The sequence below is a fragment of the Dendropsophus ebraccatus genome, chromosome 4 (assembly GCF_027789765.1).
Source record: "Dendropsophus ebraccatus isolate aDenEbr1 chromosome 4, aDenEbr1.pat, whole genome shotgun sequence".
Classification (NCBI taxonomy): domain Eukaryota; kingdom Metazoa; phylum Chordata; class Amphibia; order Anura; family Hylidae; genus Dendropsophus; species Dendropsophus ebraccatus.
The window spans coordinates 66,189,456-66,331,575 of record NC_091457.1 but is presented as its reverse complement, the minus strand read 5'-3'; the positions used below and the strand labels follow the sequence as shown (position 1 = coordinate 66,331,575).

The 142,120-nt window shown below is 43.5% G+C and overlaps 6 protein-coding genes across 9 annotated transcripts; 3 read left to right on the top strand and 3 right to left on the bottom strand.

Moving 5' to 3' along the window:
• Window positions 1–16,633: 16,633 nt before the first annotated feature.
• HERPUD1 (homocysteine inducible ER protein with ubiquitin like domain 1) lies at window positions 16,634–25,066 on the top strand. Its single transcript, XM_069965980.1, has 8 exons — window positions 16,634–16,875; window positions 19,872–19,949; window positions 20,056–20,112; window positions 20,353–20,480; window positions 20,595–20,696; window positions 20,916–21,257; window positions 23,762–23,867; window positions 24,447–25,066. The coding sequence occupies exons 1-8, from the start codon at window positions 16,741–16,743 to the stop codon at window positions 24,591–24,593; spliced, it is 1,095 nt and encodes a 364-aa protein (XP_069822081.1). The 5' UTR covers window positions 16,634–16,740; the 3' UTR covers window positions 24,594–25,066.
• Window positions 25,067–26,687: 1,621 nt separating this feature from the next.
• Window positions 26,688–63,592, top strand: CETP (cholesteryl ester transfer protein). Its single transcript, XM_069965981.1, has 16 exons — window positions 26,688–26,832; window positions 29,925–30,039; window positions 32,625–32,756; window positions 34,411–34,481; window positions 40,100–40,187; window positions 40,273–40,342; window positions 41,324–41,384; window positions 42,665–42,756; window positions 43,361–43,540; window positions 44,635–44,682; window positions 46,596–46,736; window positions 51,555–51,622; window positions 58,299–58,341; window positions 58,805–58,874; window positions 60,461–60,546; window positions 63,240–63,592. Exons 1-16 carry the CDS (start codon window positions 26,715–26,717, stop codon window positions 63,312–63,314), a joined length of 1,458 nt encoding a protein of 485 aa, XP_069822082.1. The 5' UTR covers window positions 26,688–26,714; the 3' UTR covers window positions 63,315–63,592.
• A 3,867-nt stretch (window positions 63,593–67,459) lies between these two features.
• PSME3IP1 (proteasome activator subunit 3 interacting protein 1) lies at window positions 67,460–73,388 on the bottom strand. The gene is made up of 7 exons (XM_069965979.1): window positions 73,282–73,388; window positions 71,956–72,088; window positions 70,879–70,977; window positions 69,530–69,651; window positions 68,686–68,822; window positions 68,122–68,183; window positions 67,460–67,933 (listed from the first exon to the last, which is right to left on the bottom strand). Exons 2-7 carry the CDS (start codon window positions 72,077–72,079, stop codon window positions 67,719–67,721), a joined length of 759 nt encoding a protein of 252 aa, XP_069822080.1. The 5' UTR covers window positions 72,080–72,088; window positions 73,282–73,388; the 3' UTR covers window positions 67,460–67,718.
• Window positions 73,389–73,515: 127 nt separating this feature from the next.
• RSPRY1 (ring finger and SPRY domain containing 1) lies at window positions 73,516–100,412 on the top strand. Of its 2 annotated transcripts, XM_069965977.1 has the most exons (17): window positions 73,516–73,651; window positions 73,785–73,841; window positions 75,774–75,853; window positions 75,962–76,439; window positions 80,685–80,737; window positions 82,751–82,863; window positions 84,084–84,210; window positions 85,053–85,111; window positions 87,065–87,131; window positions 87,243–87,374; window positions 87,486–87,601; window positions 87,888–88,031; window positions 95,154–95,265; window positions 96,707–96,809; window positions 97,463–97,615; window positions 99,190–99,294; window positions 100,279–100,412. In XM_069965977.1, the coding sequence occupies exons 4-17, from the start codon at window positions 76,093–76,095 to the stop codon at window positions 100,373–100,375; spliced, it is 1,728 nt and encodes a 575-aa protein (XP_069822078.1). In that variant the 5' UTR covers window positions 73,516–73,651; window positions 73,785–73,841; window positions 75,774–75,853; window positions 75,962–76,092; the 3' UTR covers window positions 100,376–100,412. The 2 variants fall into 2 exon arrangements, with proteins under 2 accessions (XP_069822078.1, XP_069822077.1); XM_069965976.1 differs by lacking the exon at window positions 75,774–75,853.
• Window positions 100,413–104,595: 4,183 nt separating this feature from the next.
• On the bottom strand, window positions 104,596–112,119 carry ARL2BP (ARF like GTPase 2 binding protein). Of its 3 annotated transcripts, none has more exons than XM_069968475.1 (7): window positions 111,923–112,119; window positions 110,462–110,515; window positions 108,761–108,822; window positions 107,884–107,990; window positions 107,394–107,479; window positions 105,744–105,840; window positions 104,596–105,012 (listed from the first exon to the last, which is right to left on the bottom strand). In XM_069968475.1, exons 2-7 carry the CDS (start codon window positions 110,497–110,499, stop codon window positions 104,932–104,934), a joined length of 471 nt encoding a protein of 156 aa, XP_069824576.1. In that variant the 5' UTR covers window positions 110,500–110,515; window positions 111,923–112,119; the 3' UTR covers window positions 104,596–104,931. The 3 variants fall into 3 exon arrangements, with proteins under 3 accessions (XP_069824576.1, XP_069824578.1, XP_069824577.1); XM_069968477.1 differs by lacking the exon at window positions 111,923–112,119 and adding an exon at window positions 111,836–111,857; XM_069968476.1 differs by lacking the exon at window positions 111,923–112,119 and adding an exon at window positions 111,472–111,547.
• Window positions 112,120–115,235: 3,116 nt separating this feature from the next.
• LOC138788274 (5-hydroxytryptamine receptor 3A-like) lies at window positions 115,236–140,518 on the bottom strand. The gene is made up of 9 exons (XM_069966001.1): window positions 140,462–140,518; window positions 136,560–136,720; window positions 134,756–134,800; window positions 132,436–132,545; window positions 130,855–131,021; window positions 122,409–122,566; window positions 119,481–119,688; window positions 116,393–116,599; window positions 115,236–115,556 (listed from the first exon to the last, which is right to left on the bottom strand). The coding sequence occupies exons 1-9, from the start codon at window positions 140,496–140,498 to the stop codon at window positions 115,282–115,284; spliced, it is 1,368 nt and encodes a 455-aa protein (XP_069822102.1). The 5' UTR covers window positions 140,499–140,518; the 3' UTR covers window positions 115,236–115,281.
• Window positions 140,519–142,120: the final 1,602 nt, after the last annotated feature.

The window sequence follows — 142,120 nt, the reverse complement described above, 5'->3', positions numbered from 1 at the left end:
ATGTCAGTTATTTCTGGTCGTTGTGCATTGAAATTAATACAATTGTCAGTCTAACAATGGCCCTTGTTTGTACATTGTCTGAACATAGCCTGAAGGGGTATTCGGATTCAGCAAATATTCCATAATTGCCAACTCCAAGGTCATAAATTTTAAACCACATAAAGTGGCAATTATTCTCTTTATAATGTATATAGAATGTATGGAGAACTTTTTGATTTTGTTGTATTTATATTTTGTATTATTTCACATAAATATTTACCTAAATATAATTATGTGACTTCATAACAGACAGGTTCATACATAAAAGTATTTTAACAGGGCCCCTCTTCACATGATAAAAGTTATCATTTTGTACAGGCTTTTGTGCTTGTACAAGCCTTATCAACCTTATAAGAACTCAGCAGAAATTGGGTGAATCTGCTGGTTTTGCTCTCTTATAAAGGCGACTAAGGGCCCTATTATACGGAACAATAATTTGTCAAGTAAGGCAGATTGTCACATGTTATAGACAATGATCAGCCGATGACAATGATCATCTTTGATGATCATGTCTTTAGGTCCGGACCTTAAGTCATCGGCCGCCGGGCACGCATCGCTTCATGAAATAGCATTGTACAGCCGACGGCTGATGAATCTGTAGAGAAAAGGATAAAGTATATACATACCTCTCCACGCTCCCCAGTGCCTTCCTGTCTTCTTGATGCAACTATAGAGCCGCTCTCAGAAACAGACTTTGAAGTTGCACCGGCGGCTGCGGGGAGCAGAGGAGAAGGCAGGAAGACACCAAGGAGCGTGAAGAGGTAATTATTATTATTATTCTTATTACATTTTTAAAGCAAGGGCTGTATGAACATCGCTAATAATCTCTGTGCAGCCCTTTGCTTCACAATATTTGAGCCGTGTAATAGGCTCTATAAATGAGATCGGAGCTTGTTTTCTATAGTAATCAGGCCGTTTAATACGCGCCATATTTTTATCCAATAAAACGATTAAGTAGACTGTAGACCCTGGGTCATTATCCAGACCTGGGCTGAGAGAGACTAGCTTCTAGATTGATGGTTGAAAATAGTGTTGAGCAAACCTGTATAAGCCAAACCTTGAACAATCAACATTTGATTCCCTGTGGCTGCAGAAGGTGGATGCTGCCATGTATCCATGTTTTCCTTGCAACCCTGGGACAGCATCCACAGCTGGCAGGTTCACTCAACACTAGTTGTAAGCAAAAAGAAAAAATGGCACACTACAGTGGTTAGTGATAAAGTGAAGAGATGTGTTAGGGTTGTGAGAAATAAAGTGTCATTGGGTTGGGTCAATGATAAAGGTGATGAGGTGCGATGACGGTGGTTTGGAGAGCTTTTTATCAGGAATGTGGAGCAGCAAGTTATAAAAGGAGAGCATTAAGCAGTTGTGAAGATAGGTTGCTGGGATTAAAGTTAAAGCTTTCTTTAAAGACAAGAAATGTCTGTCTTATGTTTGAAATATGTGGAAAACTCCTCAGCTGAGCTAGACGTGGGATGTGGCACTGAACTTAGTCGAGGCTTTGCCAAGCAGCACTAGGCCGATCTCTCTCCTGGCCCAGCTGTGTCAGGAAGAGATGCAGTCTGCTTAAAGGGGACCATTATGGCGTCAGCTGTGACTGCACACTGATCTGGGGAGAGAATCGTAGGTACCCTTTGTGTTGGCACCGACAAGACATACCTATCAACAGCCATTTCTCCTGACTCACCAAAAACCTGCACACACAGCTGGGTGTGTGCACATGTTGCATTTCTTTAAGTTGTATACATTAAGCTAGATGCCTCCAGAGCCCCCTATCCTTGTATTGTATTTGGTTAGTTCAATATGACTAGTTTAATCTGTTAAATCTGTATAAAAAAACACTAAAGAAGGTCAGTGTCAGTTGGTATCTATAAGCCACATAGCATAGCTACTAGAGTACCCTGTCTATTTCTTTTGACATGCTCATATGCATCAATGAGATTTGTTTATCTATGTCAGCACAGCATTTATTCAGATTCTTGTATTTCTACAATGAAATGTAAAGTTTGGAATAGATTCATATACTAATAAAATATTTCTGACAATATTATTTGGTGTTTTCTTCTATACAATATCCTGCATGCAAAAATATTACAACAAAAAAGTACAAAAGAGAACTGGCTAAAATAAAACCAAAGAAAAATAGTTTGTATCCTAATAGGTAGATTCCTGGAAGGCCATTCCTCTTTATGACACAATGGCCTGCTCTTCTTTCCCTGTTCAAGGGTAATGCTGCACTGCCCCCCCCCCCTTCCCGGCTCGGTATACAGGTGGTCTTCATTCCTGACTTTTGCCAGCATCCTGGCTCCACTATGTGTGGAAAGTTTTGATGATTTGGATTTTAAGAGTGCTGGTTTCACTTTCTTCAACTTATGTTGCTGCTTCACCAATTATGTGCATGTCTGGCTTTCATGTGCCGCTTGCACCCTTTAAGGCAGTCTGAACTGTGCCCTTACAGTCTCATAGGGTGACTGATAACTGGACGGTGTCTAACTATAGGAACACAGCCCTTTATCAAGGAGAGATGGATCAACCAGTTGTCAATTTATATACCTGTATCTGGATGGCAGACAAGGAAATTGTGGGAGCTGCTTATGCTTGTCAGCAGATCAAACCATCCTCTATACTGGTGGTCTGTTTGTGCCGTCCAGAGCCTGTATGTTATGTGTGAGCTCTAATGTAACCTCTGCTCCTAATAGCTTAGTTAGGATGGCAACCATCATGTCAGTCTCTCAGTGATAATCTGCCAAATCGACCTGATAGGGCCTAATAGTGTAATAGGGCCTTAACTGTCAATGATCTGTCACCAAGAAGTACACTATCCAAAATTAGTCTCGAAGAGCCTTTATATAGGGTAGCAGGGGAAGCACTTTTATGCTCTCTTTAGGCAAGACTTAGCATCTAATAAGACTGTAGCTGTAATCATTTACACATTTGCCTGAGATATAACTGCATGCCAAGTTTTGTAGAAATCTGAAATTTACAGTGTGTCTGTCTAACTAGTCTTATAAGTTTGTAAACCCAGAAGGTAAAATCTTGAAGGCCTGCTACCGCCATGGATGCCAAGAGCAATAGTCCTGTGTTCCCTATTTGCGATGGACACACATGCATGTTCACCCTTTATTTTAGTGAAAGGCAGTTAACTGAGCACAATCACTCTGGTTCAGCTGGTTCCATATCTCCCATAGACTACAATGTAGGCAACTGCGTATGTGTAGCCACTTCTCCACTGTAAACCGAGGGCACCAGACAGGTGGTTATTGTCTCTCTCCGGCTTACTTTTAGGCATGGGAATTTCATCAGACTATTTAAAGATTACACAATAATAATTCCTTGTACTGCACTGTGTATTAACTAGAGGATTCCCACAGCATAAACATAAATCTCCCAGCAACTAGAAGTATGACAACAGATATAATGTGATATACATGGGTTAATGAATCCCTTCATGTAAAGTTCATAGTTCATCAGTAAGTTACAGGGCCATGACAGGCTGTCTTGGCCATACTCTGACTGATGTAAACAGGGGGAGCTCTGTATTCTGGAAGTCATTCTGCAGTACTAACAGTTCCCTGTAGACCTGCCTGATTTTATTTGCAAACTCCTATTGCTAAAAGCAACATCTCTGATAATGACGGCTATTTAGGCTAGCTACATGATGTATATATAGAATATGAAAGTTTGTGCAAATGAGTTGAGCACACTGTACACACATTTATACTTAGGGGGAGAAAATAAATAAATACATTTTTAATGAATGATTTTTAATGAATAAATGATTCCTGCTGTCTGCCCTCTCCGTGGAGAGGGTGGATACAGCGGGAGGACCGCCTGGAAAACTGAAATACAGCCATAACCATAGGCTGTATCCCAGTTTTCCAGGCGGTCCTCCCTCTGTATCCACCTGCTTCACGGAGCGGGCAGACAGCGGGAATCTGATGCAGAGCGTTCGGGTTCATACGAACCCGAACCTCGGCAGGTTCGGACCATCCCTAATAAATATATATATATATATATATATATATATATATATATATATATAAAAAATTTTTAAATAAAAACATCTATCCATCTATCTCGAGGTGAATTCTATCATAGCAGATATATGATGCATGGATATAGGAGTGCTTATAATAGTAGTATAAGTATGAGTGCTTATAATAATAGTAGTTGTTTTGAAGATTTATGTAAGCAAAAAAAACTATGCCCCCAATCCTGTCTGTACATGAATAGCTTTCCTGCACATATTCTGATACTTGGGGGATGTTTCACACAGGGTTCACAGCTGGCTGTGACTAAAAACCACATCTAAATATGACCACTTCTGAAAGTAGGACCGACGCAGCTAGTACTCACAGAGGGGGCATAGACCTTCCATCTGTTGTTTGTGTTAACTTTAACGTGCGAAGGGTTTATGTCTAGTAGGACTAGGAGCTTATAATAGCAAGTTTTGCTGGACTAAATAAGCTAATAGCTTACTAAACTGATTACCTAGTTCAAATGCCATTTGTTTATTGAGAAAGGTAAGTTTAGGACATGGGGTTAAAATGTCTCTAAACATCCAGCAAGCCCAGTTCAGATAAAGGTTTTTTGTAAGGAACAGGTGGTGGGAGTGTTAGCAGAAGTTGTCTAGAAGTCTAAGGTTAGATTTAGAGATGAGTGAACCGGGTTCGAGTCGATCCGAACCCGAACGTTCGGTATTTGATTAGTGGTGGCTGCTGAACTTGGATAAAGCTCTAAGGTTGTCTGGAAAACATGGATACAGCCAATGACTATATCCTTGTTTTCCACATAGCCTTAGGGCTTTATCCAACTTCAGCAGCCACCGCTAATCTAATACTGAAAGTTCGGGTTCGGATGGACTCGAGCATGCTCCAGGTTTGCTTATCTCTAGTTAGAGTAAAGGGGTTATCCAGCGCTACAAAAAAATGGCCACTTTTCCCCCTCTCGTCTCCACTTAGGGTGTGGTTTGCAATTAAGCTCCATTTACTTCAATAAAACTGAGTTTGAAACCCCACCCAATACGGAGACATGAGAGGGGGGAAAGTGGCCATGTTTTTGTAGCGCTGGATAACCCCTTTAAAGACCACGCAGTTGCTATGGGACCTGTGCGGCTTTGCCCAGGTGAAGTTTGTTCTGCCTCCACGGTACAGCTCACACCAGCATCCCTACCCACTCCCTGGACAGTCGAGAGCCCAGACAACATTGCATAGAGTGATGGCATGTTGGTGGGCTGTCTGAGGAAAGGGGGGTGTATGTTGATGCAAGGTGATGCGCAGCCAGAGGTTTATGGGGAAGGCAGGGCCTACAGGATTCATGGGCCCCATGAATCCTAGCTACACCCCTGATTAGAGACCATTTTAAAGGGGTATTCCCGTCTCAGCTAATATAGTTAAAGTGTAGGGCTTCTCAAGTTGACGATTTTCTAAATATTTTCCGGCGTATAAGACTACTTTTTAACCCCAAAAAATCTTCTTAGAAGTCATGGGTCGTCTTATACGCCGGGTATGGTCGCCCCATATGGTGGGGGAACTCAAAAATGGCCACATCCCCACCATATGGGGCGACCATTATATAAAAAAAAACAAAAAAAACAAACATTTAACTCACCTGTGACCCATTCTCAGCAGCTGCGCGTCTCCTGTCTCATTCGTGGCGCAGGCAGTGTGACGTATTTTCGGGCGCGTCTGTCATTCTCCTGAAGCTCTCCCGGCAGAGCTTCGGGGAGCTCTGCCGGGAAAGATTAAGGAGAATGACAGACGCGCCGGAAAATCCCAAAGCCTCTGTCATTTTCCTAAAGCTCTCCAAGCAGCTGAGAGTCTCTGAGCTAAAAAGGGAAAACGGAGTTAAGGTTCAACAACTCCTTACTGCCATTAACAAGGGAGAGATTATGCATAAGCAGACCCATGACCCAGTGGCTTTAGCGACCCTCTTAGAACAAAGATCTCAATTAAAAGCTCTTCTTGACCAAAAATATTCCCGTTTCCGTGAACGGATGCGTCGTTTTTACTATGAGTTCTCAAATAAGTGCAAAGCGCCCCTGGCCCGTTTCTTGCACCATAAAACTAGTAGCTCGTTTGTTCCTTCGATCGCTTTGCGACAGGGGGTACAACATAACCCAACTGATATTGTTAATGTATTCCGCGAATACTACCAATCTCTTTATAACCTGAAGGGCCCATTACATGACATGCCCCCTGACGCCTTCCGTGAGAAGGTGGAGGCATATGTTCAATCCACTGCGCTACCAACTATCCCTGGCGACGAGGTAGAGGCTCTAGAGTCCCCGTTTTCAGATAAGGAATTAGCGACGATCATCAAGAACTCGCCAAATGGGAGAAGCCTGGGCCCGGATGGGTTTACAGCTCAATTTTATAAAATGTTTTTGTCACAGCTTGTGCCCTTCCTGACCCAGGTTTTTAATTCAATTTCCCCGACATGCCCCTTCCCGTCTCAATCATTAATGGCAACTATAGTAGTGATTCCGAAGCCCGGGAAGGATGCATCGTTCTGCGCCAATTATCGTCCTATCTCACTAATCAACAACGACGTAAAATTTTTCTCTAAAATGATAGCAGATCGCCTAGCTCCACTGCTCCCGAATATTATTCACACTGATCAAGTGGGGTTTATACCACGTCGGGAAGCGAGAGACAATCTCAACAAGACCCTGCTGTTGATGTCCCATGCACAGTGGACGCGGTCTCCGGCTTGCTTAATTTCGGTTGACCGTGTCCACTGGGCATTCCTGCAAGCCGCCCTGCGCCAAATTGGCTTGGGAGAGGGAATATGTGGTAGGATAGCGGCCCTTTACAACAGTCCGACGGCGAGGGTTAAGGTAAATGGCATCCTCTCACCTCCCCTGACGATTGCAAATGGAACACGCCAGGGGTGCCCGCTTTCGCCTCTACTGTATGTATTGGCAATGGAACACCTAGCTGTGGCCCTGCGGACATCTCAAGACATAACGGGCATCCGCCTAGAGGCTGTCCATTATAAAACAGCTCTTTACGCGGATGACCTTCTGTTATACGTATCTAACCCCATCATTTCGTTTCCGGCAATCCTCAGGGAATTCAAGTTGTTTGGCCACGTTAGTAATTTTAAAGTCAACTACTCCAAGACAGAGGCACTGAACGTCTCCCTTTCTGCCCCATTGGTCCGACAACTCCGCGATACTTTCTCTTTTAAATGGCAAACGACTGCCTTTAAATACCTTGGGATCTGGGTCCCTACAGACCTGGCCTCCTTGTTTGCCCTGAATTTCCCCCCCCTATTGGCCCGCACCAAAGCTGACCTCGCTAACTATAATCGAGCCCAACTATCTTGGTTTGGCAGGATAAACGTGATTAAAATGGACGTTCTTCCCAGATACCTGTACCTGTTCCAGACCCTCCCCATCCGCATCCCCAACGCATATCTGAAACAGCTACAAGCTATCATCCGGAAATTTGTCTGGGGCTCGGTGCGGCCGCGTATCAAGTACAAAACTCTTACGCGCACCAAACAAATGGGAGGTGCGGGTTTGCCCGACTTTGCTTTATATAGCAAAGCAACTGTGCTACTCCGTCTGGTCGCCTGGTTCCACAGAGCCCCAGACAAACAGTGGGTGAGGATTGAGGAAGACCTTTCCCCAATTCCTTTAAAATCATTACCCTGGGTGCTTCCCATTAATCGCCCGGCTATAGACAGTTTCCCCCTCCTACAGGTGTGGGATGGGCTTCTGCCTTTGTCTCTCTCACAGACCAGGCCTTATGAGCCCTTTGTTTGGTGATCCAGCCTTTCCCCCGGTTTGTAACCGAGACTCGTTTCTCGTCTGGTCCGCTTCGAGCAGCATCCGGGTGAGAGAGGTGTTGGGAAACAGTGCTACTACCGTCCCTGGCCGACTTGCAGGAGCTCTGCCCGGGGAGGAGACTGCCATGGTTTGAATATGCTCAGTTAAAAAACTACTTGACTCAACGATTCCCTAGTGGGATCAGTATTTTGGAACCAACTGACCTGGAATCCATGCTTCTGTTGACGTCACCGCCTGACAAGGCTATAACCCAATTGTACAGTATTTTACTTGCTAAAGACACAGATCAGTCCCTGGCATACGTTTCAGCATGGGAAGGTGAGCTGGGTGTCACTCTCTCAGACTCTGATTTATCAAAAATTTTCACGCTTACACATAAATGGCCTATGGCATGTCACGCACAAGAAAAAATTTTTAAGATCCTCACCAGATGGTACTGCTGCCCCCTGACACTCCACCGGATCTATCCAGAAGTCCCAGACTCCTGTTGGCGATGTGAGGTGGCAGTAGGATCCATGCTACATATCTGGTGGGACTGTCCAGTCCTACGACCCTTCTGGGCTGCTGTCTTTGAAATTTACTCTGCAGTCACGGATAAGGATGTAGCTCCATCCCCTGGCTTGGCCCTGTTATCCCTTGTTCCTGGCCCTTCCTCCGCTGCCAAGAAAGGACTGCTTCGTCATTTTCTCACAGCAGCCCGAACTGTCATTCCAAGACATTGGAGGTCCACGGCTGCCCCCTCCATCTCTGAGTGGGTTGCCGAGATGGATTTCATCTTCCGTATGGAAACCCTGACGGCGGAGGAACATGGTCGCAGTAAGAAGGTTGATCGTGCCTGGCTACCTTGGACCACATTCAAGTCGAGTGCCGCTCTTGCGCGCTGGCTGGCTTAGCCTGACTCAGGAGATGACCGTAAGCCACCCCCTGACCCTGTGTTGAGATCGCTCGCTTCCTAGTGCTTCTTTTTCCCCTCCACGTAATGAAATTTTTTTTTTTTTTTTTATTTATTTATTTTTCCCCTTATTTATTTATTTTTCCCTTTTTTTCTTCTTCTCCTTCCCTTTTCTCTTCCCCCCTTGCTCCTTTTCTTCTCTCACTTTCATCTTCTCTCTCTTTTCTCTCTCTAACGACTTCTTTCTGATTGTAGTTCATGTTTGCCTCTGTTGAATAATGAGGTTTCTTTTGGATAATATGTGGGTTTTTCTTTATGGGTAGGTGCCTTACTTCTGTTACTCATTGGCAGACAATACCCTTCGGCACTCCGTTGTACCCATTTGCATAGTGTTACTGCTTATGATTGTACCCTTTTTCTTCCTCTGTTCTTTATAAAAATTGTAATCTCCAATAAAACTCAGATTTACAAAAAAAAAAAAAACTTATAGTCACCCAACGTGGGAGAATAAAACTAGGGAACACACATAAGGGAATGGGAAAGAAGAAAAAAAAAGGAGGGGGGGAAAGGGAGAGGAGATGCTGGATATGGCGTATCACAAAGGTGTTAGATGTCATTATGAGGGAGGCTGTACCCCACTTGTTGGAGGTCTCAGTGGAATAATTGTTGTAATTTTTAATGTAAGTTAGTTTTGAATCCAGGTTTTTTATTAAGTGGGAGTTTTTTTTTTATGGTTATTGGGAGATTTCTGCATGGACTATCAGCTTTTGCTAAACTACCAGTAAACAAATGGCAAACCACAGAAAATTATGCAAAAATATACAAATTTTATTGATTAAAAAACAATTAAATAGAGTAAATACCACAAACAATGGCCCACGACTGATGATAGTATGATACATAAAAAAACAGAAGGAGGCCAGAACCACTACTATGGTGCAGGTACCATATCACATAAGGTGCAAATTAATGGCATCATAGTACACAGGTAAATACATAGAAGCATGTTTACAGGAAGAAAACATACATTTCAAAGTGCATGAAGTATACCTGTAAAGAAGTAAGAAGTGTTAAAGGAGAACTCCGGGCTAGGGTAATTTTTGGCAGAGTGCTGGGAAGAGGGAGGATGAAAGAAGTAGCATTCTCTCCCTCCCAAAGCTGCGGGATATCAGAATCAGCACTGGAGCAAGGGAGGTGAGAGCATGTTACTTCTTTCATCCTCCCCCTCCCAAGCACTCTGCCAAAAAATTACCCCAGCCTGGAGTTCTCCTTTAAGATCCAGTGGTGGCCCCCACCCTGAAGCTTGTTTCAGCAAACAGCCTCTATCAAGGGGACATACTTTGTATTTACTATGGGCCTTTGCTAGATTACCAAAGAGAGGGTTTATAGTTGATAACTTTTTTGTACACAACTGGGATGTCAACAGAATGTATGTGCTATAGATTTATTGCTCTGTTATCAGCAATGTATCACTTTCCTGTCTGCCTTTTCCCAACAAGTGCTATTACTGTACTTGTGCTTGGATCTGTTGCTTGTAACCGAAGTGTAATCTCTGTGCTGTGTGTTGCACTATGCGAGCTCTAAGAGGACTCTCAGGAGACGGCCCTGCAATACTTCACATAACTGTCATCAGCACCTGCTAATGAAACCACATACTATTTCCATGCAATGACTTCTTATTTTTATCTATTTGCACAATGGTCTACATTTATCTCCTGTATACTTTATTACATGATTTTTACATACTAGTTATAATATACATTCACCTTTAATAAAAAATAATAAAAATAAAAAGTGCCTTTATTATCTATTGGAAGAAAGTACAGAACTGCAGAGCTATTACTATATTCCAGCCTTGTGTGATCTGGCAGACCTACTGTCTCTATGTTGTTGCAAAAACCTTTATGGCAACAGCACTTGATCAGCCCCTACCAGTGTTAGGCTGGTGACACAATATTCACATTAAGGGGGAGATTTATCAAACATGGTGTAAAGTGAAACTGGCTCAGTTGTCCCTAGCAACCAATCAGATTCCACCTTTCATTTTCCAGAGAGTCTGTGGGGAATGAAAAGTGGAATCTGATTGGTTGCTAGGGGCAACTGAGCCAGTTTAACTTTACACCATGTTTGATAAATCTCCCCCTAAGGGTCTGTTCACACGTACATATCGCTGCGCATTTATTGCTGCAAATTTCTCGCACATAAATCCACAGTTATACTGATTGCTATCAAGCCAATGTATGTGTATTCTCGCTGCGTGTTTGGTGCGATTTTTACATGCGAGTTTTGATTTTCACATGATTTTCACAGGAGGGTTCAACACCACAAAAAAACACAGCTACTTTCATGCGAGTTTGATGCGAGTTTTACGCAGCGAGTCTGTACGTGTGAACAGACCCTCAGTGTTCATATTGCGTTTTCTGCCATGAGTTTCAGAAACATCACAGTTATACAGAAATTGGTGGAAAGATGTGACAGTATGTAAATATTCTGTAATGGCTGTAGCATAGTGTTCAACCCAGAGTAATGGCCCTTAGGTTGCTTCCCTGACCCATCTTGGGTAATTCTGCAGGGACCAGGTAATTCCTCAGTGGCTGTGGCTCATGGTGCTTTATCTACTTATTTATTGATGCAGGGGTAAACATTAAAGAGGACCTGTCACCCCCCGTGCCGGGGTGACAGGCTCCTGACCCCCTGCTAGATCCCACTATACTTAGCTTAGGTCGGGTCACGGAGATTTCAGCGAGTCCGATGCTCCGTCATTCTCTATGGGCATCGGACTCTCCTGTGAGCGCGCGCGCCGGGCTTTGGGAGCTGATATCTCCGTGACCCGACCGGATCAGGAAGCGGGACCCGACGCGATTAGGTAAGTATAGGGCAGGGGTCCTCAACTGGCGGACCGCGGTCCGAACCCGGACCTCGGAGGCCAGCTGTCCGGACCCCTGGACAGACCTCCTAACCGCCCCGGGTCCGTTCCGGGGCGGACCGGATCCGGGGCGGTTAGGAGGTCCCGCTCCCCACCGCAATGCCTCCCGCGGCAGTGTCGGTCCGGCCCCCGGCTGATACGCGCTCTGTAGGGATGTCCCGGGGATTCCCCAGCAGAGCGCCTGCTCTACCGGAAGAACAGGACAGCGGCGTACACTGAGGTCACTGGTGCGCGCTCTGCTGGGGAATCCCCGGGACATCCCCAGAGAGCGCGTATCAGCCGGGGGCTAGACCGACAGGAGAAGAGAAGAAGACAGGCGCAGCAGGGGAGCGAGGTGCTAGGTGAGTTGTGGTTTGTTTTTGTTTTTTTTTCTGTCTGGGGGCCATCTATAAGGGGAGAGCGCACAGGGGGGCTATATACTACAGGGGGAGAGCACAGGGGGCTATATACTACTGGGGGGAGATCACAGGGGGCTATATACTACTGGGGGGACCTCACAGGAGGCTATATACTACAGGGGGAGAGCACAGGGGGCTATATACTAATGGGGGGGAGATCACAGGGGGGCTATATACTACTGTGGGAGAGCACAGGGGGGCTATATACTACAGGGGGGAGAGCACAGGGGGCCTATATACTACTGGGGGGAGAGCACAGGGGGGCCTATATACTACTGGGGGGACCTCACAGGGGACTATATACTACAGGGGGAGAGCACAGGGGGCTATATACTACTGGGGGGGAGATCACAGTAGGGCTATATACTACAGGGGCAGAGCACAGGGGGCTATATACTACTGGGGGATCTCACAGGGGGCTATATACTACAGGGGGAGAGCACAGGGTGGCTATATACTATTGGGGGGAGCTCACAGGGGGGGCTATATACTACAGGGGAAGAGCACAGGGGTGCTATATACTACTGGGGGGAGCTCCCAGGGGGGCTATATACTACTGGGGGGAGCTCACAGGGGGCTATATACTACTGGGGGGAGCTCACAGGGGGACTATATACTACTGGGGGGAGCTCACAGGGGGGCTATATACTACTGGGGGGAGATCACAGGGGGCTATATACTACATTGGGGGAGCAACAGGGGGCTATACACTACTGGGGGAGAGCGCACAGGGGGGCTATACACTACTGGGGGAGCAACAGGTGGGCTATATACTACCAGGGCAGTCACCCCCTTTGTACCTTATACCTTATATGCCAGTTTTCCCGCTAATAAGCAGCAATTCTGTATGTAAATAGTTGAACGTTTGTGAAAAGTAACAAAGCACATTTCCTACTGATGTTCAGCTCGGACCTTCACCTGACTATAGATATGCTGCAGAGATCCATGAGACGGGGACGGCGCCATCTTGGAGCGGTCCCCGGCCGGCTTCAGTTACGGAGATCGCTCCTCCGGGACAACGTCCCGGAGAAGCGATCTCTGCCACTAGACACCAGGGATAAGCTGCGTCCGGTAATCGGATGCAGCTGTCATGTTTGACAGCTGCATCTGATTACTGTATTAGCGGGCACGGCGATCGGACCGTGCCCGCTAATACCGGCGGTCCCGGGCTACAAGCGGCACCCGGGACCGCCGCGGTTCAGAGCGTGGTCGCCCGCACCCGCGCGAGGACGTACAGTTACGTCCTCGTGCGGGAAAGGGTTAAAGCCTGTGCCTATAGGTTATTAAAAGAGGTATTCCAGATTAAAAAATGTTTTAAAATCATTTAATGTCAGAAAGTAATACAGATTTGTAAATTACTTTAAAAAAAAAAAAAACTCAAGTCTTCAAGTGCTTAAAGCAACTCTGTACCCACAATCTGACCCCCCAAACCACTTGTACCTTCAGATAGCTGCTGCTTTTAATCCAAGATCTGTCCTGTGGTCTTCTCGGCAGGTGATGCAGTTATTATCCTAAAAAACAACTTTTAAACTTGCAGCTCGTGCCCTACGGGAGTATCTGTGCCCTAACTTTGCACCACCCCTCCGTCCCTCCTCCCCACCCTCTTCATCATTAGGAATGCAGCCCATGTTCAGTATTTACACAGCTGACGAATAGGAGACAATCTGCCTGGAGCATTCCTAATGATGAAGAGGGTGGGCAGGAGGGACGGAGGGGTGGTGCAAAGTTAGGGCACAGATACTCCCTTTGGGCACAGGGCTGCCAGTTTAAAAGTTGTTTTATAGTACAATAACTGTATCACCTGCCGAATAGACCCCAGGACAGTCTGAGGGTATGTGCACACAATGGAATCCCGGCGGATTAGCCGCTGCGGATTTCACAGCTCGCATCTCCGCTGGTCCTATAGGCTTTATTCTGTGGTTTGGCAGATTCCGTCGTCCACCCGAAGATTGAGCGCGTTTATTCTTGGAGCGGACGGAGAAATCTGAAGAATGAAGCCTATGGGACCAGCGGGGGTGTAAGTGGTGGGTGATCCGCCGGGATACCATAGCGTGGACATACCTTTAGACAGTACTCTCTGCGGTCACCTCTATCTGCTTATCATCCTATTTACTTTTTTATCATTTTTGGATGACATTTTGGGGGCTTCAGGAACAATTACCAGTTTTCTATAGAGTTTTGGTCTCTATAATATTTTCAACATACAATAGTCGTACTGGAACCAATTAATATTGTATCCTGAGGGATCAGTGTATACTGACTAGAGATGAGCGTATTAAATCCGGTAAATCAAAATTGGCTGAGAATCAGGCCATTAATTTGGTATGTTCTGCAAAGCGAATTCCCGCCAATCCGTTTAGGAAATTTGCAAAAAAACAAAACAAATGGTGGCAGCACATGCTGTCTGGAGCGTCACTGGGCGGGAGAAAGGGATTAACCATAATCCCTAGCACCCGTCCAATCAGCTACAGGCCCCCCTGTGATGTCAGCACTCTCTTCTCCCCCTCTATATAAGGCGGTTTGTTTACGGAGGTGGCCAGTCAGCTGTGTGTGGAGGAGAGAGCAGAATTGCAGCAGGCAGTTAGAGCAGGGTGAGACCTGGGGAATGTGCATACTACGGAATCCTGATGGAACACCCGTTGCGGATTCTGCAGCTTGCACCCACTCGTCGACTCTGGCGGCTGTGTGTATCTCCACTGCTCCCATAGACTCCATTCTGTGCTTGGCCAGATTCCACCGTCCGCCCAAAGAATGAACCTGCTGATTCTTCAGGCAGACAGCAGAATGTTTCAAACCATAGAATCAAGCCTATAGGAGCAGCAGAAATGCGCGTGGCCACAAGAGTCCGCGAGTGGGTGCAAGCTGCAGAATCTGCAACAGGTGTTCCATCAGGATGCCGTAGCGTGCTCATTCCCAACAACAGAGCCATTTAGGGACAGAGAGGATAGGAGGGCTAATTGTGGGTGATTGATTGTTGTAGCTGCCAACCAAGAGTTTAGTGTACCAAGTAACTGGGTGCCTATAGGAATTCACTGGGACCAGTGAAGACACAGTCCATATTATTCACTCACTGGGCACTGTAAACTCCTATTGAGTTATACCAATATCCTGAACAGTGTGCGCCTTACTGTACATCACGGGTCTCCAAACTGCGGCCCTCCAGCTGTTGTGAAACTACAACTCCCATCATGCCTGGACAGCTAAAGCTTTGGATTTGGCTCTCCAGGCATGATGGGAAATGTAGTTTTGCAACAGCTGGAGGGCCGCAGTTTGGAGACCCATGCTATACATAATCAGAGCTCGCACTCCACTCCTACTGTGTTATACAAGTTGGGTTTCATTACTGAACTGAGTGTGCATCTTACATAATCAGTGGTTGCACTCCACTCCTGTCCTGGGAAAAAAAATTGATATTATGCTGCTGATCCACCAAAGTCCACTGCTGTCCATGGCGCAAATTGGATGATTGGCTGACATTTTTTTTATTGTGATTTTTTTTTTCCATTTTTGACACTTTTATGACAACATACTTTAACAAATTTACCCTTCTGTAACAGTCCCAGTACTGTAGTAACGGTACTATAGTTTTCACGAATTTTTGGTTAAACTTGTTAAGATTTGCAAATCGAATCTTAACGAGTTTGACCCAAAATTTGCTAAGATCACAAAACGAATTTGCGTCTGCTTCACTCATCTCTAATGCCGACTTCTACCCTGGCTCATCGGCCTCTGTGCCCTTTAGACTTGTAGTAGGTGAGAACTGGCATTATACTTTTTTTCCCTGTCATGCTACAATACCTTTTACAGATGGAGTAGTTGTATATACATGTGATGTGAAAGGTGGGCCTCTGAGTCAGGCTGGGTTCACACCAGCATACAAGGACCTACATCTGAATCTGTATTATGACTAAAAGTCCTGATGGGACTGTGGGTCTGATGACACATGACAGCTGTCAGTGAGGGCCATAGAACCCATCAACTGCAGCCAAAATAGAAACACAAAACTGCATCTGTGTTCCGCTGTGTGAATGCAGCCTGATAAGAGTGGCTCCTGCTCTGCTTGAGACCCACATAATCACTAGAACAAGGGGGCCCTGGGGCATGCTACCCCAGATACAGAACCATTGCAAGGAGAAGTTTATGGTTTAGTGACAGCCGCTGGTGGTGGTGGAGGAGGTCTCTGCAGCCATATGGAGACAGTAAATGCTATAGGCACTTTATATACATTGAACTTAGCCATGTAACTTTTCTTTTCCCTTTGTTCCTTCTCTGTTGGGCTGCCTCATGATTTATGTAACTGCAGGCATTCCGCTCTGCATTCCTATCTGTTCTCCAGAGGTCACAGCACTGTAAATAACCAAATTAAACATGGCCGCAGAGCCGCTCACGCGCATGCGCCAGAGCGAGAACTCCGGAATTTTCTTAGCAGTGTCGTTTTTCTTTTCGGATTGCATCAGATACGCCCCGCCCACCGTCAAAGCTCGCCACGTCGATTGGTACACGTGTGGCCACGAGACCCACCAGTGACCAATCCCCGCCAGCCACACACTGTTTTGGTTACAGAACGTGACTATAAAAGCCGAAGAGCGCACAGCTCCGGGTTCACTGTCCGTCAAAGCGGCGCGTCGTGTATAACGGAAGTAGCGGGTTTGGGACTGTTAGGCCGGAAGTGGCGTGTCCTCGATCCAGGATGGCGGACGGAGAAGTGACATTATTAATCCGTAGTCCCAGCTTAAAGCAGGAGGAGCGGGAGGTGACGGCTCCACGTAGCTTTACTGTTCGGGACCTGAAGTCGCAGCTGAGGCGGGAGCTGCCGGGACATCCGGTAAGACCAGGACAAGCCCGGCAGTGACAGGGGGCGGGCCTTGGGATTGCATCATAGCACTATGGCCGGGAGCCTGAAGTTAGTGTAGGACTGTAAGTCCCAGCAAGCCTTGTCTGTACGACCTCTGCTGGGGACTCGGTCCTGAGACCAGTGCTGCGCTGCTGCCTATAGGCTACTGTCCTCTGGTATCAGCCATTCCTGGCGGGGGTGGTGCTGCATCGGTATGAGGAAGCTCTCCACATGACCAATCCCCGGGCCTGGCATACCTTCAGCATAGCTGCCGCGAGGGAATGGGGTGGGGGGTGCTTGCTGTGAGGGAATTGGGGGGGGGGGGAAGCTTGCTGTGAGGGAATTGGGGGGGGGGGGGGGGGGGGGGGGGGGGGGGGGGGGGGGGGGGAAGCGGGGGGGGGGGGGGGGGGGGGGGGGGGGAAGCTTGCTGTGAGGGAATTGGGGGGGGGGGGGGGGGAAGCTTGCTGTGAGGGAATTGGGGGGGGGGGGGGGGGGGAAGCTTGCTGTGAGGGAATGGGGGTACTCTGGGATTAGGAAGCTTTTGATGTAATGCTGCTGGTATATGGACAATAAGGATGCTGTTCTCACCTCTCCGCGCTCCCCCGGTGTCCTGTGGTGTTTCTGGGTCCCTGCTGACTGCAGGTGCCCCCCAGTTGGCTGTGACAGTCCCATCACTGACTGAGACGGGAGAGGACTGTGACAATGATGGGTTGTCACTCCTGAGATGACAAAGGCCTGTCAGAATACCATCTCCATTTTCTATATACATACAGCAATTATACTAAGTTTCCTAATTCTGAAGTTCCCCTTTATTTTGCGACCTGGTCTCCAACCTGTGCCACTCCAGCTGTTGGGAAACTACAACTCCCAGCATTGCAGGAGTGGGAATCTGTGGCAGGGTTCTTATAAAGTGTGTCAATGGGATTTCTGCGGATCCCTCCCAGATTGGTGCTATTTACTGGCCATAAACCCACTGCAGAAATTCCCTTGTCTTTCCTATTCACCTTCAATAAGGAAGTCAATCTGCAATAAATCTGCAGTTTCCATCCAGCCTAACAGAGTACTGCCAAGGCACCTGTCCAAATCTCTTGTATCCTAAGGTTCACTTGCTCTGAATACCTAGTAAGACAAAGTAGACGAGGAGTGTTGGGCAAACACAAATGGAAGTCCTGGGTCTTGTGAAGTTCCAGCATGATGCCATAGAGTGAGAAATGGCAGCTCTGGCATAAACTGTTCCAGTTTTTCTCTTATGGAATCCCTCAGGCCAGGAATCTGCCAGAGCCCATAGACATCAGATTATTGGTAAATTCTAGTGTCTGAGGATAGCTTACAGAGCCGAAGTGGAGCCTAAAACTATGCCCCCCTGTCCTCAGGTTTTGTGTGGTATTGCATCTCCTCTCCATTCCCTTCAATGTAACGGATCTGCAATACCATACACACACCAAGGAAGAGTGGTGTCTCTTCTGGGAGAATGCAGACTTGTCTGGACAACCCCTTTAAGCCCTTGTTGGAGGAGGAGGTTTGTGTAACTGCAGATTTTAGGGTGATGCAAGACTTTCCACTAACATCATCCTTGGCTTATCGGAGCCCATGATGATCTTTAAACATTGGAGCAGAAGTGTTATGTGATGTAATGAAGACAATCTATTGGGTTTAACAGGATTATCTGGCTTCTACATATTCCTTAAAGAATATTTAGTAGGAAAAACATTCCTATGTCTAGTTCTGGGCTCTGTACATGGCCCCTCCTGACACAAACATGTGCCTGCTGTAATTGGAGACTGACTAGCAAGGTATGGTAAAGGCAGGAACTCTTATAAGTTACACCATTCTGAGGGTACCCGTCACAAATTCTTGTGCATATTGGCTTCACAGCTCAGGACTCTCCTGGCATGGGACATATTCAGGGCAAAACTATATTCCGGTGTCTGCACACTATAACCCCAGGGATTTCTTTGTGTACCCTTCAAATGTAACTGACCCAACAAACCTTGTTACTAAACTGCCCCTGACGTGTGCCATTAGAAGTGAAGGCATCCCCCCTATGTATGTATGTATGTATGTATCCCCCCATTCTGTGCCCATCAGAAGTCCTTCCTGCTTTTCCTGACCTGAGGGGTGATGAGCGGTTGTATGATGGCCTGATGTATGCTAATCCTTCTGGTCAGTATTGGCTTAAGTTGTGTGGGACTTGGTCTTAAAGTTTTGAGAGGCATGAAATGAATGAAATTTCTAGATGCTTAACCAGTAGTTCATCCTTGTTAGACAAATAAGCAGGTGTACGGAGGTTGGTTGGATAAGCAAATAACCCTACAGGAGTTCCAGGTAATGTACTGACTGCTCCTGTCATGTTTACTTAGCTGGATCAGCCAGACCAAGGCGTTGGATATGTAATTTTAGCTCATCTGTAGTTGCTGATCATTTGGATATTTGTACTTGATGAACCAGTTATGAAAGAATGAGCATGTGGCCATACAAGTTGCACATCAAGCTCAGTGGCAGCAGATGTACTGACTTGAACCCACCTTTCCCAATGCTGACATGTGTTTAGTGGCCGCATACCTGATATTTTTTTGTGGTCAGTTGTCCGCTTGCAGTGGTGCATAGCAGGTGAGATGGAAAGCAGTCACAATATTCTCTAGAAATGGTGAAAAGGAACAATTAGCCACTTAACAATCTTCCCAAAGCATACTCCTCACTTAGCATAAAAGCATGGTCAGAGGTACAGACAGGGCAACAGCCACTTTCGGGTTGTGCACAAAACACAGGCTGTTTCCCTGTCTGTACTTCCGGCCATGCCTTTATGCCAAGAGTGAGGCATATACTTTGAGCTGTTTGATTGCTGCGTTGTGATGAGAATATCCCAAAGGTGCCCCCCCCCCCTTCCAAACAATGGAAGCATTTATAGTATGTTGTACAGTTTTGTCATTATTACTCATAGTGGGAAAGCTCTTGCAATACTAACAATCTGTTTCTTGTATCTCCAGATGGAACAAGAACAGAGGCTGATCTATTCTGGAAAGCTGCTGCCCGACCATCTGAAACTTAATGAGGTCCTGTCCAAGGTAAATATCTGCTGACCAGGCATTGGTCCTGACAGTGGACTGATGTACACCAAATAGAGAAATGTTTGCTATGTTAATATTAATATACCTTGATTATGCTTTGCAGGAATCCCGACACGTACTGCATCTAGTTTGCTCCCTGAGAAGTTCTCTACAGGATCAGGTACAGTTTGCCATAGGAATTCTTAATGTGCTTTTATTTAGGCACCTATTAACATAATTTCACATACTAGTGCATGTGGACCCGTTTACTCATATACTCATTTGTGTATAAGTGAATAGTGATCTTGCATCTTTGCTTCTCTCAAAGATCTAATTTCCAAATTTGCTAAAGCAACACATTGTCCTCATCAAATGAGAAAGGGTTTTCAGTATTTGTATTGACCAAGCATTTGTTTTTCAGGCTCAAGAGGGCAACCTGCAGCCTACAGCTGGCACAACCAGCACACCCAGTAACAGTGCTCCTCAGGCAGATGGCCTCAGACAGCGGACCGTCCCACAGAGTCCTCCAGCGCATGTAGACACACCCAGGTACTTGGGTCCCACAGCTAATGATGCAGGATACCTTTTAGACCAGCTAATGGTTTGACATAGGACTACTGCATTCCATTACTCTAATAAAACTTATTTTTATTTTTCTTCAAGCTCTGAAGGAGTGAATCCTGCTTTCCCCCCGTACTCTGTATACAGCCCACAGCAGCTCCTATGGCTACAGCAGATGTATGCAAGACAGTACTATATGCAATAGTAAGTTTGCTTTTTGTTTCTATAGAGTGTATAGCTAGTGATGCCATTCAAGCATAGATTTATGAACTGTGTACTGTCTACTGAAGACCATATTGCATAGTACTTTGCCTGTCCTCCCTGGACTAGACTTTGCCCAAGGGCTTTGTAAATGCTTTAAGCTTACATTTCAGAAGTAAATGTATCTTTTATAACTGATGCACTTGCCATTTTGTCCACTAGCTATGCTGCTGCTGCCGCCACAGTCTCCAGTACTCCATCCCAGAGAAGGCAGGAAATACCAGTTGTACCCCCTGCTGCTCCAGACCCCCTGCCTCATGCTTTCCCAGCTGCAAACCAGGCCCCCAATCCAGAAGTTCCAGCTCCAGTCAATCCAGTAGCCAACCAAAACCTGCGTATGAACGCTCAAGGAGGCCTGGTTGAGGAAGAAGATGACTTAAACAGAGACTGGCTGGACTGGGTGTACACAGCTGCACGATTTTCAATCTTCCTCAGTATCCTCTACTTCTACTCCAGCCTGAGTCGATTCATGATGGTCCTGGGTGCCATGATTCTCATGTACCTGTGAGTATCCAATATGGCTCTTAATGGTAACACATCGGCAGCATCTGGAAGACTAAAAATAACCCTTTAAAATGTAGACCAAACCTGTAACTATGTTCTCACATCTTTGGAAGTCTTTCTCACTGTATCGGGGAAGTTATTGTGTGCTGAACGGCTACTTCCATCACACAGATGTCATGTATAGGCACTCCAATACACAAGACATCAGTGAGGACTTCTGAGCATATGAACTACAGGGCTCCAGACTAAAAAATTTACCTGGGAGCCATTGGCTCCTAACCTGAAAAATTTAGGCGCCAAATAGAATATTTGGTCGCCAACATTTTAAACCATGTAAAATTAATGTTATGTTAAATGGGACTTACTGTGTGCAGGGGCCACGGCAGCATCCTCCTCCTCCTCCTCCTCCTCCTCCTTTAGATCCTTTCTTTTCTTAGTTTGAAAACGTTCAACATGGAAACTTGCAACTTGACAACCATATCCAGTCTGACTCAGTACTTCAGCTTCACTTGGCTAGCCTTTTAATGAGGCTTACTCTTCTGAACTTGAACTTAAAGGGAACCTGTCGACCCCCGTACTGGGGTGACAGGCTCCCAACCCCCCGTTAGAGCCCCCTATACTCACCTCATCGCGCCGGGTCCCGCTTCTGAAGATGGTCGGGTCACGGAGATCTCAGCCGCTGCAGCCCGACGTGCGCTGAGAGATGAGTCCAACGCTCAGAGAATGACGGGAGAGTCCAGCGCTCCGTCATTCTCTATGAGGGTTGGACTCATCTCTCAGTGTGCGCGTCAGGCTGCAGCGGCTGAGATATCCGTGACCTGACCACCTCCAGAAGCGGGACCCGGCGCGATGAGGAGAGTATAGGGGGTTCTAACGGGGGGTTGGGAGCCTGTCACCCCGGCACCGGGGGTGACAGGTTCCCTTTAAAAGCTTGCAACAGTCTATACATACTGAGCTAGACTTATGACTGCAGCCATAGTGACCCCCCACAAGATGTGTATATAGATAGATATATCTCTCACCTAGTGACTAATGCAAGTGACCCCCTACAATACAGACACCTGAGGGGCCCTGATAATAATAAGTGTGCATATATCTATCTCCCAGTGTCTGCAGCCAGTTTGCTCTACACTTATAGATGGCCCCCTCCCCTTATAGATGACCCCCTCCTTTTATAGATGACCCCCTCCTTTTATAGATGACCCCCTCTACCCCCATTATAGATGCCCCCTCTCCCCCCCCCCCATTATAGATGCCCCCTCTCCCCCCCATTATAGATGCCCCCTCTCCCCCCCCCATTATAGATGCCCCCTCTTCTCCCCCCCCTTATAGATACCCCCTCCCCTTATGGATGACCCCCTCTACCCCCATTATAGATGCCCCCTCCTCCCCCCCATTATAGATGCCCCCTCTCCCCCCCATTATAGATGCCCCCTCTTCTCCCCCCCTTATAGATGCCCCCTCTTCTCCCCCCCTCCCCTTATAGATGCCCCCTCTCCCCCCCATTATAGATGCCCCCTCTTCTCCCCCCCTTATAGATACCCCCTCCCCTTATAGATGGCCCCCTCTCCTCCCCTTATAGATGGCTCCCTCTCCCCCTATGTTGCCCCCTCCCCTTATAGATGGCCCCCTCTCCTCCACCTATAGATGGCCCCCTCTCCCCCCCTTGAAGATGGCCCCTCTTCTCCCCCCATTATAGATGCCCCCCCTTCTCTCCCCCCCATTATAAAGCCCCCCCCTTTCCTCTATGCTAAGCAGTATTTAAAAAAAACAAACACACAAACTCACCTGACAACCCGCTCCCCCGGCGATCCTCTTCTTCCTCTGTCCCCGGCTGATGCGCGGCTGCCGGGGGTGTCCCGTCCTATCCCCGGCAGCGCGGCGCATCAGTGAGCTCTCTGTACGCCGGGGCTGTGACTTCTGACACAGGAAGCGTCTCTGACGTGCGCTTCCTGTGCCGGAAGTCAGGGCCCCAGGCAGCTCACTGATGCGCCGCGCTGCCGGGGATAGGACGGGACACCCCCGGCAGCCGCGCATCTTAAAGAGACAGCGCGCCGCCGCCGGGGCCAGTCGCAAATGGCGCCCAGATTAATAAATCTGGGCGCCATTTGCAAAATATCAGTCGCATTGGCGACCATTTTGGTCGCCATCTGGAGCCCTCAACTACTATGTGGGAGACCATTCTGATCTATGCTACACATCTGCATCTGGATTATCCCCCAATGTACCTTAATTGGGGTTAAGTGAACATGCTACAGGTTTTACATTTTACATGGTGTATTTGTGCTGACTTGCTACTGCTTAGGAATCGGGTATAAATATACTTTTATATAGGGTAATAAATCAGTTGCTAGGGACAGGAGCTTTGATGTGCTAGAGAAGTGGATATGACACTGCAGGGTATTGCTTGGTTTAATAGAACAATGACCAGTCTTTGAAAAAGATTGTATAAAGTATGTGAGTATATAACATTTTATACATTCTTATTCTTTCTTTTATTTCAGGCACACTGCAGGGTGGTTTCCTTTCAGACAAAGACTTCCACAAGAAGCTGTAGCTCCTGTCCAACAACCTGCACCAAATGAACAAGATCCAAACAACAATTTGCAGGTGAGTTTTTTGCATGTGTGTCTGTCATATTGAGTCATGTGTTTTTATATGCACTAATCAGTTTTTACCTAATAAAGCAGCATTCACACGGACATGGAATGCCTGTAACGGACTTCTCCCCACCTGCCGGCCAGCATCTGTAATTAGAGCAGGGGAACTATACAGATATGCGCTGCGCTGTAATGACAGCACCGCACGGCTGAATTATTACAGTGCAGCTCATATCTGTACAGTTCCCCCACTCTCTGCATCTTATTAGAGATGCTGCCGGTGGTGGTGGGGGGGGGGGGGGGTGAGTCCATTACAGGCCGTCCACGTATGTGTAAATGCAGCCTAAGGGGCTCTAAAATGGCACAAGGGATGGATACCTGCACTGATCGTTTTGTAAAAATGGGAGCTGGAATCCTGGCCTGCACAGTTGACTGCATCACTTTTCTTTTGCACTGTTAAGTTTCCCACTTTTACTAGTTGTTCCATGACACCCTACCATGAATAACTACGCTTTCTGTTCTGACTAACCAGTTTTACGATTGTATGTTTTATATAAGTGTGATTTATAATGCTCTTTTCTCTTTGTAGGAGAATGATCCAGCTGGAGAAAATGTGGTCAGTGAGACAGCAGCTGCCACTCTTCCAACATACTCATTTGTATCAACAGCCTGGGTTTTCTTTAAAACCTTTTTTGCATCTCTGATTCCTGAAGGACCCCCAGCTATGGTTCAGTGATGGCAGAAGAATAAGGGACACTTGTGATACTGATCTGGACTTTGAGCTGCATGCTTCTGGTCTTCCTTTACTTACATGGCCATGTTTCGGCCTGGCTGAAGATCTGACGCTTTGTAGTGTTCTGGGAAAGACTATCTATGTGATGGATTTCTTTCTTAAAGCATACTTTGTTATTCCAGTCCAAGGATGTGTATGCAATTTCGAGCAGAGAGCCCCCCTGCTCATGTCATTTGATTCCTTGTGGAATGTCTGGATAATTTACACTAATTGTAGTGTTAACATTTATACACAGTAACATATCTAGCATACTGGCCAGTCCTGCTTTGATTTCCTGAGTTTGATCTGCTGCGGAGCAGATCTATGGTTATCGGTATGCTACTCTGCATTTCAAAATCTCCTTTTTTTGTGCTCATATATTTCATGCACAAGCCTGCACTTTAGTGAAAACTTTCAATAAATTGAAATGCTTTGTATGTCGTCTGGTCTGTTTTGTTGATGTACTGCTCATTTTTCTGTGCCTGCAGCACTTGGTGTCCTTTGAATCATGTACACTTATGTTTTGGGGGCATTGCCTCTAGGGGGAGCTTCTCTGTACAGTCCTACAGTGCTTGTACTAAATAGCCATGCCATCAATAGTACAGTCCACAAGAAAAGGAATGGAAATCTTTCCATCCTTCCTTGTAACCATTTCATATTTCCTTGTAAAATAGAAACACGTGCAGAATAAATTACATGTATAGCAGGCTGTGTTCTGTTTAACAGGACATACTTGCTTAGAACAACAAACAGCCATGACTGGTTCTGCAAGTAAATGTTCCTTACAGTATTTCACATTGTAAGAGTCTAGTCACATTACAGAAGAAATGTAAGGTTGACTGGATAGGTGATAAAGAAAATAGTGTCTAAACGTTCCCTCAGAATAAGTAGAAATATGGTAAAGATATTGGCCCACATTTATCAAAGGATGTAAACTGCTAATAGTAACCAATCACAGCTCAGCTTTGGTAAAGTGATAGCTAGGCTGTGATTGGTTGCTCTAGGCATCTAACATGACTTTTCTATTACACACTTACATTTAAAAGACGGCAAACGAAATTTAACAATTACTGTTCTAGATTGAATATTGAAAGATCTATCTATAGAAGTATTAAATAAAAGATAAAAGAATTAAGATGATAGATCTATGGTCCTGTATGTTACAACAGGACCCTTGCAGTAGGTAATATTAGTCACCATGTATATATAAATTTTAAAACCTCAATAGAACATCCAAAAGTGCATAACATTTCAAACATAGGGGGAGATATATCAAAGGGTGTAAAATATACACTGGTGTAAACTGCACACAGCAACCAATCGCAGCTTAACTTTCAGCTCTGGTAAATTAAAAGCTGAGCTGTGATTGGTTGTTCTGGGCAGTTTACACCAGTGTCTATTGTACACACTTTGATAAATCTGGGCCAAAGAGTTATCAAACAGTCCCAATGTGGTGTCTCCACCTATCAATTTTTCAGAGTATCTATAAAAACTGTTACTGCAAATAAACAGCTTTGCAGGACTGTATATACCATTAAAATTTTCCTTTATAGTCTGTACTGTCTAGATGGTTCAGTTTACCCCACCAGGGCTCTCTGCATCTGGTCTCGGTGACTGTACCGACTCAAAACAAATCTGCTTCTTGTGGTCTCATCCTGAAGGGTTTGTCTTCTAACAAAAGACAGATTCCTTTTTTTTTTATTTCTTTTAAGCAGTGCTAACATTTGAGTGGGAGTATACTTCCCTGACTTCCGGAAATACCTTTTAGTGAACATTCTTAGAAAAATGAACTGACCCTTAGTGTCCTGTTGCCATATTCCCATTTCTGTTCTGTAGTTTGGTTGTTAACCTTATGGTAAAATGTGCAGATGCGTTGCATTTTTCTGTCACTCTTTGTGTGGCCCCTTTCCAGCTATTGTAACCATTGGATAACCCTGTGCCCCTTTCTCCACACAAAGGAAACTGAGGATGCTAAGAGAAGGTGCAGCTTCCTGTGTGGGTTTTTTTTCCCCCCTTCTCCTTTTTCTCTATATATCTATTTGAACACCAGAACGAGATCTCATTGTGTGCAGAACCATCACCAGCATGTGGCCAGTGATCCTCTTCTACTTTCTGAGAATTTCATCAGCCTGTGAGTTTACGCCGTCATCCCCCCTGGAGACTGGCATAGTCTGCAGGGTGACAAAGCCAGCGGCACTAGTGTGTAAGTTATTGCTTCATCTATTGGAACTTTTCCTGTTCACCTTTCATGTCAGTATAAATAGCTGACTGTCCTTAGTGAATAAGCGCCTTTTAGTAGCTTTGGACAGTAAGCTAATTTTATTAGATTGTGTATATAAAATTGATGGTTTCAGATGTTTTGGGGAGGGGGTTGGTGGTAAATATGAACATTACAAAAATTTGGGTAAAGCTAATACTAGCGATTTGTTTTGGGTGTGTGTTCTCTCAGGGTTGTATTGTGCCTAGACAGATGTCTGTGTTCAAGCATTGGCCTCAGCATGAGGCTATGTTCACACACCATTGAAATGTTCATTTTAAACGGACAGTTGTCATTCAATGGCTGTTATATAAATAATCGCTGTTTTTTGTCGTTAAATGATGACTGTCCAATGAAAACTGTTGTAATTTCAACAGTGTATAAACAGAGCCTAATGGTATGTTTACACTGAGTAAAATGGGCGGAATTCCGCCAGTCTATAGGAGAGTGCGCGCTCCTCTGCAGCTGCCGCTCTCCGCTCAAGTGACAAGTCACTACTTTGAGCGGAGGAGCGTGCGCCCTCTCATTCACTCACAGCGCGACACTGAGCATGACGGGAATTCCGCCGTATTTGCTCAGTGTGAACATACCCTTAGGCTGACCAGAATGCTACATTTAAACCGAACCCTAGACTGCAGAGGCAGGTGGATTCTGTGAGAATAACCCTTTGGGTAGCTTCACACATACCGTATCGCAGCGGGTTTAATCTAAATAACTGAACACAGCATCAAATCTGCTGCAGATCCTGTACATGTGAATGCACCCTTTAAATGACAGCTGAGAAATCCGTGTGAGGCTCTATTGTGCATATCTATTGAAGGGTCTTGGTATACCAGTTGACTCCATTCACATAGGGTCCCTGTGTTATATGGCCTTTCTATAAAACTTCTTGTGGTGGTGGTGGGGGGGTAGTAAATTAACTGATTGCATTAAGGGCCTTTTACAGGAGACAATTATCGTGCATGGTGTGTCCTTTATCGCATCTTTTGAGCTGACCTCAAAATCCTTGTTAATTGTTCTCAAGACTTTCAGTGTAAACACTCCTCATTCACAGTATATAGATACAAACACAATTATGACTATTCACAGAATATATACCTGATTGTGTTAACGACTTTTATAGCGATTTATCTTCTCGTCCAAATGCTTAGTGTTTAAAACAAAGAATCTTTTTACGGAGAAGAGAAAATGCAAGGGCACTCACCAATATGTGCAGTAGTCTTTATTGTAATCTTCTTAAAACATGTTAAGCAGATGGCAAGGATGCCGAACACCTTCAGCAGACAGCTATTTCCCGATATTCGATGACTGACGAAGCGAATATCACGAAACAGCTGTCTGCTGAAGGTGTTCAGCGTCTGCTAAACATGTTTTAAGAAGATTACAATAAAGACTGCTGCACATATTGGTGAGTGCCCTTGCATTTTCTCTTCTCCATAAACTGTATGGGGAAGTGCTATACTGCCGTTCAGCAAGTGAGCACCATTGTGCATAGAAAAAAAAGGGGTGAACCACTCCGCTCACTCTGTTACATATCCAAGCCGCATGGGGAGGGTTGTAGTGCCGGTGTCTGTGACTTTGTAAATAAAACAAAGAATCATTACTTGTCATTCACTAAAGTAGAGATTAAGCTATTTTTCTGTGCGCACAGATACACAAAGGACCCTTAGGGTCCATTTACACACAAAGATTATCTACCAAAGATTTGAAGCCAAAGCCAGGAAAGGATTTAAAAAGAGAAATCTCAGGCTATGACCTGATGTCTGTTTATAGTCTGTTTATGGCTTTGGCTTCAAATCTTTGGCAGATAATCTTTGTGTAAATGGACCCTTAGGCTCCTATTAGATGAAGTGATTTTTAATTATAAAGGAGAGCTGCCTGAAGTCGTTCACCATATTACACATAACAATAGTCAAAAGAATGAATGATGTGGAATTATGGTGCGTTTACACAGAGAGATTTATCTGAGAGATCTTTGAAGCCAAAGCCAGGAACAGACTATAAACAGAGAACAGGTCATAAAGGAAAGACTGAATTCTATCCTTTATTCAAATCCATTCCTGACTTTGGCTTCAAAAATCTGTCAGATTAATCTGTCTGTGTAAACGCACCCTTACACTGAACAGTTAGCAAGCGAATGTGGAATTACAGTGATTGATCAGTGAAAAAAATTTTTAGGTTCAGTTCAAAAGATGCCATCAACAACACACAAAAGATTTTTTAATCGTTGCCTGCATTCAAAATGATTATCGTTTAAATACGAATGATATGATGATTTTTCGCACAATAATCGTCCCGTGTAATAGGGCCCTTACAGTCTGCCTGGTGAGATCCACCATTGTCATAATTCTGACAATGGGATATTACATCATACATTTTACCTTTACTGTATGCCAAACAATTCCTGCACAAGTTTACCCAGTCCCAAAGAACTATAACAGTGGAGCATAATCTGTATATAATTATATCCCCAAACATTCTGTAACCTGATCCGATGGTCTATTTATATATGTTATCTGCAGGCAGGGGTGGTGGAGGTTTAATCACAGCTTTAGATTAGCTTGTGTTGTATTTAATGGTTATCCTAAAATGTCTCATGGGCCAGGCCTTCTGGCTGTGACACCTCCTGCTCCATGATCCTATGTGACAGAAGGGTGCTCCAGGTAGACAAGTGTCTATATGGCCTGAATGCGGGGGTTATATGGTGGGGTTCCCACTCTGGCAATCTTGGCACGTACATGCATTATTTTCTGGCCATTCATTTTAATGGCCAACTTGTAATATTACCCTCCACTGCATAGAATGTACTTAGATGCAGTTTCTTTCTGCAAATAGTAGTTGCAACCAAAATAAAAGTCAACGTTTTTTAGGGTATGGCTATTATTAATTGCATGGCTAACACCCCCTAGTTTACACCACCCATTGATAAAATGTATCTATCTAGTGATTTATCTATGTATCATATGTCTACAGCTTAATATTACTGTGTGTACTCTTCATTATAAGTGGTTTGATATCTCTATCGTGTGCACTTTCAGTGAATGAGAAGACTTCAGAAGTTGTCCAGGCCGCCTTCAGGCATGCATCTTTTCCTAACATCACTGGAGAAAAAGCTGTCAGATTTCTAGGGAAAGTGACCTATGGTTTAACAAAGTGAGAACTGCAGTATTGCTGAATTTCATTTTTCTGAAGGAAGTATAAAAAGAATATAGAACATCCAATGCTCAGAGGCTATATTGTGACAATAGTACTCCTGGTTTCCCTATACTGACACCTAGTGGCAGATGCACAAAACTGACAGTATCGTTTCCAAACATCCCAAAGTTTCAGGTCTGTGATGCTTTCACAAGCAAATCCTACAGGTGTGGAAAACAGCCAGTCATCAGTGGCTAGCTAACATAGAGGCAGGGAAGGCGGTTGCTATAGGGCCCAAGGAGGGAGGGGGCCCAGGGAAGATAAGAGCCTCCTGTGTCCTTTTGCTTAACCCTTTATTTACTGCAGTGTGTAAGTGACCCAGTGTTCTCTTACATGCTGCAACACAAAAAAAGGTTAACAATTAGCTCTCTGCCTCACTACCCTGATATCCTCTGAGCTCCTGCAGAGGTCAGGGGTTATCAGTGCAGGAGTAGTGAAGGAGAGAGCTAATTGTCTTCTGTATTAACCCTTTGTTTGTGTTGCAGCATGTAAGAGAACAGTGGGTCACTTACACACTGCAGTAAATAAAGGGTTAAGCAAAAGGTACTCTGCTCCTGCACCTACTGTATGTATATAACCATGAGGCTCCTGATACGCTGTTATAGGTAGATACAGTGGATGGACAGAACAAGCAGACATTGGCTTTCTCCTCTGCCAGTCACTGTTGTGGCTGCATGCGGGATTCTGCCTCCGGCCACAAGAGATTTTTTTTTTTGCCACATCACCAAATACATATATATATATATATATATATATATATATATATATATATATATATATACATATACACTCACCGGCCACTTTATTAGGTACACCATGCTAGTAACGGGTTGGACCCCCTTTTGCCTTCAGAACTCCCTCAATTCTTGGTGGCATAGATACAACAAGGTGCTGGAAGCATTCCTCAAAGATTTTGGTCCATAGTGACATGATGGCATCACACAGTTGCCGCAGATTTGTCGGCTGCACATCCATGATGCGAATCTCCCGTTCCACCACATCCCAAAGATGCTCTATTGGATTGAGATCTGGTGACTGTGGAGGCCATTTGAGTACAGTGAACTCATTGTTATGTTCAAGAAACCAGTCTGAGATGATTCTAGCTTTATGACATGGCGCATTATCCTGCTGAAAGTAGCCATCAGATGTTGGGTACATTGTGGTCATAAAGGGATGGACATGGTCAGCAACAATACTCAGGTAGGCTGTGGCGTTGCAACGATGCTCAATTGGTACCAAGGGGCCCAAAGAGTGCCAAGAAAATATTCCCCACACCATGACACCACCACCACCAGCCTGAACCGTTGATACAAGGCAGGATGGATCCATGCTTTCATGTTGTTGACACCAAATTCTGACCCTACCATCCAGATGTCGCAGCAGAAATCGAGACTCATCAGACCAGGCAACGTTTTTCCAATCTTCTACTGTCCAATTTCGATGAGCTTATGCAAATTGTAGCCTCAGTTTCCTGTTCTTAGCTGAAAGGAGTGGCACCCGGTGTGGTCTTCTGCTGCTGTAGCCCATCTGCCTCAAAGTTCGACGTACTGTGCGTTCAGAGATGCTCTTCTGCCTACCTTGGTTGTAACGGTTGGCTATTTGAGTCACTGTTGCCTTTCTATCAGCTCGAACCAGTCTGCCCATTCTCCTCTGACCTCTGGCATCAACAAGGCATTTCCGCCCACAGAACTGCCGCTCACTGGATGTTTTTTCTTTTTCAGACCATTCTCTGTAAACCCTAGAGATGGTTGTGCGTGAAAATCCCAGTAGATCAGCAGTTTCTGAAATACTCAGACCAGCCCTTCTGGCACCAACAACCATGCCACGTTCAAAGGCATTCAAATCACCTTTCTTCCCCATACTGATGCTCGGTTTGAACTGCAGGAGATTGTCTTGACCATGTCTGCATGGTTGCCGCCATGTGATTGGCTGATTAGAAATTAAGTGGTAATGTGCAGTTGGACAGGTGTACCTAATAAAGTGGCCGGTGAGTGTATATATATATATATATATATATATATATATATATATATATATATATATATATATATATTAGTGTGTAGGGGGGCCCCATAATTCCTAGCTACGCCCCTGCCTGTCATAATGTCACAATTAAGGTGTAATACTCTGCCCTGAGAGTAAGGCATGTGGTATTCTATATTGGGAAGATTTGCACCTTTTTTGTCCAGAGGTAGAATATTTGTCTATTTCTTAACATCTATATACTATAGCTGAGCTATAGTAGTTTCTGTTTTATACTATGATGCCTTAGTCCTATGGCAAACTACAGACAATACAATAGGAAAAATAGGATGGATTGCTACAAATGACAAATTAAGCGCTGCTATGCTACACCTTTATATGTGGATCCTCCTCAGAACAAGATCTTTAGATTTATAGGCAGCATATCAGTATATAAAACACTGTACAATGTGGTAGCACACAAAACTTTAGTCCATCACTGGCAATTCACAGATCCTTTTACTTGCCCTTACTGTTTATTTGGTGTCCTGAGAATACTAACTAACATGTATCTGCTTCAGTATCCAGATAAGTAATTTATCAATAGAAAACAGTGAAGTGGATCTGAAGGAGGATGATGCTGTTGAAATCATGATTAAAAACGTGAGCATGTCTTTCAAAGGAACCCTGAACTATGGATATGGGGCCTGGTTGTAAGTGGACACACAGCTTTGTACTAATGTAATAGACAATATTCTAATTGTAACATACAATATGATAGACAGTGTATTATATATTTATACAGTATATGAACAAGAGTATTGGGGCACACCTCTTAATCTTACAATTCAGGCGTTTTATTTGGATTCAATAACTGCAGAGTTCTGAGCCTCATCTAGCATTTAAAAGTGAGGACACAAACTGCGCCAGGTGCTTCACGTCAAGAACAATGCCAAGTGTCAGATGTAGTGGGGTAAACCAGGATGCAGAGATAGCAAGCCAGGCCTCTCATTCAACATCAGAGTCTGACCGTACAAATGCCCTTCTGGATAAAAGTGCGCCAAACATTTCTACAGTCAAACTCCATATTATTGCCTACGGACAATGGGCTGTCCTACAAGCACCTGTAGGTATAATGTATACTGTAGGTCTCACAATACTCTTGTCCATGTAATGTACCTTTTTATATTTTTTGGGACTTACAGTATGTCCACACTGGAGAATCCCGTCAGACAACCCGCCACGGATTCCGCAGCTGGCCCCCACTCAGATACGCGTGCATTTCGCTGGTCCCATAGGCTTCATTCTATGGTTTGCCATAGAATTAACCCACTCATTCTTCAGGCGGATGGCAGAATATGGCAAACCATAGAATGAAGCCTATGGGAGCAGCAGAGATGGGTGTCCGCGAGTGGGGGTGATCTGCGGAATCCGTATCGGGATCCATCTGGATTCCATAGTGTGGATATACCCTTAGTGAGTAATGACCTATCCTTAGGATAAGCCATTAATATCGGATGGGTGGGGTGCTACATGCTGGGTAACTGCAGTCTTGACAATATATATTATGGGAAAATAAGAAGAATCATTACAGAATATAATTGTTCGCAAACAAAAAAAATCAATCATATGGCTCAGCAAATGGAAAGATTTTTAAAAATCATGGCTTTTAGAAGCCAAGGAAGAAAAAACGAAAACCCCAAAATAAAAAAAGGGGTCAATGCTCTTCATTTTGTTTCTAGAGGGAATTCCTAAGGAATGGACCCACATCTGTGATGTTCACATACCTTAATATGGCAGAAAACTTCCCTAAAAAATGTCTCCTTTGAAATATTTATTGATGGGCTATTACTGTAACTAGAGATGAGCGCAACTTGAGCGTGCTCGGGTCCAACCGAGAATGAGCATTCGTCATTTGATTACTGATGACTGCAGAAGTAGCATGCAGCCCTGGAAAACATGGATACAGTGTATGGTTTTCCAGGACTCCCTAAGGCAACTTCTTTAACCACCGGTAAGCAGAAGCTGAACGCTTGGTATCAAACGAACCTGAGCATGAGGTAGTTGTGCTCTACTCTAACTGTAACCCATAAATGTTTCAAATAGAGGGACAAAAATGCAACATGGCTAAAAACCTGAAAATATTCAGACTTTTCTTTAGCCTGAAAAACAGCCATTTTTGAGGCTCAATATAATAGAACATACAGTCTTTAGGCCTGAACTGCATTAACAATTCTGCGTGCTGCACAGCTGGCCTATCTCTGCATGTTTAGTACAGTGTCTGCTCAGAGCTTGTTTAGGTGACGTTTTAATGTAAGTTTCTGTGATGTTGCTGAATTTAAGTCTGTTACTATCTTCTGTTTGTAGTGTGAAGGTTGAGCAGTCTTTTGACTTTGAAATCTTTTCCTCCACTGATTTACAACTGAACACTAAACTCAGTAAGTAAAGATTAGGTAAAGGCTATGATTTCTCTATAGATAACTGACATGAAATTGTAAAATTGAAATGTAGTTGATCCTAAAAAATGTGGGCCATCAATATTAGAATTGTTGGGGCCTGACTCTCAGCACTCATAATGACCAGCTGTTTGAAGGAGACATGGCACTAGACATGCTATAGCTCATTCACTCTGTACAAGGCACAGCTCTGCAATTTTAGGCTATGTTCACACATATTTTTTTTTGGCCATTTCATATTTGGCGGCCGTCATTTGGACAGCTGACTTTTGGACGGCACCAAAATGCAGACAGTTTATGCAAATTACAGCCATCATTTGCAAAAAGCGGCTGTGTTTTGGCATGAAAATGCCATCTGTCCAAATAAATGGCTGCGAACTGGCCAAAAAAAAGACAATGGGTAGCCTTAGCAGTGCCTCTTGCAGGAGTATTGCAGATTTCAACTTCGGCTTTGTCCCATTTAAAAGAATGGGGATAAGTTCCAATACCAGGCACGGCTTTTACTAAAAGCCCAGAGCTATACTTGATAAGTAAAGAGGATGATGCACTCTTACCTCAAAGCACAACCTAGTTGTAGCATCAAGGGTTTAATAAAATGTAAATGTTCCATATTTGGCAAAGACACCCCCTGTCAGCAGCCGGGATTAGAGATAAATCCAGTCAATGGCAACCATTGCATCTAGGTGGTTAGCATCATTTGCAGAAGTCAATTGCTGTTTTTCTTTTTTGCGCTTTTTCTGTTTTTCTCTGTCTGGCCACCTCTGGGGGCCGGGTAGGAGGGGGACAGGAGGCACTTTCAAAATACCTTAGTGTATGGTGTTTTAGCAGCGTGGCTACTAAGACGGCAGCACATTTAAGAAACGTATATAACGTATTCCTTTGCTACACAACATTTCTAGGCCAAGATATGTGTATATGTACATTGCATTCATCTCTACTGTAATCAGCTATGATGAGATGTATACGTAATTCTAATGGTAGTCTATGGGACTTCTGGCAATTCCGTATATACAATACAGGCAGTCCCATAGACTTCCATTATAACACCTACTGCTCACTATACTGCTCCTGCGCCTTCACTCAGCACTTGGACCCCCACTGATATAAACTTCAGGTATGTCACTATGATGTGAAAAGTTTGTCCAAATGATAGGTACTCTTTCACAGTAGAGGGGATAAGTGTATGATTGCTGCGACCCCCTGCAATCTCAAGAATGAGGTCCCCAGCCTCCTGTCTGAACAGAGCAGCAGTCACATGTGCAAACCTCCATTGCATTCATTGTCTATGGCAGTGATTTTCAACTTTTTTTGAGCAGCGGCACACTTTTTATACCTAAAAAATCCCGGGGCACACCACCCACCAAAATGGCACAAAATGACACTAAAACAGTACATATTATACATATAGTTAATAATATAGATTATAAATGTATTTATACTCACTCAGTGTGAAACCTGGGCCTGTTTTCTTCTCCCCCCTGTGCTTCTCTCCTGTGCTTCTCTCCACCATACTTCTCCCCCCTACTTCTCTCCTGTGCTTCTCTCCACCATACTTCTCCCCCCTGCTTCTCTCCCCCAAACTTCTCCCCCCTGCTTCTCTCCCCCAAACTTCTCCCCCTGCTTCTCTCCCCCATGCTTCTCTCCCCCATGCTTCTCTCCACTATACTTCTCCCCCATGCTTCTTTCCTGTGCTTCTCTCCACCATACTTCTCCCCCCTGCTTCTCTCCTGTGCTTCTCTCCACCATACTTCTCCCCCCTGCTTCTCTCCTGTGCTTCTCTCCCCCATGCTTCTCTCCTGTGCTTCTCTCCCCCATGCTTCTCTCCTGTGCTTCTCTCCACCATACTTCTCCCCCTGCTTCTCTCCTGTGCTTCTCTCCCCCATGCTTCTCTCCTGTGCTTCTCTCCCCCATGCTTCTCTCCTGTGCTTCTCTCCCCCATGCTTCTCTCCTGTGCTTCTCTCCCCTCTGCTTCTCTCCACCAAACTTCTCTCCCCCCTGCTTCTCTCCATCAAACTTCTCTCCCTTCTGCTTCTCTCCGTTGTTTCTCTCCACCATCCCCGCAGCGCACCACGCAACCGCCCACATTATAATCCGTCACTGATCGCTGCGCATTGGCGGGGAACAAAACAAAGGGGCACCATAGTTTGGGGAACTTTCCCCGCAGCACACCTGACCATGTGTCGCGGCACACTAGTGTGCCGCGGCACACTGGTTGAAAATCACTGGTCTATGGGAGCCACTGGAGATAGCCAAGCACTGTCCCCCCTACACAAAATAAACCCTGTGTAGCCTAATCCTGCACTGATGTTACTCCACTGCCCACAATTCCCGCTAATCTACAGACAATAGAAGAGGGAGCGGGTGGAAAGTGTTAGGGTCAGGAAAGAACACCCAGCCAAGAGTAATGTCTATCTATGCCCAGGGGCGTAGCTAAAGGCTGATGGGCCCTGGTGCAAAATTTTAGCTTGGGGCCCCCCATCTCACCCGATCAGGCAAAGTCCTATCTAACGTTATATCCAATTACTCTAATGTGCCACCATGTTCTAATGCATTGTCACTGCCTCCACCTCATGTACTGCACTACTGCCCCCTATAATTAATGGATTGTACTGTGTCATTGTCTAATCATTGTATTCCAATCTTTGACTCTCCAGCTGAAAAACTACAACTCTCATCATAAACTGCCAGTTGGATATGATGGGGGTTGTAGTGCTGCAACCTGAAGAGCCAAATGCTGCAAAACTCCCATAATAAACTGTCAGCAGGGCACGATGAAGTTTGAACTTCTGCAACCTGGAGAAGTCACCTGATATCACCTGCAGTCCTATGTAACACCACAGATAACAGTGATATCCCTCTGAGTACAGATAATGTAGTAGTCACCTGCAGTCCTATGTAACACCACAGATAACACAGTGATATCTCTGAGTACAAATAATGCAGTAGATGTCACCTGCAGTCCTATGTAACACCACAGATAACACAGTGATATCCCTCTGAGTACAGATAATGTAGTAGTCACCTGCAGTCCTATGTAACACCACAGATAACACAGTGATATCTCTGAGTACAGGTAATGTAGTAGTCACCTGCAGTCCTATGTAACGCCACAGACAACACAGTGATATCTCTGAGTACAGATAATGTAGATATAGACCCCCTGTCTAGCCCCCCACATAGTATAGACTCCCTGTGTAGCCCCCCCACAGTATAGACCCCCTGTGTAGCCCCCCCACAGTATAGACCCCCTGTGTAGATCCCCCTCAGTACAGACCCCCTGTGTAACCCTCTCATAGTATAGCCCCCTTGTGCAGCCCCCCACAGTATAGACCCCCTGTGTAGCCCCCCTCCCATATTATAGACCCCTTGTGCAGCCCCCCTCATAGTATAGACCCCTTGTGCAGCCCCCCTCATAGTATAGACCCCTTGTGCAGCCCCCCCAGTATAGACCCCTTGTGCAGCCCCCCACAGTATAGACCCCCTGTGTAGCCCCCCTCCCATAGTATAGACCCCTTGTGCAGCCCCCCTCATAGTATAGACCCCTTGTGCGCCCCCCCCCAGTATAGACCCCTTGTGCAGCCCCCCCAGTATAGACCCCTTGTGCAGCCCCCCCAGTATAGACCCCTTGTGCAGCCCCCCCCAGTATAGACCCCTTGTGCAGCCCCCCCCTCCCAGTATAGACCCCTTGTGCAGCCCCCCACATCGCAACATTTATGTAAAAAATGAAAAAAACTAAATAAACTCACCTCACCTGGATCCTTGATCTCCCTCAGGCCTGGCAGCTTCTCTTCAGTTCAGTGAGCTTACGGGATGCTGGCCCTGGCCGGAAGCTCACTGATGCAGGACCGATGCGCCCGGATTTCTCCTCTCAACTGCACGGCAGCTGACATGTGACGTGATGATGTCACATGTCAGCTGCCCAGGGCCGGTTTTAGACTAAATGTGGCCCTGGGCAAAGTTAAAGGTGGGGCCCCATATGCTGAAATATTGTAGCAATAATTTAAGGTCCCCATACATTTTACACTTTTGTTGGTGGTACCTGCTGCTCATGGTGGGTTCGGCCATCAGTGTAAGGTGTATGGGGCTCTGTGGACAGTCTGACAGATGACATCAGTGGACATAAGGGGTCGGGCGTGATGGAAAATCAACATCCAACCTCTTTGTTCTCAGAGAGATAAGCCGCCATCAGATCTGTCTGGCTAGAGCTTATCCCTCTTATAGAGAACACAGGAACACTCATCTGTGCAGAACATTCCTGTGTATGGGGAGGATGGGGCCAGATGGGAGAGATAATTGTCTTCTGAAGGACTGTTCAGCCAGCAGTTATTGGAAGTGTACGGCCACTTTAAGGGCCGTGTTACACGGCCTGATATTCCGGAGAAGTGAGCGCCAATCTAGTAGAATGGAGCTTGCTTACAGAGCCTACTACATGGCTCAATTATCGTGCAGCAAAGGCTGTATATATATATATATATATATATATATATATATCATTAGTGATGTCTGTGCAGCCCTTGCTGTATATAGTGAACAATAAAGATATATACTACCTGATCACGTTTCCCGGTGTCCTCCGGCCGTGTCTCTGGGATCTCCCAGTCACCGCAGCTGCAGCTCTCACTTCTGGTCCCCTCTCTGAAGTGATCGGCCGCTCAGACAATCACTGGCCGTAACAAACAGACAAAGCCTGAGGACACCGGGGAACGTGATCAGGTAAGTAACAGCTTTATTATGTTATACGCACAATCAGCAGCCAATGATTTTTACACTTGCCAAAAGACAATGATCAGTTGATGACTGTAGTCTTTATTACACAGAGCGATATCGTCCGGATTTGGACAATTTTCGCTCCGTGTATTAGGCCCTTACTCACATTGAGTCAGTTCAGAAGGTTACATGCCAGGACTGCCGCTACAGGGCAGGACTGCCGCTACAGGGCGGCACTGCCGCTACATGCCGGGACTGCCGCTACAGGGCAGGACTGCCGCTACAGGGCGGGACTGCCGCTACATGCCGGGACTGCCGCTACATGCCGGGACTGCTGCTACATGCCGGGACTGCAGCACACCGCACACCGGAGCAGAGCGTCCTGTAGCCTCTGTGTGACCCCTGATAGCTGTAGCCAGGGATCATTCACAGACGCTGCAGGACGCTCCCAGTGTGCTCCTGCCTCTGACACATTATGTAATTGCGGTAGGGGGCCCCCGGGGGATGGGGGCCCTAGGCAAGTGCCCTGTTTGCCCCCCCCTAACGCCGGCCATGCAGCTGCCGAGGAGGAGGAGGAGGAGGAGGAGGAGAAGTCCCTGCGCCGCGGTCCTGCATCAGTGAGCTTCCGGCCAGGGCCGGCATCCCGGAAGCTCACTGAACTTAAAGAGGTCCGGCGGGTTGGGGGAGCACAGGAGGAAGTGGCAAGGGGGGCCGTGCGGGCCCCCCTAGCGTAGGGGCCCGGTCGCCATGGCGACCCCTGCGACCCCTATAGCTACGCCACTGTCTATGCCAGTTAGCTGTTTGGGGGGCTGATATTACTACATTATCTACTACAATCTCTGACTGTTGCATTATAAAACCTTGTATTACATTTTAACACTTGTATTTTACAGCTTGTGGGAATAAGCGTGTTGCTGCTGATACATCTGACTGTTACCTGACTTTTCATCAACTGCTCTTACACCTTCATGGGAATAAGGAGTAAGACATCTACGTGTTATTAGACCTCAATGGCGAATTCAAATATATATTTTTATGGGGAAATGTTTTTTGTTTTATTTTGCAGGCCTGGATGGTTTAAGCAGATATTCACAGATTTCATTTCATTCACCTTAAAGCTTGTGCTTAAAGGTCAGGTGAGGACTGCAATGTTTGCTTGTGTCTCCTTCATTCATATGTGTGTTGTTTGTTTTACCTGGATGATATGTTTCACCTACACTGAGCCATTATAGCAATCTATCAGAGCAGGACAGACAGCCATTACTGTAATATGGTTAGCTCCCAGAATATTTTCTACTCTGGATAGACATATATCCACATCTCAACTGGGCCCTAATAGGGAGCAAGGATTGTCTAGTTGTACTCATTAAGGCTTTACTTACATAAAACCTAAAATCCTTCTTGTCTTTTGCCAAAAGCCTCTCTGTCATGATGGAATTTTTGGAAATCACTGAAAAGAACATGTAGTCATGACCTTAAAATGGGCTTAAAGTTTACATACAGGTCTGGTTTATTAGGAATCAGAAAATGTGCAGGTTAGGGACCAACCTTAATTGATCTTTTTTAAGTAGATCCAAATCTATGATCACAAATGTAGCTACGAATACAGTCAATGGGGGAGATTTATCAAACATGGTGTAGGGTAGCTTCACACGTACCGTATCGCTGCGTATTTATCACTGCGTTTTTATCGCTGCGTGTTTGGTGCAATTTTTACATGCGAGTTTTGATTTTCACATGATTTTCATGTGAAAATCAAAACTCGCATGTAAAAATTGCACCAAACACGCAGCGATAAAAACGCATTGATAAATACGCAGCGATACGGTACGTGTGAAGGCACCCGTAAAGTAGAATTGTCTTAGTTGCCCCTAGCAACCAATCAGATTCCACCTTTAATTCCTCACAGGCTCTTTTGAAAATGAAAGGTGGAATCTGATTGGTTGCTAGGGGCAACTGAGCCAGTTTCACTTTACACCATGTTTGATAAATCTCCCCCAATGTATTTAGCCAAAGTTGTGGGGTTTGGCATACAAACCTGGATGTATAAAGAGAATGGGTATATTTTGTAGGGATGAATGGTATGACTAATACATTCTTCCTTTTTTCCCCTGAAGATTTGTAAAGAAATCAATTACGTGGCAAACCTACTTGCTAATTTCATCCAAGACAGAGCAGGTATATCTAACTATGTTCTGTTTATTTGGAGGTAATTATTGAGGATATATTCACAGTTTGCAATGACTGCAAAAATCATGAATGTGATATGGCACAAAGCCATGAATACATTTTTGCATTATGTTCATTGAGGGTGGAGATGATAGCTGTCCATGGTTGGTCTGGGTTACCTGTTGCAGAGGAATTACGCCTGGGCCCTGGTGCCTGAGAGAGCCAAAGACATCTTTGTCAAATAAAAGTCCTTTTCCACAGTTGAATGAATGCCATAGTTGGCCCATCTAAAAGGGACGGCGATCAGACAACGAATGAGGAGGTGCTTGTTTGTCAGCAGATCGTATTTTGTGTGTGGCTAATAAAATTATAAAATGGGCCTTCAGACACTAGTATTTAAAAACCAATTGGTAGGTGGGAATTTTGCTACTGATCAGACCAATGGTGTTTCTAAGAACTTTGATGAATGGTCATTGTCTATGTGGCAATGAGGGTAGTTGTGTAACTATAAGGGGATCCTTAATGCACCTCTGCTCTATAACAAGAGACCAGTATTATATGTGGCACATTCAGGGCCGGCCTAAGGGTAAATGGCGCCCTGTGCGAAACCTTTTTTTTTTCGCGCCCCCCCCCCCCACCCCTTAAGGTAACATAAAGCTTCTTCAGCCTCCCACCCATCCAGACAACACCCATCACCCGAGCCCCCCCCCCCCCGCCATACACACAACTACCCCCCCAGCAATTCACACAACTAACACCCCCAGCCCCCCCAAACAACTACAGCCCCCACACAACTACAGCTCCCCACACAACTAACACCCCCAGCCCCCAAAACAACTACCACCCCTAATTCCCCACGGTCCGGATGAGGTCATGCTACGGTGTCACGCAGTGGAGAGGAGCTAAGCACTGCGAGAGGAGGGCGGCCAGGGATGCTCCAGCAGAGAGCTGCACTGCACATCTAACTAGAAATAGAAGTTAGATGTGCTGGGTATCTATTTCTAAGTCAGGCGTGCAGTGCAGCTCTCTTCCTGCCTGCCAGAGCGCCCCCCCCAGCTGGCCGGGAGTGAGGCGCCCTGTACAAGCGCACAGGTCACACACCCCAAAAGCACACTCCACATGTTTAACATGGGGAGCTATTACACATTTTGCATTGGGTTCCATATGTTCTAACTTATGGTTCTGAAGGAAGGGTCTGAGAAACTCAATTGCAAAGTCAATACGTATCTAGGTCTTGCAGGTCAAAATAAGGTTGAAACAGAATCATGTCTTCTCAAATCTTCTTGTAGAAAACTTTCTCAGTTATGAAGATATTGGAGTAGATATTGATATCACATCTTTTCCGGTCATAAAAGAGAACTACATGGAGTCGTACCACAAGGTAAGTGATAATACTAGTTCTAGGAGGTTATAGCATCATATTTTGGTAAGGGCATCATTACGGTAAAGTTAGAAAATGTCCAAATAGAAGAATGAAATATGTAGAAAAGACAGCACTGCTTGGTGTGGAAACTCCTAATATCAGGATGTGACAGAAGGTGAATAGGTTATCCTCACCTGAGTATGTGGTGATAAGGAAGAGGCACAGCACAAACCACATCAGGTGGAGGACATAGGACGGCAGCTCCCAAGACACAGTTTTGTCTCTGATAGATAAGACTCAATCACAGCTGAGAAATAAAAGCTGAGCTGTAATTGGTTGGTTTTTGTCTGATTTCTCTTGTCTCAGACAGATTGATGGGATAGGTCGGGGCCATAGTCTTGTTATGGTGAAGAAAGATGACAGCAGACCCACACAATAAACATCTGCAGTGCATACATTAATATCTTTATTATTCAGTTAAATAAAAAATACCTTTTAAGAAATTTCTCAAATAATTATAAACTGATAAAAATTACATTTTGTGACATTATGAATCCTGGTATCCTGATATCCCTAGAAATCTGTTGAGATCTTTATGTGTGTGTCTTCCTCTCTTCTGCAGGGTCTTCTGGCCTATAAGAACCACACTGTTTTCTACAATGCCTCCACATTCTCCCCGTCACTTCTAACATACAACAGGATGCTCTATTTCTGGTTTTCGGAGCAGATCCTGGACTCTCTAGTACTGGGATATTTCCTTGATCAGCGTTTGTCACTGACTCTTAAAGGAGCTGAGCTACAGGTAAATCTAAAGCACATTCACACATATAGTTGTCTGTTATAGGCCCCATTCATAAAAACAGTATAACAGAAAAAGTGTGCACAGGCATAGAATTGTGCCACCATTTACACAATTTCTGGCATAAGCTATGTCAGTATGTGGGAGGCTGCATCCCCTTTGCTAAAGCTCATCCACTTTTCTTGTCACTTTGAAAAAGTCAGGTAAAAAGCACAAAATGGCAAGAAGTGTTATATTTTAGCGCAAATATGGCATGTGCAACTTTTCTTCACCAGATAACAATGTTTTTAAAACATTTTCCTCCACAACACTGCCAAATCTATCTAGAAATGCAGCGATTTCAGTGTCACACATATTTTATTACTGCAAAATTATAAAGTTTTGCCACTCTGAGTAAGTTGACTGTTGACCCCTATAGAAGCTGAATTGACTACCATATGGTTTGACACCTCCTCTCCTATTTACAGAAATGGCAAAAGATTACTTTTTCTGTTCAGTTCTGGCAGTGGCCTTTTTGTAAAAGTGCTAATATGAAATGCAACCATATTGGTTCTCAGCGATTGCAAATTGATGACCATAGAAATTAGTGATTAACATTACTTTGTAGAGGTGAGCAACTTTAGGCCTACCCTATCACAAATTGGGTCACAGTTTGGTGGCTATTAGAATGTATTCGGAAAATGGATTTTGTTAAGCTTTAGAATTTTTGGCAAATTGGCTCTGTCATTGTGTCATATGGACTGACAAATCTAGTTAAACAATTAACGCATTGATTCTATTGGTATCAAAATAAAGGGCCATACCAACCACAAGCACTTATCACACGTCTGTAGGATAAGCTTAACAAAGACCTATAGGGTCGAAACTTTGCGCCTTTGTACCAGATATATGTGAATATAGATTGGACTTGATTTCACCTACGGATGCTGTTGGATTCTCCTATTCTTCAAGTTTGTTCCTAGCCTGCATACGGATTGCATGCCCACAGACTTAAACTTATTTTGCTGTTCCTATGTGAGAAATAAAACAAAAGACACTATTATTATTATTATTATTATTGTTATTATTATTATTATTATTATATTTTTTGCATTCAGGATATTCTCAAGGAAGATAAAGCATCCCATCAGGAAATCCTACAAGAGGTAACATGAAGCATGCACATTAAGGCTGGGTTCACACTATGTAAAACACACGGCCGTATTTCATAAAACCGGTAATAATTGCGCAAACAACGGCCATTATTTGTAAAATAACTACCGTTGTTTGCGCAATTACGGACGGTTTTATGAAATACGGCCTTGTTTTTTATGTAGTGTGAACCTGGCCTAATTATTCACAATGGCCCATATTTATCAAAGTGTGTAAAATAGAAACTAGTGTAAATGACCCATAACAACCAATCATAGCTCAGTTTTCAGTTCTGAAAAAAATAAAAGCTGAGCTGTGATTGGTTGCTCTGGGTAGTTTATACCAGTTCCTATTTTACACACTTTAATACATCTGAAACATTTTGCTTAGCGTCATTTTTTATTTTGTTCAGCTATTTCTTAGTCATGAACCTTTAAAAAAAAATTACTGGGTAGAAAAAAAAATGTTGTTGCACTTGACTGCTGTGAGCAATGCAGCAGCCGTGCACAGTGTATGGTGACAACCCTGGTCATTCTGGAGAGGTGGTAGCGGAGTTATGAGAACAAGTAGAGGAGTGAGTATGAGGGGTTTTTTTGTCCTGCCCTTCCCTGCTTCCAGGTAATTTTTTTGAAAAAAGGTTGGAAAACACCTTTAAGAGCATGCTTACGCAGCTTAATAGGGTATTCTGCTATCAGAAAAGTGTATTAAAATAAAACCCCAACAAATATAACTTACTAATATAGTGTTATAACTAATAGTACTGGCTTTTGTGTGATTCACCCCTGACAGGAAGTTTAAAACAAAAGAACTATGAAATGTATACTGTCTTCAGCTCCCCAGCTCCCCCCTCTCTCTGTAGACAACGCATCATCCTCTGAGGTCACAGGTGGCTTGATCTTGTCTCTGAACTCTAGCCCCGACCCCTCAGAGATATCACTCTGACCTGCATCACTGTCTGTCATATACACAGATACATTTTTTTATTGGGACATTTAGGGAGAATGAGGGGTATTTACAGCATACTGCCTTGTCATGAATGATTCTACACAAAGAGCAGACAGGGAGTTAATACAGCGGGTGCTGCAAACTTACTGTAATACTCTACAGTGAAATATAATGTTCTGCAACAACTTTGGGCCAGGAACTGACCAGAGTACAGTGGGAGGGGAGTAGACAGGGTGGGAGGGCTATGATGTAGAGCTAAGGGAAAGCAATGCATTCTGAGAATTGTAGTACTGAGCAACTGCTCAACCAGGAAGTACAGAACTAAAACCTCCAAAATAAATGGATTTTTTTGTGGTTTCAGGAATAGGAATGACTCAGTTGTTATCTCAACTCATGTATGTACAGTGAGTGACCTCAACTTTCAGGCAGGCTGAAGGAGGGGCAGTCTATTGAAAGACACTAATGCCCCTATTCCACGAGTCGTTTGGAGGAGCAAACGAGCGCTATTAGCGTTCGTTTGCTCCTCGTTCCCCGCTCGCTGCCGCCGCTATTCAACGCGGCTGCAGCGAGCGGGTGAGTGCGGGAGGGGGCGGCGGGGAACTGCGGGGGGGCTGCCCGGGGGATCGCTGATCGTCCGGGCAGCCCATAGGATATAGCAGCGTCTGCTGCCGACGCTCCTATTCAACGGAGCGACGGCAGCAGATCGCTGCTATATCAGTCGCTGCAACGATCAGCGACTGCAACCATCAGCCGACATGAACGATGTCGGCTGATCGTTGCACTCTATTCCACGGGACGAATATCGTTCGTAGCGGCCGATATCGGCCGAATACGAACGATATTGCTCCTCTAAACGACCCGTGGAATAGGGCCTTAACAGATTACTCTAGACAATAGATTTTGCTTACACATGTGAATGTGTGATTCACATTTTCCTCATTCTATGATGTCATCTAATGAATGTGCTTTTTTTATTGTATAGATCCTCCAAGAACATACTGCTGCAAAAGTGTGGAGTCTGACAGCTCCGAATATCAAAATTACACCAAAGGGGACTATTGTTACCGCTTCTGTCGCTGTCCAGATTAACACCTCTTCTTCAGCACAGTTATATTTTGAAGCGGTGGGTACAAGGATGGCTAAACAGCTAAATATGATACACAGGGCCGGACTGGGGCTGAAAAGCAGCCCTGGCACACAAACCCCACCAGCCCACATATATATTCCCCACACATGTTGAGCAGAAATTTTTACATATGTGAAGTATTACTCCCTGCAGACTATAGAAGAGTATACAGCAGTGATATCCCATAGCAGATGTACATAGATGCTGAGAGTATACAGCCATTACAGAGGATCTTTCCCCACTCCTGTCATTGTGCTGTTCCCCTATCCGACGCCTAAATAAATTATCTCAGACTGCTGACTAAATGGAATTCACAGACGCTGAAATAAATTCATAACCTGGACCCCAAAAAAATGTATGACACAGGCCTAAAATGCATACCCCAACATGTAACTTCAGACCCCAGGCCACATTAACTTATACTGCAAACTCCAAAGGAAACACAGATCCAAGACTGCCTCTCCCCACACAGCTCAATCCCCTCAACCTCCAATCTCTCGAGTGCACCCCCTCCATACTCCACCATTCTCTATAGTGTGCACCACCTCCGTACTCCTCCATTCTCTATAGTGTGCACCACCTCCGTACTCCTCCATTCTCTATAGTGTGCACCTCCTCCGTACTCCTCCATTCTCTATAGTGTGTACCACCTCCGTACTCCTCCATTCTCTATAGTGTGTACCACCTCCGTACTCCTCCATTCTCTATAGTGTGCACCACCTCCGTACTCCTCCATTCTCTATAGTGTGCACCACCTCCGTACTCCTCCATTCTCTATAGTGTGCACCTCCTCCGTACTCCTCCATTCTCCATAGTGTGCACCACCTCCGTACTCCTCCATTCTCTATAGTGTGCACCACCTCTGTACTTCTCCATTCTCTATAGTGTGCACCTCCTCCAGGTAACACAGAGGGGACACAACCAGAGTGACACTGCCAGGAGCCACACTGTGTGACAATGTGAGTGCGATGTGCTGCATCACCGGCTCTCACACACACCTGTCCTAGCTGATCTGCCTCTTTCTTGCACAGTAAACGCTTAGGGGAAGATTTATGAAAGGGTGTAAATATACACCTGGTGTAAACTGCCCACAGCAACCAATCACAGCTCAGCTTCCAGCTCTGGTAAAATATAAGAGGAGCTGTGATTGGTTGCTGTGGGCAGTTTACACCACGTGTATATTTACATCCTTCTTCTATGCCCCATATTTTTCACTTCAAGTCCGATCTGTGCCCCATATATTTGATTAAAGCCCCTCTATGCTCCAATTACTAGTGTCCCCCCCACAGTGCCCCCACCAGAGAAAAAAACAAACAAACAACAACTCTCCTGTGACCCGTTCCTGCAGCTCCTCTCCCGGCAGCGCGTGTCTTTTCTCTATCAGGCATCAGTGTGACTTCTGGTGCTGCATGGTTTTGCTAATGGCTTTGTAGTCCTAGTCCTACACACTACTTACCCCACCTGACCCCCCCCCCCCCCCCCACACACACACACACTACCCCACCTTAACCCCCCCCCCCCCCTAGGTAATTTTGACTACAGGGCGAATCTTGATAAAAGCAGTGTGTGTATTATGACATGGAGCAGTGTTATTCAACCTTTTTCAAATTGAGGCAAAAAAGTCATTCAGTGACTCACAGGTGACGTCTTCTTTGTTCTGAGGTGTCACTTTCCCTTTTCCTCTCCATCCAGCCCAGACCTCCATGATGATTTCTTGCAGCTACAATTCATCTCTTCTGAACCTGCCAGACAAACATCTTAGGTTCCGCACTTACAACAACTTCCACTTTTTTGTGTCATGTGCAGTAAAGTAGAGATGAGCGAACCGGCTGAGGTTTGGCTTTGTATGAACCTGAATTATCGGTTTCTGATTCCCGCTGTCTGGCCGCTCCGTGGAGAGGATGGATACAGCCTGAGGACCGCCTGGAAAACTGGGATACAGCCATAGCCATAGGCTGTATCCCAGTTTTCCAGACAGTCCTCTGGCTGTATCCACCCTCTCCACGGAGCGGCCAGACAGCGGGAATCAGAAACCGATAATTCAGGTTCTTACAAACCCGAACCTCAGCCGGTTCGCTCATCTCTACAGTAAAGTTAGTAGGTATGTGGGTTGCCCCCTGTATATAGAATCCCCTGCTGTGCTCCCATATAATAATAAGGCCACCTGTGCAGTGCCCCAATAGTAATAATCCCCCCTGTGCTGTCCCCATAGTAATAATCCCCCCCGTGCTCTGTCCCATAGTAGTTATCCCCCTGTGCTGTCCCCATAGTACTCCCCCTGTTCTGCACCCCCATAGTAATCCCCCCGTGCTGCACCCCCACAGTAATTCCCCCTGTGCTCTGCTTCATAATACAGCCCCCATTCCCCCCCCCCCCCCCCCCCCCGCATTGCCAAATACAAACAAAAACATTATACTCACCTTATTCTGAAATACAGCGGGTCCTTCTCTCTTCTGATCTCCTCGCAGGCCGTATCCTCCCAATAAACTTGCGGTCCCGTGGGCTGTGGGTGGGCGGCACTATCGTCAGTCTGAGCATGATGTTTCGGAGGGGCGGCCGCTGACAGGGGCACACTAATTAAGACTCACACACTCACACACTACCCTACCTGACCCCCACACACACACACTCACACATTAGCCCACCTGACAAATCCACCCCACACTCACTACCCCACCTGACACTCCACACACACTCACACACTACCCCACCTGACAAATCCCCCACACACGCTCACACTACCCCACCTGACAAATCCCCCACTCACGCTCACACTACCCCACCTGACAAATCCCACACACGCTCACACTACCCCACCTGACAAATCCCCCACTCACACTACCCCACCTGACAAATCCCCCACATACGCTCGCTCTACCCCACCTGACAAATCCCCCACTCACACTACCCCACCTGACAAATCCCCCACATACGCTCACACTACCCCACTTGACAAATCTCCCACTCACACTATCCCACCTGACAAATCCCCACACACACACTCACACTATCCCACCTGACGAATCCCCCCACACATACTCACACTATCCCACCTGACAAATCCCCCCCACACACTCACATTCACACTATGCCACCTGACAAATCCCCCCCACACACACTCACACTATCCCACCTGACAAATCCCCCCCACACACACTCACACTACCCCACCTGACAAATCCCCCACATACGCTCACACTACCCCACTTGACAAATCTCCCACTCACACTATGCCACCTGACAAATCCCCCCCACACACACTCACACTATCCCATCTGACAAATCCCCCCCACACACACTCACACTATCCCACCTGACAACCCCCCCCCACACACTCACACTATCCCACCTGACAACCCCCCCCACACACACTCACACTATGCCACCTGACAACCCCCCCACACACACTCACACTATGCCACCTGACAAATCCCCCCCCCCACACACTCACTCTCCCACCTGACAAATCCCCCCCCCACACACTCACACTCTCCCACCTGACAAATCCCCCCCTCCCCTCTCCACTCCTCCACCTGACAATCCCGCCCCTGCCACCGCCTCCCCCCGCCTGTCCGAATCGGCGCTTCTGCCACCTCACCCCTCCGTGGCCTGCTCCTTCCACCTCAGCACGCTTTTTTCCGTGCGGCCCGCTCCTTTCACCGCAGCCCGCCCCTGCTCCTGGCGTGCTCAACCAATCAATGTGGAACAGGAGCGTGGGGCCGCTGCGACTGGCTGTTGTGCATGTACAACGCATGCGCCACAGCCAGCTGCAGCGGCCCCACGCTCCTGCTCCGAGTTGATTGGATGAGCACGCCAGGAGCAGGGGCGGGCTGCAGTGGAACGAGCGGGCCAGGACGGGACGGGCTGCGGTGGAAGGAGCGGGCCGGAAGGAGAGGAGCGGGCTGCGCGGTGGGAGGAGCGGGCCGCATCGGTGATTTTTTTTTTTTTATTGTGCAACCCGGGCGGCCCACGGACTGGTAATCCGGCCAGCCCAGCGGGCATTTGCCCGGTTTGCCAGATTACCAGTCCGGGCCTGATGATACACAAGTAACATGCTGAACACAATTCCTTTCTCCTAGTCAAATTGGGGGAGCACTTGAAAGTAAACGGTTCCATGTAAAGCAGATTCTATAATACTAGCCTGCCCCTTAAGGGTTTTTTGCCTTCTAAAATACAAAAAGTGCAACAGCACTTTTGTCTATACTTTAGCCACATGCAGTGTGCAACCCGCAGTGTAAACAGAGGCAGAGGCATAGGGTTGCTGCAAATTTTTCCCTTTTTTTTCTGTTTTTTGCCTTCTACTAAATCAATGCAGTAGGGTTATAGGTTGCACCTGATGGATTGATTTTTTTTCAACCATATCAAATATGTAACACAAAATGCATGTAGATTGTTTGTATCACCTGAGCGAGTATTGAGAATCTTCCTGGATTATTAAAACCTAAGGGTAGCTTCACACGAACCGTATCGCAAGGGATTTTCTGCTGCGGATCAGATTTGACTAATGGTGCGTTTACACAGGCAGATTTATCTGACAGATTTTTGAAGCCAAAGCCAGGAACAGACCATAAACAGGGAATGGGTCATGAAGGAAAGACTAAGCTTTCTCCTTTTTTTCAGATCCATTCCTGGCTATCTGTCAGATAAATCTGCCTGTGTAAACGCACCATAAGTGAATGAACACAGCATCAAATCTTCACCATCAAATCCCCTACCCCTTAATGTTATATAGTTGCATAGCACATTAGTGTTATAAGGATATGTGGTAGTTACATGACAATAAATCAGTGGATTCATGTCTTTCTCTTACTTTAGGAAACAGTTACTGCCGTCCAGGCCTCATATGCAGACAAAAATCTCATGCTGCATCCATCTGATCCTGTGTGAGTTTAAATCAACCCATGTAACCACATTTCAAACCTGTTAATCCAAAAATTCTTATTACTTGATGCCAAGAGAATTGTAAGACATATGCCTACAGGGGTGGACTGAAAATTGTCAGGGCACCCGAACAAAAGGGGTCATAGGCCCTTTACCACCCTCAATAGTTTCTTATTTTAATTCTTTTACTTTGTTTAACCTCTTCACAACCATTCCATTAAAATGAATAGACTTCAGAGCCTTCAGCCTGTTAATTCACATGCTGTGTTTGATGGCATGTACTCAGTGGCGCCGCAATGATGAGGCGACCTGAGTCGTCTGCCTCAGGCGGCGCCACCAGCTGTTATCATGGGGGCGGCATTCAGTGGCGTAGCTACCACGGTCGCAGCGCCGCCGCGACCGGGCCGCTACTGTACTGCCACTGTACTTCTCCCCTCCCACTCCTTCTTGTGACCGCAAGCAATGTTTTGCCTGCGATCACAAGAGGAGGCTGGGACGGCCCCCGGCTGACTTGCGGGGCAGGGAGCATCTTGACGGCAAAAAAACAGGTCCCGCGAAGCTCCGCCCCCTCCGCTGGAAGCCCCGCCCCCAGCCGCGGTAAGCCCGCCAGCGCGCCTGACAAGAAGACTAGAGGAACCATTCAGGTGAGTAAAGATTTTTTTGTTTTAAAGGGCATGATGGGGGGTGTAGTGGTATGATGATGGAACAAGAGGATGATGGGGGTGTAGTGGTATGATGATGGAACAAGAGGATGAGGGGTGTAGTGGTATGATGATGGAACAAGAGGATGATGGGGGGTGTAGTGGTATGATGATGGAACAAGAGGATGATGGGGGTGTAGTGGTATGATGATGATGATGGAACAAGAGGATGATGGGGGGTGTAGTGGTATGATGATGATGATGGAACAAGAGGATGATGGGGGTGTAGTGGTATGATGATGATGATGGAACAAGAGGATGATGGGGGGTGTAGTGGTATGATGGAACAAGAGGATGATGATGGAACAAGAGGATGATGGGGGGTGTAGTGGTATGATGGAACAAGAGGATGATGGGGGGTGTAGTGGTATGATGATGGAACAAGAGGATGATGGGGGTGTAGTGGTATGATGATGGAACAAGAGGATGATGGGGGGTGTAGTGGTATGGTGGTGGAACAAGAGGATGATGGGGGGTGTAGTGGTATGGTGGTGGAACAAGAGGATGATGGGTGGTGTAGTGGTATGGTGGTGGAACAAGAGGATGATGGGTGATGTAGTGGTATGGTGGTGGAACAAGAGGATGATGGGGGGTGTAGTGGTATGGTGGTGGAACAAGAGGATGATGGGGGTGTAGTGGTATGATGGAACAAGAGGATGATGATGGAACAAGAGGATGATGGGGGGTGTAGTGGTATGATGGAACAAGAGGATGATGGGGGGTGTAGTGGTATGATGATGATGATGGAACAAGAGGATGATGGGGGTGTAGTGGTATGATGATGGAACAAGAGGATGATGGGGGTGTAGTGGTATGATGGAACAAGAGATTGATGGGGGTGTAGTGGTATGATGAAGGAACAAGAGGATGATGGGGGGTATAGTGGTATGGTGGTGGAACAAGAGGATGATGGGGGGTGTAGTGGTATGATGATGGAACAAGAGGATGATGGGGGTGTAGTGGTATGATGGAACAAGAGATTGATGGGGGTGTAGTGGTATGATGAAGAAACAAGAGGATGATGGGGGTATAGTGGTATGGTGGTGGAACAAGAGGATGATGGGGGTGTAGTGGTATGATGATGATGGAACAAGAGGATGATGGGGGGTGTAGTGGTATGATGATGATGATGGAACAAGAGGATGATGGGGGTGTAGTGGTATGATGATGGAACAAGAGGATGATGGGGGTGTAGTGGTATGATGGAACAAGAGGATGATGGGGGTGTAGTGGTATGGTGATGAAGGAACAAGAGGATGATGGGGGGTGTAGTGGTATGATGATGGAACAAGAGGATGATGGGGGGTGTAGTGGTATGATGATGGAACAAGAGGATGATGGGGGGTGTAGTGGTATGATGATGGAACAAGAGGATGATGGGGGGTGTAGTGGTATGATGATGGAACAAGAGGATGATGGGGGTGTAGTGGTATGATGATGATGATGATGGAACAAGAGGATGATGGGGTGTAGTGGTATGATGATGAGGGTGTAGTGGTATGATGATTAAGGAACAAGAGGATGATGAAGGGTGTAGTGGTATGATGATGAAAGGGCAGGAGGATGAAGGGGGTGGTAGTATTATGATGGAGGTGTTTGTAGTATGATGATGGAGGGGCAGGAGGATGAAAGGGTCAGTAGTATGGTGATAAAGGGGCAGGAGGAGGGGACAACATGGGGGGCATCTGTAAGGGGGATAAAATGGGGGGCCATCTATATGGGGGATAACATGGGGGGCATCTATAAGAGGGACAACACGGGGCCATCTATAAGGGGGAAACATTGGGGGCCATCTATAAGGTGGACTACATGGGGGGGTGTATACAATAGGGCATGCACAGAGGGGGGCATGTACTTTAAGGGGGGTCACATAGTGTCAGGGCTACCTACTAAATGAGGGTGTAAAGGGGACAGTACAGATGTGCAGTTTTTAGAGAGATGATGGTGTCAGTGTGAGGAGCCTAATATGTCTGTCTGGCAGATTCTGTGGATTCGTGGCCCAGAGAAGTTCTCAAAATCGCCCACAACAGATGGAGAAGATGAAAAGGGAAGAACTCCGATCAGAGAAGACGTCCCCTGTGAGTCACTTGATATAACTGCACTGTAATGTATATGGTGTATAGATCCTGTGTACAGTGCGTCCACCTCTATATGACTGTATGAAGTGATATTGGTCTATGTACAGAGGATTATATTCAGTAGCAGCGGTGGTGTTAGTCACTATGAGGTGGTATTATTTGTTACTTGTTATCTGGTACTGTGTTTTATTGGATTTAGTATACTGGATTTGGTCAGTAACAATATGGTGGTGATGGTTGTGGTGTGGCGGTAATATTTCTCCTTGTGTACTGGTAATATTGGCAATATTGGTCTCAGTAAACAGGATTTGTTTAGTAACAGTATGGCGGTGATAATATTTCCTGTATACTGGTATTATTGGTAATATCAGTCTTGAGATATATATATATATACCAATAGCATCGAGAAAGGGGGGGCCCAAGTTGACCTCTTGCACCAGGGCCCAAGAGACATTAGCTACGCCCCTAGGGGCGGCATTCAGTGGCAGATTATAATATGGGCTGTTCGGGCGGCCGCCCACATTATAATCCGCCACTGATTGTACCATGTACCGGAGACCCCCGCGCCCGGACAGCATCTGTAATTAGATGCTGGGAGCGGGGGAGACTGTATTCATAAGCGCCGCGGTGTAATGAATCAGCCACGCGGTGCTGTTACTACAGCGCGGCGCTTATGAATACAGTCTCCCCCGCTCCCAGCATCTAATTACAGATGCTGTCCGGGCTCGGGGGTCTCCGGTACCGGCATTCCACGGAACGTGGGAATGCAGCCTTTAGTCCCCCGGCTGATGTGCGGCTGCCCGGGGTGTCCCATCCTGTCTCCGGCAGCGCGCGCATCAGAGAGCTCCCTGTGCACTGGAAGTCACAGCCACAGGCGCACGGGGAGCTCTCTGATGCGCACGCTGCCGGGGACAGGACGGGACACCCCAGGCAGCCGCACATCAGCCGGGACCAGACCAGAGAGGCTCGACGGGGGAACGGATGGCAGGTGAGTTGTGTGCTGTTTTTTGTTTTTGTTTTATCTGCTGTGCAGGGGGGGGACCATATATAAGGGAGAGGGAAGAGGGGGACCATCTATAAGGGGGGGGGGGAGAGGGGGACCATCTATAAGGGAGGGGGGGAAGAGGGGGACCATCTATAAGGGAGGGGGAGAGGGGGACCATCTATAAGGGGGGGGGAGAGGCGAGAGGGGGACCATCTATAAGGGAGGGGAAAGAGGGGGACCATCTATAAGGGAGGGGGAGAGGGGGACCATCTTTAAGGGAGGGGGAGAGGGGGACCATCTATAAGGGAGGGGGAGAGGGGGACCATCTATAAGGGAGGGGGGAGAGGGGGACCATCTATAAGGGAGGGGGGAGAGGGGGACCATCTATAAGGGAGGGGGAGAGGGGGTCCATCTATAAGGGAGGGGGAGGGGGAGACCATCTATAAGGGGGGGGGAGAGGGGGACCATCTATAAGGGAGAGGGGACCATCTATAAGGGAGGGGAGAGGGGGACCATCTATAAGGGGGGGGGGAGAGGGGGACCATCTATAAGGGAGAGGGGACCATCTATAAGGGGGGGAAGAGGGGGACCATCTCCTAAAAGATCAGCACCCTCCTCTCCTGACATCCTCTGTGCTGCTGGGACTTCTCCTCTAGGATTAGCACCCTCCTCTCCTGACATCCTCTGTGCTGCTGGGACCTCTCCTATAGGATTAGCACCCTCCTCTCCTAACATCCTCTGTGCTGCTGGGACCTCTCCTATAGGATTAGCACCCTCCTCTCCTGACCTCCTCTGTGCTGCTGTGACCTCCCCTATAAGATCAGCCCCCTCCTCTCCTGACATCCTCTGTGCAGCAAGGGACCAAACATTATGTTTATTGGGGACAGCAGTTGGGGGGGGGGCAGTAGTGGATTATAATGTGGGCGGATTGACCGGGGGGGGGGGGGGCGTCATCCTATAGTTCGCCTCGGGCAGCAGAGAGGCTAGAATCACCCCTGCATGTACTATTGTGTACTGTAACAGGGAGCTGAAATAATCTGTACCCTGTCACTTAAAACTCATGGGCACTGTGCTCATACTGAGCACTGTGTTTCTGAGGGCTCTCCACAGTCTCGTCGCTGATCCAAACCACTACACCACCAATGTAATGTTGTAGGCCATTTGAATTACTACTGTCAGTTTTGTCATCTTAATGGGTAAATAGCCAGCAGAGTGGGGAGTCACCGTGTATGGAGCTGGATCAAGTCCAGAGCCCTCTCTATAGCCCTTTTATCAGTACAATGACGTAAAAGAGATAATTTTGCATTAAAGGGTTATATTATTGCAGGCCTCTTGGTAGCCTGCCAGACCAATTTTCTTCTTATGTTTTCATCAGTATTTGAGGGCTGTCCAGTTCTTGGTAATGTCACTGCTAAATTTTAGCCACTTCTTAATGATCATTTTGACTGTGTTCCATGGTATATTCCAATAATAAGAGGGTGTTCATACTGCAACCACATTATTTTTTTCTCTCTCTAAATGATGTCAGTTTATTTTTCTTAAAGTGACACTGTCACCCACTATTTGCACTATGACTGCTCTCCACAGGTGTAAATGGTAAATGTTTCAGCTTTCATTACTTATTTTATATCACACCTCATGGTGCTTGCTCTGGTAAAAAGTCGTTTTTATCACTTGTGGATTGGTATATGTGGGCGGGACCTCGCGTCCTATGTGCCACATCGCTCCGCCCATAGCATAACTTAGCCCTGCCCCATCCATGACGTAATCACAGCATAGGCCCCGCCCCCTCAGCAGCCATTGGTGTGGGACAATCTAGGGGGTGGGGCCTAGAGCTTTAGGCTTGCCCTTCCAATGGCTGCTGAGGGGGCGGGGCTAAGTGGCGCTATGGGCGGAGCGATGTGGCACATAGGATGCGAGGCCAGGCCAACATATACCAATCCACAGGTGATAAAAACTACTTTTTACCAGAACAAGCACCATGAGGTGTGATATAAAATAAGTAATGAAAGCTGTAACATTTACCCTTTACACCTGTGGAGAGTAGTCAAAATGCAAATAGGGGGTGACAGTGTCACTTTAAATTGTCTGTTTTTTTTAAAATTGTACAGATTATGGCTATATTCCCACTATGGGATCATATCGGGGGAATATGGCCATCTTAAATAGACAGCCGATAATAAAGAACATGATAAGCCGCTAATAGGGTCCTTTAAGGGTCCATTTACACGAAAGATTATCTGACAGATTATCTGCCAAAGATTTGAAGCCAAAGCAAGAAACAGACCATAAACAGGTAACAGGTCATAAAGGAAAGACTGAGATTTCTCCTCTTTTGAAATCCATTTCTGGCTTTGGCTTCAGAAATCTGTCAGTTAATCTGTAAAATATGCATGGAGATCACCATAGTGAGGGCAGGAAAATAAGAGATTGGAAGGATGTATAAGAAACAGAGATCTCTGATTCATATGGTGCATTTCCTAATGCCCTGGGTCCTTAGGCCTTAATGTGTAAATGGTCAGTTCAGTATTTTATTCAGGCCATGTTCACAACGTATAGTTTGTATAAATCATGTCCGTTGTTGCAATTTGCAATGTGCAATTTGCACATAGTATACGCTCCAGCCTGAATTCCATCCAGCCGCACAAAAAACTGACACAACGGCCGCAGAGAACCTGTCAGTTCACACAATGGAGCAGGCGGCTCCGGCCACATGCTCCATTGTGTGCAGCGGTGAATTCGGATGCGGGTGCACGCTGATGCATCCGGATCCGAATTCAGCAGAAATGAAGATCCGGCCAGGTCACAGAACAGCCAGTGTTATACATAGTGTGCACACGGCCCTACTTAGAATAATATATTAAAATAACTGAAGGTTTAATGCAAGTTCTAATAACTTTTCTCTTGGTATCAGGGTTCATATTAGGAATGTCAAGAGCTCCCTGTCAGCTTCTCTGGTGAGTATATCCAGTAAAACTGTTAAATTTAATGTCAAAAAGTACCAAGTTATTTACTGATGTTTTCTGAGAACAGAATTCTCCAATCAAAGCCATCTATCTTCAGACAGCAATGTAGACTACATTGTCATAATAAATTAGAGGGAAACTCCACAGAAAGACTAAGAATTTCCCAAGTGATTAATTATAGAGTCAACATAATTGTTTTACCATAGCAGTTTGCAAAGCTGATACCTACACAGTAAGAGAGGTCACAGCTGACCATGACCCCAGTGGACCTCCACAGTGCTGACATCTGTCACTATCTGAATGTTAAAGATACTGCAGTTCTAGTTCCAGCTGCCATGAGGTTTTCTTTTTTTAGCTTTTGCTTAGAATACGGTTACATTTAGTAATATAGGGTTACATTTAGTAATATATAGTCATATGCAAAACTTATACACTTTGTATATTTCATCTACAGAATGAAGAACAGATGAGTCATTTTCTCCAAACCGTGGTGTCCGAATCTGGGATTCCAGCCATATCGAAACGTGAGTCTGGAGTAAGAATTACTGCAGGGGTAGCTGCAGGCGGCGCTCCAGCTGTTGCAAAACTACAACTCCCATCATGTCTGGACAGCCAGAGCTTTAGCTGATTTACTGTATAGCAGAACTAGACATAAATGTCTTATTGGCGAAGAGTAAATGGTAGAAAGGTGTATGGCTCTCTCCAGGTTATCTTTATTAGTACTTTTTTTTTTATCAAGTATGTATGGTACACTAGATCATTTCTCAAGTTTAGTAATTTTAATTTATCACTAAACATTTTGCAGTAAAATGCTGTCTGAGTTGAAGTATGTACTAGGTTTAGCAGTGGAACATTTGAGAAGAGCAGTGGAAGATTTGCAAACATTTCTTTAAAGGGGTTATCCAGTGAGCACTGTGTCTGAAAAGGAACGAGTACACTGTTTCCTGCAGGACATACAGTAGCTGATAAGTACTGGAAGACTTGAGGTTTTAAATAGAAGTAAATTACAAATCTACATAACTTTCTAAAACCAGTTTATCTGAAAGAAAAAAAAAAACACCGGAGTACCCCTTTAAGACAGGTATTTATTAACCTAGAAATATGGCAGTGCTGTCTCAACCTTGGACGGAAAAAAAAGGGTAGTTGTCACTTGATTGCTGTAAAAATAAATGTGGAATTTGTTAATACTGAATGATTAGCCCCTTTTCAAACCCCGGTAATTTAGATTTTTTTGCTTTCGTTTTCTACTTCTTCATCTTCTAAGACCCATGTTTTTATTTTTTTACTGACAAAGGTGTATGTGGAAAAAATGTTTCTACAGCAAAATTGAAAACAAAAATGCAATTAAGCTCTAGACGGTAAGGGTGGGTTCACACATACAGGATCTGATTTGAAGTCACAGATTCAAAGCAAATCTGCTGAAGATCCTGTACATATGAACCCACCCTAAAATTGACATGACAAATATATTCTTCATAGATGGAGTCCAACAGCATCCAAGGATAATCTTCCAAAACTGTATTGGTTACCAAGTCTACATTTATACTGCGATACCATACCATTGTTTTACTAATCTGTGCATCACCATGTTCTGACCCCCCCCCATAACTTTATTAATTTTAAGCTAATTTTTGTGCTGTTTTTATTAGTACCACATTTGCAAAAATATGATCTTTTGATTACATTTTATTTCCCTTATTTCTGCGACGTGATGTGACCAAAAATCAGAAAAATGTTGGACCCTGGTATCTTTCGGCGTTTACGCCATTGATCGTAAGGGATCAGGAATATGATAATTTAATAGTTCAGACAATTCTGAATGCCTCAATACCAAATGTTTTTATTTTTTTATGTTTACATTTTTTATTTGGAAAGGAGGGGTGATTTGGATTCTTAATAGGGGAAGGATTTAGGTAGGTATAATAGGCTCCTCTGATCAGAGTGCACAAGCCATGATACTGCACCCACACTGTCATCAGTCATAAGGTCTGCTTATCTTGATCCTATGAGGGGATAATACTCCCCTCATGTATTGGTGTGGGCCACTTGCTGTCATAGAAGGTTCTTATAAGCTGTTTTTACTTAAAAGCCATTATATTACATTTTACAGGTTTGGGGCCAGCTCTCACATCTCTGATGAACAGTAAAGGCCTAAATCTATTTGAAATTATAAATCCTGAAATAATCCCACATGAGGTAAGTGCAATATAATAACGTCTATTTTACATGATGAGAACATAAATGGATTGTCCAGCATTAGGGTTCATTTACACAGAAAGATTATCTGCCAAAGATTTGAAGCCAAAGCTAGAAATAGACTATAAGCAGAGATCAGGTCATAAAGGAAAGCCTGAGATTTCTACTCTTTTCAAATCCATTCCTGGCTTTGGCTTCAAATCTTTGGCAGATAATCTTATTGTATAAGTGGACCCTTAGAAGAAAGCCTTTATTCCCAGCATTGTAGTTTCACTTGAATGAGGACACAATGGCCCAAATTTATGAATCAATTTATGAGGACAAAATCTTAGTGATTCTCCCATAGCAGCCAATTAGAGCTTAGGTCGCATTTCTCAAATTGCTTTCGTAAATGAAAGCAGCGATTGCTTTTTCTCATCAAACAGATTTATGTGTCTGGGCAAACTGTTTAATTTCTAAAATTTCTAAACAGTGTAAACATGTAGACAGTGTACGATTGTTCCAGACTTATCACAGTGGCTCATGCTGCTTGATATCTTTAGACCAAATATAAGTTGGCTTAAAACTGGGCCAGAATCTTGCGGCAGAATTCTGGTTCCCTGTGACACATCCTAAAGTGACTGTACCACCAGGCCCAGGCTGAAGCACTGGAGGCGGGCCGACCCACCCCCAGTGGGAATAAACCCCAGCCCCTCCATGATGTGACTCTATTAGAATCACTGGAACCCTATCATGGAGAGGCTAGGGTTTCCTCCCACTAAGGGTGGGTCGGCCCGCCTCCAGTGCTTCTGCCTGGGCCTGGTGGTACAGTCACTTTAGGGCCCTATTACACAGGCCGATCAGGAGGAGCAAGCGATCGCTGACCTGTGAGATCAGTGCTCGCTTGCTCCTCATTCCCCGCTGGCTACCGACACTATTACATGCACCGACAGCGAGTGGGTAGGTGTGCCCACCTAATAACAAACCCAAGTTGGCCATGGTGAAAAGTGTCTAAAATAATAGACCAGGTTATAAAAATGAAACGGATTGTCGAGGATTAGGAGTATCCGGTTTCTTTTACCTTTCACGGGTATTGCAGCTCTGCCCAATTCACTTCAATAGAGCTGAGCTGCAGTATCAGACACACCCTATGGACAGGTGTAGTGATGTGTATGGAAGAAAAAAGGTATTGATTTCTCATCCTGGAAATCAAGGATGGGCTATACCTATCTGGGACACTTATGACATAACATATGCCATAGTGACCCCTAGTTGCAGGTCCGCCTGTGAGATTCAGATCGAGGGTTCCCCAGCCCCCTTCAGCCTGTTTACAGCAACTAGAGGTAGTATTGAAGCAAAATAAAAGCCAAATTATTATTATTTATAAGCGCCCTTAATTCCAGAGCGCTATACAATAGATAGGAGTAACAAGCAGGAACAGAACAAGATCAGTACACATTACATAAAGGCAAAAGACAGGCTGGTACATGGGGTAAGAGGACCCTGCCCGCGAGGGCTTACAATCTATAAGATCCAGCAAGTTAAGCAATTTGCATAACTATAGTTGACTTTAGTGGGAATTGCGCAAACAGCCCTGCGAACAATACTGTTTCCTTAACTGACAGAGATATGTCAATGTAAATAGGGTAGCTTATGCGCTATGCCGTTTGTGTAACTCCCATTAAAACCCATGATAGTTATCTAAATTACATAACTCTCCATGTTTAGCTGTTTTTTGCTTTTCGATAACACCAGCAACAACAAATAGGCCAGAGGGGGCTGGTGAGCTCTCGATCTGAAGATAAGCGTTCTAGGGGTGGGACCTACATCTTAAAGTGACACTGTCACCTCCTTTTTGCATTCTGACATCTCTACACAGATGTAAAGGGTAAATTAAGCGGTTTTCATACCTTATTTTATATCATACATCATGGTGCTTGTTCAAGTAAAAAGTGTCCTTTTATCAACTGCAGATTGTATTAGCGTCACTTAGCCCCGCTCACAACGCCACAGTTGGCCCCGCCCCTCGCCGGCCATTGGAACAGGCTGGCCGAAAGGTCTAGACCCCACCCCCTTTACGTCGGCCAACCAATGGGCATCAAGGGGGCTGGGCCAATAGTGCTGTTGTGGGCTGTGCTAAGTGGCGCTAATCTCGAGAGGCCACGCCCACTTAATACAATCTGCAGTTGATAAAAGGACACTTGTAACTTCAACAAGCACCATGACGTATGATATGAAATAAGGTATGAAAAACTAAATTTACCCTTTACACCTGTGTAGAGATGTCAGAAGGCACAAAGGGGGTGACAGTGTCACCTTAAAGCATGTCCTGTGGATATGCCGTAAGTGTCCCGGCTGGGTATACCCCTTGAAACCAGGATTTTGGCACATTTGCAATAGTGAATATGCTCCAGTGTGTGACAAGAGTGGTAGTGTTCTAAGGAAGAAAAAAAAACAGACACTTTTAATAAGGTGCATTTCACTCCATAGAGGGTGGATTTCAAACAAAGAATCTGCCTTTATAATATCCAGGTGTCTTAACAAGGCATATAGAAAGGACTTCCTTTAGAAAAAAGAGTGAGTGCTGACCTATATACTGCTGTGAATGGATTATGTTGGTCAAAAAGTTAAGTGCTATGAATTCCAGGCTATAGCAATCTATCTACTGTATTTTATACAATTGGTTTCACATAAGTTTTTTCTTTTTTTTTAAGGGTTATTTAGTGATCCAGTTGGATTTTGGGTTTCCTCATCATTTGCTGGTGGACTTTCTGAAAAAGACTCTGTAGAAGACCAATCTACGACCAATATTACCCCACCATTCAATGTTACCATATGATTTAAAAGACTGTCTAGTATTAAACAATTTTTGTTCGTATAGCTGATGGTGAAAAGCTGAGAAAAAGTATTTACAATTTTTTGAGATATGAAAAACTAATTGTCTTCTATTTTTTAAACCATTTATGACCATAGAAACCTTTTTGGAATGAGGCATTCTAAGTATAAATATGTCGTTATATTTCGTAGGCTACAAGTTTGTCTAATCAATAAAATTCATTTTGTTTGATTTTCCTGATATAAAACATGTACTTTGATATACTGGGTATAAGAACCTCAAACAAAGACACTGATTGTAGTATGTTTGCCTTTCAACTTTTTGGTTCCAGTTTCCAGTTGCAACACATATTATAGTCCAGAGATGTATTCAGAATCTTGCAGACTTTAGAGCTTAAGTCTACTAGCGTTATTTGCTGGCACAGCGCATGCACAGAGCTATAGTCTTTACACTATGCACAGTATATCTTTATCTTCTATATAGTACTCTGTGAAGCATGGAGCACTACTGATGCACAGTTGTAGTGCAGTCCGCGGTCGTGGGCAGACGAGTGACTGCGGCCTAATGGCTCTTTTACACAGGTTATCGGAAATAGTTTTTGTTTGGCCTATAAAATTATCATCAGCTGCACATCACCCCTTCTAAACAGATGATGTATGGCTGATAATGCTAAATTTGAATGGCCCCTTACACAATCCAGTGGTGACATGATTGATTGAGTCTTGTAAAGGCTCTGCAAACAAAGACGATTGCGCCGATCAGTATCATTCTTGCGCGAGTGATCAAGGCTTCTAGTTGAGAAATGTAAATGTATGTCCGGGAATATTTTGGAATAAAGAAAAAAAGTTTCCTTACTCCTTGGTGGTGAATTAGGCTGGGTTCAGACTATGTTTTTCATGTTTCATATTTTTTTTTGCAAAACACTGATGAAAAAAAACAAAACTGATGCATTTGTGTGCATCCATTTTGATCAGTTTTTCCATTGAATTCCATTATAAAAAAAAGGATCAGAACGGATCCGTTTTTTTTAACGGACAACAAAATTAGGTTGACTGCGTTTTTGTGTACAGTATGTTAAAAAAAAAAAAAAAAACATCCATTTTGATTCCTTTTTTGTATAATGGAAGTCAATGGAAAAATCGATGCACACAAATGCATCCGTTTTTTTGCAAATGGATGAAAAAAATATATTGCAAAAACTTAGTGTGAACCCAGCCTTACTCTTTTCTTCAGTGTGGACTTGGACTTAAAGTGATACTGTCACCCCCTTTCTGTATAAGGACTTCTCTACACAACTGTAAAGCCTAATTCTGCAGTTTTCATACCTTGGTGCTTGGTCCATTGAAAAATGCTTTTTATTGTTGGTTGATTGTGCCACCTGGGGGGCTTTACAACCGTTGTGCCACTTCGCCTGCCCACATCACCGCCGTAGGCCCCTTCCCTCTGTGATGTCATCGCTGTGTAGAGCTGCAAGCATTTTGAAGTCTCTACCAGCTGTGCATATCTAGAGGGTGAAATATTTTCCAATTCTTCTTTCCGATTGAGATTAGAGAGAGTCTGTGAACAACAATTTTCAAGTTTTGCCACACATTCTCAATTGGATTTGCTATGAATACTGTATCATGGCACTGTATATGAGGCAGTGTTTGCAAGACATAATGGGGCACTATGCCAAATACTACACAGGTGCATACAAGACTTATTGTAATTATTAGTACTTATGAATAGCCATATAGCTGTACAAGTCTGTGTTTAGTTTTACCTCATGTTCACAAGCTACAAGTAGATCTATTCCAGATCCTTTTTCAGTATCCTCTATATTGACTGTCAGCTGCTTTGTAAATGATCATTTCTATAAGTTTCTATTCACATTTTTGTAGCCATGGGAAGAGCAAAGATGAAGGTGCCTCAAACTGAATTCCTATTAATCCTGTCTGCATGACATAAAATATTTCTCACATACATTGGAATCGGAGTGATATATGAGAACATATACACCCATACCACTGCTAACATTATACTACATAATTTGCCAGTATTGACTTTAGGTCCTATCTTGGGGTATATGTACACTTTAGAAAATAGACAGAAAATCTGTTGCGGACTGTGGAGGGCGTCTCCGCCCGTGTTATAGACTCCATTCTATGCATGGGCAGATTCTGTCGTCCGTCCAAAGAATGGACCATACAATATTATCACCATATCACTGTTACACTGTTACTGATAAAATCCAGTAAACCAAGACCATTACCAATAATACCAGTCTATAAGAAACAAAAATAATATCATAACACCATGACCATTACCACCATATGACAGCAGCGCATGGCTAGCCATTCAGATGCAGCTGTCAAAGATGACAGCTTCATTTAAATGGCAATAGACAACCATCACTGATGCCTAGTGGCAGGAGCAATCCAGCACTGATCTCATAATCACTGAAGTACATAGTAAAAAGGCTCATATTTGTGCCCTCAAATAGCAGATAAGCCCCCTCTGTGCCTCCAAATAGAAGATAGGACCCCCTATGTTCTCATAAATAGTGGGTAGGCCCCTCTGTGCCTCTATTTGTTGGGGCAAGCAGTCCGAGCCTATCGATTGCTGTCATCTGACTGGGTAAGTGAGAAGTTTGAGCCATGACCAGTCAGAGGACAACTTGGACATTTGATGTGAGTGCAGTGTCCCAGAACACGCAAGGACTACTACTCCTATTATGGCCATTTCTATTGCTGTCTCCATGCCTGTTCTGGTAAGTGTTTGCACTGCAACTGCTGCTGGTTTTCCCCTAGTATTCTCTGGTAATGTGCATTCTAATGTGTATTCTCATGTATTCCTGTGTATTATTACATTGTACAGTGGTATGCAAGGCTGTTGATCACGTGACCGTGCCAGTGCACTGTAACCATGGTTCCTCCAATGGCCGACTAGCTCTGGCCAGGAGCAACCATGTGACCTCCCACTTCCTCCTAACAAGTTAGTCTTCCCCCTGCTTCCAAGCAAGGAGGGTGTGTGTCGTCTCTCTCCTACCTCAGAGGAGTTGGACTTCTTCTTTGCAGCTCCCACTTCACCACTAGAAGTGTGGATCGAGTGCTCTGCTGTGTTCAAGTCTTCGGCTGTATCTGCCTGCTCAAGTGTCCGGAGTCTTCTCTCTCATCTGGGTGTCATTCCGTTATCTCTCATCACCGCTACAAGGATTCACAGCAAGTATTATTCTCAAGCTAATCCACCCAGCAACGCTATTTCTCTCATACTCCTACTCCCATCATCCGGCACGTATTCTCACAGCCTATGCAGCACCACTCCTGCTTTATTTGTCAAAGCCTGCTATATACCCGGTTGCATCCGGACAGAACTGTTGCTACTAGTTACCTCATCTATAATAAAACCGCTGTTACTGAACCCTGGCATTGGTGTCCACTAACTGGTGCCCTGACTAAGTGCAGCGAAGAATCGCATGCCCATCATCACCCGCAGACCACAGACCGGCCCTACAGCTGTGCCGCCCTCAGGCCTATACCGTGACAAGTATAACCCCTGCAGCTGCCCCGGTCATTGCCCGCTCATAACACCAGCACTGCGGAAGTGGACCCCAGGGGCCAGGGCATCAGCTGAAGAGCTGACCATCCGCTGATCAATGTTTAAAGTTTCTTAAAAATCATCAGCTGCCGGATGCGCATGACTACATGTAGTGGTGTGCGGCCGACTGCTGATGACACTGTAAAAATAATAAGTTTATACTTACCTATTCTCCCCACTGTCCAGCAGCCTTTCGCCCATGTCTTCTGCTCACCGCTGATGCAGCTTGCCTGGTTTCTTAAGTGAGAGGCCTTTTACTGGCCGCAGCGCTGTCCCGTCTCAGCCAGAAACTTTTGACTGTATTCATTTATTCCAGGACTCCCTAGGGCGGCATCCAACTTCTCGAGACACCAGGACTTAAACGTTGAGTGTTTTGGTTCTGCCACACAGCCGAACCCAGACAATTTTCTGACGTTCGCTCATCAATATATATAACAGATCCTGTACAAAACATTACTTAAAATAGATACTACCATGAAGAAGTACTGCAATATTATCAGGTGTATATAATAGGAGGAGAGGTTGTATAACCAAAGCCTTTTACTTGCAACAAAGTTGACATATACATCACAACTTGGTTTACCAAGTTTAATTGCTCTAATAAGCTCTAAAGCTTAAAAACGCACTGCACAAAAGAAATATGTTATCATAGGTTGTAAGAGGATGTGATTTGAGGGCACTCTGCATGTTATGTGCCAAGGCTTTGTCCATGTTCTACATTTGATTGGATGGTTCCACTGCTAAGTTTTCTGAGATCAATTTCCTGGTTTATGTATACACTTTAAGGTGCATCAAGAAAAGTGCCTGAGCGGAATACGGAAGAGACAATCTTTCCCATGTTGTTTATTGTGGCTTCACTGTCTGAGCTGGACTCTGAGTCACTGCTTCCTGAATATGCTCCTAAGCCCGGTAAGATTCCAATACAGATGGACGCTGGAGGACAATGAACTCGGGAACCAGTGGTAGAAGAGTTTTCGACAGTGCTAGAATGGCTTTCTGAAAACACAAAGCACCATATTATGGTATGCAAGATCTGAGAATGCACCAGGGATAATATTGACATTAATGGAACAATTATAAGTAGGCTACCAAATACTGTACAAAATAGGCACATAGCTGGCAATGAGGGGCAGCAATAGTTAAAGTCCAGTTGCAATCTGAGGATTGGGCCTAATAATAAATACCTTTCAATTTTTCGTGTTCCTGCTCAAGTTTTAGTTTCTTTGCACTAGAGCTTTCAGAATTGCTGAAAAACAAACAAACAGGCATTAGGATCTTTGCTAGCGGCCATTAAATAGAAACTATAGGGGAGATTCATCAAAGGGTGTAAAATTTAGACTGGTGCAAACTGCCCACAGCAACCAATCACAGCTCCTCTTTCCTTTCACCAGAGCTGAAAGCTGAGCTGTGATTGGTTGCTGTGGGCAGTTTGCACCAGTCTAAATTTTACACCCTTTGATAAATCTCCCCCTATGTTCCTGAAGCTTTTTACCTGTCTGGGCTATTATCTGTCATCTGCATCAATGAATCAATAAATTGAACAGGGCCCGGTTACATATAGAGTAGCAAAATTTCTGACCTTCTGTAACACCTATAAGTTTTATTTACATCAGGCTTAATAACAGCTTCAGTTATTACTTCTCTGTTGGAAGCATATGCTAGACATTTTTAGTACATAGATCTGTAAATTAGCTCATAAATATGTCTTCAACTAGGTTAAGATATTCTATTTAAGGTGCAGTACAAACCTCCTGTGCCGAACTGCCCCCGCCAACAACTTTGATTGAGAAAATCTACTCTTGTTTTCCGGGGGCTTTGTCAGCGGCTTCTTGTCAGCATCCTTTTTCTTGTGTTCTGTGGACGTAGCAGCTACAGTCCGTGCATTGTGGGCCAAAACAATTAAGGATATAACAGTTTGCAATAGTGAAATTCTGAGTGTTTTGATTTATCAACAGATTCAGATTCCTATTTAGCAAGAATAGTGAATGGGGCAAAATATATATTGTGCAACTTGCTATTCATATTCATTCATTTCTTATGCTCCTGTAGTGTAACATTCACACGTACAGATACTCTGCAGTGTCATTGCCTATTGCTTTATATTCTCCACATTCTGTGGATAGGGGACAAGTCAGTTTTATCAGAGAACCCCTTTAAGGCTCGGTTCACAACGGTGTCTTGAATCCCATTTGTAATACAAACCGCAACACAGTGCTGGATACACCATATGATGGACATCGCCATCATATGGTCACACTGTGTGGCCACTGCTGCATTAGGGCTGCTGACTGCTTCTGAGTTTAGTGCTTGAAACACTTGGCGGACCCAAAAAAACTGAATGGAGTGCAGAATGCATGCTGCACACAGAATTAATTGTTTTCAGGATTGTAGGGGCCTCAGCAGTCAGACCCCCATAGATCAGCTTCTTATCTTTTATCCTAATTTTTGGCAATACGTCACCAATGTTTATACTGGGCCAACCCCTTTAAATCTTTGTAATATTAAGGCTTTTCTCAACTTTTTTAGGATGTCAGTACTGAATGTGTTCTATCCCCACTGTATTGTAAACTTTCCCTTGGTTTATGAGGATATTCTAAATTCATTTAACTCTTTCCGTTCTTCATCCCTCCTTTGTTTTTCCAGCAACTCCTGTTTTCTTGAAACTTCATCAAGGAAGTGTGTCTCATCTTCATCCAAACCTCGGACCATATTTTCTGCAAAACCACAAAAAAGAATAAGATACAGTTTTAATATGCACAATGACCTATATTTATCCATCTGTATAAAACAAAAAACGAGTGCAATTTTCCCGTAACAACCAATCACAGCTCACAGGTTTAAATTTTAACAAGTGCCTGAAAAATTAAACCTGACCTGCAATTGGTTGCTATGGGTAAATTGCACTATTATTTGTTTTATACAGATTGATATATGTAATGCTGCTTTTACACGGAACGATTATCGTGAGAATTCGCAGATCGTTCCATGTGAACAGTCGTTCGCCGATTTAACCAATGTGTGAGATAGGCTTTAAGCGATCGCAAAACGAATTTCCGTGCGATATATCGTACCGTCTAAACACTGATCGTTATGAAAAAAAAACGTTACTCAGACATCGTTAATCGTACGATCGGGCGAATTATCGTTCCGTGTAAACGTAGCATAAGACAATGTGATTATGCCTGTGTTTTTTGTTTTCCCATATAATGAACACTCATCACTGCAATATTTCTGTAGTGTCATCTGTTTTATTCCAGCTCCGCTGTATCCATACATTTTATTATTGTAGCAGGGTCATGTGCCTTCTGTCCAGCCACTATCTTGACTTTCAGTTTTTAAACTGCCTTCTCTCCCTTTCAAATCTGCTATCAATTCTATCAGCAGAGAATCAAATGGGCATCTAGAGCCAGTACCATCTATGCATCAACAATCATTAGCTCAGAATATTTCTAAATAGGCTAATAGACTAAGTATACAGTTAGGGGGGCTAAACCCACTGCAGCTTCATCATATGCACAATGAATTGGAGTGCTACTCTAAGTTGTCCTTTCAACCTCCATACACATGCATACTAGGCTCAGCCTAGCATCTATGTATTTTCAATGGAGAAAGGGGAGTAAGTTGTTGCCACCTCTGGAAGAATCTTGTCTCCAGGGATAACGAGGATTGGGCTTTGAAGTTCAACATAAGAGTTTAGAGACCCCATGCACATAAGATACCCAATACACCACACTTAAAAGTTACCCAACTTTTCTCTATTGTGTATGGGATGCCTTTAGACAGCCTGATCGTTCAGCAGTCTGGGGTCATATCTTAACTGTTGACTGACAGGACATAAAGTTTGTAACAGCTGTGTGATATGCAGTATGACCCTACAACCCATATAGATTATTAACATAGTTATATGCTATAATTAAACAGTTCATTACAGAGACTCTTACTGAATTTAAACTGTTCTTCATATTCTTGCTGTTTCTTTTCTTTCTGTTCCTGAAGCTTCTCATACAAAGACCGTGGGTCATATACTTCCTCTGGACACTCTGGCAAAAACATTGAAAACACAATCAATGTAATGTAGAAGATCATATACTGGATGCAATGTTTAAATTGTATTTAACATGAAAGCAAAAATCAAACAGACATTTCTGTAATTTGACGAAATTAAGAGACAATTATGAGACTTTGTCAGTGTTTATATATGGGGATAACTGATTAAAATGGTCATTAGTGATCTGGGGTATCTTTACATGTCACTTTCAAATCATGTGTATATTTCCATGGCAGAAATCAGATGTTCTGCTTGGGGCTAATCCTTGCGGATCTGAGACAAAGCATTGTCATTCATTGTGAATTCCCAGGTTTTACCTACAGAAATATTAGCGGTGCCTATTAATAGTGGAGAAGTTTTCTACAGCATGTGAGTGAAAGTTGCAGAAACCCTATTCATATATATGGGACACAGTCTGTCTCCGCAGCAGATGCCTAAAGCTGCAGCATTACAGCTATCTTCCTTTTTCTGCTGGGACCAGAACTGCTTGTTTCTTATATCTGTTTGTACCACCACTCCTTCTACTGTATGGCGAACAGTGAGAAGTCGCAACATCAGCATGGAGATCTTATTAGTGTCACCCACTAGCTGCAGTTTCTGCCGTAGTATGAGCATATTCAGGACACTCATTATACAGCATAGCTGAGAAGGGGTTGTCTATATGGATGTCATGGAGAAAGGGTCCACCACTTCAGAAATTATGAGCAAAGAGGTGCCATAATAGCAAAGAGTAGCTCTGGAAGCTGTATAATGTATGGCCACCTATTGATTTCAACTGCTCTCCGAGACTCTACACTTCACTGAAATCTGTAAGCAATGGAAGATTTCCCAATGACAACAGCTGAATGGAGGGGGGTCCAACAGCTATTCAGGAAGTTATCTAATATGGGATGTGCCTTGAAATATGTGCATTTATTACTATAATTTTGTGTGTGTCACTTGCATTAGTTATTCTTCCCTTAGTAGGTACCTTCTGGATCTTCTGGCTTCCGCACCTTTTCCCATTCTTCCTGTCTTTTCTTTCGCTTTTCATCTAATTCTGATTCTGTTACAAACCTTTTGTTGATAACAAGATCCCCTTCATGTCCGTCCATACTGAACACCTGCAGCACAAGAAAACCAAGCTTAGGTAAACATGATATGGTGGAAACAAGAAAAGGTTTTTACTGGTAACGTGATGGAGAAACAGCTTAATCCATGGCAGAATTGTACACTGCATTTAAACATCTGCTATCAGGATTATTTATCAAGTAGAGCAGGTCAGGCATGGATGATTCTAACTCCATGTGCTCTTAGTCTAGTACAAGCACCGTCTACATCAGGGATAGGGAACCTTCGGCCCTTCAGCTGTTGCAAAACTACAATTCCCATCATGCCTGGAAAGCCAAAGCAAAACATCCAGGGAAGCTTTGGCTGTCCAGGCATGATGGGAACTGTAGTTTTGCAACAGCTGAAGGGCCAAAGGTTCCCCACCCCTAGTGTATATCATCAGTATTCTGAGAACACAGAGTAGAGGGGCTGTAACACTGGGTTTGTGTAATTCTCCAATTCACCTTAGAAAGTTTCTATGAACTTTCTTTTTGGTAGCGTGTGGAGTCACCTAATAAAGACACAGCACTTAACTTGAGTGCCAAGCTCTTCTCTGCCTACTATTTTTCATAGGTTTAGAGATGGGCAAGGACTGAAGATTTTCTCAAGGTGCAAATATACAGGCGATTCCCAAGATGACTGATGTGTGCATGTTTATGAAGTGGCATAGTTATGGGTCTCCTATTCCGGACGCCGGTGGGGGTCCCTGTTCCGGACGCCGGTGGGGGTCCCTGTTCCGGATGCCGGTGGGGGTCCCTATTCCGGATGCCGGTGGGGGTCCCTGTTCCGGATGCCGGTGGGGGTCCCTGTTCCGGACGCCGGTGGGGATCCCTGTTCCGGACGTCGGTGGGGATCCCTGTTCCGGACGCCGGTGGGGCCCCTGCCATCACACACTTTTGACCTTTCTTGTGGATTATTTAGTGATCACTTTTATGGATTAACCAGTTTAGGTAGCAGGTGTAGCTGGTATGTACAGAAATACACAGGACAGACACAAATGAAATAGACTTTTCAACAAACTTCTTTAAAACTGATATACTGGTACTAGTAGTTCTACAATGGCAGCCACTGTCTGATATAGCAACAAGACATAGTAAGTCTCCCAATACAGGACGCACATACTTATTAAAGCCCCCCCCCTCCCCCAGTCAATGGGCTGTCCCCAGCAGCCCCTCACATGCTCCCCTCCTTAGACACCCCATCTTACCAATGCCTTTCTTTGCTCAGCTCACTCTCCAACACAAGCGAGTGTATGTCCGACAGCGGTCCGAGCCAATCAGCACCGGACTTACTACATTGCCTCATCCAATCAGACGCTACCTGACATCAGCCGAGAACCAATAGAAGATCACATGGCCATAGACGCCGACCAATCCCAGCGCGTCTAAATAAAGATGGCTGCCCCAGCTTCATAACGTCACGGGCTTTATCCAGAACGTAAGGGAAAGAGAATTTGAGCATGCGCAGAAAATACAACTCACTTCCCGGCTGGTCGTGTTACGATTGGTCTTGTATCAGCAACAGAGAGAGGCGAAGGAAACAGGAAGTGCGCGTTATAGTGAGAGAGCGTTATAACGGTGAGAGGCTGCTCCGCACCTGTGGACGTTATATGGCTGATGGTGAATGGGTGTGTGCTGTATGTGGTGTGTGCAGCAGGACATGACATGTGCCCAACCCATCGTTTTGTCTATCTGCTTCTTTGTCCTGCAGATGCAGCGTGAGCTCTGAGGAAGACAACGCAGGAGACCCCTGGGCAGCAGAAGCGAGGTGTGTTCACATTATGCGGTATCTCCTATGTCTGTGCCCTATGATATAACTGCTTACACTGCACCTTACACGGTGAGGACCTGTGGCTTCCAGCTGGGCTGCACTGCAGCATTGCCCAGGGCCTTGCAGTGTGCTGAATGGAGCCATTTGTTATGGGTTAGGTGGGAAGTGCACCCATCTCCCTGATTCCTTAGTCACTATATGGTCTCATGTACCTGTATCATGTTGTGGAGCAGGAATTGCCCAGCAGATAATATATATATATATATATGTGTGTGTGTGTGTAGACGACAGTGTGCGGCAAATTGCTCAGGTGGGTGCACAGCCCTATGGGAGTCAGACCCCGGCTCCACTGAAATCCACAGAAAGTAGCGATGACTAGGCACTCCAGGAATAGTGAATAAAGAAGTGAATTTATTCACCCATTATGTGCAATACAATGTTTCAGTTTCTCACTGAAAGCTTTTTCAAGCAACACATACATGTGGTGGTTGAAAAAAGTTTCATTTGGAAACTGAAACATTGTATTGCACATGATGGGTGAATAAATTCACTTCTTTGTTCACTATTCCTGAAATTCTGCCTCATTGCTAATTATACATAATATTACACACACACACACACACACACACAGCATGTGGTTAAAGTTTGTTAAAAAAAGGAGTTTTCCAGGCAAAATGTACTGATGAGCTAGCCAGAGGATAACTCGGCAGCGGAGGGCGCTACACTGTGCATGGAGTTTGTCTCTGGTGGAGATGAGTAACTGCAGATAAGCCTCTATTTACTTGATTGGGCCTGAGCTGAAAAACTGTACCAATTAGCTTTCTTAAAGGGGTTGGCCACTTTATAGTAAAATTGTTCAGTATACAGTTTTAGTAAGTGTATTCACTGTATATACTGACAACAGCTCCCTGTGTACCTCATAATGCTAAAACCCAACTCCCCTCCTCCAGGCTGTGCTCCCCTGCTCTGTGGCGATTCTGTCCATAAGACGGCTGACATGGAGGGGCATGTGACCATGCTCTGCCCCCCAGTGTCCACCACTGAGCCTGAATATGCCTAGGGGTGGGGCATGGTCACATGCTTCTCCATGTCCAACATTTTATTGAAAGACTCATCACAGAGCTGGACAGCCTGGAGGGGAGTCTGATATTAGCTCTATGAGGTACACAGGGAGTTGCAGTCAGTAAGTGGTATGAGTACGCTTACTAATTTTGTACACTGAACATTTTTACTATAAAGTGGCCAACAGCTTTAAGGGTTCTTTTATCTGACAGATTTTTGAAAAGATTGATTTAAAAAGAGAATACATCTCAGTCTTTCCTTTATGACCTGTTCCCTGTTTAGTCTGTTTCTGGCTTTGGCTTCAAAAATCTGTCTGATGTGTGTGTGTGTGTGTGTGTGTGTGGTGTGTGTGTGTGTGTGTAAAGAGGCACTTTATTCCTAAGCTCCTTGCAGGAGATGAGCCCCATGGAAGTTGTGTTTTTTTTTTTTTTTTTTGTAAAGAGGACCTGTCACCCCCCCCCCCCCCATGCCAGGGTGACAGGCTCCCGACCCCCGTTAGACCCCCCTATACATACCTCATCGTGCCGGGTCCCACTTCCTGAGTCGGTCGGGTGACTGAGATTTCAGCGCCCGGCGCGCACGCACTCGCTGGAGAGTCCCATGCTCATAGAGAATGAATGGGGAGTCCGATGCTCCGTCATTCTCACCGTGCCGGGGTGACAGGCTTCCTTTAAGTAACAGTAACGCTGATGTTTTTAGAGGGGAAAAAAGAGTATTTGTCTATGAATGTTGGATCTTTTCTGAAATTGGCTACCACTACTATTTATAGGTCAAAGGCCCTATAAAATTGGTTGGTTTGTTTGAGAATTTTTTTTTTTCCCAATACAATTTGCTGTGGTGATAGCTTATTTTGCTTCCTTTGGACAGGCCTTCAGGAGGCCGCTACAGTCATTCTTTGATGGCATGACACAGAGATGGCAGAGCCATGATACACTGCATTCATTTCAGTGGGTGGATTTTGTCATAAATCATAATAACATCAGTTCATCAGGAATAATTCTGACTACTTTATAATGTACAGTTTTTCTTGGACTAACAGCCTCTAATTCCTCCAGGTCTGTGAAGACATGGATCCTTGTCCCAGATAATGTTGGGCAGTGGAAGGCTGAGCACCTGACAATTCCAGAGGAGGATGGAGAAAAGCTGGATTCCTGACTATGCAGCTGCAACATGTACAACGTTCTAGATGATTGTGCTTGCTTGGATAGCATTTTACACTAGCAGAAGCCTTGTACAAGGTTTTCTGTTGCACTTTGGGCACCATTCAGTCTGTTTAAATGAACAATCGAGGACCAGTAACATGGGGAACAATTGTGTTTGCAGAGAAGATAGTGGGGTGGAGGACAATGTAGACTCACCCAGTCAACAAACTGAGAACCGTATTGCACCTGCCAGTGAATCTAGAAACCGTCCAAGAGACCCAGTCAGACCTCCTCGGAGAGGAAGGGGACCGCACGAGCCACGGAGAAAAAAGCCGAATGTGGACGGCTTGGTGCTGGATACACTGGCCGTCATCAGAACTCTTGTGGACAAGTAAGTTGAGTTTTTGTAACCACCTGCTTACAAGTATTATCAAACAGTTAGGATCTTTAAGGCTCAAACTTTCTCAGTAGATATTGTTAAAGCTGAAGAGAGGGTACTGGTGGGTGATGCTAGTTGTTTTTTGTTAAATGGGTTATCCACTGTCTGCAGCTAACTTTAAAACTAGGGATGGAGAAAAAAAAATTGTCTCAGCCCTAAATTTGCTTCTGCTTCAGTGTTTCCCATATGGCCTGCTATAATGTTACATACATTGATTGCAGGGTCATATGAATAATTAATGGCATCATCATGGTAATGTGCCATGCCAGAGGAGGATGTATTCAAGTAAAAACAACCTCTTCTCAAAAGTAAAGCACCTAGCAGATGTAACTTGTGACATAGCCTTTTAAGTCAAATGACATAGAAGCACCAAGTCTGGCTCCATAGACTTCACATATTAAAGAGGTCTTCCAGGCAAATAAAATACTTTTGCATATGTCTCGATGTGCTCTAAAAAATGCTACGGCATACTCCATACTTCTCCTCCTGCTGATGTGTTGCTTACAAATGTATTGCCTGCTCTGCTCAGTGAGTAGCTAAGGGGGACTGAAACATAATAGCAGGCAGATCTTCTGGTCACTGCTGCGTCTAACATCAGCTGCAGTGTGGGTGGTAAGTATGCGGTCTTTGACTACTTTTTTTTATGCAAAAGTGTTTTCTTTTTTTGGAAAATTTCTTTAATGGGTTATCTGGCATTTTCTCTCTAGTGGTTAGGCTGGATTACTTGCTCCATACCCCCGCTTCTGATGTTCTGACACTCAATGGGTCCCTACAGATCATCACTTTCTGGCCCCATCTTTAGACACTGAAAATACCAGCTTAGGCTGGATTTATGATGAAGACATCAGCTGCAGCACAGTATAAATCTTATGACTGCTTGTAGCCTAGAGGGAGCGTGGTTAAAATTCCTTTTAAGTTAATTTGCTTTTGTAACATTGAGAAACACATGTCCTTTGCTTTTACGTTTTTTGCGATAAGTATTCGCATGATGGTTGTATTGGTATTGTCCAGTATTAGAGAGGACTGGTCACTAGAGATGAGCGAATAGTGAAATATTCGAAAATTCGATTTGAATAGCCCCCGATATTTGTATATTCGATAGAATATTGAATCCCATTATAGTCTATGGGAGGAAAATACTCGGACTTTGAAATCAATATTCGACCACTTGTAGGTCACCAAGTCCACAATGACACCTCAGGAAATGATGCCAACACCTCTGGAATGCATATGGGACAGCAGGGGAAGCATGCCTGGGTACATCTAACTTTTTGGGGTCCCTTCCCACCCAAGGGCCCTATTACATGGACGATTATCGTTTGCTAACTATTTGTTTGCTGTAATTCCACATTCGTTTGCTCAAGTTCTGCTCATTTGTTCACTACTACTAGTGTAATTGCACATCGTTCATTGTTTTGCTGGGATCAGATGGACTAAACAATTGTAGTAACGTTCGCAATAACCATCAGAACTAACGACTATAGTTCTGTGTAATATGGTGAACGATAAACAAGCTTGTTTGCAATAGTTTATCGTTTGTCGGTAAACGTTAAAAATCGCTTCGTCTAATAGGACCCTGAACACACTGTCTCAACACACCTTCTAAATCTCTGCTTTCTATACTTTTAGCCCTAACCAAGGGCTTTGGGGGGCCCTTTCTACCTAACTTCACCTTAAAGCTTTCTCTCCCTGGTATACACTCTGTCCCTCTCTAGCTCCTACCAGCAAGTGACACGACTCTGAAATCACCTATACATATATTCAGGAGGTGACATAGTTCAGCCAGCCAATGACAGAGGGTTTTTTTTTTTTTTTTTAAGTCCTGCCTGTTCCTAGTGTCTAGAATCAAATTTTTACTGTGTATTCATTCGAACAGTGTAGTATTAGATCACCACTACTGACACATCCATAGTAGGAAATACTGTAATTACAATTCTTCTGCATTGAGCCGTCACTTGTCTTATTCCTAGAGATTAAAGAGGTTGTTGTAAAAATTAATTCTTGGCCAGACTGCCGGGGCTGCATGGGACATGTGGGTAATGTCCTGTTCCCCCTATGATGCCGGATCCCAGGTTTGCCCACTCTGCACTAATCCTGTGTTTTTATAACATATGATTTCATTGGGCTCCCACCCTGAAATGGTCGCTCCCGTTTCCTATGGGAGCACAACGTCATCAGATGTTCTGAAAACACAGGAAGCAGAGCAGGCGGCCCGGGGTCCAGCACCGGCTGGAAAATGTAACAAGTAAATATGCATTACCTACATAGCCCTGGTAGCCTGACCAAGTATTCATTTTTGCCTGACAACCTTTTTAACTACATTTAACTGCGACTAACTGACGCTCTCCGCATTGACTGGCAGTGATGCATTGTGACCCAGCCCTTTGTCAAGGGGAAGGGGACACTCACTTTTGGATTTCTTGATGAATTTCTAGGAGGTATAACAGGAAGTGCACAACACTGTTTTAAGAAAATATATTCAGAATTGGTACTTGCATTTTCCAAGTGATATTATAAGAATAGTTATCCAGGATTTGTTAACATCTTTAAATTTCAAAAGCAATATTTTTTTTTTCTCTTCTTTGTTTTGTTTTTATTAGTTCTCCTAGGGCAGTGATTTTCAACCTTTTTTGAGCCGCGGCACACTTTTTATACTTAAAAAATCCAGGGGCACACCACCAACCAAAATGGTGCTAAAACAGTACATAATATACATATAGTTAATAATATAGATTCTAAATGTATTTATACTCACTCAGTGTGAAACCTGGGCCTGTTTTCTTCTTTCCTGTGCTTCTCTCCCCCATACTTCTCTCCTGTGCTTCTCCCCCCTGCTTCTCTCCTGTGCTTCTCTCCACCATACTTCTCCCCCCCTGCTTCTCTCCTGTGCTTCTCTCCTGTGCTTTTCTCCACCATACTTCTCCACCATACTTCTCCCCCATGCTTCTCTCCTGTGCTTCTCTCCACCATACTTCTCCCCCATGCTTCTCTCCTGTGCTTCTCTCCACCATACTTCTCCCCCATACTTCTCTCCTGTGCTTCTCTCCACCATACTTCCCCCCCCCCCATGCTTCTCTCCTGTGCTTCTCTCCACCATACTTCCCCCCCCCCCCCCCCCATGCTTCTCTCCTGTGCTTCTCTCCACCATACTTCCCCCCCCCCCCCCCCCCCATGCTTCTCTCCTGTGCTTCTCTCCACCATACTTCCCCCTCATGCTTCTCTCCTGTGCTTCTCTCCACCATACTTCCCCCCCCCCCATGCTTCTCTCTTGTGCTTCTCTCCACCATACTTCCCCCTCATGCTTCTCTCCTGTGCTTCTCTCCACCATACTTCTCCCCCCTGCTTCTCTCCTGTGCTTCTCTCCACCATAATTCTCTCCCCCATGTTTCGCTGCGCATTGCCGGGGAACAAAACACAGGGGCACCATAGTTTGGGGGACTTTCCCCGCGGCACACGCGACCATGTGTCGCGGCACACTAGTTGAAAATCACTGCCCTAGGGCACATGTATGTGCAATCATCTAGATTTTTTTTTCCATACAGATCAATTCAGTAGATGTATACTGCATTGATCTTTTAAGATTTGCTTGCTGTAGGCAGGCTGTATCAATAGATTTGTCATGGCTGCCATGACAATTGTCCAGCTCCCCGTGATCAAGTTCTGGGAAGCCAGTCTGAACCACAACATGTTAATGACTTGCTGTATGGCCACTCCAATACTGCTTTCAGTTTTGACAGAAGCATCTAATTGGTTAAATAGCAGGCATGGAGATTGGGATATTAGTGCCCCCCAGTATACAGTGGATTACTGACAGACCTACAGGGTACGTTTAGTAACATTTAACTACTCTGAATTAGTGTGGCCTCAAGGGTGGCACTTGTGCAGCGTTCATGTGGCGTAACAAATACCAATATGGATGTAATGCTGTATGAATGAAAAATTATTCTACGTTGACTTATATGCATGGCTAAACCATCTAAAACTTGTTCTACCATCCAGCTAACTCTTCATTTTTGAAAAAGTAGTAAAACATTTATGCAAAATCTGCCCATGTGTAATCTTCATAATATTCCTGATTCATCAAGGTTGCCTTTGTATAGAGACCAGTAGCCTCATTGACTGTCTGCTATTGATGAATCTCTAAGATACTGCATTTCCTTTCTGCAAAATCATCTTTTGTAACCATTTGCTTTTCAGTGACCAGGAGCCCCCATATTCTATGATCACATTGCATGAAATGGCAGAAACAGGTACTTTTTGTTTGTTTGTTTGTTTGTTTTTCTTCCCTTTTCTTGCATTCCTTTCCTGCTGGCTCCTAGATATGGCCTCTTGGCTTCTTAAAGGGCACCACCGCTATTTTATAATTTGACCTTCTGATTGAAGGATCTGCAGAAATAAAAATCTGTCAAACACTGGCTGGGGACATGGCACGATATTCAGTGTATCATAAAGATACTTATGCGATGAAAGTTTTCCTAATTTATTAATTATAATATTTTCAAATTAAAATGTCAATAAATAAGGCTATTTACAGTAATAGTGTAAAGGAATTTATGCACGTTATATTGCCTGCAAGATAAAATCTGTGACCTGTATATATATTGTTCAGTGGATTCACTTGCATGATAGGCTTTTATGTTATTTTGGTACCATAAATGCACCAGTTATCATGAAGAGGGTTCAATATTATGTAAAAGTCCCTGTAGGACTATGGGCAAAAGAGAAAAACCATTAGGGTAAATTCACATGGGTGGATCCGCCGGGAGTCTCGCGCACAAAATCTGCAGCTTATCCGCAATACACGTATTAATAATAATAATAAGAATAATACTTGTATTGCAGATTAGCTGCGGATTTCGTGCGTGAGGCTCCCGGCGGATCCGCCCGTGTGAATTTACCCTTAAAGGAAATGTGTCATCAGAAAGCTACCTAGGCCTGGATTTCTTAAAGGATGTAAAATAGAAACTAGTGTGAAGTACCCACAGAACCAATCAGTTTAGCTTTTATTTTTACCAGAGCTTAAATCTGATCTATGATTGGTTGCTATGGGCAGTTTACACCAGTTTGTTTAAAAAAAAAAAAAAAGCCGGGAGAAGCATATGGCTGTGCACTTCACCTCCTGGCTTCCTGTGATCCCTATCTCACTGCACAAGACAAGCATCACAGACTTGTCATATTATGTTCTAGAAATTGATGAGTGTCTGTACACTTCAACCAGTCGAAACTTTTTGTGTGTCTGTGACATGTTAAGGTGAAATGTAGTTTTCAGCCTGGCCTGAAGCACTAATATTATGCCAACGCTTCCTGTTCTATAAAAGAAAACCTTTCAGCAGAGATGAATAGGTAATGGTTACAGCTCCTCTCATCCCCCTCTGCACAGGTCATAGAGCATGCCTGGAATACTTATCTGTAGAAGTTTGTGAATCTCCTACAAACTTTTGTTTCCTATGTCCATGGGCTGCTGTAGAGCAGATCCCTAACTACTGATATCGTGACAGGGCAGAAGCTCGGGTAAGATAGCTGCCTCCATAGTGTACAAAAAAAAACGAAATAAAAAAAACAACAACCTTACAATTAGAAAATAGAACTAGATAAAATAAGTACATATTAATGTTTCTGGCTCTAATCAGTAAAAAAAGGTTGTGTTCCCAATAAGCCTAATGCAGGGCCTGAGGGGGTGGGACATGTCAGGATTCCACTTCCCCTTCCTTCAAGCCCTGCATTATGTATAATGCTTCTCTCTGTCAAGATTTGGTGCTACGTTAGGCGTAGACCCAAAAAAAGCAAGAATTAAATGTCCCCTTATTGAGTCCACCCATGGATTTGACAAAATAAAAATAAATGAGGAAATGGTACCACATCAGGAATTTTTAAACAAAAAAAAATACATAGTTTCCTTCCCTTTAAGCTTAATTGTGCTGCTTGGAAACAATAGGCTGCCATGTGTTATATAACGCAGGGGGTGATGATGCTGGTGCCAGTTCCTGCGCGGTGTATCTGGGGACAGGGGTGGGTCTTCACAGGATGGTCCGCCATAGTCATCCACTGGCTGCAATGCTTGTTGCCTGGTGCTGAGAAACTGTTAGGCAAACATAGAGAAATTTTCCCTGTAAGCCTCTGTTGTCTTGTCCAGCCTATACAGTGGGGGGATGTAGTACAGTAATGCTTGGCTGCAGTCAGTCTCTTAGGATTACAGCACGTGATGTTGTGTTTTTATTCTCATTTGTGGTATTACTCTGAGCTCTCTGCTTTTCCCCTGACAGATAGCGGCTGGCTGGATGTGGTGCTGTCCCTTATTAGAGTCATTCCATTAGAAGATCCTTTGGGTCCAGCTGTCATTACATTGCTACTGGATGAATGTCCGCTGCCAACAAAAGTATGTGTCATCTGGTTATTGTCTGCTCGGAATAAATCATTGCTGCTACTTGTAATGATGATAAAACCTGCACGGGGCTGTGAGTGTGCACTGAGCGCTCTATAAAATGTGCGGTGGTGATTTAGCAGCCAAATAATTATTGGTTGGTATAAGCACAGGCCTGCTGGGAGATGGAGGGTTAATGGGCAGGTGTCTTGTACTTTTTATATGGCTTTCAGTTCCAGCGCATTGTCTGTAACAGTTTTGTTTTTATGTTATAACTGTTTTTCTTAGAATACAATTTTCCTTAGTTGGAAAATACCCAAATGCACAAAAACGAATTGTAAATGGTCACCAGCCAAGAGCTGGGGACTTCTCCTCCTGAGCCCTCCAGGCTTCTATTAGGCTGCAGTCACTGCATGTGGTAGAGACCATTTCTCAGTGTGGTTAACACAGTTTACTATCTGAAAGTGAGAGTAATCTAACCTGCTGATATGTCCCTATTGCAGCGGAGACTCCATGGATGAAGGGATGTCTCTTATATTCATCCTCAATGCTGTTGTGGTGCAATTTGGCATTTGCTCCACTGTACAGTTAGACCCTTAGGAGCACTGGAGCTACTCTGTTTATCATCAGTGTGAGATCATTGGCCCAAACTCATTTAACCCTTTGAAAACAGCCCACTTTGATGCCAGTTTTTATACCCAGAACCACTTTGGGCCAGGCTGGACTCTCTTGGATGTGATGCGGGGCATCCCTCTCTGTTTGTACCCAGTGTGAGATCAGTGGCCCAAAGTCAGTTTTATTTTTAAATCATAATTTTGTGTTTGTACTTTGATGCCCATTTTTATGCCAACCGTGGGGTCCCTTTGGCCATTTTTATCACCAATCCCCTTAGGGCACCTCACTTACAGCAGGTTATGAATATTATCAATTTTCTGTGCGAATAATAGCTAAAACAGGAAAAACAAAAATCCTTCCTCTGAATAAGAAACTGCTGAATAAGAAACCAACTTCAGCCCCGAATAAGAAACTGGCCAAATAAGAAACCAACTTCAGCCTTGTGGAATTGCTGGCATTTTTTTGGTAGTCTTTACATGCAGTGTTTCATGAGAGTCCTAATAGTGAGCATACAGTGTGGACAGTTAGCTGTGGTCTGCACTGACATGATGCCGGCAGAAGCATGTGTGTTATTTAATAGCCTAGACCCATTAGTGATCGATGGAAAATATATTTCACAGGATGCCCTGCAGAAGCTGACAGAGAAATTAAGCCTAAGTGGGGCCACCGCAATCCAAGACTCCAGTAATCCTGCCAAACACCGTAACACCACTGCTGTGCTAGGTTGCTTGGCTGAGAAATTGGCAGGTGAGTGTTTATGTCCTTACTTAATCCTTTGAGTACAGCTAAAGCTCCCAATTATTCATGCCATTCCTCTGCAATTGCTGGTGTGTGCCAAAGGCAAGCAAGTGGTGGTTGTAAAGGTTGGACAAATCACTGCTTTCCCTGTAACTGAAGATGTGCTCTTTATAAGAAATGTCATCACTACACAAAGCATTGCTACTAATGATTTGTACATGTATACCTTTGCAGTTGGAAATAAGTTTATTAGCAAAGATTATTCAGACTAACAGCGCTGGGTTGGCGCCGAGGAGCAAGGTAACACACATACCTTCCTCCTCAGCGTCCCAGGCGCTATAAGGGGCTATCAGCGGGTTAGATTTGTCTAATGTGCTGATAGTTCCCCTTTAAAGAATCACAAGCAGCAGTGTATACTTACATCCATGCTGCTTCTGTCCACCACGTTTCCTGCAGTCCAGACGCTAGCTGAATCTACAGATGAAGATACAGCTGGACTGGAGGAGATGTACCTGATCACAAGCTGCGTGGATGTAAATATACACTGCTGCTTTTGATCCTTAAACTGACAGCACAGATGTGTTATACATCTGTGCTGTCAGTTTTCTTTTGCCGGATGCACATAACCCTGTTCACATAGATGTGTGGCCGGCAACAATAAATTTTAAAGGCCTGTTCTAAAGACCCGATCAGCCGAGGATTGGATGTTTCCCCTGTCCTTGGCTGATTGGTGTCACATTTACATGGGCCGATTATCGGTTGCAGGAGTGTTTTCAGCAATGCTCATTGACTTTAATCGGCCCTCTAAAATGTGATATTCTGAATCCTACTGCGTTTTTTTTTCTTTATAGGTCCTGCTAGTATCTCTCTGCTTAGCCCTGGGATTTTGGAATATTTGTTAGAAAGTTTGGTGAGTCTGCCTGGATGTTATTGATCTCTAGTAACAATTGATAATAAAGTAACTATCATAATAGCTATATAACAGTTTTATAAGGGCACAGGATATATCTAAATAAAGATTTTTACACTGACCTACAAGACGATGGTCCTTATTCTGTAATATTTCACCTACAAATGACAAGGTATTGCCAAATCATTATTAGATGGTTGTTGTATATTACAGGGCTGCATTTTATGTTGTGTAGTTACAAAAGAACCATTTCTATTTTTGATCTTGTCTTGGGATCCCTTTTAGACATTGCAATCTTGTTCTGTCAGCAACTGTAAATGAGAGGCGATCAATGAGATCTCTGCTCGCTTGCAGAAAGCACAATTAATCACAATGCCAGACTGCACTGTTCACTGCATTGTTTGTGTGTCCATTTAAATACATTGCTATTGTTTATATAGGAAGATTAGACCTGCACATAAGATGCGGTCAGCAGATGTTTTTCCGCCCACCAAGTGATCACTGTCACTTTTACACAAGCCGAATGAGTGTCTCTAGGAACGCTCAAGGCCCATAATTGGCCTTTGTACACAAGCCTATACCTTTTAAAGAAGACCTACCACTAGGGCATCTAGGTTCTCACTAATGAATAATCCAGAGTTGTTATATTAACTAATAGGGTGTAACATTGATTATAATTAAAAATAAATATTGAGCAGTGGATAGAAGTCCCTAAGTTGTACCTTACTGTAAAGGCTTATCACCCAGCAGAGTAACTCTGCCTGTTTATGTAGTAACCCTCCCCCCATTGGCCAGATCAACTAAGCTTGCTATATACAGATATACCTAAAGGATTTTTTTTGTTTGGATGGGGATGTAAAGTGATACTGTCACAGAAATATGAGGTCCTCTCTACACAGCTGTAAAGCCTAATTTCTGCAGTTTTTATACCTTACTTTACAATAGAGTTCTTGGTGCTTGGTCCAGTAAAAAATGCTTTATATGGGTGGTGGATTGTACCACCTGGGCAGGGCCTCACGGCCGCTGCACCCCTTTGTGACGTCATCGTTGCCTAGGTCCTGCCCCCTTGGCAGGCCTAGAGGTCTTGGCCTCACCCCCTCTAGGTCATCCCATTCCCAATAACTGCTGAGGGGGCGGGGCCTAGACAGTAATGTCTTCACGGAGCAGTGGGCCCTGGGGCAGCAATGTGGGTGTGGTGAAGTGGCACAGGGACCATGAAGTCCCACCCAGGTAGCACAGTCCACCAAGGATAAAAACATTTTTTTACTGCACCAAGAAATCTATTATAAAGTAAGGTATAAAAACTGCAGAATTTAGGCTTTACAGCTGTGTAGCGAGGTATATACAAAGAAAAGGGAAAGAGTTCATAGGGAAAATATGAATGTTCCTTATTTATTGTTTAAAAAGATATAAAAAAACACACACTCACACAGTCACCAAAACTGGGGTCTGTGTGATGTCATGTGAAAAAAATATGCAAAAATGGGATACCAAGACACCCCTAAATGAATATATCTAGTATAGTGATGTTGCCATCATACAATGTTCACCCCTACACATGGAATAAAAGTCAATAAGTATACATACAGCTAAAGTGCAAGTGCTCAAACTATGTAACAGGGCTCAAATGGTTAATACAACCAATAGGCAGTAACTTGAGGGGGGGGGAAATATACAGGTATGCAACATCATAAGGACAGGGTGGGGTTGACAGTAAGGCACCAGCACGCCTATCACACATCCCCTGCCACAAACCTGCCTCCGCAATGGAGGGTCTCGGGTCCACAACCCGACGCACGTTTCGCTACACTAGCTTCTTCCGGGGATTGTAGAGAAGTCCTCATACAGAAAGGGGGGGACAGTATCACTTTAAGTCAATACATTTGGTTACTGCTGTGAGGTATGAACTGCCTGCATTATGGTTTGTCAAGAACCATGTCTTTTCTGCTCCAGAATTTCAGGTTTCATCCGATGGTCATTCTGTTTGCACTCATTGCACTGGAGAAGTTTTCACAAACAAGTAAGAACTTTACCTCTGGAGGGAGGCGGATGCCATGACTTCTATGAGGACTGTACTAATAGCTGTGTATTTTATTTTTATTTATTCCTCTCTGCTGACTTATTCTTGCAGGTGAAAATAAAATGACTGTTTCTGAATCTAAGATAAGTGATCGCCTTCTTCTGCTTGAGACATGGACAAGTAATGGAGATTTCTTGAAGCGTCAGGTGGGCTTCTGTGCCCAGTGGAGTTTAGACAATTTGTGTAAGTGTTCTATGTTGTTGACACCCTCTTACTCTCCCTTTTGTTCATTGTATTTCAAGGGAGCGCTCTGAATGTTATCCGATTCATGAATTCATTCCGTATCTGTTGCAGTTCTAAAAGAAGGAAGACAACTGACGTATGAGAAAGCGGATTTAACGCCTATTAATGCCATGCTGAACAGTAATGATGTCAGCGAGTACCTCAAGATTTCCCCATATGGGTTAGAGGTAAGGATACTACAAATAATTGTTTACAGGGAATGTCCTGTTATGATGTAGCTCTTTGAGCTTTCGTTGCATGTATAACATATGTAAAGGTGCCCCAGCAATTGCATTTATTTATGTGGTCTTCTCTAGAGAGGTGGAAGTATGTCATACAGTGTTGGAGGCTGTACAGATGTAATACAGTTTTGTGGTTGTATAATTATCATACAATGCCTGCATCCATCCACAGAGATTCCTAGGTATTGTCTGTAGTTATCCATAATATCACATTTCTTTAACCTTCCTGTAGGCCCGGTGTGATGCTTCCTCCTTTGAGAGTGTTCGCTGCACATTCTGTGTAGACTCTGGTGTGTGGTATTATGAAGTAACAGTCATTACCTCTGGAGTTATGCAGATAGGATGGGCGACTAAAGACAGCAAATTCCTTAATCATGTAAGTACCTTCCTGATGCAGAAATGAAGTGAGACTATGCTTCCTTATGGAAGGGTAGCATAGTATGGGGACAGTTCATTCTTCTGTTATAGAATACATAGTACCATTGCTAGAATCTGGAGGAGTGCCCTTTTAGAGAGAAAATTAGAGAGAAAATTGATGGCAAAGAAGGCACACACTGTCCATTCGTCTTTCATATTTCAAAAATATGTGTATACACTTACAGCGCTACAGTTCGTGCTTAAATGATGGAAAAGAGGCTTCCTGAGAGATACTGTCCTCTAAAAATGTTAACATAATATATCTTATGTAAAGTATGTGAGTAAATAGTAACAATGGTCCGTTCAAGCAGTTTAGGTATCCTTCGTGATATATAGCTATAATGCTGAATACCTGGTAGTTTTGTGATATGGTATCCTCGATTCGTCTGTATCCTTTCAGTAGTTGTAGCTGTTGAGGTGTCTGGTTAGGAGCTGGCCCCGGCCGGTGGCTCCACTACTACCAACTCTCTGCATCCAGTGAGTATTCCAAAGATGTTTGACCTGCATGAACTACGGCAACTACTACAGTGACGTCACTGCTACTCCGTGGAAAACCTTTGGATTACTCACCGCATGCCGAGAGTTGGTAGTAGTGGAGCCACCGGCCGGGGCTCGCTCCCAACCCTACACCTCACCTTTTTTATTTTAATTTTATTTATTAAAGGTTGACCCCCTGTGCAGAAGTAGGTTAACCCCTTAACGACATCGGGCGTACGTATACGCCCCCGCAGGGTGGGCTTTAACGCAAACGGGCGTATACGTACGCCCGATGTTTCCCCGATCGCTGTGTGTTCACACACAGCGGTCGGGGAAGATGGCCTGCTATAATGTATAGCAGGCCATCTCTATACAGATCAGCATATAGCAGCTGAAAACAGCTTTCCGGGTCATCGATGACCCGGAAAGCAATGGCGATTGGTGCTGTCCGAGACAGCACCAATCGCCATTAGTGTCCCCACCAAAGATGGCGCCGATGCCACCCCCACGATCGCCGTGATAGGCCGGCCAGTACCGGCCGGCCCATCATGGCGATCTAACTGTAAAAAAACAGTTTTGTCGTGTTCTGCACCCCTCAGCTAGGTAGCTGAGGGGTGCAGAACAGGTGTGTGTGGTGCAGGTGTACCATACTCACCTGATCTGGGCGTCCGGAGCGACGATCTGCGGTCCGCGCTGTCCTCGCGTCTTCTTTGCTTCACTTCCGGGTTCGGTCGTCCAGCGTCGGAAATCTTCGGAAACGCTCGGGTTCGGCGAGTCTCGGCAATCTCCGGCAGCGTCGCTCTACTGCCCCCTAGCGGCTGATCAGTGAATATCATTCACTGATCAGTTGCTTTGGGTTAAAAAGATTTTTTTTTTTTTCTTTTTTTGCGCCCTAACGCCGCTGAGTGCTGATCAGCATCGCACGCAAGTGCGCCGCTGATCAGCAACTCCCCCTTATGGCGTAGGGGCGTTTTTCCCCCCTATATCCTACCGCCACTGGCTGCTGATAAGTGCCGCAAATAAGTGCGGCATTTATCAGCAGCTCCTTTCTTGGCAAAGGGATATTTTTTCTTACTGTCAAAAAAACACGTAAAAAACACTACACTACACCACACTACATGAAATAAAGTTTTACACTACACCACTACATACCCCATATACCAATCCCCGTATAAAGATGGCCCCCAAGGTGTTTTCGGTGTCGGACGTATACGTTATTATTGCCTCCGACACCGAAAGAGCCAGTGAGGATGAATGGGGGGATCCTTCTTTCCTCCATTCATCCTCATCATCCAGTGACGTGTCTGGGGGTAGCGTAGCGTACGCTGCCCCCCAGACACGTCTTTTCCGCCAGTACCGTCCCAACAAGAGATCACGGTATGGCGTGAAATTCTACAAACTGAGTGTACCTCAGGGTACACTTACAGATCCAGAGTACGTGCACACTGCGGAATGGCGAAGGATAACCCTTTTTGCATTCCGCAACTGGCACCCGCTGGCGGACTGATGCGGGCACGCGTCTCCACCCGTGTCATAGACTCCATTCTATGCACGGGCGGATTCCTTCGTCCGTCCAAAGAATGAACACATTGGACAGAGGGCAGAATCCGCCCGTGCATAGAATGGAGTGTGACAAGAGCGGAGATGCGCGCCTCCATCAGTCCGCCGGTGGGTGCCAGCTGCGGAATGCAGAAAGGGTTATCCTTCGCCATTCCGCAGTGTGCACGTAACCTTAGAGTGTATGAAGGAAAGGACACCCAAATCCACCCCCAGATGCCCCCCCCCCCCCCCCCCCCCCCCCCCCCCCCCCCCCCCCAAATCCTCCGAGTTAGTGGGAAGATCGTTCGGGAACTGATCTTCCAACTGCTAAAGGTTACCACCTGTAACTTTTATACCAGCGCCCCCTCTTTCGGTCCCTCGCTGCCTGAGCTACTGTAGCTTGCAGCACGATCCGTAAATATCAGAAGTAGTAATAAAGCCCTAATATTTAGCAGCCATGGAGCGGACCCAGCACTTCTGGATATGAAGGACCCCGTATCGCACCAGAACAACATTTTCCAGGTGACGTCCCCCACACTGGAGAAAGGGAGACCCCAGAAGAAGTGCAGAGTGTGGCGTAACAGGGGGATCAGGAAGGACACCATTTTCCAGTGTGACACCTGTCCTGATCACCCCGGCCTCTGCATACTGGATAGCTTCAAGGCGCACCACACGTCATTGGGGTTCTACATTATCTAAATTCTTTCCCTTATTCCTATTTCAGGGGTCACGTTAATCCAGGGATTATTCTGATCGCCATTATGGAGTCAGGAAGGAATTTTCCCCCTGTGATGAGGCTACTGTCGTCTGCCTCACGAGGGTTTTTTGCCTTCCTCTGGATCAACACAGGTTGAGTTTGATGGACACCTGTCATTTTCAACCTTATAAACTAATAATTGGCCTAATACCCCCAAATTAGAATGGTCCCTTTTTCCCCAGCTAAATAGGTATGGTCGCCATTCCCATTAGAGGCTTGCCATGATGCAATTACAAAGCCTCTGTGCGGCCAGGACAGTAGAAACCCCCCACAAGTGACCCCATTCTGGAAACTACACCCCATAAGGAATCTAACGAGGGGGGCAGTGGGGATATGGCCCCCTGGTGACGGCCACATTTGGGCCGTGAAAATGAAAAAATTGTATTTTTTATTTTCATGGCACATGTTCCACTTATGTGCCCGTCACCAGTGGGGTCCATATGCTCACTGTACCACTTGTTGGATTCCTTATGGGGTGTAGTTTCCAGAATGGGGTCACTTGTGGGGGGTTTCTACTGTCCTGGCAGCACAGGAGCTTTGTAATTGCGACATGGCCTCCATCCTCCATTCCAGCCTCTAAATGGCGCGCTGTCCTTTTGGTCGCTTGCCCTGTGCCCATATGGCACATTATATCCACATGTGGGGTATTTTCGTACTCAGGGGAAATTACCCTACACGATTTGTGTTCACTTTCTTTTTTAACCCCTTGTGGAAAAGGAAAATATCAAGGCTAGACCAACATTTAGTGTAAAAAATGTTAAATTTTTACACTAAATCATTCATCTTGTCTTGATTTTTTTTCATTTTCACAAGGGGTTAAAAGATAAAAAAAACACTAAATGTGTAGAGCAATTTCCCCTGAGTATGGAAATACCCCACATGTGGACATAAAGCGCCATGCGGGTGCAGGGTATGTCTCCAAAGGGAAGGAGCGCCATTTGGCTTTTTGAGGCTGGATTTGGCTGGTATGGATTTCGAGGGGCCATGTTGCATTTAAAAGGCCCCTGTGTTGCCAAGACAGTTGAACCCCCCCCCCCCCCCCACTAGTGACCCCATTATGGAAACTACACCCCTCAGGGAATGTAACAAGGGGTGTAGTGAGCATATGGACCCCACTGGTGACGGGCACAAATGTGGAACAATATGGCGTGAAAATGAAATATTAAATTTTTTACACTATAATGTTGGTTTAGCCTTAAATTTTTCATTTTCACAAGGGGTTAAAAGAGAAAAAAAACACACAATGTGTAGAGCAATTCCCCCTGAGTCCGTAAATACCCCACATGTGGACATAAAGCGCCATGTGGGTGCAGGGCAAGCCTCCGAAGGGGAGGAGCGCCATTTGGATTTTGAAGGCTGGATTTGGCCAGAATGGATGATGAACACCATGTCGCATTTACAGAGCCCTCGTGCTGCCAAAACACTGGAAACCCCCCACAAGTGACCCCATTCTGGAAACTACACCCCTCAAGGGATTTAACAAGGGGTGCAGTGAGGATATGGACCCCTTGATGACGGCCACATTTGTGCCGTGAAAGTGAAAAAATGAAATTTTTCCCTTTCACGTCACATTGTTCCACATTTGTGCCTGTCACCAGTGGGGTCCATATGCTCACTGAACCCTTTGTTAGATTCCTTGAGGGGTGGTGTTTCCAGAATGGGGTCACTTGTGGGGGGTTTCCAGTGTTTTGGCAGCACGAGTGCTCTGTGAATGCGACGTGGCCCTTGAAATCCATTCGAGTAAAATCCAGCTTGCAAAGGCCAATTGGCGCTCCTTCCCTTTGGAGGCTCATCCTGCGCCCGCTTGGCACTTTATGTCCACATGTGGGGTATTTCCGTACTCGTGAGAAACTGCGCTACATGTTTAGTGTTTTTTTTTTTCTTTTATCCCCTTGTAAAAATGAAAAATGAAGGCTAGAACAACATTTTAGTGTAAAAAATAGAATTTTTCCTTTTTTACACCACATTGTTCTGAAAATCTGTGAAGCACCTGTGGGGTCCAAATGCTCACCGCACCCCTTGTTACATTCCTTGAGGGGTGCAGTTTTCTAAATGGTGTCCCTTTAGGGGTGTTTTTTAAGTTTTTGGCACCCCAGAGCCTCTGCCAACCTGAAGTGGTACAGTCAGAAATTATCAAATATAACGGAGCCATTGAAATTCACTAGGCGCTCCTTTGTATCTGAGGCTTGTGGTTGTGTCAAATAGCGCAATAGGGCCATATATGGGGTATTTCTATAAACTGCAGAAACGGGGCAATCAATATTGGGGTGCATTTCTCTGGTAATAGGTTTATCATTATGAAAGATATTGGATTACAATAAAATCTCTGCACATTTTCAAATTTCTTACACACTTCGCTTTTATTTCTGTGACTCCCCTAAAGGGTTAAAAAACTTTCTGGATGTGCTCTTGCAGAGTTTGGGGGGTGCAGTTTCTGAAATGGGGTGCTTTGTGGGGCTTTCTAACATACAGTCCCCTCAAATACACTTTGAACCTGAACAGGTCCCTAAAAATATCTGATTTTGAAATTTTACAGAAAATTTGGAAAATTGCTGCTAATGTTTTAAGCTTCCTATTGTCTAAAAAAAATGAAATATAGTTTAATAAATGCCGCCAACATAAAGTAGACATGTTGCTAATGCTGCTCAATATATATATTATGTGGCATAACCATTTTCTGTATAAGCAGAAAGGTTTCAAAGTTTGAAAAATGCATTTTTCAAGTTATTTTGGTGTTTTTCATAAAGATTCGTTATGCGTATCGACTCCATTTTACCAGAAATGTAAAGTACAATATGTCACGAGAAAACAGTCTCAGAATCGTCCGGATAGGTAAAAGCATCCCGAAGTTATTAATGAATAAAGTGACACTGGTCATATTCATAAAATTTGTCTCTGTCCTTAAGGCCATTTCAGGCTCTGTCCTTAAGGGGTTAAACCAGCAAATTTCCTGTCTGGTTAAGAACCAGAGATGTCTATAAAGCACATTGGCCTAAGCTTATCAATCTTTGTGAAACAAAAACTGTAATTTGCCCATAGAAGCTTTTATAACCTTAACTGTGATTGGTTGCTTTGGGCAAATGCCAAATTTTGTTTCACATCAATAAATTTGCCCCATTGTTTTGTAAAATGAGTTATATTTATACGTATAAAGCTAGGTATGGTCCCTTTTTTAAAAGGGTATGACAGCCAGAAATATTTATCCCCTAGCCACTGGATAGGCAGTAACTGCTAGGTCTCTCTGGGTCTAACCACTGCATGACAGAATAGCAGTGCCATAGACTTTGGAGTGATAGTGCTTACTGCCGCTCTTGTAAAATGCCACCTACGTTTCAAAGTGTTTTATTGAAAGGTTTTTGCTGAAATTTTTTTTTTCAAGGACAACAAACAATGTCAAATGGAGAAGCAGTACCAATGCACGAATACGACCAATACAAAGGTTGTTGAAGTGTAGGATTTAACAGATAGCTACTAACAGCGTCTCTTCATATGGTGTGCAATGTGAGGCTACCACATCAGGGTGCTGGTGTGGCATGCACATTGGAGGTAACAAGGGACGGTGGAAGTCCATGATATATAGAGTCCATGCAATGGCATAGTGATATAAAGGTAAAACAAAACAAAAATAATGTCAAAAACAGGAGGCAAGGCATTAACACGAATCTGATTAAAATGCCACCTAGCTGTGATCGAACCCCGACCACAACAACCAGTGATGGCATACTGACGTATATGTGTGGCTAAAAATGTCAGTTCATTCCAATGCATCTTGCGATGTTGAGGTGTAGGGTTTATAGTAAAGGGCTTTTCTCATCAACCCCTTATGAACAGGAAGCCACTTTGTGTCATCATCCTGAGACTAACTATACAACTAATAGATTTCTACGTATTAGGGATATGCTGACTACCTCTAACTCTTAGTACTTTCTACCTTCCTCTGATGAGGTCTGATAAGTTACATGGTGTTGTGCCAACTGCCATTATAGCTATATCATGGTAGCTGATACACTTCAGCACGCTCGTGGAAATTCTTTGTATTCTGCTCCCCATCTTGATTATGCTTTTGTTATCCCATGTATTTCCATATGATTCTGTCTGTACCCAATATGCCTGATAATTCTTAATAAAAGGAGTTAAAAAAAAGCCACTTTAGCGATCACTATGAGGCTATCAGAACAGGGCTCTAATATTTATGTAGCGCCATCATATTCCGCTGCATGTGGATTGCCTGAAGCTTGCAGCATAATAGGCTTTATCATTTCTTGTGTAATATTACACTCTTTTTTTCTAACACTGTTCTGTGTGTAGGAAGGATATGGAATCGGGGATGATGAGTATTCGTGTGCATATGATGGCTGCAGGCAGCTGATCTGGTATAACGCTAAAAGTAAAGCTCACCAACATCCCTGCTGGAAGGAAGGTAGGAGCTTGGAGACATCATATAAGATGGTTAGCTTAACGTGTAACTCTCATTTAAATGTCATTTTCAGAAATCAATAAATAATAATAGTATAACTCTCTGTAATATGTTTTATTAAGCAAAAGCGTTTCTTTCTGTACTCCAAAAAGCTGTTTTGGATCCTACCCTTCCCCACTCACTCCAGAATATGAAGAATTTCTGTGCCCATTATGGTCTAGGGAGGGGGGAAGGAGCTTAAGGGGATGATTGAGCACGGAGAGGAGAAAAGGCAGCCCTGCAGAGCACATAATCCTGCGATCTTCTTTCTCCAAGTTTTCAGATAAGCACTGACCTTTCTGACTTGTGAATCCAGCATTTTATGTGCCAAGACAGTCTCCAAACAGCAGGACTGGTGTACTCCTCTTCCCGTTCACTCCCCCCCCCCCCTCTATAGAATATAACCGACACAGCAGGGTACAGAAAAAGAGGCTTTTTTGCTTAACCAAACCTATTACAGAATTTCTAAACTCACTTTTACTATTGATTCCTGCAGAAAATGTAAATGATAGTTACACTTTTTAACATCGCTCGTTTTTTTTTTTTTTTTTCCCCTCCCAGTATTACTGCATACCTGAAGTGCTATAATACTTGGGAGTGCAGTTTACTAAACTTCTGCATAAGGGTATGTGCACACTGAGTAATTCTGACGGAAACTCCTTCACGGAATTCTCAGCACGTGCTCGCTCGCGGACTACAGCCAGCGCGCGCCTCCGTCCGTGTCATAGACTCCATTCTATGCGCGAGCGGATTCTTTCGTTGTCCAAAGAATGATCAAGTTCATTCTTTGGGCGGAGGGCTGAATCCGGCTGCGCATAGAATGGAGTCAATGACACGGGCGGAGGCTCGCCCGTCTGCTGTAGTCTGCGAGCTGAGAATTCCGCAATGAAGTTTCCGTCAGAATTACTCAATGTGCACATACCCTTATACCTTTTATTGTCATAGTCTTAGAAATTGAAATTGGAAACAGATGTCGTGTGTAGAGGAGGCTTCAAACTGGAAATCTACATATCAATATTGATATAGGCATGCTGTTAAAGACTACCTTTCTAATGTATTTTTATTAAAGGTGTAGTGCGGCGCTAAACAATTATTCACTAAATAACACACATTACAAAGTTATACAACTTTGTAATGTATGTTATGTTAGTGAATGGCCCCCTTCCCTGTGTGCCCCCCCACCCACGCTAGACGCGGAAGTGTAGTGCTCTATACTCTCCTGATTTGTGTTGACTCCCGTCTGCCATCTTGTGACAATGTCATCTTCGGGAGGCTGGCCGGACCACACCAGCCCTCCTTCATGCCAGCCCTCCTTCATGCCGCGATTGGCTGAGCATCACTTTTTGCTTTCTGGAAGGAACCATGTTTACTTATAAATTTTATATTATGCATGTTTGTCTTGTAGGAGACACTGTTGGCTTTTTATTGGACTTGCATAAAAAGTTGATGATCTTTTCTCTTAATGGGAACCAACTTCCACCTGAGAAACAAGTGTTCTCTTCTGCCACGTAAGTGTTTTGTTTGTGTGCTTCACATGACTCTAGTGTGATCATGTAATGCATCTATAGGCTCATACAAAGTGTGCCCAGAAGCTAAGCTATATCAAAAGGTGTATAATTATACTACATTTATTTCCATCAACGCAAATACATAATGTACAAATGAAAATCAATGCCGAAAAAAAAGGACATGTCCTAGTGCGGACCCTGATTTTTTTTTTTTTTTTTTTTTAACGGATCCTCTCATTGAAATCAATTGTTTGGCATCTGTATTGCCGTATTCACGGAAAAAAAAAATACTATGGATGACTCATAGGTCACAAGGTTCTGTTTCTAAGCAACCACAGGCTGACAAGCGATCATGTGACTTATTTTAGGGGTTGGGCAAACTGGTGCTATTTTTTTTTTTTTTTTTAAACCTACTTAACTTTATTAACTTGTATAAAGCAGTCAGTAGTAAAAACAGATTTACGGAAATACGGATGTACTACAGATGTCCAATCTGTAATTTTTAGCGCGTTGTTTCAGGACTAGGAAATATTACTGAACGTGTGAATAAGGCCTTAGACTTTATGAAGTTCTGTTCTCCCCTAGTGAAACCTAAAATTATGTTATATATAATAAAACTTACCACCAAGCTTTTTACTGTCTCTTCCTTTTAGGTCTGGGTTTTTTGCTGCAGCAAGTTTTATGTCGTATCAGCAGTGCGAGTTTAATTTTGGAGCCAAGCCCTTTAAATATCCACCTGCAAATAAATTTAGCACTTTTAATGAATATGCTGTTTTGGCTCCTGAAGAAAAGGTCATTTTGCCAAGGTACAAACTTTATTGTAAATCCAGTCATCTAAAAATGCTGGGATCACATAAGCTGTGTACAGATATATAGAGAAAATAGAGCTTGCACAACACACTGCAGGGGCGGTACAAGGAAAAGTTAGCAACTTTTTTTTTTTTTTTACTAATGACCTATTCTTCATAACTCAGATATAAAAATAAAAATATATTTGAAAGGTTTCCATAGCCTCTAGAGGAGATATACAGAGAGCAGAAAGGGTCCTACCTTTTCTGCTCTCTCATGCTCCACTACCTCTTTTTGTTTATCCATTCTTATACTTCCACAGACGAGAGGGAATGGTAGCATGTTGTGGGCATTGTATGCAGGTGAAACCATAATGTCCAATAGCTGCCCGATGTTGCAACATTGGTAATATCAGAAAGCTATTGATCACTGCCTGGAACATCCTCCTCCCCCTCTTGTCAGTGGAAGTATCAGCACAGACGGACATACGGAGGAAGTGGAGTGTCTGAGAGCAGAAAAGGTAGGACCTTTCCTGCTCTCTGGATATCCCCTTTAGGTGAATTACCAACCTTAATCTCAATCAGACACATTTGTCTGTAAGTTACACTTTTATAACTCTTACAAAATGCATGTTTAAAGGGGTTATCCAGGATTAGAAAAACATAGCTTTCCTCCAAAAACAGTGCCTCTCTTGTCATCAGTTTGTGTGCAGTATTGCAGCTTGGTTTTATTCAAGTAAATGGAGTTGTTATACCACCCACAATGTAAGGACAGGTATCATGCTGTTTTTGGAAGTAAGCATCTATGCTTTTCTAATCCTGGAGAATGGGGGAGGGAATTAAAGGGGTTGTGTCATTAAAGGAGTCTTGTGATTTATTAAATCTGGTGGGGGGATTAATGGGTTACAAGTACAGACTTGCCAGTCCATTAGTGTCCCACCCCAGTCTTTGGCTGGCTGAGCGGCCAGTCCATCAGGTGGTTTGTGACGTGTCAGCGCCAGGGTCGGAGGCCAGTCCTGCTACTCACTGGTGGGCATGGGGAGAGGTAAGTCTGTACTTAAAGTTAAGGCAACCATTGGGGGGGATTTTTATTACAAGTCACCAGACTTTTCTTTTAAGAAGAAAAAGTATAAACTGATGCATTATTAAACATGTTTCAAATGTATTTCTGAAAACACTGTCTGAGAGATATAGACTTAATCCCCAATGTGTCTGCATTGTTTTGATAACTTGCTGCCCACTAAGGTGGGCCAGACTTGCTGGGTTCATCTACATCTCCAAGGAATATTGTCAGTTTGTCTCCACTGAACCTCAAGCAAGGGGGATAGTGGGAAAGTGCATGGGAACCGCAGGGTCACAGTTTAAAGGAGAAACCAGTGATTAGATTCATAGAAGGAGGAAAAAATGTATAAGGATGTAAGTAAGTTACTTAACTAAACAGAACTCTATTTGCCTTTTGCCTAAAATTTGGAAGACTCTGATATACAATAGTTGGCTGAAATTGCCAGGCTTTGTTTACAATTGTTTAATGCGTATGGCCACCTTAAGAGGATGGCATTAAAAAATAACAAGTGACATTCATTTTTCTTCAGGCATAGACGCTTAGCATTGTTGAAACAAGTCAGCATTCGAGACAACTGTTGTACACTTTGCTGTGATGAGGTGGCAGACACAGAACTGAAACCTTGTGGACACAGGTCGGTATCTTCACCTATGAAAGTGGTTGAAAAAAGTTGTTATTTGTTAACAATCCCTTTTGATTTCTAAGCAGTTATGTAACTATTTGATTTCTAAGCAGTAACTATTAGTATGTTGTGACAGCCTTTGCCTGTCCAAGCATGTTGGCAGAAGGAATTTTCTTTCTTTCAACTTTCTTTTTATTGGTTTTACATATCAAATAGCATAAAACACTGGTATACTAGTGAATAACTATGGCAGATGGAGTTTTACAGCAGCTGGGGTGCCACAGGTTGGAGTCTATTGCTTTAAACTAACTTCACTCCTGCCTAAATGTATATTGTCCCTTTTTAAATTTACTTAAACATGCTTAGGACGAGTTAGAATGGCTCTATGCCACTCTGTGAAGGCAGATTTTTCATAGGTTATCATCAGCATTGTGTATAATGGAAATAGGTGCACCTCTCTTACACAGCCTGACCTGTAGTATTAGGGTTGTATTGTCCTTTGGCATGTTTTTAAAGTGAGCAATCGTCCAACGAGCAAGCATTTACTCACGGACTGATTGCTTGCTCTGTTACACAGGGAGATATCTGCCTGATTTGGCTACTATTCTTTCTGTGTATTAGGACCTTTACTGATGCAAGAAACTAACCTAAAACAAATGTGTAGACTGTTTGGGCTTCTTTTACACAAAATTTTTAAAATCTAGTGAGCAACGTAAAGCACCCTTTTAATTTTGGTTAAGTGGGACTGTACAGAGTGCTTGGTCTGTATTTGACTTATAATGGTGGGCCCTTTACATTGACAGTGCTGTAAACTTTGTAGAAGAGTAGCTTTAAAGGGGTTGTCTGGGCAGCATGATTTGTCTGTGTTCAAGGACATGTCATAGGCCTGTTTAGAAAAAGAATTTTTTAAACATTATCTCTCTGATTTTATATGTATGCTGGAATAAAACCCTATTCTTACATAAATAATCACGGAAGTTCTTCTTGTTTTCCCAGTGATCTTTGTATGGAATGTGCTCTTCAGCTGGAGACTTGTCCATTGTGTCGACAAGAGATAAAGACTCGTGTCCGCCAAATTTCTCACATCTCTTGACCTCTGTCAAGTGAAGACAGGAAGATAATTTTTTTTTTTTTATGGACAAGACACTGTTTAAAAGCAAACATTTGCAAGTCTTTTGTATTCGCTTCAGATAAAAGAAAATGGCCATATCTTATAGCAATGTGTGAATGACAAGGAGCTCTGTACATTGTTCTTACAAAGACCAGAGTGGAACAGAAAATCTGCTGGTGACCTAACACCGTAGATGCTACATGTGAATTACATCTGGGATTCTAGCGTTTGTACAATGAAGGACTTTTACATTCATCCCTTAAGGTACTTGTGGAACTGAACCATCACATCTGGGACACTACTATCCAGTTTGGCAGTATGCCCACCTATTTTGGGCCTAAAAAGCCCATGTTGGATAGTTTCAGCCTCTGACTTGGCTGCAGTAATGTAATCTTGCCAGCAGACACCTGAAATGTTTTTTGGCACTGTTTTTGCTCCATTTACTTTTGGGAAAGGGTTTGCACTATAGTTATGCATCAATGTATTTGCAAAAACTGTAACTAATTGTATCATACTGAAAAGTGTCTATTTTTGCCAGACAAAATACAGTATTTGACCATTCTTTTCTATTCATGTGGCCTTCTGCTGGTCAGTCATTTTCCTTAACTGTGGATTGCGAGTAATTGTGATTATGTAAATCAACCTTTAGGGCTTAATTTATATTCCAAAGAATATTTGGTTAAGATACAGGATTAATGCAATATGCAGGTGTAAATGTACAGAGTTTTGTAATGTGTGCACAGAGTAGTGATTTAAAGAATGGGAAAGTCTTTCCTATATTTATAATTTGATATGACCAGTTTGACCATGTGACCAATTCTTTCCAAGACCAATCTTCAGCACAACGGCTGTCGCCAAACTACATCCACCATCATGCTGCAAGAGCAAAGTAGTTTGTTCTCAGCCGAACTGCTGAGTATATCAGTCTGTCAATTGTTAAGAAACACAAGTTTGTACAGATGAATGTTCTGTAAATGGAGACTTACCAGAATTTAATAATGTTGTAACCAAGTACATGTTGTACCAGGGCTTTTAAGCTCTGCCCTGTTAATATAAATGGACGAATGTCAAGTAAAGATTTTACAAAGTCAAGGTCTTTATACAGTTGCCAGAACCATTTATTTTTGTATCCAAGGCCATGAGCTCATTTCTGTTGTCTTCTATATCTTTAAGGCATATTACATCATAAAGGGTCTCACTAAATTTAGAAGATTTAAAAATGCACCAAACACATCATTGGCACTTTTTCATGTGCATAATTGCACGGGATACACAACAAAACCCACACAAAATTCTTTTTTAAATTGGTTATACATTGCTGCCTGTTTTACACTGTTTACATATCAACCATTATAAGTCAACAGCAAATAAAAGGGGTATGCCATAGACAAACTATTTTAATAAAGTTATGGAACAGAAATAAGTTTTTATTAAAGCAATCGTAAAAAAAAATCTGTATGAATTTCCAGTGCCTGGCAGCAGTAAGGGCACATTCAAGTTGAGCAAAACAGGCGGAAATTCTGAGCGGAACTCACACTGCGGATTCTGCTTGGAATCTCACCTGCTTCACTGTCTTAATGTGATGTCTTGCGTGCCTCCTCTTAAAGAATTGACATGTCAAATCTTTGAACAGATCTTTGAGTGACATCACATTGAGACAGTGAGGCAGGTGGGAGTCCACGGTCCGCTCGGAATTTCCGCCTGTTTTGCTCCAGTGCCGCTGCACAACACTTAACAGAGCAGGATGCCGATATTCTTTATACAGTACACAGACTACCCAATTACAATGTCCAGCAGCCTCTACAGAGTGAGAAGAGAAGCAAATAGCTTGTTTTTAGCTAGGCAATCTGCCTATTAGCCTGCTGCTTTTGAAACTTTGCTTTGAACTGTAAGGCTGCATTTACATGTTCCGTATCTTCCATAAGATGCTGGGAGTGGGGAAACTACAGATATCTGCATATCTGTACAGTTTCCCCGCTCCCAGCATCTTATCACAGACGCTGCCCGGGCGGGGGGGGGGGAGAGAGAGAGAGTCTGTTACAGGCATTCCACGTCTGTGTTCCGTGTGGAACATGGAATGTGTGAATGCAGCCTAGGTTTGCCAGTCTCTAATTACAATCTCTGCTCACTGTGTAGAGGCTGCTAGACACTGATCGTGTCGGAAAGTCTCTTCTCCCTGTGTACTGTATATAAGAATATACAGTATGCTGGAGGCCGGCATCCTGCTCTGTTTATCGTTGTGCAGCAGTTGAGTCCTGCAGTTTCCGAGACAACTGTGATGGCAGCAGAGGGTCTGCTTCGCCCCTTACTGCTGCCAGGCACGTGAAATACAAACAAAACTATAGTTTGTAATGTAACTTTATTAAAAACTATTTTTCTTTCAGAAGTACCGTTTTTAAATGGCAACTACCAGCAGATAAAACTTTTGATATGTCTCTGGAGGCTGGGCTGTAATCACAAGATTGACACTTTACATACCTTATTAGTAGGCCAAATCGGATCCCCACAACAAGATAGTAAGTGTGTGAACATAGCCTGTGTTTTCAATCCACTTCTGGTTTCAACAGTACACAGTCAGCACCTTAGGTAGGGCCCAGGAGCTGACAGATTCCCTTTAATTTCTTTGGTGGACAGTGTCACCTAGGTGAGGCTTCATGCCAGTTGTGCCCTCTGCCTAGCCTGGAGATGAGGTCTAACCGCCACAAAGCCCCGCCTAGTTGACACTAAACCAATGAAATGAAGCAAATGTAAAAGGGGTGACAGTATCGCTTTAAATAGCCAACACGGGTGATTGCTCTGTGCCAGCTTTTAGCAACGGCCTCCAGCTGTTGCTTGGAGAGTCAGTGTATGGAGCGGGTTTGAGTCCAGAGTCTGCTTCATACACCTTTAACATGATAACGTATGGTTATGTGTTAAGGGGTCAATAAGTCTTATGCATGGAATTCAGGCGTGTAGGCTGTTTCCACCACTACCTTAACTTCATTGCCAGCTCCATCTGCACACACGTTTAGTAACCATGACTGTTATGCTGTAAAGAAATGAATGGACTAACTCAATTGGGGGTAAGTCAGACTACTTTTGATACTACTTCCTATCCCAGCCACAAAAGGCGGCGCTTGGGAGAAGTGTCTTCCAAACTCCTGTGAGCTGTGATCTTGCAAAAAGTGTACATGCTACTATACCTGAATAAAATAAGGTGTAAAAAAACCACAAGTTCTTTACATTATGTGAACTTCGCTAAAACAGAGTACCTCTGCCAATACACAGGTGAAGCCTGCTCAGGCAACACATCAGAACTTCCACCCAAAATTAAATATGCAGGTGAGTTACCATGGTCAAGCTATTTAGTAGAGATTAGAGAAATTACAGTACAAAGCAAGCAAATTACTTTGTTAGCTCGGCAGTCTGTTTATCAGCCGTCTGCTTTGAAGTCTGTGCTGCTCTGCCCTGTGTGCCTGGCAAAGCTGTACATTTGCTCATCTCTACTTTAGAGGGCCGCTCTGAAATAAGGTCACCTAGCAGTGGATATACATAATTTCATTAAAATGTACATCAAAAACCTTTAAAGTGTACCTATCACAATAGGCTGCTTCCAGATCAGTGGCGAGATCCACTGCTAATCTGGGTCTCTATGGATATTCTTGTGACTCCCATTGGGGGCTATAACACTGCATAATACGACTGGGCAATTAATAAGTAATAACCCAAATTATTTTGAATAAAGCCAGCCCTACTTTCACCTATAGTGAATAACAAACATCAAAAAAATCAAAGTTGATATTTTATTAAAAAAAACAAAAAACTTAAATATAACAATACACAAGTAGTTGATGTATTTTGAGATGCTGGAGTTATGATTATGACATTATCCTAATCGTAGAATTTAGGATTCAGAAACAAATTTGAAATTATAGTAAAATTCCTTTAGTACTGCATGCATGGGAACCAACAGGTGTCAAGTTATCAAATACTCTGGATTAGCAGTGCTTTTAAAAGGGTTCTATGTGGTCTGAAAAGACCCTATATACAGAACCACTCCATAGGCAATTTTTGGTTTTGCAGTTCAATACTGTTCACTTAGGGATGAGCTGCAATACCAAACAAATCCCACATACAGGAGTGTTGCAGTTTGAGGTGATTTTTTCCCCCCCCCTAATATCTTTAACACCTTTTAAAAGGTTTACAATGCTGTTAACCTGAAGTATTATTAGTTCCCATTTATATAGGCCCCCCCTAAAAATTTACAGATTAGAGGAATTTTACTTTACACTCTGCAAAGAACAAGTCAAAAGTATATATGAACATATGTACAAACACAACAGTAAATGACTGCAACATTTCCAGATATTTAGAGGTAAAAAAAAACAAAACACATTTATAGGAAGTGATTATATTCATAAGTGATGACCTGTAAGGGCACATTCTGATGATCTTAATATAATCACAGTAGCTGGTTTCTGGTAACGCTTAGGGAAACAATGAAAGGATGACAAAAAGAAAAATAGTGACTGATGGTATAGCCAAATAGTGGATTGTCTCTATGATGACATTTGTGAAGAGTTGTATAATGGTGTTACCACTAAGCCACCACTTAGATCGAAACCTCTTCCTTCTTTTTCCTTGATAAAGACAAAAAAAAGTACTATATTAGTAGCTGTGATTTCCAATGGTGATATTATATTGGAAACTATTTAGCTCGCAAAATTCAATTTTGCACAGGTCATATTAGTGCTATAATCTGCAACTTTTCACTCCACTTCTAAAGGAGGGGAAGTAGTTGGAAAGGTTTGTACTACATCAAAGTCTAAATGGAAGACTGCTCAGAGCAGATTAGACATGCTATTCCCGTTACTTTAGTATATCCTCGATGCAACAGCAGCACATACAGATGCAGCCAGCATCATCTTTAGACCAGTGTCCTGTTAGCAGGCCATGCAAGAGCCCTATAGGATCAGTGCAGTACACAGACCTTTGTTGCCTGAAGCTTTGCTAGGGAGAACAAACTAACTCAGACACTTCAGTTCCTCCGCTGCTTCTGGCTGTGACCACTGATAAATACAGCAAGATGTGCATGTATGGGACTGTAACAGGGAAAATCTGTATAACAGTTGTCTGTGATGTAACTGGTTGTTAGTACTCACTATTGTGGCAGTATGTGGCTTCCAGACTGCAAATTACACACACAAGCTGTAGGCTAAATCTTCACAGCCCAAAAAATTAGATGGTAACCAGTATATCCTTTTGTTTTTTCTCCCCTAGGGCCCCAGCAATATACAGTATGAAATGAGAGAGATATTTTTAATTTTTTTGTAAGTGTTGGAATACACCAAATGACAATCATGGTACTTACAGCTTTGTAGTCAAGGAACATTTCCTTGAAAGCCAAGAAATCTGTGAAAGTCAGCAATATATCAAATATGTCTCCTGCCATCTCCTGACGATGAGATCTGCCGAAAGAGCATTAAAATCTTAAATACCACAAAACACACTATGAATGCATAACTATTATCCAAGCTAACAACACTAAATGAATGGTGAGCTGACTCCGGGAATACAGAAACATTTAGCTAAAAAAAAAAAATATATATATATAATATATATATATATATATATATTTATGGTCTTAAAACAGATATGCAACTCTGCACTTCTGGCTAATGCTTTTATTGTTTTCACTTTTTGCTGACAGTTACTGGCACAACTATCAACAGGATGGAAGTAGACAAATGGAAGGCTTCCAAAAGCGCTCGTACCCACAGAAAGTGAACAGCAACTCTTATTGGTAAAATGGCCTATTTTACCAATAAAAGAGTTGCTGTTCACTTTCTGTAGGACTCAGCTTTACTTGGATCCTGAAGGGTACGACCGCTTAAGAAGCCAGCCATCCTTTTGTCTACTTCCATCCTGTTAATCTACTTAACGGCCCCAGGAGAGTGTTCTGTTCTTCCGCTACTGGTTAATAAAGACCAAACAGTATTTCTTAAACATAGACAAGCACAAGATAACACCCATAGAATAATTAATATATTCCACTTTCACAACTCTACTCACACCCCAGCAGTTGCAGTCTCCCTTGACGCCGAGAAGGCGTTCGACCGCATTTCTTGGTCGTTTCGCCTTCTCGGTGCTCTCCAAATTTGGCATCAATGTGCTATGCTTAAATGCGCCCAGGAGAGTGTTCTGGAGGGTGGCAGCAGCTCCTCCATCTACTTTAAGGGTGCGTTCACACCTACAGGATCTGCAGCAGATTTTCTGCAGCAGATTTGATGCTGTGTTCAGTTATTTAAATGAAATCTGCTGCAGAAAATCTGCTGCAGATCCTGTAGGTGTGAACGCACCATAACGCTGTATTTTGAGTCGTGTCAGACAACACGACTGATCGAGGTGAGCAATACAGAGCTGTTTGATTTTGAAAGTTTTTAAAGGATCTAACTGCACATGCAAGCGCCCCTGCTTTATTTTTGTTTTATTTTATACTGGCACAACTATAGCTTAGCTGCACTGTCAAATGACTAGTGGAAGTCTGAAACCCTCTCTCTCTCATGGTTTGACTCCACTGGCCAGTCCTTGTTCTTTACACTGCACAATGTGTTCACATGAGCCAATATGTAAAAGCACAAACTCATAAGAGGACTTGGCAGTCAGAGCTTGAGCTGATGTCCATGTCAGCAAGAACACAATGCTTAAAGACTGCAAGCAACTAAACCAACACGGGGAAAAAATATGGACAAATAGCAAACAAGCTAGAAGATAAACACATATTGGGGTCCTTTTGAGATATCTCCTGTACCTGCTACTCAAGGTATGTCCAAGCTCACATTAACATTGTATTTGATCGAAATACTGGATATTTGGTTTAGATATTATACAATTATATTTAAAAAAACTATAGGCAGTGTTTATTACATTCTCTGAAATACTGATTGTTTTGTTCCTAGGGAAAAAAATGTAGGTGACTGAACAACAATGCAATTTACACATTATCTGCAAAGGGACTTACTGGAGTGAAGAGATGAAGGTGCTCATGTTAAATGTTGGAATCCGCTCCATCAACTGTTCCTCTATAAATTTCTCCACTAAACTGATCTACAAAAATAACATCATTAGGTATTCACACAAGAAATAGAATACTGAGAAGGCAGTAAGAGGGTCCTGACGAACCTGGAAGTAATCCACCTCAGGTGGGCAGTGGGACCAGGGAAAGTGGGGTAATATACTTGGTATGGGTAGCAAAGTATATTGTGAATCTATATAACTTTTCATGTGGGGAGGGAATGGGGGAAAACCTTGTTCGCCGCACTACTCCTTTAAATTTAGCAGTATTGGCTGAAGATGAAAGTCCGAAGATGGTCACTAATCAGAAGCTCAGAGGACGCTGGACTACAAGAAAGTGAGTGCAGTATACACAAAAGAAGTCCAGAATCCAGGTCGAGCTGTAAACACATGTATTTTCTAAAACAACTATTTGTACAGATAACAAATGTACTTACATATTCATTAAATATTGGTGTGTATGCAAGCTTATTTTCTTCAGTATCTTCAAATTCTTGGTAATATTTTTCCATAAAATTTCTCTGTAGTACTTGGAAGTCATCATCTGTACATGAAAAACAAAAAACCCATAAAGGTCACACTAGTGATGCAAACCATTTTACTGAATACCAAGATAAGTCTTAAAGCAGACAATATATGCTTTGAGATTCATTCTGATATTCAGTAAAATGTTTTTTTGTTGTTTTTTTTTTAAGACTATTATTTATTTTCTCCTCTGGGACCCTGAAGGATTTGTACAGGACCCTACATAGAAAGTAATTTACAGCTTCCAGTAGCTCCTCCTGACTGTTGTATGTAAGGACTTGCTTTATCTATATCTTTATTTAGTTATCTGCTTATTTTACTTAAAATATTACATCTTTTTTCTCATTTGGGATGATATTTTGGGAGCTTTGGAAAAAACAATTCCCAGTTTTCCATAGAGTTTTTTTCTCAAGTTACAATAATTTCAACATACAATGGTCGCCCCAGAACCCATTAATATTGTAACTTGGGGAACCACTGTATCTGTACGTGTATATGTATATACACACACATACAGACTCTCACAAACTACTGCAGTAGATGTATTGGGAAATTTACTAAATATTCCTGTTTTCTAAAACACCATGCATCTAAACCTAAGGGTATATTTGCACATGCAGAATTGGGCATTTTTTCAGCAACTGATTATACATGGATATGTTTTGGTGCAAAAACACTGCAGATTTTCTGCAGCAAATCCACATGTGTGAGCGTACACTAAAAACGGATATTCTGATGAAGTGCAGGTGTCAGCGAGGTACTCCAGGGTTTGCATATTTTCATATTTACCCATTATAATATCCTCCAAGTGTCCAACTACACAGTCAAACTCTGCATCCTTAGGAGATGATCTGAAATGCAAACAAAAAAAGTTATAACACAGCTTATAACTAGAGATGAGCGAACCGGGTTCGGGTTCGAGTCGATCCGAACCCGAACTTTCGGTATTTGATTAGCTTGGGCTGCTGAACTTGGATAAAGCTCTAAGGTTGTCTGGAAAACATGGATACAGCCAATGACTATATCCATGTTTTCCACATAGCCTTAGGGCTTTATCCAACTTCAGCAGCCACCGCTAATCAAATGCCGAAAGTTCGGGTTCAGATCGACTCGAGCATGCTCGAGGTTTGCTCATCTCTACTTATAACTAATTTACAATTTACATTCATAGTTCACACCTGCAACTGGAGGTCTGTTTGAAGCCTCTGTCAGAGTCCTTCAGTCACCAAGAACAGACACTAACTGATGCTGACGGATGCCTTGGAGTTCCCACTGACTTCAATGGTATCTGTTGGGTTTCCATTTATTTTGCAGGATTTGAGCAAACAAAAAATTTTGGCTGTTGGTATTTTTTTGTCTGCTTAGATCCTGCAAAATACACACAACTTGCGACGGAGCACTGTGAGTGGGGGTTTACACACTTTAGAGTGGATTGGAATTGAAGAGCACAAGTGGTCAGCCCATATTTCTACAGTTACCTGGCTAGAGCAACATTTTTTTTTTAAATCTGCAGATCAGTACCATGACAGCAATATATGACTTGCTTTGCTTTTGCACAATAAAGGTATTTTAAAAGGTTATGGTTCATAAAATATGGTGACAGCTTTTGGGAAATAGGAAAGCCCCCCCCATCTATTGTTCCCATCAGCATGTTTATAGGAAGAACTATAGTTTTCATTGGTTCTGCAGGTTAATACAACACTACCAAATGTATATGGCGTTACTACGTTTAAACAAAAAGCCATTTGTAAGAGAAAAAAAAAAAAAAAAAAGTTTGTCATCATATTCTAAAAGCCATGGCTTTCTGGGGGTTTGTTCTTTTTAGCAGGTAGTTTGCATCGGTACCATAGAGGTACAGACCATTTTTTCATATAATTTTATTGGAAAACAGGATGAACAAAAGCTGCTATTCTATTTTTTTTTCAGTATGCATTCAACAGGCAAGATAAATAATGTAAAAATTTTTAGGGTAGCTTCACACATAACTTATCAGCACCAGATTTCTCACTGCATAATCCACTGCAGATACTTGCCCATTCACTTCAATGGGCTGACATACTCGCAAACTGAGCACCATTAACCCCCATAGCCCGGGAACATACTGTACCGGGTCCCCGCTCCGGCTTGCTTCTGGGGCTCCTGGCGGTCAGCCAATTAGTGCGTTCCCCTGAAGCAGCTCTGGGGGTTAATGGCACTGAGTTTGACATACTCGCAGTGGGATGAAAAGCCCGTTGAAGTGAATGGGCAAGTATCCGCAGTGGATTTAGCAGCCAATGTGGTGATAGAGAGAAGACCCTCCTTCTATTTAACTCCTTAGATTCTAAGGGGTTAAATGGTCATTACAGCCAAGGTCAGCTGCATTTGGCAAAACTCTGCTCCTAAGCCTGCAGCATCACTGTTCTGTACATTGATGGCATTTTGCACTGATGTCTTCCCTCCCATGAAGCCATTACAAGATTTTGAATTGTGCCCCTTCTCATATAGTCTTACATTGATAGAGTAAAATTTTCTTCTTCCAGGTCCTCCATAGTAGTCTAACTAAATCTGGGAAAACAAAACAAAAAATAAATTGTAATGTAATAATAGACATGTTGCCAGGTTCTTTACCTCTTCAAAGTTCTTATGTCAGCAACATGACAGATAAGGCCGCCCCCTGGACAGCCCAACTCTATTGGTTTCAGGAACATAAGCTGCTGCCAGGGATGTTTTACAGCGGCTGAGCTTTACTCTTCCTAACACATGAATACACAGTAAAAATAATAGCTTTCTGAAAGACTGACAGCTATTGAAGGTGTATGAACACCTTATGACAACAGCACAACATCCTATTACAATTAACATAGAATTAATGTTTGTTTAAAAAAAATACTGGCTGTGTCAAACTACAGTTACATATATAGCGGGAGATTTATCAAACATGGTGTAAAGTGAAACTGGCTCAGTTGCCCCTAGAAACCAATCAGATTCCTCCTTTCATTCCTCACAAACTCTTTTGAAAATGAAAGGTGGAATCTGATTGGTTGCTAGGGGCAACTGGGCCAGTTTCACTTCACACCATGCTTGATAAATCTCCCCTATAGTGTTTTCATTCATTCCTTCCATTGCAGTCATCCCTGTACGACAAGCTAACAGGGCAGTGCACAGCACCTTCCCCACTGGGACTTCAGCAGGTTTTACCAATGACTTCTATTCAGCAGGTTTTACCAATGACTTCTATTCAGCAGGTTTTACCAATGACTTCTATTCAGCAGGTTTTACCAATGACTTCTATTCAGCAGGTTTTACCAATGACTTCTATTCAGCAGGTTTTACCAATGACTTCTATTCAGCAGGTTTTACCAATGCTTTTCACTGCCTGAACTGAGGCCTACATTTATCGAGCTACCTGAAACCCACAGCAATGAATCACAGCTCAGGTGTCATTTTCCCAGAGCTGTGATTGGTTGCTGTGAGAAAAAACACATAGTGTGAAGTTTTAGGTTGAATTTTTAAAATTCTACCTCACTTTAACCCCATGTTCAGATATGGTGGATGGTAAGGTCATTGTAATCTGGTTCATGATTTTTTTTGATTAGTTTGAAATTGTGAGCCCAAATCCAATCCTCCTGCCCCTCCAATCCGGATAGTCGCCCTCCCAGGTGTCACCACAGCCAGCTACACATTCCCGTTGCAGCGGCCTCTGCAGGATAAATGTGGTATTGCACAGAGGCCATTCAAATGAATCCCTAAGGTAATGAAGCAATAGCACGAGTCTTCCAGAACTCATCCAACAAAACAATACCACCAATGTGTTACAAACTGGACAACTACTACAACCGTACAGTCCTGTCAAGCCTCTCCTGATGGGAGTAGCTGCATTGTTACCATGCCTCTTCAGCACCTTCCATGTATCCCGTCACATGTAGTCACCTAGCGCAGGCACACATTGGAGGACTCAGTAATAGCAGTTACCGCTAATATCCTGCAGCGTACGGTCTCTCCTCCAGTCGGACAGAAATAAAAGCTTCTCCTGTCTGCCGCACGTCTTTCAGTTCCGGGATTGGGCACGGTTACCTCCGACCAATGACATTTGACGATTTTGGCCGACGACCAATAGAAATTTCAGATGATTAGACGTTCTGCGCAACAACCAATCAGCACAGCGGCACCGCCGTTATACGTCTCCACGGTAACAAAGAGTAGTTGGGCTTTGCGTCACCTGCCCTGGAAGGAATTCTATTGCGAGTTGTATTGGATGAAACTAGGAATGCGGGTAAATGGGAGAATAGATCAATAAAGTTTTAAACATTTTGTATTGCATTTTAAATTAAACAGAAGGAGTTACCATGGTAACACACACACACACACGTGTGTGTGTGTGTGTATTAGCGAATACAACGTAATGAGTTAAAGGGGTACTCCAGAGAATGAAATTTTTTTTTTTTGCTAGTACAGCCTTTCAATAAAGTTATATTATTTTGTAATATAACTTTATTTAAAATGTATTTCTTTTTTATATACTTGTGTGCTTCTATTTAGTGTTAAAGCGACTCTGTACGGCTGTACCCACAATCTGACCGCCCCAAACCACTTGTACCTTCGGACAGCTGCTTTTAATCCAAGATCTGTCCTGTGGTCTGTTCGGCAGGTGATGCAGTTATTGTCCTAAAAAACAACTTTTATACTTGCAACCCCGTGTCAAATGGGAGTATCTGTGCCCTAACTTTGCACCACCCTTCCGTCCCTCCTCCCCATCCTCTTCATCATTAGGAATGCCACTGGAACATTTTCTCCTGTGTGAACATTGCACAGGTGCCATAACGATCCAGACCATGTTCATTATGCACACAGGTGATGAATAGGAGACAATCTGCCTGGAGCATTCCTAATGATGAGGAGGGTGGGGAGGAGGGACAGAGAGGTTGCGCCAGCCTATTGCATACACAATCTAAGCCGTTGCGCACGGGGCTGCCAGTTTAAAAGTTGTTCTTTAGCACAATAACTGCATCACCTGCCGAATAGACCCTCTGACACTTTTTGGAAGAAAGCAGGCATGTATTTGTAACAATAGAAAGACTTTATCTAGTTTTCACTTTAAAATACACCTGTCATTAAGACAAATCTAAACACTTTTGACATGTTCTAGGGTTAAAAGTTTTGATTGATCCGGTCTGAAGACACGTAGTTTTACATGGGTACAAAAGAACTTTTGACATGTGCTTGGGACAACTTTTTTGATTTATTTAGACCCCCACCAATTGTTAGAATAAATGGGAAGAAGCCCCTGGCTGAGCACTGCTTCTCCCCCTGTGTGTGAGACTGGTAACAGGCCTTTAGGGTCCTAGTACACAAAGCGATTTTTAACAACTAACAGCGAGCCTTTACTCCATCTGATCCTAGCAAAAGAATGATTGATATGCAATTACACTGTACGATTACCAAACGATTAACGATGATTTTAGGGTCAGATCTAAATCAATGATCAACAACACACGAACGATTTTTCGAACGTTGTCTGCAATTACACAGGATGCTTATCGTTTAAATATGAATGATATAACAATTTTTCACATGATGATTGTCCCGTTTAATAAGGCCCTTAGACTTTCTATTGAAGAGCATCTCCTGTTGCGCAGACTAGGCGGGAGTGAACAGTCTTAGCGCTCACTTCTCCTCTTTTTATTTAACAATCAGACATGCTCAGACAATTCTCCATTTTCACCATGAACACTCCACCCCCATCCTTGTGTCCTACAGTATCAGCCTGTGATTACCTTAAAATTTCAGCTCGTGTTCTGTAGTGGGAACATACCCTAACTGTTTGACAGCTAGGGGAATCTCAGCAGAGGAAGAGATGGGTGTAGTAATTTAGAAGGTGTATCTGCACCTTTACACTAAGGTTACAAAGTATATAGTCCGACAATGAGAGTAATTGAAAATGTCATGTATACCACACCAGAACAACCACGCATACACAGCATTTCAGAATTTACTTAAATTGACAGTGGGAAAATAAATCAGTACATTGACAATTTGGTACCTGAGCTATATTGGATTGGTCGCACCATTAAATGGGGTCCTCAGGAGAATCATTGTTTTTTATTATATTGCTTTAATAATGCAGATTACTATCACTGCTCGCTCTGCCAGGGCCAATAATAATTTGTACTTATTAAAAAAAAAAAAAGATTTGCCATTTACATGGTGTTGAAAATGATTTAATGAAGTGAAGCGATTTGCTCATATCATGCAGCGCCATCTGGTAATGTACATGTCCATCTAATCAGCTGAGTGCTGATGGACACACGTTCAGTCACTCACTCCACTGCCAGGTTTCTGTGTAATAATCATCATCTGTTTACTGGTGAGCAACCAAAAGAAATAGCTTTCTGGGGAAGAACTGCCTTCACAGTATTATGACAGTATAGTTGGGGAGACTCCTCAGGGACTATATCATGGGTCTCTAAACTGCGGCCCTCCAGCTATTGCAAAACCACAATCCCCATCATGCCTGGAGAGCTAAAGCTTTGGATTTGGCTGTCCAGGCATGATGGCAAATGTAGTCTTGCAACAGCTGGAGGGCTGCAGTTTGGAGACCCATGGACTATATTGTCAGCTGCCGCCAGAGAGGATTAGAGACATTATTCATGTCACTGATCTATGTAGCATCATCCCCTATAACTTCTGTAAATAGTGTAAAAGGAATTTACTACACATAATGGTACATTAGTACTAATGATAACTTGAGGAAAGTACTCAAATGAGTAGAGAAATGTGCTTGCTAGTTTATTTGGATCTGACACCACTACTAGTATGGACATTTCTCTTCTGATTTGAATACCTTCCTCAGTTATTAGTTAGGTTTACCAAAAAACTGATGAGTAAATTCTTCATAGACACCTTAGATAGTACAGACCCCAATTTATTCACTTTGCACAATATGTATTTTGCTAAACAATGTTCATTGTGTTCTGTTTGTATCTCATGAATGGTCTTCTTTGGTAGAAATGTGGCTTATCTTCTTTTAGCCATAAAATAAAAGTTCCTTTGTTGTGTAAGGTTGGGTTCACACTGCATTTTTGCAATCCATTTTTTTAAATCCGTTTTATGCAAAAAAAATGGATGAAAAAGGGGTTTAAAAATAATCTTTTTTTTTAGCGTACACAAAAACGTGATCGACCACATTTGTGTATTTACTAAAAAAAAGGATGCATTTTGATCTGTTATTTGATTCCTTTTTTTTTTTAAATGGAAGTCAATGAAAAAACGGATGAACACATGAAAAAGAAAAAGCGGATTGCAAAAAGCCAGCCTAACACAGCTCAGGCTTTTCAAATAGCCCAGACCAGCACCACTATAACTACAATAATAGTCACAATTAACAGATAGAGGATGAGAATGAACCGATCCAGGACAAAAGCAACTAAGTGCCATTCTGACTTTGCTGCCTCCTCTTTCTTGGAGACAATGAGATGTCGACGGACCATAAGGAGTTCCAATAGTAACCTCTTGAGCAGTTTAATCTCTGCACTGTCCTTGGAGTCCTTTGCCAGTTGTCTGTTAGTTTCGGCCTCTGATTCAGGAATTGCTGGAGATTCATCCATAGCTAGAAGCAAACAGTTTTACATAAGGTCAGTCTATACATACAAAGTCTATAAAAGTGTCCACCCCCTTGAGTAATAATTACTAGGAAATTTTCCAATAAAAGACTGGGCCCCATAGCAAACTTTTGATTAGGCCTCCTCCTCTCCCCCATCCCACTGTAGGTAATCCCCCTGTTTGTTATCCCTCTGCCCAGTAGATAGCATATGTTAGGCATCTCCCTTGGTATCCCTATGGTCGTAGCTACACCCCTGGTCACCATGCTAGCCATTCCATTGAACTGATCTGTTTTTTTTTTTGCTAACTGGCTCATAGATTAAGGGATCCTCCCCCTTAATAACATCGATATGCCCTCACAGGGTATAGGGAAACAGTTTGTCCTTATGAGCTAAACCCTTTAGTATAATTCCACACTGTTAAACTATATAAAGCACTATTCACATCTGCATGGTGACTTCTCTTTATGAGCCAAATGTTCCTTCTGGATTACAATGGATATGAAGAGTGCTCAAGGGAGCCAAATGACTTAAAATTAGAACTAAGCAAAGCGAATCCAGCACTCTCCTGGTGTCCCCTTCTGTTAGTGCACTCAGGCAATCACTGACAGCACTGCTGGCAGTGATTGGCTGAAAGGGCTGTCACTCTCAAGACACAAGAGTTCGCAAATTTTGTGCAAGTTGTGCAGCAGGGTGGCACGAACAATCGTTGAATCTACACAGGCTGTAAATTGGCTGAATGGCCATGTAAAAGTAACTCCAAGTAAAGTAAAAAAAAGTGCTTCAAGTAAAGCATTTTTATAGGCACTATACATTAGAAAATTTTTTTAATAAATATCCATACCCTTGTTCTTAACTGCAAATGTCATGGAATCTGGTATGTCATTGTATACAGAAATTTGAAGAACATATGCTAGTCGCTTCAGTACCCAAAGCTTCAACCACTTAGGGACTTCTGGCCTCACAGCAGACAGGTGTAGCATATAGGATATAAAGATTGAATCCATGATGCTAACAATCATTATCAGTAGACATACCATACAGAAGACACCTGAATGTAGATGATTCAAGAAACAAAAGACGTTTTTTAAATATGCATACAAAATATATTATTTCGTTTTCAGTAGGTTTATAAATATCGGATGTGGTGCACTTTTTGCTGCTCACTTTGTGTTTATACATAGATTCATAGTTTATGTCATTAAATAATGGAAGCTTCTAAAATTAAAGGCCTGATGCACACAACAAATAGCTCCTGTATAAGAAAGTCCCCACAGTTCTGTACTATGCAGGCATAGGCACTCCATGTGCTACTGGAAAATGAGGTCCAACACGATGCACAGAATTGAGGCCAAAAAGTCAAATTTTGGGTTAATCAAAGCAGAGAATCTTGTTTCTCACAGTCTAAGAATCTTTTCTGCAAACTCAGCCAGGCTTTCTTGTGTCTTTTACTGAGTAGAATATGCAAAAGAGTCTACATAGCTTCATTAACAAGCCTCAAAACATGGGAATAGCCAGATATCCCTCCAGGGAAAGAAACCAAGCAAAGGGGTGGCTCCTGTGAGGAGACCACCAAAACCACCATGATAGTTGGCCCTATCTAACTCAGTTATTATTGTAAGCATATGACAAGGAAAATACTAAAACAAGCCAGGTATTCATCCACAGACAGCTTTTTCAGAGTGTTGCCCTCATCTGTGTAGAGTAGAATTCTGGCTAGCAGAAGCCTAATAGACCACTCAGACAAAAGTGATCACTGATTTCAGGGAGACTAGCTAAAGAAGATACCATGTTTTACTCATTAAAGTGCTCAGCACAGTGAAAACCTAGATCCATTGCCCCCTGAGAATTTGAAATATGCAAGTCTACAGAACTCACTGTGTTGAGCGCTTTAAAAAGTGAACCACATTAGCTGTTCTCCCTGAGATCAGTGATCATTTTGTTTGGGTGGCTTACCAGGCATTGCTTCCGCTAGCCAGAATCCTACTCCACACTGATGTGAGGCAATACACTGAAACAGCTGTCTGTGGATGAATACCTTACTCTGGTATTTCTCTTGTCATAGCCTTAAGGCCCTATTACACGAAACATTTATCAGCCAAATTCGGCCGATATTGCCCGTTACAGCAGATAATCGTCTCATGTAATAAAAGACAACGATCAGCCAACATGAACAATGTCTAAACATGTTAAAAGACAAATGACTAAGACAGTAACAATCTGCTGCCGTCGCTCCGAGGAATAGGAGGGGCGACAGCAGTTCGTTGCTATCTTCTATGGGCTGCCCGGACAATCTAGCAATCACCCAGGCAGCCCCTCTGTAGCTCCCCGCGGTCCCCTGGCTATTACCCACTTGCTGCCGACACGTGTAATAGCGATGGCAGCGAGCAGCAATTGAGGAGCAAGTGAGCCCTCTGCATTGCCCCGTGTAATAGGGGCTTTAAACTTATAACTGACTTGCATAGGGCCACCTGTCATGGTGGTTTTGGTGGTCTCCTCACAGGAACCACCCATTTTCCTGGTTTTCCTAGAGGGATATCTGGCTATTCCCATGGTTTGAGACTTGTCAGTGAAGCTCTGTGGACTCTTTTGCATACTTGAATTTCCCAGGGGCCAATGCACCTAGGCTTTCACTGTGTTGAGTGAACTACACTGTCACCTTTAGCTGGTTTCCCCAAGATCACTGATTGTTTTTACTGAGTAGAGGTTTCTTTCTGGTGTGCTGCAGCAAATTTTATTAGCAATACATATAATATTAGCTGCTTAGGCTAGGTTCACACTGCGTTTTCAGCATCCGTTTAACGCATCCGTTTTTTGCAAAAAACGCATGAAAAACGGATTGCAAAAAACGGATTCATTTGTGTGCATCCGTTTTTCCATTGACTTCCATTATAAAAAAAAACGGATCCGTTTTTTTTGGCGGACCAAAACGGACCAAAAACGTTGCTGACCCTATTTTTGTGGACGTTAAAAAAAACGGATCCGTTAAACGGATGCTGAAAACGCAGTGTGAACCTAGCCTTAAGGCTGGGTTCACACTACGTATATTTCAGTCAGTATTGTGGTCCTCATATTGCTACCAAAACCAGGAGTTGATTGAAAACACAGAAAGGATCTGTTCACACAATGTTGAAATTGAGTGGATGGCCGCCATTTAATGGCAAATATTTGCTGTTATTTTAAAACAACGGCTGTTATATTGAAATAATGGCAGTTATTTACTGTTATATGGCGGCCATCCACTCAATTTCAACAATGTGTGAACAGAGCCTTTCTGTGTTTTTAATCCACTCCTGGTTTTGGTTGCAATATGAGGACCACAATACTGACTGAAATATACATAGTGTGAACCCAGCCTTTAAAACTGACAACTGTCTTTCTGGACGGACGTCATTTTAGCACCAAATGACATCCGCGAATAATGATCATGAACATTATTTGCAGCCATCGTTACCAATTATTTGGGGCCATCATTACCAATAGGTGGTTTCAAACATAGCAAGATGTGAAAAAAATTGAAAGGTTCTGAAGACTATCTTAATGCATTGTACCTACATAATGTATCATCCATTAGAATATAGCGATCATTTTTGGGGATATTGAGTATGAAAGACAGAGGTATACTAAGACAGTATGGATCTCAACTCAGAACTTGTATAAAACTTTAATATGATTGCATATATGAGGCCTTTCTGCCATTTTAATAGCCTTAGTTCATATGGGTTGACACCCCACCAAGGACAAAATCTGCAAATGTGAGCCCCAATGGTGACAGCCACAATCACAAGACTTGTTAAGTGCATGCGCTATAAAATAAAGCAATTATTATGATTATTTTAGATTTAGATTTCAGATTCAAAATTTGGTTTGCCAGTGACCTGTTAGTCCTATACTTCCACATATATCAAGGCTCAGGTATTTAGTGTGCATACCTAATATTGGTGGATTGTCAGTGTTGGGCAGAAAATCATTTAAAATCAACAGAAGCACAGAGAATCCAAGTACAACTGTTATCTTAAATCCCAGGCGCTCACCGCCCTCCATTGGAATGAACATACTCGCTACATCTACAGACACAAGCAGGCAAGCTGGAATAATGAGATTAATAACGTACAGTACAGGAGCTCTCCTTATAATAACCTGTATAATAAAAAAAAAAATGCAATTAAAATACAAATAAAAGACTGTTTAAAAACATATATATTTTTTTTATTAATAAATTGCTTTAATAAAGTTATATTACTTTGTAACATAACCTTTCCCCCAGTGTACTGTGTATAACAATAGACAGTACACAGGGGCAGCACCCTGCTCTTTTTAGCGATGTGTAGCAGCGCTAGAGCATAGCAGAAGATTGGGAACTGCATGTCTTATAGCCAGGGCCGTTTCTGCCATGAGGCAGACTGAGCTTTCTGCCTCAGGCGGCAGATTCTTTACTCCACTAGGGGGCGGCACAATCCCTCACTTTCACTTTCACCCGGTCTGCAGGCACATCACCAGGCACCTCTGCCTCCTCCTCAGGCCCCCTCTCCATAGCTCAGTGATGGACAGCCTTGTCACTGGGGGCGGCTGTCTCCTAGCTGGCTGGCTGTCTCTGTCGGAGCAGAGAGAAGGGGAGGGAGGCCCAGCACCACAGTAGAGCTGACTGGAAGCTGTGTGTGCTCTGTCCCCTCCCATACTGCCTCATCTCCTGAGCCCTCCACTGCTGGCCTGGGATGTGACATCTGCTGGAGGAGACAGACACAGGAGGTTAGTGTGTGTGTGTATACAATATATATATGTGTGTGTGTGTGTATGTGTATACAGTATATGTGAGTATGTATACAGTATATGTGTGTGTGTATGTGTGTGTATACAGTATGTGTGTGTGTGTATACAGTATATATGTGTGTGTATACAGTATGTGTGTGTGTATACAGTATATGTGTGTGTACAGTATATGTGAGTGTGTATACAGTATATGTGTGTGTATACAGTATATGTGTGTGTATACAGTATATATATGTGTGTGTGAGTGTGTATACAGTATGTGTGTGTATACAGTATATGTCAGTGTATACAGTATATGTGTGTGTATACAGTATATGTGTGTGTATACAGTGTGTGTGTGTGTATGTGAGAATATATTTGTGTGTGTATATATGTGTGTGTGTGTATATAAATATATATATTTATATGTGAGTGTGTATGTGTGTGTGTATATATGTGTGTGTGTGTGTGTGTGTGTGTGTATATATATAAATATATATATTTATATGTGAGTGTGTACTGTATGTGAGTGTACCTAATCTGCCCTGTATGTACAGCACATGTGCCCTGTATAAGTATGGAGTGATCTCAGTAGCTGAGCCCAGTCTATGCCCAGGGTTGCCAGCTGTTATCTGTCACCAGTGTGACAGGCATTCTGTTGTATTATTAGCTCCCCCACAGCCTGTACACATAGTCACCTTGCTGGGGAAGCAATAGAAAATCCCTAGATGCCATAGTTATAGCCGCACTCTGTAATAATACCATAAAAATTACTATACACTACTTACATTATTAGTGCAGTGTACTGTAAAAAGTTGTAAAAAAATTTAAAAGAATCCACTGTATAAAAAATGCAAATCACTACTTTTCCCTATTTTTCAAATAAAAAAAAATCTACACAAGAATATATATAACTATGAGGGTATGTTCACACTATGGAATACGTTCGGAAATTTCAGTGCGACAGACTCCACTTGAAGTTCCATATGTCCCATTGACTCAATGATATTCTCAAGCTCAATTCTTTGGGCGGACGGCTGATTGAGCTGGAAAATATCATTGAGTCAATGGGACAGGCGGAACTTCAAGTGAAATTTTTGAGTGTATTCCATAGTGTGAACATACCCTGAGACTATAGAAACTATATATATCTATAGAAATATCTGAACTAAACAAAAACTGCATTACTTCTCTGCACGGTGAACGCTATAAAAAGAATATATCCCTGCAATGTATTCATTATTGGTATATATGTGCTGTATATTGCTGCTAGTATATATCTAAGTATGTATATATCTGTTTATGCAGTTGGCTACATAGATTTCTTAACTACTATTCGTTAATTTGAGGGGGGGGGGGGGGGCGCCATTTCAATTCTCGCCTCAGGCAGCAGAAAACCTAGAATCGGCCCTGCTTATAGCCCTGCAGTTCCCAACACAAACGACAATGGCAGCAGAAGGGCCATATCGCTCCTTATTGCTGCCAGGCATCGGAAGTACATTAGGAAATTTTAAAAAATTGTACAGAATAATAAAACTTTATTAAAGTAATCTGTAAAAAAAACACAAAGGGGGACGTTTATTAAGTCCGGCGTTTTTTACGCCAAACTTAAAAATGTCCCCCCATCTCTGGACTGCCTCTACATAAATCCCGTGCGCTTCGGTGCGCACGGCTGAAAACCTACGCCAGCTGAGAACTGGAGTAGGTTTTCGGCGTATCTTTTGGCGGAACGGATGGTGAATTGCGCGGACTCTGAGTCCGCGCCCTCCGTTCCGCCCCCTTCACACCCCCTCCCTGCCCCCCGACGTACTCGGCGGAAAGTGCCGATTTGCGAATATTTTATCCGCAAATCAGCCATTTGCAAATAAAAAAATGTGCAAATCTGCACTTTCCGCCTAAAATCATCCGTACGCCGGATGATACATGTCCCCCTAAGTTTTGGTCTCCGGAGTACCCCTTTAATTATAGAGGTTAATATAATGTAATAACACAGTGAGGAACTATAAACCTCAATCCCAGTAGATGCCTTGAACTCTTGGTATTGCATTTTTAGATTTCATACACAAAGTGCCTCATAAAAGCACCACAGCAAGATATTGGGACAGAGATACCTGGTAAATCACCTTGCTCCATTCCTCTCCATACTTGGAAATATTTAAGTGAATAATGTTGATTTTGTTAAGACTCCATTCTGATTTAGAAAATTCTTCTATTGAAAGAAATGTAACATGCTCTGCACTGGAGGATGGAATCAGCTGAATATCAGACACTGGGGGGAAAATTAAAGTTTTAGAAAGGTTAGCAGGAATCAGCTTGTCATTTTGGCTTCTCCTGTCTATTAGTTTGGACTGACTCAACGCTGATCTATTAGGCTGCATTCACAAGTTACGTGTTCCTCATGGAACACAGACGTGGAATGCCTGTAACGGACTCTCCCCTGCCTAGGCAGCATCTGTGATAAGATGCTGGGAGCGGGGGAACTGTACAGATATGCGCCGTGCTGTAATGAATCAGCCGTGTCTCCCGCTCCCGGCATCTTATTACAGATGCTGTCAGGGCAGGGGAGACTCTGTTACAGGCATTCCACGTCCGTATTCTGTGAGATACATGGAACTTGTGAATGTAGCCTTACTAGGCTAGTTTACAGTGGAGTTGCTTGCCCTCTCTATAAAAAGGTATTCCAGAAGTAATTTTTATGTATAATTCGCCTTAGGCAGGTGGTAAAAAAATGGGGTAAATGTTTTTAAATAAACTGGTCGCAGAAAGTTATTCAGATTTCTAAATTACATCTATTTGAAACAACTCAATACATACAGTACTTATCATGTATGGAGGTGGATGGCACTCTGTAGGTCGGTGGTGCTTGGGGTAGAGGGATTCCACATATATTAGGCAGTAGATCCAGCACTCACCAGTAGATGCTTGAAAAGTTTTATTGAAGAATCAGATATTCACAAGTCATGCAAGTAACGCAGGCCACGTTTCGGCCATAACACAGCTTAGAGGAAGGCTTTGTTACTGCCAAAAGGCATCCTGCGTTACTTTAATTACTTGCGATTTTGCGATTTTTTTTATGAACCTTTTCAAGCTTCTACTGATGAGTGCCAGTTTCCAGTACTTATCAGCTGCAGGAAGTGAAGTAACATTTCCAGCCTGACAGTGCTCCCTGCTGCCACCTCTGTCTATGTCCAAAACTGTCCAGAGCAGAAGGGTTTGCTATAGGAATTTGCTATTGATCTGGGAAGTTATAGCGTAAGAATTTATTCAGGGGCCTGTGATATGCATCTTTTTGTTTTGCTGTAGAGCATGTTGATGAGTTCAGACCTGAGGGGCATGGAAGCCTCAGCAGTAAATCAAGTGCATAGCAGTATTATTGGTTTTATTGGTGCTTTTACCTTAGCATGGTCCCTGACCGATACTGGTCCCTGACTGTAGGTGTTTTTTATTAGGTGTTCCCTGATTAGGTGTTTCTATATTTTGCTTTTATATATATATTTTTTTTTCTTACTTTACTGTTCGCATGCTGTATATTTGAGAAAGTGGCTAGGGAAGTAACCAAAGTAGGGCGCACCATGTACAGTTTTTTTTCCCAGTCTTTAAAAATATTGCTGTGTTTCATGTAAAAATAGCTGAACATTTTTTTACTATTTCTTACCTGTTGTTGCATAAAAACAGTGGAATTTTTAAATGTTAGATAGACTGACCTTCCAAAAAAGATAATAAACATTTAATTTGGAGTGTGAATATAGCCGAAAGCAAAATTTGCTGTAGCAATTTTTGCATATGGAGTGGAAAGGGCTAACATATGTGGGCTGGTAGGTCTTGTATGCCAGGGCTGCTTTTTATACCAGGCTGGCCCTGTACATTAAGAAGCAGCAGCATGAAGGGCTTTATAGAACAGTAATAAACAGTCTAAACTGTAAATAAAACCCTAAAGTGAGGGCTAAGGCTGCATTCCCACGTTCCGTGATCCTGACGGATCACGGACGTGGAATGCATGTACCGGAGTCCCCCCGCGCCCGGACAGCATCTGTAATTAGATGGTGGGAGCGGGGGAGACTGTATTCATAAGCGCCGCACTGTAGTAACAGCACCGCGCGGCTGATTCATTACAGCGCAGCGCTTATGAATACAGTCTCCCCCGCTCCCAGCATCTAATTACAGATGCTGTCCGGGCGCGGGGGGACTCCGGGCGCGGGGGGACTCCGGTACATGCGTGGGGGGACTCCGGTACATGCATTCCACGTCCGTGATACAGCCTTATACTAAGGGTCCTATTAGATGGCCCAATCATAAACTGTAAACGTGCACCAATCTGCTAAATCGGCACTCATTTACTGAGTCATTACACAGGCCAACTATTGGACAGCAAGGGCTGCACGGAAATTGTTAGTGATGTCCGTGCAGCCCTTGCCTTTTGTGTAAAATAATAAACTATTAACTCACCTTACCACGTTCCCCTGTGTCCTCGGAGGCCTTCCCCGGTGTCTGCAGCTCTGCCTTCTGTTCTGGTCTCTGCACTGACAGGCCAGAGGCCACACTGCTCAGCCAATCACTGGCCAAGACAGGCTGCCAGCCGCTCAGCCAGTCACTGGCCTTTGGTCCGGGCTCCTGATCCAGTATAAATAGTAGTCAGAACCAGCATCTAATTGCTGGCTATTAGGTGAACTCCTGGTTCCAGCTTCCCTGTGTCTATTCCTGCGTACCCCGTCCTAATTCCCTCTGACTGCTCGACTCGTGATCTGACCTCCTTCCTGACCTGTGACTATCCTATTGTATTGCTGATTCTGTACTGCGTTGCCCGTGTGGTTTGACTTGGCCTGTTCTCTACTCTCTACTGTGTTTTGTCTGTCTTGTTTAGTGTGTCACGTACTTAGCATAGGGAACGTCTTTGTGATTGTCTACGGCCGCCTAGAGCCGACTGAGGCAAGTAGGGAGGGACAGTGGGTGGGTTTAGACCTAGGGCCCACTGTCTGTTATGCCTATATTGTGGGAAAGCAGGACATTTCCGCAGTAGTTCCGCAATGTCCTTCCAGGCCAGGACCACCACCGGAAAACTTCAGCTCCTGAGTGACTATCGAGGGGTCACTCAGGTGCACAGGTAACCTTCACCCAAAAGAATAAATTACTTTTGCCAATTTGTGATTGTTCACGGCCGCCTAGAGCCGACTGAGGCAAGTAGGGAGGGACAGTGGGTGGGTTTAGACCTAGGTCCCACTGTCTGATTGTGTTTGTACCTTCCTGCCCTGACAGAATAGCCAGCCCAAAACTGTTGTTTGCCTCATGGACAACAGGATGGCCATGACTAATATTGTGGACCAAATGCAGCGGCCCAATACCATGGTTCATGAGCTAGCTGTAAGGGTCCAGGAGCAGGAGACGGCCCCCGACAGCTTAATGTGACCTCCCCAGCACCTCTTGAGCCGCTCATCCAGCTCCCACATAAATTCACGGGGAACATGAGAAAATTTTGTGCCTTCCGGGAGGGATATAAGTTATTCTTCAGGTTAAGTCCCCGCTCCTCGGATGATAAGAACCAGAGGGTAGGCATAGTGATGTCCCTTCTCCAAGGACCACCACAGGAATGGGCCTTCTCTTTGCCGCCTGACTCTCCTGAGCTGCTGACAGTAGATCAATTCTTTTTGGCACTAGGACTGCTTTACGATGACCCCGACAGTGCAGCCAATGCTGAGCGTCAGTTGACAGGATTGAGACAGGGAAGACGTTCAGTAGAGGAATACTGTTCAGAGTTTAGGCAGTGGAGTGGCCTCTCCACTTGGAACGACTCTGCCCTCTGCTTTCAGTTCCGTGTAGGGCTGAGTGACCGCTTAAAGGGTATGTTGGTGGCTTACCCTACCCCTGACTCTCTTGAGGAGAGTATGACCTTAGCCATAAGAGTTGACTGATGTTTGAGAGTGGTACCCCAGACCATCCCAGAACCTCACTGTCTCCAGCCTCCTACCCTAAACCTTCTCCTCCTGTTATACCCACACCAAAGGAGCCTATGCAGGTAGACTCCACTGACACCAAGGTCAGAAGAGCGCATCACCTACAAAACAACCTATGCCTATATTGTGGGAAAGCAGGACATCGAGTTCCACAATGTCCTTCCAGGCCAGGACCATTACCGGAAAACTTCAGCTCCTGAGTGACTAAAGAATAAACTAACTTCATCCAAAAGAATAAATTACTGTTGCCAATTTCTCTGAAGTTGGGGGAGAAAAGTATTTCTGGTTATGCCCAGATCAATTCTGGGTCCTCTGCAAATTTTATTAACCCTATGTTTTTTTCTGGTTTAAAGGTATGTCCCCTTCTGCTCAAGTCTCCAGTTAACGTCACCGGAGCAGACTCTGACGCCTTTGCCCAAGGGGACGTACGGTATATGACTCCCTGCCTTGAAGTTAAGGTGGGGTTGGTCCATGTTGAAAATATGGATTTCTTGCGGAATGCTCCGAAATTCTTGACGGATTATTCGGATGTGTTTGACGAGAGGGCTGTGGACAGACTGCCGCCTCACAGACCATATGACTGTGCTATTGAGCTAGGTCCCGGTGCCAAATTTACTCGGGGTCGTATCTTTAACTTGTCCTGTCCTGAGAGGGAGGCCATGCGGGAGTACATAAAGGACAGTCTACGAAAGGGTCATATTCGGCCATCCTCCTCTCCCTTGGGGGCGGGGTTCTTTTTTGTGGACACCGGGAACTGAACAAAATTACAGTTAAAAATCAGCACCCGCTGCCCTTGATTCCTGACTTGTTTAACCAAATAGTGGGAGCCAAATGGTTTTCTAAGGTGGTCCTGTGGGGGGCATATTATTTTATCAGAATTAGAGAAGGTGATGAGTGGAAGACCACCTTCAATACCCCAGAGGGCCATTTCGAATACCTTGTTATGCCCTTTGGGTTATGCAATGCCCCAGTGGTCTTCCAACACTTTGTTAACGACATCTTTCGTGAGCATTTAGGTCATTTTCTTGTTGTCTACCTAGATGATATTTAGATTTTTTTCCCCACATTGGGCTTCTCACATGATGCATGTTCTTACTGTAATGGAGCTTCTGAGACAAAATAATCTTTGTGCCAAGTTGTCGAAATGCCAATTCGGTATCCAGGAGGTCTTGTTTCTGGGCTATTACATTACTCCAAATTCGTTTGGTATGGAACCACTCAAAGTTGTAGCCATTGAAAAATGGGAACGACCCAACAACCTTACAAAGGTTTACAAAGCCTTACAAAGGTTTTTAGGCTTCGCCAATTATTATAGTAAGTTCATTAAGGGGTTCTCAATCATAGCTAAACCTCTCACGGATTTGACCAGGAAGGGGGCAGATCTGGTAAACTGTACCTCAGAGGCTACCAAGGCATTCGACACACTTCGGCACTGCTTCTCAGAGGCTCCAGTGCTGGCTCAGCCAGACTTCGAGCTCCCATTTATTGTGGAAGTGGACGCATCTGAGGTGAGGGTAGGAGCAGTTTTGTCCCAGGGATCGGACACTCTTACTCACCTTCGGCCGATTACCTACTTCTCGAGAAAGTTTTCTCAAGCGGAATGTAATTACGACATTGGCAACAGGGAATTACTGGCAATAAAGATGGCGTTTGATGAATGGAGGCATTTCTTGGAGGGTGCCAAACATAAGGTGACAGTGCTGGCTGACCATAAAAATCTGGTATACCTAGATAGCTAAACGTCTTTCCCCATGTCAGGCCAAGTGGGCCTTGTTTTTTACTAGATTCGACTTTAAAATTACGTATCAGCCTGGTTCTCGTAATGTCAAAGCTGACGCTCTGATGTCCAGCTTCGACATTGAAAGCTCTCCCAGGAATCAGCCCGATACATTTTTAAAACCCGGTGTTGTTGTATCCGTCCTGCAACGAGACTTGGTGACTCTAATCGTGGAGTCTCAGGTTCTGGCACCCTCCTGTTTGTGACTCTGAACCTTCGCCTCCGGGTCTTGGAGGAAATCCATAGTTCCGTCTTGGCTGGTCATCCAGGGGTAGCAGGTACTAAGTATCTGCTCTCACGCCATTACTGGTGGCCATCCTGGGCTCGGGACGTTAAGTCTTTTCTTGAGGCTTGTGAGATCTGTGCGAGGTCCAAGGTTCCCCGTAGGCCACCTGAGGGGCTTTTACATTCTCTGCCTGTCCCTACGAGACCCTGGACGCACCTCTTAATGGATTTTATTACCGACTTGCCAGTGTCTAAAGGTAAAACAGTCATTTGGGTGGTTGTAGATAGATTTTCGAAAATGTGCCACCTCATTCCGCTGCATAAACTCCCTAGTGCCCGCTTACTAGCCACTCTCTTCATCAATCATATTTTGTGCTTGCATGGTGTTCTGGAAAACATTGTTTCCGAAAGAGGTGTCCAGTTTGTGGCTAGATTTTGGAGGGAGTTTTGTGGCAAGTTGGGTACCTACTTGACCTTCTCATCTGTATTCCATTCTCTGACGAATGGGCACACTGAGAGGGTCAATCAGTCTTTGGAACAATTTCTGAGGTGTTTCGTGGCTAATACTCAGGACAGATGGTGGGACTTCATTTCTCTAGCTGAATTTGCTATAACAATCATGAACAACATTCTATTAAAGGGGTTATCCAGCGCTACAAAAACATGGCCACTTTCCCCCTACTGTTGTCTCCAGTTTGGGTGGGGTTTTGAAACTCAGTTCCATTGAAGTAAATGGAGCTTAATTGCAAACCACACCTGAACTGGAGACAACATTAGGGGGAAAAGTGGCCATGTTTTTGTAGCGCTGGATAACCCCTTAAAGATGTTGCCATTTTTTGTAACTATGGTTTTAACCCTAGGTACTCGTCCGTTCACTCCACCGAATCTGTAAACCCTTCAGCTGAGGCTATATTTTCAAAACTGTGAACAGTTTGGGCCCAAGCTCATCAGAGCTTGGTTAAAGCCCAAGAGTCTTACCAAAGACATGCTAAAAAAAGACGCATATCTGGCCATAAATATGTACTAGGCGATAAGGTCTGGCTCTCAACTAGAAATCAGGAGAGTACAATCACTAAAACTGGCACCCAAATACATTGGGCCATATACTATTGTAGAGGTCATTATCCTGTTACCTTCAGATTGAAACTACCTACGTCTCTTCGGATTCATTCCGTATTCCATAGGTCTCTATAAAAGTATGTGCCGCCGGTGTCCCTATCGCTTCCCCCTGCCCTACTTATCATCCAGGGTGAGTTGGAGTATGAGGTGGAGAAAATTCTAAACTCTCATTGGGTACAGGGCTCATTACAGTATCTGGTCCACTGGAAGGGCTTCAGACCAGAAAAACGTACATGGGTTGCGGTTAGGGACATGCATGCTCCTTGTTTGGTTCGACGATACCATGCACTGAATCCGTCTAAGCCTGATCCAATGGATAAGGGTCCTGAGGCCCCTCATAAGAGGGGGGTTAATGTCAGGAACTTACCTTACCAGGGTCCTGTGGCGTCCTCCTCCGACTCGGCTCCGGCGGCCGGGGCGGCGCTGTCGCTCCGGCTGCCGTAGCCGAGTGACGTCATGGAGACCCGACGGCGTCCCTGACAACCAGGGACGCCGTGGGCTCACGTGACAGGCGGCCGTCTGGCAACACAGTTGAGCGGCTTCTCTGCTCAGGCTGAGTGATGGATCGCTCTGCCACTCAACCTGCAGTGCCGCAGCTGTAGTGTAGCTGGAGTAAGGAGGCCGGACCAATCAGCCTTTGGTACGGGCTCTGATCCAGTATAACTAGTAGTCAGAACCAGCATCTTATTGCTGGCTATTAGGTGAACTCCTGGTCCCAGCTTCCCCGTGTCTATTCCTGCGTACCCCGTCCTAATTCCCTCTGACTGCTCAACTCGTGATCTGTCCTATTGTGTTGCTGATTCTGTACTGCGTTGCCCATGTGGTTTGACTTGGCCTGTTCGCTACTCTCTGTTGTGTTTTGTCTGTCTGTCTTGTTTAGTGTGTCACGTACTTAGCGTAGGGAACGTCTTCATGGTTGTCCAAGGCCCCCTAGGGCCGACTGAGGCAAGTAGGCAGGGACAGTGGGTGGGTTCAGACCTAGGGCCTACTGTCTGATTCCTGCCCTGACAGTATTCAGAGTAAATATAAATGGAGCAGGACAATAAGTAAAGAAGCCTTGAAGGGAGAAAGAACCACTTTTCTCTGATAACCTATATTACAGAGTTTTAGATCAGGGTTATTATAGGCATAGTTGTAGAGACAGTGGGGCTTCTTGGTTTCTGGCATTAGGTTTAGTGTTTAGGAATAATCTAGGGAAAGATTAGGGAAAACTAGCTGGGGTCAGTTTTTTGTAGTCCTTCCCCCTAATCATCTTATGTCACCATTACTGGATTGTTCAACCATTTATCATTTAGTTCCTATCATTTATTGATGAGCTGCTATTTTTGTTATTTGCTTCGGACAATATTGATACTATATGTGCTTTGTATATTTTTTTTTATAAAACCGCCTGTACAATAATGTTCATTTGTTAATTGATAAAAGATAAACTAGACAGCAGCAACGACTCTATATTTTCTCACCATGGCTGGTGTTTCTGGTATTTACCTTTACTCATGCTCATGCCAAATGTTAGGTTACACTTCTGGATGTCAAAAGGGAACTTGTAAAGGTCAAGAGGACATGTGGTCACCACTTTCAGAGTTTTAACCCTTCTTATGGTGCCATTGTAAAACAGCTGCATATAAAGCACATTGAGTGAGTCATCCTCTGTCCTGTTAAAAATAAAAACAATAACTTTTTAACCCTCAAAAATTTTCATTTTTCTTGCAAGCTTCATAACACTTATTTACTTTTATTTTTCCTATCTACAGTCATGTATTTATGGCATTGATCCATTAGACCAGTGCTCTATTGGTCCTGCTGTGGGCAGGCTGCATCGATAGGCAAGTCAGGCAGCCACAGAGGCCTAGCCAAAGGTCTTAGATGGCTATGACAATGGATCCATGCCACGGCACTGCTACCAACATGATGTAAGGCCAATAAATGCTGTTGTCAACCTTGACAACTAGTTATCTTTAACTACCTGTATGTTTTGTATTCAGCTATCCATTTATACTATCTGGCTCCATCACACCCTCTATACCAGGCCCTGGATTTTGGGGCTTGACAGTAATAACACTAGCATAACCTAAAGAATACTTTTTATGAGCTTTATCTCACAGTTGAAACCCCTTCCCACACATACCCAAATATGAGTATATGTGTATTTGTATATTTCCAATAGTTTTCTTTGTCAATGCAGCAGTAATGTAATCACCAAATCCTTTACATGGCGGAAAATAATAGTGCCTAACAAACCTCTATGACTATAATGGGGCTGTTGGACTTCTGTCTTTGAGTCCATGTTTTATTTAGTATACAGAATAGTGATGCATGGGGTACTGTATTCTTGACAATCAGCAACAGGGGATCCTAATGGAAACTCCAAGTTTACTGTGGCTATCCTAGATTATAGGACATTGAAATATAATAACAAAATATTATCCCCATCTTCTGTCCTAGAACACCATAGCTGAAAGCATTATCCTAAATTAGTTAGTGACTTTAATGGGTTTGTCTAGGAACCAGAAGAGGGCTGAGGCTTTCTGTTCCATGGTGCTCACTTCTGGCTTTTTCTACTTCTCAGTAGTAAGCCTACTAGTAAGACGTTGAGGGGCAGACACATACAGTACCAATGTTTAATATCAGTGGTGTAGCTATGGCAGTTACAGATATTGCAGTCACACCCAGTGCCCAAGTGGTCCAAAAGTGGTCTTTTATGATAATTGTAAAGTCTTATTTTACCTTTATAGAGAGCTACCATTATAATATAGAAGTGTCATTGCACAATGGTACAAAATGTGATGGTGAAGGGGTAGAAATTTACAACTCTAGTAGGTTCTCCACTCGAGCTGTGAAAAAGACGGACACGTTGAAATGCCTTGCTGTACACATCTTATTTTAGTGGATTTATTTTTATCTAATAAAAGATTGTGATTGCATGGGACAGAGTGCTACGAATATTTGTTCGGGTAGAAATTTACTTGGACCCGTAAATCTCAAGCTATGCTCCTGGCCCATATATTTGTTTAGGATTATTTAATTTTAACAAATAATATACTATGAGAATCCCACTTTTTGACTTACATTTCCGATATAGTGATATCAGGGACCCAGACTGAGCCTTCAGGTATGAGAATACAACTTATACCACAAAAATCCTCTGGATCCCATGATAGGAACTGATTTTTCCAGATCTGTTTAAAGAAAATATGATATGTAATGAGACTCATTACTCATATGTTGTATGCTTTAGTATCAATAATGGGATGTAAAAAAACAACAAAATAAACATATGGGTAAAATGAACATTATGTAGAATTATGAAATATGATTATCTGTCGAGATAGAGAGTAGAGCCCAGGGTAATCAGCGTTGTTACTAAAGATTAGCTTTCTGGGTACATTGGGTAAATAAAAGTTGTAGCGAGACGGTATAAGATACTATATCAATATCCTTGTTTATGTGGGATGTTTATTCATTTCCAGTGTTGTGAAATATAGATATGGCCACTATAATAATATGGTAACACTAGACATCTGAAAAATGCCTAATGCTAAACCTGGGTCTTAGGAATCGGTATGTTGTCAATTTCACTAATCACATATAAAACCTTAAAGCAAAGGGCAGCCCCATGTGCTAGGCTTACACAATGTAAAAATGACCAACATCTTTTATAACAACGCCCGTCATTGTGCAAATAACTTCCGTTATTTTTGCACAATGATGGCTGTTGTTATTAAAAACGGCCATAATTTTTACATAGTGTGAACCTAGCCATAATATGTACCCATAAACAGACATTACCAAAATTTTCTTAGGAAGTATTCTTTCCAACTTTCTCATATGTCACCCAGCTTTCCCTGGAAGAGATATGCACTTCCTAAAAGCCAGTACAGACATGTGACAGGTATCTAGGGGAAATACTGTATAGCAATTTCTGACTATCATCCCTGTCACTTACGGCACATTTAGATCCGCAGCAGCTCCAACATAATAACAAGAATTTACCAATCTTGCAGGCTTCTTGGCAGTTTCCCAGTGTGGTTTCCCATTTTTTGTTAAAACATATAGACAAAGATAGGGCTAAATTTCATTGGGACAAGGATGTTGTAGTGCCTTGGCCCCCACTCCACAATAGCATATGAGAGGATTTTGAATTTGTGTAAGGTATTGTATCAGCACCTGGTAAAATGTACAGACCTCTTTATATAGGGTGGAGGACAAAAGAATGCATATTTGGGAAATTTCAAGGAGGAAGGACAGTAAGTGAAGCATGTTTGACACAGAGATTGAGTACCAACTTTCCAAATCCAGAACAAGAAGCAGAGAAGGCTTTCAATAACCGTAACATACTCATACAGGTCCAAGAAGCCATCAGGAACCTATCATGCACCTATATGCACTGTTGTTCCTCAATAGTCCTAATCAGATAGCAGGGCACCCCTAAGCCCCAAGAAAATGCAACAGTGTAAAGGGAATCAATCAGGACACTGCCTTGGGACTTGGCCCAATGAAGATTGGTCAGTTGCAAGAGTACTTTATCCCACAATAGCAATACTAGGACTAGGAGTAAATATTAGACGTTACTTCCACAGAAAGGGCATGGAGGCCACAAGAGCCAAGGACAGACTCTAAAGAATACTTTAAATTCCTGGGTAACAGAGAGAAACCAGTTCCCAGTGTAGCAGGGCAGCAGCTATAGAATATAATGGAAATAGGAGGAGATTTATCAAGCTTACAGTAATAGATTGTCTATTTTTGCTCAAAGTAATCAATCACGACTCAGCTTAAAAATATTATTGAGCAAATGAGAAATTAAACCTGAGCTCTAAATGGTTGCAATGGGCAAGAATATTTCTACTGTAGGATTCTTGATAAATTAGTAAAGCTAAAAGAAAAGTAATACTGGCCTTATGAACCAAAATAGAACAACAAGAACAACCTGTTCAGTTTACCATTAGATATTATAGCTTTGTGTTCAGTGTTGAATGGAATGTTTTGTCAATCTGGTATATTTACCATGACACTTGTCACTTCATTTCTGCAGGCTATTTACTTTTCTTATCGCTTCTTATTCTGCAGGCCTCTTTACTCCCCCTACCATCCCCAGCCCTGCTTATGTGGAGACAGGGCTCAGCTTCCAACTAACAATCAAGCAGGCATAAGGATGGAAGGGGGAGCGAGGCATTGCTGCCCCCAGCACATCAGGGTTTTAAGATGCCTCTTTGAAATTTTGCACCAAAGAATAAAATCATTTTTCTATTTTATGGAAGCACATTTGGATATATGAAAGATATCATGTGTCTCTTTGACCTAACAGTTATCTAACAGTGTCTGCAGTTTGGAACATGAATTACAGCTGACAGATTCCATTTAAGTCACATACCACTAACAGATGTCCTACCATTTCAAAGTCCATCAAAGTTGTCATAATCTGCAGCTTTTCATCCTGTAAAACAATTGTTGAAAACACTGTCTGTATGTACAGGAGATGTTCTCAAAAGGCACAGAAGATGCTATTGTCTGTTTTATCTTAGTAGGATTCAGCTTGGAAAGAGAGGGGAAAAAATAATAACAGATACAAGAGATATTTGGGCTGCAGGCATGTCTTCCATGTTAGTTTTTAGTCAAACTGAAGGAGTGCCCATGCCCTGAACTCAGTAACATCCCTTAAGATTTCCTATCAATATTAACTAACCAGAGCACAAAAAGAAGTCTTAACAGAGCTCATAGTTCCCATTGGTCATTGAAACTTAATCCAGAATCATGGCCCTTCCATGTGTCGATTGTCTGCCCGGGTCTACTAAACTTACCATGTGATATTAAAAATAAAGAAAAATAAAACAAAAAGTAGGCTCCTTTCACATTAAGTTGTTTCATGTCAAAAAGCTGTCAAAATGGTACATCAATGTAGTCAACTTGCACATTAACTGACATAAATTGACTAGGTTCTGCATTTGACTCCTTCTCAATTCTATTTCTTTGTTCCGTTTGGGCAACAAATAAACGGAGATAAAGTGATCGGTTTACGTCCCCTTTCCTTCAATGGGTTTAATTCAGATCAATTTGCATCAATTTTCATCACGTCTTTTTTTTGGAATGGACAACAAATTCCATAATATTCAATAAAACTTTTAAAAAAAGGGGTTAGGCTATGTTCACATTACATATCAGACTGACCGTTCTGTGACCCCGGCCGGGTCACAGAACGGCCGGTCTCAGCCCGGATCATCCCGGCCGGTACTTAAATACTGGCCGGGTGATATTTCCAGCCGCGGAGCTCTGATGCAGGCGCATTAACGCGCGCCCGCATCAGAGCTTCCCATAGCCCACAGTGAACCAAGCGGGCAGAGCCGCTCGCTTAACTGTGTGAACTGACAGGGCTTTCTGTGGCCGGAATTCACTGAATTCCGGCCGCAGAAAACTGACATGTCAGTTTTTTCCAGAGCTGCATGGGATGTATGTACGCTCCGGCCTGGATCCCATTCAAAATAAGGCTATGTTCCACCCCTGAAAACTACGGCCGTAGTTCTGCGGCGAGAACTACGGCCGTAGTTTTACGTAGTGTGAACATAGCCTAAAAAACATAAACACAAATATCATAATAAATTCTGTATACCTGACAAAGAAATCTTTTAGTTATAAGTGAATTTACAGTGCAAAGAAGCAAAACTCTTCCTTAGCTCGGCAATCTGGATCCAATCCTGGCAGAAGTTTCCCAGGACTTCGTCCAGCTTTTCCAGCCACCCAAGGGGGAGCCGCACAGATTTCAAAAGAAGCAGGCTGCTAAGCAGATTTCTGAGCTAATATAGCGATTTGCTCATCTCTAAAATCTTTATAACAAAAATATCAAATATTACATCTGTATACGGGCAACATTCCAATAACCCCAATATACTCAACTCATAGATCAATAAAAGGCTAATATAACTATAACCCTAATATAACTATAAGCCTAAACACTAAGCCACATTACAAGGTCTTGGAAAAGATAGAAACATCATGTCAATTTTAGATAGTCTGAAGGCATTGTTGGAGAAGCTAGTTCTCATTTTGATATATTTCTACCATGTCTCATTTTGAATGTATTACTGCTAAAATGCGTAGATATAATTACCTAATATCTGAAGATGAAGATAGAGTAAGTGAAGTTTAGGTAAAGTGCATATAAATGTAACATTATGTGGATTTTTTTGTAAATACATTACCACTTCTAGGACTGCTCTGAAGGTCATATCCACTGATACAATTGTTGCTTCACGCCAGTCGTTGACAGGTCTGATATTAATAAGGCGAGGAGACTGTTCCAGGACACCGATTTTGTCCGTTACGTTGTAATAGCCACATGTTTCTTGGCCACGCGACACAGCTGTTTTAAGGTTCATACATAATATTGTTATCAGATCCTATAAGCTGCACACCCTATTAACCATCAATGATGCTTTAACCCCTTAAGGTCAAAGCCTATTTTCGTTTTTGCGCTTTTGCTTATTCCATTTTAAGTTTTAAAGTCCATAGCGCTTGCATTTTTTCACCTAGAGACGTATATGAGCGCTTATTTTTTGCGAAACCAATTGTACTTTGCAATGACAGGCATTATTTTTCCATAACATATGCTGCGAAACCGGAAAAAAATCATTTGCGCTGTCAAATTGAAAAAAAAACGAATTTGTTTTGATTTCGGGGAGTTTTGCATTTACGCCGTCCGTCCTATGGTAAAACTGACTTGTTATGCATGTTCCTCAAGTCGTTAGGATTACTATGATATATAACATGTATAACTTATATTGTATCGGATGGCCTGTAAAAAATTCAAACCATTGTTAACAAATATACGTTCCTTAAAATCGCTCCATTCCCAGGCTTATAGCGCTTTTATCCTTTGGTCTATGGGGCTGTGTGAGGTGTCAGTTTTTGCGCCATGATGTGTTCTTTCTATCGGTACCTTGATTGCGCATATACGACTTTTTGATCGTTTTTTATTACATTTTTTCTGGATTTGATGCGACCAAAAATGCGCAATTTTGCACTTTGGAATTTTTTTGCGCTGACGGCGTTTACCGTGCGAGATCAGGAATGTGATTAATTAATAGTTCGGGCGATTACGCGCGCGGCGATACTAAATATGTTTATTTATTTATTTATTAATTTATATTTAGAAAATGGGAAAAGGGGGGTGATTTGGACTTTTATTAGGGGAGGGGATTTTTTATTAATAAAAACACTTTTTTACTTTTTTTTTTACTGTAACTAGAAGCCCCCCTGGGGGACTTGTATATAGACAGCACTGATCTCTCATAGAGATCAATGCTGTGTATATACACAGCAAAGATCGATTAGATCGGTCATAGATTACTATGGCCTGCTGCAGGCCATAGCAATCTATTGCCGAGCCGGGATCAGCGTCATTCCGACGCTGAGGCCCGGCACGGGCAGAAGAACGGATCTTCCCCCCGCGATCGCATCGCGGGGGGGAGATCCGTCCCACTAGACACCAGGGACGTGAGGTCTGAAGCCTCTAAGTGCAGCTGTCAGGTTTGACAGCTGCACTTAGAGGCTTAATTAGCCGGCGCGGCAACGGGACCCGCGTCGGCTAATAGAGGCACTGCCCGGCTGCACGTGTCAGCCGGGATCAGCGCCGTTCAGAGCGGGGTCCCGGCGAACACCCCGAGCGGCACCATGACGTATCAGATACGTTAAGGGGTTAAGCTACTCTGAGGCTGTGTTCCCACATGCAGTTTTATTGCATTCCTTTGTTTACATGACTAGAGTCTCATTGTTTATGTTTGGTCTGCAATTTTGTTCAACCCCTTAAGGACACAGTGAGTTTTGGCCTTGAGGAAAGAGCCAATTTTCATTTTTGTGTGTTTTTTTTTTAAACTGACATCAGACATTACTTGACTCGATTGCTGGGTGCCGATTAACAGTTACAGCAATCTGAGGCCTCTGCTAAGCCTCTGTGTCTGCCATGACTGATCTACTGGTACAGTCTGCCTATGGCAGCCGGTACAGCAATCTGAGGCCTCTGCTAAGCCCCTGTGTCTGCCATGATTGATCTACTGGTACAGTCTGCCTATGGCAGCCGGTACAAGCAGAAATCCGGTCACATAGATCAATGCAATGCATATCCATTGCATTGATCTATGGAAGCAATCGAATCATAATAGTTTTTTTTAAATATAAATACATTCAGATCCCCCCTTTTGACATTCACCCTCCCCCCAAAAATGTAGATAAATAAATTAATTAAAAAAAAACTTGGCATCACCTTTTGCAAAACTATCTAAACTATTAAATTATATCATTCCTGATTTCCTGATGCTGCACAGCACAGTCAACAGTACTTGGGGAAAAAAAGTACTGTTTTTGGTCATGTTATGTTCCAGAGAAAATTGGAATAAAGTCACATATATGTAAAAAAAAAATACTTTGTATTCATAAAAACTACACATTACAAAAAATTCATGTTGGTGGAAAAATGAAAAATTTAGTTTCATATTATACTGACCCATAAAATAAATTTAGCATGTAAATATGTTACTAGAATAGAATAGAAATTATGGTAGAAATTTTAGGATGTGTTCTCACTATGTTTGCAGTGTATGTTTAGAGTATAGACCCAAAAAAGCTCCTGATATATAAAGTGTCTTGTGTAAATTAAAGGGTAATTATTATCAGGTTAGCTGAATCGAACCTGCTGGTAGCTCCCTAGTGCACCAAGGTTAAAGGTCTACTGGGGAGTTATCAGCAGGTTAGATTTGTCTGCTAATAGTTCCCCTTTTTTTTTTTTTTACGTTTCACATAGTATATACTAATTGCTTTTGTTAAAAAAATACACTATAAATACAATATGAATGCAAACTTAGCAAAAAAGGCCAAACACAAGCAAAAAATGATATCCAATTGCGATATACAGCTGGGAAAAGCATACAGTTATCGCTAACAAGGTTTCCCAGAAACATTAATTTATCCGGTAATAGGCTCCTATAAAAGGGCCAGCAATCAGCCAACAAACGAGCAAACACCCGCTTGTCAGCTGATCTTTTGTGTGGCTGGTAAGATCACTGTTATTGCCCGCCTATCTCCTTGTCTAAACAGGAGATGCACAGCCAATAATAATACATTTAAATGCGCATTCTAATGATAGAGCAATCTTTCGCGCAGCCTGGTCGTGCTAATAATCATACCTTGTACAGGAACTGCAAATGAGCGCCGTTCTCACTAATCGGCATGCATGACTGCGTATTGGGCTATGTGACTCTGACTCTGATGAACTCTATTATAAGTCTGTCTGACTAGGGTGTACCATCCCACCACGATAAGGTGACCTCAGGCGGACAGACCCTACACTATGGATGTGACTTTGTCTTGGAGTTCTTGTCTCCATCTTAGATCTTGCACCCCACCCATTATCCATGGGAAATTTAAGGAAGGAAAAGCTTGTTCATATATGCCCAGAATTTTTAGGCATGTCAATATTCCCTTTAGGTCACCTTATCATAGTGGCATGATACACACTGTTTGATCAAATGGTAGGCTATTATTTTTTTTTTATAAAGCAATATTGCAATTCAAAAGTAGTTATATTATGCATATGTCTTAGCATTTGCAGTATGCTCCTGTACTTTTTTGTGTTGGCTTCAATATTTCAGTCATGGCAGCGTGCACAAGCATAGATATAGTTCTATTGAATGTGTGGGTCGGTTCTTATGTATTATTATGTCTGGGTGATGTCTTCCATCTAATGCATTTGGGTCCTTACTAATAGTCATACTATTATATATCCTAGCTTTTATAGAAAATGCTACTGTGTACATACACTTGTTTATGTGTAAGTCATGTTACAGCAACCCTGAAAATGGATATAAAATAAAACTGACAAAAATATAAAATCCAGCTTTAAGTAGTAGTAGTAGTAGTAGTAGTAGTAGTAGTAGTAGTAGTAGTTAGGTAACATTTATAAATGTGGAGTTTCTGCTGCATTTCAGATACAACACCACTGTTTTTATAGTGTGTATAGTATTGCAGCTTGGTCATATCACAGGGGGAGCACTAATGGGGTTGCGCCAAGTTACTAGAATTCCAAAAAGGTGGCATAGGAGGCACTTACCACACAGAATAGCCATGAGAAGAAAAGTCCTCTGCATTTCGAAGCCAGTTCTGAGCTGTCGAGACACTCTTGCAGTCAAGATCTCATTGTTAAAAACCCCTTGGCATGCCACAATTAACAAGAAGAACTGGACAAACAACTAATTTACATGATTTTCTGCAGGAACAAGAATCCAAGGATGGAACCAGGGAAAGCAAACATTTGCCACAGACTACTGTATATAGTAAAGGCAACCCTGAAGCCACCACTGTATATTTATAAAACATGTGCTCACCTGGGAAGAAGGGTGGGGCTAGTGGAAAAGAATAGGTTCATACTGCTAGTAGGTTGATGCTGTCCCCTATTGAAATTACAAGGTTATGCAGAAAAGAGAATACTAAAATGGCATTTCTTCTCACTTCTTACTGTTAAGAGAACACATCCAATCAAGTGACATTCTGATCCGTCATATATGAATGTGAGAAGGTCAAATCTTTGTTACTGGACCACAGCAGATTTCAATGGAATCTGTAGAACTTTGATCCAAAAGGGACCGCCCTGGTATTTCCTTATTTGTGTCCCAATACTTGTGGGACTTAAGGGGCTACCTATCAGGGTGGTTTGGTGGTCTCCCCACTGGGAAGCACCCCTTGGCAGCAGGTTTCCTTCCCTGGAGGGATATCTGGCTATTCCTGTGCTTTGAGACTCACAACTGAGGCTTCATGCACCCTTTTCTAATATATACAGTCATATAATTATATGCTTATAAAATTATATGGGAGCGATAACTACCATGTGTGTTGCAGTTACTATCTCTCCCTGAGCTTTCCTTACTGCACTTCTTTACTGCCCTTACTTGGCAGGCTGTGAGGGCAGATGCCATCTTTTCCTGTACAGGCCCACAGAGCTTAGGAGAACTGAAGATAAGGTGATCAGAGGAATGGGGCTAATTTCTGACAAAGCAAAAGATAAAAAAAGGTCTAGAAACGATCATAGTCTGCATGTTTTGTACCCTGGAGTAGGGACAAATGATGAAAGGTATGCTTTAAAATGTGAAAAAAAAACCTTTTGACTTGTCAGGGAGAGAGGTCAAAAGTTTTTATTGCTCAAGGTCCAATCAGAGGAATGAGCATGGAGACACCCTGTGTCAGTGTGAAGAGACATGCCCAATAGACCTTCATTATGCAGCCATCTCCTCACATGACACAGAGCTGGGAGAAGACCACGCTGGGCATGGACATCTCCTGGCTTGTTCTAACAATTGGTTGTCGTTCTGATCACTCAGAGCCAGACCAATGAAAACTATTGACTTGCAGTGAACACGCAATATAAACTAACAGCCGTAATTTATTCAATGAAGAAAAATCTGAGGGTACTCACAATTTATGTGCAAATCCTTTATTCCTGGTAATACTTTAAAAACCAGTAGGACATATCGTAGGCAAGGACGCCAAGCACTCAACAGCCGAGAACTTAGCAGCTGTTTCGCATGCATACGTGCTTCATAGGAGGTCTATTTTTTTCTACTTAACGTTCCAATAAGTTTTTTTTCTCCCTTACAGGGCTATGTTTATTGAATAGTGGCAACACAAGCCTGACAGGTCACACAATGGAGAGTGCGGCTCCAGCCGCATTTCCATTGTCAGCTATTGTGAATTGGGATGCGGGCACACACGATGC

Excerpts from the sequence above, each read along its gene's own strand:
- LOC138788274 (XM_069966001.1), bottom strand. The coding sequence starts at position 140,498 with ATGCAGAGGACTTTTCTTCTCATGGCTATTCTGTGTG. Across the intron at positions 136,721-140,461 it reads TCTCATGGCTATTCTGTGTG|CTGTGTCGCGTGGCCAAGAA; the intron begins GTAAGTGCCTCC and ends ACCTTAAAACAG. Across the intron at positions 116,600-119,480 it reads TGACAATCCACCAATATTAG|GTGTCTTCTGTATGGTATGT; the intron begins GTATGCACACTA and ends ATCTACATTCAG.
- PSME3IP1 (XM_069965979.1), bottom strand. The coding sequence starts at position 72,079 with ATGGACGGACATGAAGGGGATCTTGTTATCAACAAAAGGTTTGTAACA. Across the intron at positions 69,652-70,878 it reads TGAAGAACAGTTTAAATTCA|AAAATATGGTCCGAGGTTTG; the intron begins GTAAGAGTCTCT and ends GTGGTTTTGCAG. Across the intron at positions 68,184-68,685 it reads GGGGCAGTTCGGCACAGGAG|CAATTCTGAAAGCTCTAGTG; the intron begins GTTTGTACTGCA and ends TTTGTTTTTCAG.
- HERPUD1 (XM_069965980.1), top strand. The coding sequence starts at position 16,741 with ATGGCGGACGGAGAAGTGACATTATTAATCCGTAGTCCCAGCTTAAAG. Across the intron at positions 20,113-20,352 it reads GAAGTTCTCTACAGGATCAG|GCTCAAGAGGGCAACCTGCA; the intron begins GTACAGTTTGCC and ends TTTGTTTTTCAG. Across the intron at positions 23,868-24,446 it reads ATCCAAACAACAATTTGCAG|GAGAATGATCCAGCTGGAGA; the intron begins GTGAGTTTTTTG and ends TTCTCTTTGTAG.
- RSPRY1 (XM_069965976.1), top strand. The coding sequence starts at position 76,093 with ATGATTGTGCTTGCTTGGATAGCATTTTACACTAGCAGAAGCCTTGTA. Across the intron at positions 76,440-80,684 it reads ATCAGAACTCTTGTGGACAA|TGACCAGGAGCCCCCATATT; the intron begins GTAAGTTGAGTT and ends TTTGCTTTTCAG. Across the intron at positions 96,810-97,462 it reads CAAGTGTTCTCTTCTGCCAC|GTCTGGGTTTTTTGCTGCAG; the intron begins GTAAGTGTTTTG and ends TCTTCCTTTTAG.
- CETP (XM_069965981.1), top strand. The coding sequence starts at position 26,715 with ATGTGGCCAGTGATCCTCTTCTACTTTCTGAGAATTTCATCAGCCTGT. Across the intron at positions 42,757-43,360 it reads ACATGGAGTCGTACCACAAG|GGTCTTCTGGCCTATAAGAA; the intron begins GTAAGTGATAAT and ends TCTCTTCTGCAG. Across the intron at positions 58,875-60,460 it reads GATTCCAGCCATATCGAAAC|GTTTGGGGCCAGCTCTCACA; the intron begins GTGAGTCTGGAG and ends TACATTTTACAG.
- ARL2BP (XM_069968475.1), bottom strand. The coding sequence starts at position 110,499 with ATGGAGGACCTGGAAGAAGAAAATTTTACTCTATCAAT. Across the intron at positions 107,480-107,883 it reads CACCAATATTTAATGAATAT|ATCAGTTTAGTGGAGAAATT; the intron begins GTAAGTACATTT and ends TTATTTTTGTAG. Across the intron at positions 105,013-105,743 it reads TGTTCCTTGACTACAAAGCT|GAAAAAGAAGGAAGAGGTTT; the intron begins GTAAGTACCATG and ends GTCTTTATCAAG.